The sequence below is a fragment of the Chroicocephalus ridibundus genome, chromosome 4 (assembly GCF_963924245.1).
Source record: "Chroicocephalus ridibundus chromosome 4, bChrRid1.1, whole genome shotgun sequence".
In the NCBI taxonomy this organism is placed as follows: Eukaryota; Metazoa; Chordata; class Aves; order Charadriiformes; family Laridae; genus Chroicocephalus; species Chroicocephalus ridibundus.
In genome coordinates this window covers 62,589,013-62,732,428 of record NC_086287.1, presented here as the reverse complement: position 1 = coordinate 62,732,428, position 143,416 = coordinate 62,589,013, and the positions used below count along the sequence as shown (strand labels likewise).

Genomic DNA, 143,416 nt, shown 5'->3' with positions numbered 1-143,416 from the left:
TGTTTATCTTCACAAAGGAGAAACCTATTACTACATAAAATACTAGCAGTTGCAACTTGCCGTCAGCGCAGCATGCAAGCGGTGTTGGTAGAACCTACCAAGAGCAGGTAGACACTGGAGCCTCTTTTGGGTGAATTCTCAGGCGAAAAGGTTATAAAGAACACAAGACTAATCTATTTGGAGGACAGATTCCAGTTAGCTTACAAGATACGTGAATGACACCCATTCACTTTTTTAAGGGGGAATTCATCTGAATCAACTAACTTCAGAGTGAGGCCTTTGAGTGCTACACCGAGGCTTCTTAAAAGAGGCAGTGATGAAAACTCATTTCCATATCTGGCTCTCTCTCTGTTTATGAGGTTATACACCTACCTGCAGCTGGAAGAGTTTTATGCAAAAAAAGGTTGAAGCAAATCAATCAAATTAATGGTTTATGTATTGTGAAAGTGAAGAAATTCAGAGGAAGTTTGTGTGGCTGGCTGACATACATTTTTAGGTCCAACTAAATGATTATAAAATATATAAATATATACATTTCCATGTCTTAACAAAATGTGGGGTCATGGGAGACTAAGTATAGGAGATGTCTGTAAATTGGTGATTAATGTTGTATTTATCTTCCTGTAGGCTTGATCTGTGTGTTGGTGGCCAAATGCCTCCACAGCTGTCTGTTCATTCCTCTTGTTGCTAGTGCAACGATCAGTTCCATCTACTCCTCTACATCTTCTGTTCACACTGATCTTGGCTTTCTCTTTCTTTCTTTTGTGGTTCCTCCTCTTGGCAGCCCATTTTTCTTTAAGCTGGAGGTTCTCGGTTTTTTGACTCCTTTCTGAATTGTGCTGCTAAGTTTGCTTTCTGCAGCTGGTCTTCTCTGTTACCCAGTCTTGTCTCCATGTGGAAGTTTGTGGCCTCGTATTTTTCCCCCAGACATCTAAAGATTCATAAATGCTAAAAAGGAAAAGGAATAGAAATTATCACCCTTGCATCCTCTATAATGAACTACAAGAATTTCTGTTTCAGAGCATGCTTTGCTATAATCTCAGTGAACATTTTGTCTTTCTCTCTTTGGACCAAAGAAAAAAAAAAAATTCCCATTATTTTTCATCTCATTTCTCAATGACTAGTAAAGCAGCACACCCTTATGCAGGCCTAACATCAGTCCATTCATGTGTCCACATCATGGGTCAGGATGTGAATAACACTAATAAAAGAAAGCTTGTGTCATTTGATTGTGTGTTCTCAGCCTTACCTGTGAACCGAGTAAAGAAAACAAAGTTGTAATATAGGGAGTTGGGAAACGAGGTTAGAGGTGGGACAGAGAAATGTGAGATACAATGGTACTCCCTGGCAAGGCAACAGAGCGGAGAGGAACTTCAATATTGCCTCAGCATAATCCAAAGAGTTTCTCTTTTAATATTTAGGCATCTATCAAGAAGAGTAAACACAAGGGCTATTTGGAGTATGCCCACTGAATAAGTTATCACTGTTGTGCTGGAATCATTGGGAGAACTGGAAATTATCAGCTTGGTAGCATTTTTTTTAATAGCTCGGTAGACATGCAGTTGATTCGATAAATATTTAAAAATAAACCAAGTGGGCATTATGCATTCGTGTCCGTCAAATAATGTTAAAATAATTCGATAGCCACAGAATTCCACCATGCCGGCTGACAAGAGGGATGATTTTAGGCTGGAAGTTATGTGGGGATAAATCTCCAACATAGGAGTGGCATTCACCGGAGTTACAGCAGCAGGGCACTGCTCAGACGTTAGGGCTGACACGTTCAGTTCCGAGATGAAACTGGAAAAAAGCCAGCAACTATGAACGTAGAGTTCCCAATACCTTGAAAAAGAATATTGTCATTTCTTCCAGGTTTATGGAAAAACAGTTGGCTTCTCTCAACTTAGCCAGCGTTTTGTCTCCTGTGGGCTTTAAAAATTCTTAAAAGATCGAAACAACGCCCATCAATATATTCAGCAAAGGCAAATGAAATAAAGCATTGAATGGCGATCGAGCCCACTTGCTGCTGTTACACCATGGTCTGTGCCCTGCTGAAGAGCTGCTGCTTGTACCGCTGGCTCTGGAGGTAGGAGCCAGATTTCAGCATCCAAATGAGCTGTCTCTGCGTCAAACCACGGTGTCAGGTTGGGCTCCTTGTTTTGCATGTCTGTTTCTAAAAATATATATTGTTTGTCAGGGTGATGTTGAAAGATGGTTCAGAAAGGCTGGACGTTGGTATAGTCCCAAGGACTGAGCACAGAAACAGGGACAGCAGCAGAGCAAGCCAAAAATTAGCTAACTATTAGAGAGGTCTTGCTGCCTTTCCCAGCCATCACAGTTTACTGCCTCTCCTGCTGCTGACCGCACCTCAGGAGGCCTTTATTGCTTCTGGTTGCCTCCATCCTTGTGGCAGCTGTGGCAGGTCTTGCTTGAAACATGTCACGTTGAAAAAAGTCTCACATCGCCTGTGCTGACACAGTCCAATACCTCATCTCGCTCCTTCGCTGCCATACCTCCCTGCGTTGGCTACAGCCAACGTATTTTTTCTTCCTTCATGTGGACGCCACGCTCACAAGAAGAGAGAGGTTGTGTATGAACTGCATAGTGCCTCACATAACATTTATATTAATTATGTATGAATATATATATAATATATAATTATACATTATGTATACTTTTTATATATATACACAATATAATTGCATAATAAAAATACACATTTTATGATCCACTATTCATTTCATATGCAGGCAAACTGAGCGTATTAATTAGATAAGATTACACGTAGTATTTCTAAATTATGCTATATAGGTCATCTTATATAATTAATATATAGTATATAATTAGATATAATAGTATGCACCGATTACACAAAAATAATCACAGAATTGGCTTTAATATAAATAATGAGTTCTGTTAAGACCCAGTTTTCACAAATGCCTGTGTTGAGTATCCACAGGGGATGGAGGCAGAGCTCTACGCTCAGTTTGTATTGTCAAATTTCCACATGCCCTTTGTAGAAAGGGCGTGCGCCCATTCCAAAGTTGGATCCAGAAATCCGACATCTACAGAACCTCAGGTACTGAAACATACTGAGAGCCAACAGCATAAAAATCCCCAGCACAACACGTGCCCTGACACAAAATGAGGCTGCTCTGCAAACACGGGGGTTTTCCTCCAGCTGGCGTGGTTTTTTTACCTGTTCACATCCTGCTCTGGCGTGTTGGCAAAGCAGCCAGAACGATTGCAGGACACTCCCAGGGCTGCTTATGTGTTGTTTGCATTTTTGCACACTCTCTCACCTCACACCTATTTGACAGCACGCAAACAAGCAGCCAAATACTTCTGTGAAACAAGGAAGCCCCGGCTGAAATCTGTTGCTGTGATTTTTTAAAGCTTCAAGTGAGGAGGAATCAGAGGATCAGTGGAATTCCAGAGAGAGGGAGGAATCAGCGGTATTACAAATTTCTTTCCTTTTCAAGGGGCGGAGAAATAGAAACAGGTGAGAGGAGGGCGCTGGGAATTTTAATAAATCCATTTCTGCTGGCGCTGAGCAGCTTTCCTCGTGTGTTAGTATTGGGACAGGCTGCAAAGGCAGCAGTAAGCACACCGGCACTCCCACGCCGCGAGCCATGATAGCGCTTCATTTGGTGTAAGGTCTGTGCGCTCGGTGATCAGAGTTTTTCTCAGAAAGAATTAAACAGCGGACTAAAAATGACAAGGAAAAATTAACTTAAAGAGGACACTAGGACAGCCTTGAAACCTGTTTGAACCGTGCTGTTGTGACAGACGGCATCCTGCGTGTGTGCACGCTTGCATGAGAGTTTACTAATACGTATAATGTTAATTACCCACTTCTGTCCTGAAGCAAGGCTGGGAATGAATTTCAGGAAAAGAGATGTTTGTTTTGCGCGGGCGCCCACATCCCATATACTTTCAGTCCCGAGGAAATTGCCCCGTATCTCCACCCTGTGTCCGCTCGTGCCTGTAGCGGTAGGCAGTAAGCAGGGAGAAGACACGGAGCTTACGGAAACCCGTGTACCCTCCGTTCCTCCGCGTCCCCCAGCATGGAAAGCCTGACCAGCAGCAAGCCCAGGGTCTATCCGCTGCTCCCGCCTCAGCTGAAGCCGTACAGCTGTTGCCTTAGTGGAGAGAGGGATTGGATTTCACAGGCTGTGTAATCTGCGACAGCGCTCTTTGGCTTGGGGATAGCAACAAGCCTCACCCAGGCTCAGCCATCCCCTTTCTGCCCGTGGAGGAACGCCCCGGTCGACATAGAAGGAAAATTGTTTGCTGAATTTCTGCACAGCCCTCCTTCCAATTGCTGGAGAGAGAGGGGGAGTGTGAAAGAGAGAGAGTTTAAGGCAGGCTCTGCACTGGTGTTCTGGGCTATTTCAACTTCGGGGCAACTTTAGAGAACTTCAGTTATTTTTGGTAAGTTTTGCTTTTTTTTTTTAAACAAACCTCTCTCTCTCTCTCTCTCTTTCTTTCTTTTTAATCTCTGATGCAGATTGGTCAAGTTTGCAGTAGATGATGGGCTTTTTAAATTGCAAAGAGATGTGGGCGTGCGTATGTCGCGTCCTTTGATACAGAAACGGGACATTCTGATTATAAAGACATAATGTTCCCAGCTGCTGTACTTGATAAGCGAAACCTGAAGACGCTGCGTGTTAAGCGATACCGCTGGGGAAAAGTATGGCCAGAACTTCAGCCAAGGTGCATCCCACCTGGCGTAAAGCTTTTTCTCTTTCCCGCGTGTGGGACGAAGTGAGATCAGGGATGAACAAACGTGTTCAGCCTGCTAAAAAGTTTCTGATGTACATTTTTAATGCAGGGGTTTCAAGCTTGTGCACTAAGCCTCCCAAAGCTTTCCGGGGGATGTTGGTTCTCAGTCCCGTACGCACCCCTCCATTCAGTAATCTCTATTCCAGATCGTGCACGTTGTTTTTCCTGCTTCCTCTGTCTGTATACTTAACCCATCGTTGATCTCAAAGATAGTGAAACTCTTCCTTGTAGTACAAAGAGCCATAGTCCCAGTTGTTGCAATGAATTGCAAGGTGCAAATTGCAATTTACTTGTAGTGAAGTTGGTTTGTGATGAATATGAGTTTTCTGTTACTTATTTTCCCCATAGATATGATTGGATTTTTATAGTATCTGTGCTTCTACAGGAGGAATTCTATTTGTGTTGATATTATATCTCAGTAGATACCATTTGCAAGATATATACCATAATATACTGACTTGGCACTAGGATCCCTGTATGTTAGTGGTATTCGAGACTAAGATTAACCTTGAAGCATTTAATAGACCGATCCATAACCTTGTCAGTAGAAGCGGGATCCTGTATGCGTTCACTGCAAGGCTGCTGAGGCTAGTTCACAAAATGCTAGGGATTTTTTTCTGTCCACCTGTCCAGGTTCTTTGCCCCATCCACATGCCTTAGTATGTTTCTGAACACATGAATGCAGATGATCAGGATTTGTATCTGTAGCCACCTGTAGAAAGAATGAAAAGCACATTTTATTAAAGCTTGGATAGAAAAGAGAAAAAACATTAGTCACGTGAGAAGACACCAGAAGTCTACCCCTCTACAACAAAAATAGCCATTTTTCTTTATAATTTAAGAAAGAAGAAACACAGAAAGTTGAAAGGTGCCTCTTAAGAGATACAGCACTTAGCTTACCATCACCTGTTGCATATATGAGGGAAAAGTTTTAAGTATTGCCTTGCTATATCCTTACTATAATAATGAAAACATATAAGAAATTTTGCAGATCCAAGCAAATTAGAGGAAGAGCAGCTTACGACAGCCAATTTTCTTCCCAAATCTATCCTAATATAGGTCAAAAGTCCAGGACAAAAAAGTTTCAGATGTTTAACAGCACAGGAAAACATATCACCTCTCAGAATTTATTGGTTTTTATTAGCTATGTTTAAAAATGATAAGTGTGACTGGAACTTTTAATTGCAGTAACTCTATAACAATGGAGTTAACAATAACTCTTCGGCAATAAACTGAGCACTATAAATCTGCTCGAGGCACTCTGCAGTGCTGACATGTTCCAGGATGGCTGTAGCTTTTCTGTCGAAGCATGTAGATTTGTTAGCTAAAATTGCATTTTACTATCTTTGGTGTGGCACTCTCGTAAAGTAAACTCTGCTATTAGATTACGAGGCTTGTGTAAATCTCCGACTGAAGTCGGTTTGACTCTAGTCAGTGCTCGTAAGCAATCCATCGAGGATGGCTGCCTTCCAACCTCCTCTGCAGCGGGTGTTAGCGTCTTTTCAGTCAGACGGGGCAGCGGTAACTTCTAGCACTGATTCGCCGGGGGGTTGGAGGTGGCACGTATTTTCTGCTTTTAATTGTCTTGGACGCTCAATCTGTATTCACAACTATGAGGTCAACGTGCCTCTATTCACTTTTGGCTGTACTTGAAGCTCATCGCTGAAAGAAAATCCAGCAGTCTGTTAATACATGGTCAGGGGAATAGCTCTGATCTGAGTTAACCTCCTCTTGACCGCAGTGGGTTCAGTGCCCCGGGCTCGGTGTGAAGAGGCCGGGCTCGGAGGCACCCTTCTGCGGGAAGCCACGCCGGGAACTTCACTGCCACTTTACTTAACATTGTCACTGTGAGTTGAAGGAGCAGAACATACAGCACTGGGATCTTCCTTGAACTATCATGTCTTCTGTGAAGCCACAGGAATGTATGTTCCCTTGGTTTGAACCTCTAAGGATGCATAGAGATTTGGGTTTTTTTCCTTTGAGTTTTCTGCTAGGGCAAAGAAGTCAGTTCATCCTATGCAAACGTAAAACACTGAGGGATTTCAGTAAGATTTTTTCCAGGATTCCTTACATCAGGAGACCTAAATAATCAGAATACGAGGCACTGTATTTGAAAGGTGTGAAAGTTACTGGCTTATATTCTGAGTAAATATTTGAGTAAATAGTTTCTAGATGTAAAATCTATCTATTTTTGCATTGCGTTATGATGTCCCTCACATCAGGGAGCAGCAAAATATGCACTGGAAAAATCAAGGGTTCCCCCTCCGGAAAAGCATCTCACTGTGTTTCTGGGCTCCATGTTGATGGTTCAATCCAAACCAATAAGGCTGCAAAAGGCCTCAACATTAGCCCTGCTCTGCACGAGGAGGGGACCTGGCTCTCTGCACCGGCACAGGCAGATCGAGCAAGGGCAAGCTTTTGCTTTCAGGCAGTTTGACACGTCCCTGAGCCCTAGTGCACTCAAAAACTGTTTTCCTGACAACATCATCTAACAACTACTACTTTTCCGGCTTCCCTTAGCTGTAACTTCCAATCTGCGTAGCAGGCTTTTCCCTCCGAAGCCGAGTGGTGGAGCAGCACCAAGCGATGTAGGGGATTCAGCTCCTGTCGGAGATAAGATTAAACCCTACCAAGACTAGGTTGCCATCTCTCCACATGCAGCAGAAATCAAGACAACATTCTTGTGGCCAGAAAGATCCTTTGGATGACCCACAGCTGTGCCTAGCCCCGGTGCAGGAGGATTACAGCTGCACCTAGGGAAACTTGCTAAATCCACATGTTTGCACATCTCACTCCAGATTTTTAAGTCAAGGCTGGAATTCATTATTTTATATTGGAAAAAAAAACTTCAGGCTAGGAGGAGACCTTTCACATACTGAATACTTCCTACCAACATGTTTACTTCCTGAAAGGAGGGTATAGGCAGCCAAATATCTGGAAGTAACCACTGACTTATTGCAGAAGATGGGTCTACAGTTTTCCATCCGAAAAGGGGAACCCATGGGTTCACCATCAAAACCTGACCAAACATGTAGTCCAGAGTGACTGGAACACGTCAACATATTTTAAGGTTATTATGGCATGTAAGTAATAAATAAACCAAGGTAACTGATAGGGGACCCATCTGCTCCCATAGCACAGGGATGGCAGCTCTGCAGGGAGCAAGTCCCAGGCCACGGTAACAGCCCAAATCCCAGCGAAATTCCACAGAGCAGGAATGCGAGTGCCTGAAGAAGAGCAGGCACCGAGCCCACTTCATCTGCCCAATAAAGATAGCAGTGTCTTCAGAGGGCAAAGTTATCTGTTTTTCAAAAACACGAACAAGGAGATAAGGTTTATATGATTTCCAAGCCTGCTGATAAATGCTCGAGACGCCAAAGACATAGTAACTGTTCTTCACTGCTGGGCAAATGTTGTTTCTTCTCTGTTGTTAAGAGAGCAAACACCACTTGATTTTGATAGCGGTGGGCTGTGCCTGACGTTCGCAGAGTCAGGGGAGCAGCTGTTATCCATGCAGCCATCTGATTTTAAATACCTTTCTACCTGCGCACTGACCTCTCAGCCCTCCCCCTTTGAGGAGCAGTATGGTTGTGGCCTCACTCAGCCAGCACCGAAAAGCAAAAGGTTTCAAGCTGCATGAATTTCTTCCCATTTCTACAAGTCCTAGCTAAATAGTCTAATAAACCACTATGGATATAAAATTTTCCACCTTGCAGTGAGTCCTGAAAGCTCACACGTTTTATTAGTCCAGCCATCCCTATTTTCCCTAAGTATCCCATACTCCGTACCAGCCCTAGCAAGCTAATATCATTCCGCTTCCCACAGGTCACGTCTTCATTTACTTGCTGTGTGGTTTGCCCCAGCACCCAGCCCTTTAACTGTCGGCCAGGCACAAGGCTCTACTTTTCCCGCAAACTACGTACATGCAGGAACTTTTATTTTCCTTGCCTCATGTCATTCTCATTTTAAGCCAAAGAACCAGTCCTAGCAGAATTACTTGGAGGATTGAATTCCAAAACGGAAATTTTAGCATGAAGAAGAAACTCAAAGGACACGCATGCAGGAGTAAAAATTAGAGTTTGGTAGTGAATGGGATAATAACTTTTCTATGCAGCAAGAACTGCTTTAACTGGTGTTTGCATTATATTCTGAAAGAGAAAAATGTCTAAGTGGGATTAAGCATCATTATTTTGAAAAATAGTGAGAAACCGGCTTTTAGTGAACCTCAAAGAGCTTAGCAGCTCTCCCTCAGATCAGATATTCACCCAAAAGGTTGTGTTGGGTTTTTTGTTTGAAATACGTGCAGGTTTATTGGAAAGTATATGAGCCGAAGCTGAAGGTCTGTGAAATTATCACAAGAAAGCTAGTGGTTTCGATTGCTCGTATTTCCTGGTATGAGCTGAGCTTTCCCTATTCCTGATTCTAAAATCAGCCAAAAGCAAATAATTTACAAGAGCATAAAAATGTCATTAAACATTCCCCAAATATTTTCATATATGTCAGAGTGGATCTGATTTATGCTTTAGTGAAAGGTTGCATTGATTTTTATATGAAGTGTGTCCTCACACTCCTTAAGGTTGACTTTTTCACATAATGGGCTTGATTATGAGAAAAAAAAAATCATTTGCGCAACAAATAGCTCAACAACTCAGTGCCTAATTAGAGTAACCAGTTAGTCAGAGCCCATTTTGGAGGCAAACTGGGCATTTTCACATGAGAATGCCTACATGCGGCATTTGTACGCGTGGTGATGAATGGCTACGAAGGCAATGATGCGTGCAGTTGCGATGCTAGCTTATTAATCAGTCTTTCTATGAACAGACAGTGCTTGAGTGATTGTGAAGAGTAATACAATACGTTCCTAGGCTCTGCTGTCACACTCTTCTTTTGTGGCCTACAAAATTATTGCCTGTGTAAGTGGTGTAAACCAGACTTTTGAAAGTTATTTCACACACAGGTATTTGTAAGGGGACACGTCAGTGATTTACAGAGCTGGATGGAGGCAGGACCCCCACAGAACTGTTATGAAAGGAATACAGTTAGTAATGGCACTGTGATCTTACATCTATATTTGGATTATATGTCCACAGTGGATTTAACAACTGCTTCAGTCAGTCTAAGAGGAATCTGTGAATGAAATGGTTTGGATAGAGATAGGAGAAGAAATCATACTTTACTTTTAAAATTATCCTTCCTCAGAGATTAAAAAGAAGCTTTTGGCTAACTGTACTGGGTTATGCTAGGAAAGCTCACCACAGAGATTAGGGCATTAATTACATAATTACAATGTATACATTGCATGCTTCACCAACCAAATATCTAAACCTTATTTATTCTAAATAAACCTTAAATCCCAGAGAATAAGCCTAGCACTTGCAGATAAGCTCAAGAATGAATGTAATCTCTCCTAAATATACCAGCTTGTTTCTTAGAAAGAAAACAGGGTGCTTGGTGCATGTGACAACAAATCATCACTGGGTCTTGTGGTGAGGAGATCAGAGCAGCCATCAGGAGGATGCTCCGAGGATCCCAAGCAAACAGCCCATAGTACATTTTCCTAGGAGCTCTGCCCATGCTCCCCTCTCCTTCTCTCCCTTTCTCCCTTTTTCTGCTCTGCTACCATGGATAAGCAGTCCCAGTCCTGCAGAATCGCTCACGTCCCAAGCATGTGGCCAGCCCTCGTCCATGGGGCTCATCCTGGAGACGCAGAACATTGTTCCTGTTCTGCTGCTGCTGAGCCGCATGGGTGGGTGTGTGGAGGATGCACAGGGTATGCCTATTCAGGAGGCCAGGGTGGTCAGAGCGTATTGGAAAATACAGCATCCCAGAGTGGCAGGGTCTCAGCAGCTGTAAGTAGGGGGAATCTGGTAGCACAAACATTGTTTGGAGGGCAGCAGTGTTTTGTCGTTTTGGGGCCAGCACACATAGCTACGTGTGTAAGCAGCATTTACGTGCCATACAGGCAGTGCCTGGCAAGATGACAGCCCAGTCAACCTACGGGCTCTGGAGTATGTTGCCGTACAAATGCAGAAATCGCTCTCTCTCTTGATTTAAAAAATGATGCAATCCCTCTGTTTCAGCCTAGGGCCATGGCTTGCCCGGGAAACAGCTGCACATCGCAGCAGTAGGCAAGGCTGTGGTGGGCAGATGGCCAAGCAGATGGGTTGGTGGTTGAGCAGGTGGGGTGTTTGCGTGCAGGTAAATGGGGCTGAGCCTGGCAGCGTGATGCTGGCAGGGGCGTTCAGGGCACTCATCACTGGAGGGACGCAAGGTGCTCTGAAACAGAAGGCTTGAAGTAGCTGAGTCGGATGAACTTGTTGGATGTGGACCATAGCTGACGGCAAGGCTTGGGTAGGAAAACCTGCAGAAAAAATACAGCACCCGTGAAGGAAGCTTGTGACAGGCCCACCTTGACGTCCTTTGCAGGCTGGTATCTCTGGGGTCAGTCTGCCCAGCAGACGCAGCGCTGAGAGAACGTACCCCAGCAAAAAGGCAGGTCTGGGGAGCAGGGGAGCCCACAGCATGCCCCACAGCCACTGCCTCAGCAAGGCTGCCTAAAGGTGCCTGCAAACCCTCCTGATACAATGATGGACTCAGAGACGACCCTGGAGCAGGGACAGAAGCAAATGGCAGGGGAAAAAAAAAACCAAAACAACAATGATTTTGGATTATTTCTCAAGGGCATTAAAGAGAGCAGCCAGCAGGGCCACACAAACACACGTCCTGCCACAAAACGGTGAAAACCAGCATGGGTGTGAGACAACCTCAAGCAGCAAAACCCCCTCCTTGCTCCTGTGAGCAACCACAGCCTTTCCAGGCCAGGGGAGACACCTTGTAGGTGCTGCATCAGACGCAGGTGCCGTAGAGCTGTAGTGGGATGTAAGCAGCAAGACGCACAGCAGTCCTCACAGCGGACAGGGGTTTTGGGGTATTTCTACTGACCGCCGAGCTCAGCTGTGTTTTATTAATTTCTTTGCGCTCCTCTGTGCCTGGGGCTCATTGCTGGTTCATGTCCGGTCTCAGACCCACTTTGAAAAATGGGGCTTGGAGCCAGCAGATCTCCGCCCTGCCGTGTGATAGGGAAGCAGTGCTTCTGCAGCGCTCTCCCAAGTTGTGACATGCGTTGAAAGCTGGTCTTCTGCCAGCGGTCCTCTGTGTGGGGAGCTGCAGGTAACACCTCTCCACCCTCACGCTGGTATTCCGTGGCCTGGGCTGACGTAAGTCAGGCCCCTGGGCAGCACACGCAGGTAGAGCCCATGAGCCTGGGCCTGGGGCTTTCATTTGCACCAGAGCAAAGGGAGGGCAAAAGAGGTATAAAAAGCCAGGAGCGTTTCCTCCTTCCCATAAATCCCTCTCTTTTAAATGCCCAATAAGGGATGGAGAGGGAGGGAAAACTATCATACTCTAATCCAAAACAGGAGCTGGCTGTCACACCAGCACAAACAGACCACGCTAACTCCTCCACCAACCCTGTTCTTGCGAGGAGACAGAGATGGACTGCGATAAGGTTTTGGCTCTTGGACACACTTGGAGCTACATGCGAGGCCAGCGGGGGCCTGCGCGCTCAGGGGAAGGGAGCTGGGACTTGCTAAGTTGGCACTGACAAATTACAGCAAGGAGCAATGTCCGTAACCCGGCTGCAATAGCTTTGAGGAGGAGCGAGAGTTTCCTGCTCTGCGGAGGCTTTGCAGAAGGCGGTGTCACTGGCACGAAGGCAGACTCCAATCTGTCAGATTTACTATTGTTGCAAAAAAATGGCACAACCCAGCCATGTTTGTCAAGACTTATTCTTGTCGTTTATTGCTGCTGCAGTCTGATGGCAGGTTAAGGTCCCCACCGTGTTAAGTGATATACAGCCACCTACCCGGATATGCCTTGGAGGACTCACAAGCTTTGTGTCAAGCAAGTCGAGCAAAACGGAGGTGGCAGTAATGAGGAAATAGTGGAAACAGTTTTACAGGGAAAGAAGGAAGCTTTTTTAGGCTGCGTTTTGGTTTGCTTCGTTGTCTAGAAGATCTCAGAAAATCTCAGTCATAATAAATCCCTGTTGGCTGGAGAAAAGCTGTGGAAGCAGTTATCCAGCATGTAGGTTCATGCAAAGTGGTCGTGGTGGAGGCATATGGTACGACTGAGCACAAGCACTGTGATCTTGCCATGTGTGGGATCTCCTGCTGCTGTCCTGCGGAGGGGCAGAGACCTCTGCTTGGAGACCTGAATTCAAAATCTTGTGTACATTTGTTTTCTAGTCGTGAAAAATGAGGGAGTTCTGCAAAGAGGAGTTAAGTATTTTAGGCAATGTGCAGCTGCTGAAGTTTTCGTTCCCACTGTCATGCCCTTCGGATGTTCAGTGGAGAGAAGGATACAACGTGTAACGCTGCATTTCTTTTTAACTTCTGTCCAGCTCCCCTGAAGTATCCTTCGGTAGCCAGAGCAACACATTGGCCATGGAGTTATAGCAACGGCAGCATAACACCTACAACTCCCAGCTGGACTTTTATGATGACAGGCAGGAAAAATGGAGTGGCATTTGCCTTGAGGGCGAAAAAAAAGGCAAGTGAGAGTGTGTTCAACTGCACAGAGACCTGGACTCACCTTGGGCTGGCAGCAGTAAGGATATTTTGCTGACAGGACATGCCGTATTCCCATGGAAATGAGATTTACATCGCTTTTGTAAAACACATGGAAGTGGCCCTCCACACAGACACCATAGATAGCTTAATGAGCAAATCTTAAATATTTAGACATTTTCTCTGCAAAATAAATTCATGGAAAATTAATACTAATTAGACATCAGTCTTTAAGCAAACCTGAGTAGACTCAATGGAAGAACCATCCTGACAGACCTTCCTACCTTTCAACATGCTAAAAAGGTATAGAGGCTTGTTTTACATCTATACTTGCAAAAATCATGATGCAGTATTTTAATTTTTTTAATAGTAGTAGATCAACCTATTCACCGGCTGAGTTGCAACGATAGTATTTTTGTAATTGGTTCTTTGTAAAGTCATGAAATACATATATACAATGCATATCTATATAAAAGTAATAGATGAGTTTTGCACTGATAGGCTAGTTGGCAAAGAAATCACTTTTAGTTGTCCATTAGGGCTGGATTCAATAGAAATGTTGGCTGGCTTCACTGCAAGCCTTGGAAACCAACGGAGTATTCAAGGCTTAGGCAGTCAGATGCCTGCTTTAATTTCTATTGACAAAGGAAAAGGAGGGATGAGTAAATGTAAAACATTTCCTTCCAGCATTGAGCTAAGAGAGGCAGCATGGTGCAGGGAGGAGGTGGAATCCAGGACATCTGGGTTGTATTTATTGCTGGCTCTGCTGCCAACTTGCTTTGTGACTTTGAGCAAGTCGGTTTTTTTGCTTTGCTACCTTGCTTTCTGTAAGGCAGGGAGAGCTCGCCTGCTTTCACATGGTGCTCTGGGCAGGTGTAGGGAGTTTCTTGGTGATCACGACTAAATGCTGCCGTTGCCAAACTGGCTTATTCATATGCGCCAGGCAATGCTGGGTGATGGATACCCCAGAGGGTGCAAGGGGTAGCTATATCCTTTGAGACCCCAGAGAGAAAGATGCTCATTAAGTAGCACTGCACCTGCACAAATACAAATCTGTAAGCACTAGTAACCAGTGCATTCTGGTACTACAGATCAGAAAGTCATTCCGGGCAGGAGCTGGGTTGGCAACCTCTTTCACCGATACTTATGATCTCTTATTTCATTTACTACACCACTCCCAGGGAAGAGCAGCTGCTTTTGGGGTAAGTCACAGGGGATGAGGTTGCTATGTTGAAATAGTCTCTGTGTGGTGCTTCCAGTACCCAAAGCCGTTTTCAGGTTCTCAACGTGGAGGAAAGAAGCCTGGCATCTTTTCTTTTTCTTTTCTGTAAGATGTATTTTCTGCCAAATGTGGAGAACTGAAAAAACATGTGAAAGCAAAGAGAGTGTCATATATGGCCTTCTGCATGTCACCAGCAATTGCTCTGTAGTCCAGAAGTGATGTTTAGGCCATAGCTGGAAAAATTCTGCCTGTATCTTATTCGCCTTTGTTTTTCACTTTATATAACACTGATGCCTTAATGCTACTTGCTGTATACCTCAATTGAATTAATGGCTAATCTACAAAATGCTTGCATTTTTTTCTAAAAGTATTTAGTCTTACAAGGATGCAGGCGTGACTACTGTGTGCAATGCTGTGTGCTCTGCTGGATTTTACAAGACAGAATCCAAGCTGATCTCAGCCCATGTCACAGTCTGAATTACAAGATGAATGCAATGTAGCATGCCATATATCACTTTCATTTCGGCCAATAGATGTCTTGCTTGAGTAGGCAGAGAATTAAATATCCATACTTCAAGATTTGATCTTGTGACACTAAATGACCAGCAGGTATCATCCGAGTCCTACAGATTTTTGTGAGCTTCCAATTATGACACTGTCCTGTTTAACCTGCTGATGGGTCAAGATGTCTTTCATGAGCACTCATGAACACTCTCCCTTGGAAAAACTTGGAACACTACGGGTTGGTCTGACGTCCCACTCTGCAACGCTGATCTCAAGACTCTGTGCTGAGGGTTGGGACAGATGATGGAAGAACTTGCCATGAATTGTGATAATCATGTGCTTTTATGCACAGTACAAATCTGTGAATAAAGATGCAATATGCAGTCTAGAGCCAGAGGAATTAATACCAATAGAAAACATGGATAGAAACGGATCTGTATCTATACACTCTGCAGCGATAATCCTGGTTTTTTCACCCATGAAAGAAAGAGTTTATTAAGAATAACAGGGCAACACTAGTATAAATTTTGCCCGACATAATGTAGCTTTGTTGTAAGCTATCCTCATTTAGGAATCACTTAGGCTGTATTGATCTTTCCCTCTTCTGCAGTGTAGGTAATTTATTCGTCTTCCCATGGTAACATATTTGGCAACCTGAATCAGTCAACTGAACTGGGGCGCGAAACACCTGGGTCCAACCTCTGATTTGGTGGGTAGCGCAGTCACATTGCCTCTCCGCCTCTGACTCCCACTCTCTGTCCATCCTCCTCTCCCTTTGGCTCTCCCCATTAGTTCGACAGAAAGCTCTTTGGGGCTGGCATTGTTCTCCACTGTGTATTTGTACAGCATAATAAGGTGTCAGTCTTGGGACAGGCTCTTGGAAACTACCATAGTGTAAATTGTAATAGAAATTAATTAAGTGGATACCAGTGTCCTAGGTGTCAAGGCAGAGTGTAAAAATGGTCTTGAGTAAAGTGGTCTGAACGTTTTAAAGTGTGATCCAAAGCTTCTCCAAACTTCAGAGGCTTAAATCTGTCCCTTAACACAGAGACAGGACTTCCTGCAATGTACTCTAGTCCTGCACAGACAACTTTGCAATGTGAAATAAAAGCCATATTTGAATCGTCGTGGGTTAAAGCCAGTTATTCCCACAGTTCCCGTTTCCTAATGTTTTCCACTCATGATGTTCTTCGCTTTTAATGTTCGTAGTAACTCATGCCAAAAAAGGTGTTTCCTATCATGTTCTCCTCACATTGTGTGTTGTGGTTGGTTTGGGGGTTTTTTTTATTCCATATTTTCAATCCCTGGAGAGCTAAGGTTAGTCATAAACATGCTTTTGGCTATCAGATTCATGTGTGGTTTGCTATAGCAACAAACAAAAGCATTAGTCAGAAACTGGCATGAAGCTATAAACACATTTCTTTTTTCTGTGATATTACCCAGAGTTAGCTTAATTTATGTGGTACACTGTTGCCACAGGACTGCATCGTAGTTAGTCTATTATGCTTGTTGAATAGGAACTTTGTAGAAAACCCAGAGAAATAAGCAAGTCTGTTAACTGATGTTGTCATCTGAAGATCACAAGCCAGATTCTGCTATTGCACTGCTATAAATCCAGCTGAACTCCTTCAGAATATGCATTCAGATCAGAGTAGAAAATCTGTTTCTATATCTATTTAATAAGAGGAAAATTATCATCAAGCAAATAAACACTCACTTTGCCTTTGCTGTTTTCACCTCTGTAATTTTACTGCAGCAGAATGATTAGAGGTAGGCATTATCAGATTGCGGTAGATGGTTTAAGTTCACTGCCAACACACTTGGAAGACATTATCTGCAGCATGGCAGGGAGAGCGAGGCTTAGTTAAAGATAGTGTCTCTCCAGATGTCCCTGTGCAGCATGGGGAAGGTGCAGTTCGTGCGGAGCCGGTGTCTCTCCAGCCGGTCTGGGGACAGGGAGGAGTGGTTTGTGCAAGTACTCACTTCCCTGGGGCGTTGGCTGGGTTTGTACGACATTCACCGAAATCTCACACCTAGGCAGCTACTAGTCCCTTAGCCAGCTGGTTTAGAGGTTGCCCTGAAGGCTCTACAGAAGTGGTGATTTTTGCCTAGGCAGAGTAGGCACATTCCTGTTAATGCTGTATTCCAAACATTTGTCTTCTCTTCACTGCACCTTTTCAGGAACATGAGCCCTTCTCTTTTTTGAAAGCTGCATTTAATAAAAAACACATGCATGAAAAATGTGTTTTTCAGTATCCCTGAGCTGGCACCGCTTAAGCTCCCTAGAAATTGTTCAGATTCATTGTCAGACCCCTCTCTTCAGACATGTAGCTGTGAAGTGTTTGTGACCTTCCTTGCTGCAGAGGCATGGGGGTGCAGAGTAACATATGAATAATATGCACATACATCCAAGTGATAAGAGGAACAAAACCTCCAGATTCTTCTTGCACTTACATGATGCTAATACCAGTCCAGAAGTTTTTAATTGGGGCAGTGGTTCCAGCTGCATAGGATAATCCTGCGGCAACATGTAGTTTGCACATGCAGGCAGAGGCCCTCTGAGAACGGGCCTTTGAAGTCCAGGGATCAAGAACAGGATCTAGCACCAAGCGTGGGCCAAGCTATGTTCCAAAACCAAGGAACTCGTTTCCCTAACCGAACTCATAAGCAGAAGAACATGCCCCAGGAAATCCTACATTTTAGCCCTGGCCCTGTTCACCATGCTTTTCTTAGTGTTGTTGGTTCTGGGTCCTACGTACTTGAGACTCTGGTCCTGGTGTCTTCAAAACCTTTTGACATAATCTTACCATGGTAGATTTACCTGGTGTAGAAGTGTAAAAGGACCTGTTTTCCAGTTAGCAGCTCCTGAAGTAGGACTTACTCAGGGCTACGCCTGGGTTGTCTTCCCCCTTTTCCAATCTGTGCCCAGTTGCATCAAGCCCAGCATTGAAATATGTCAAATACTTGATTTCTCTGAAAACAGGAGAGCTCTGGCTGCTTGTCTTCTTCAAACATCAGCCCAACGCTTTTCTGTTTCCTTTACTTCCTTTTTGGTTAAACGGTTTTGGTTTCCCTGTAAGAGCGCTCAAAGTGTGATGAAGTAGCGTTCAAACTATTTGTAATGAAGAAAAAAGAAATTCTGCTGTCAGAGTAGTTACAGAATGCTGTCAAAACTGACCCCAACAGCACTATATAAAGCAAATATTTCAGTCATTGCTAAAATGTTATTGACATCCTGGTTCATGGAGAACTTTGGGACTGCAGTATTTAAAAATGTCTCAATAAGATGGTGGTGGGGCTTTTGTTTGTTGATGGTAGAGTGAAGATTATTCCACCTTGTTAACAGTAGACAGGATAATTTCACGGTAGCAATTGTTCTTCTTTTCAGGCTTTATTGACTGTAAGCTGTATGGTGGTGGGGCAAGAGACGCAAACACACCTTCCTTAGGAGAGGGCAATAGTCCCTCTGCTGCACATGATGAACTGCAGCTCACAGACAGAAAGCAGAGTCCTCAGTGGGGCTGTTGACAGGGTGCAAAAGAGCGTAAGTTCTAAAACACCATTTGTTTTAAAATGCTGTTTGCAAGGATGTGCAGAAAAACCTACAGATGAGGGGCCGAGGGGCATCTCCAGGCATCTCCCATTCTATCCTCTTGCACTCAGACTCTCCACATCTCCGCAAATCAAGGTGGTCATTGCCATTCTGCAAGGTGGGAACAAGCCACTGGATTGTCCTCCTGCTGCACAGATGTAAGTGACTCTGAAGAAGCCACCTAAGAAAAGAATCAGATCCACCTGCTTGCAATAGATCTCAAAGACTGGAACAACTGAAGCCCTGGGGTCTTCCTTTTCCTTATACTAGCTTTGTATTGGTACAATGCTGTTGATTTCAGTAGAGCCCTTGATCTAGCTAAAGGGCAAAATGTAATTTATTCTCTCTTGTGCATTAGTCTGAATCTAGCACAGCTGTTCATCAAGAAAAATGTTACCATGTGCCTTCAAAAGTAATGCATCCTGCTTTAACTGAGTTAAAAAATATTTAACCTGTGTCCGAGTAGACCATTATGATAAAGAAACAGTTACTCATTTCCAGAAGATATCATTATTTTCTTATTACAGAGAAGCTCAGAATGTTTGGAACTGTTATGAATCAGCCTTAGGGATGATAATCAAATCCAAGAAACAGTCCTCTTAGTGCTTTCCTCTTAGTGCTTTCAAACAACTCCACCCATCTCAATTCATTCACCAGTTACTACATGGACGAACTGCAGGGTAGTTACTTTCTTGTTATTTAAGTCTTTAACCAAAAAGAAATCCAGTAATGAGCCTTTTAAAAAAAAATGGTTTCTCCCTGTCATTTATACTAGCCTCTGTGAAACATAAAAATGAAATCTGTTTCCTTAACTAAACTGTGTTTTCCTCTAATCTATTAGGCAAACATGCTGGTTTGTTATTTTTGGGTGCCTCAGACTGGCTAGATGGTGTAGAGGGGAAAAATGAGCACTGAATCATTTAAAAACCACACGTAAAGATTCAAATAATTTTTTTTTTTTTTCAAAAATATAATGCAAAGAAGGTTTGTCACCTTCCCTTTTTCCTTCTGTAATTTAACATGCACTTAAAATTCCAGTGTTTTTCAGTCTCACGTATCTGATTATTTCTAATCTCAAACAATAAAGATTAAGTTTACAAATTTAATTTGTAGAAGAAGACAGTTATCAAACGGCAAGTTTAGAAAATGCTGGGGCAAGGTAGACATCTGCTAGGGAAACACTTTCAAAAAAGAGGTGAAAACCAATGAACTGAAAAAAGGAGACAAAATTTTTGAAAAGAATTTGCTAAGTCAAGTCACCTGTTGACTTCTTTTGGAATCTGACCTTTTTTGGACTGAAACCCGAGTTTATAGTTCATTTATTCAGGTTTCAATTGCATTGTTGTGAACAGAACTGTACTAATTAATTTATTAATTTGACTCAAGGGATCAATTTATCTATAAGTGAGCTTTTATGCTTTTGTAGAGCCACAGTCTGCATCCAGAAATTCTGTCTAATTTTTAAAGGGACTCTCCTACTCCGCATAAAACCAAGAGAAAGTGGGCTGTGCCAAATACTATTTTGCTGCCATCACTGTTTATTGACAGAAATGATTTTTATCTTAACAAAGTGAGGGAACTTCTAACTTTATCTTTGATGTAAAATATTTTCCCATAACAATTTTCTGTCACCTTTATCCCGTATCTCTCGTCTTACATATACATTAAGGAATTTAAAAGCTTAAAGGATATTTTCTTCCATAGTGATTTACATCCAAACAAGATGCCCAGGGAAATTTCTCTCAAACTGGAAACCTTTTTCCAAGGACAGATATTTATATAAAAGCCCCCATAAAAGGTTGTGGAAAAGCTACAAGGTTTTTGCTGCATTCCTCTTTTGAGAGGGGCTATGCCCAGCATACCAGAGAGATGTGCAAAGTAACATCACTCCATTAATACTGCTACGTCTGGGCACTTAATTCTGCACTGAATTTTATCAGTGGAGTAAAGAGAAATGAAAAATCTTCCTAGACCATAAGGATCTTTAATGTGAAAAAAAAATTATATATATATGTATATGTGTTTATAGTTATATAAAAATGCAAAAATTTTTACTCTCCGTTGATTCTGATAAGGATGGTTTTTAAGCAGTGGTTTTGAAGAGCAGTTTGGGCTGAAAAATCTGTTTCTAATTTGGAGTGGTAAGTGCCATTTATGTAAAGCCTGCTTTGGGCCTTTTGCATAATGTTAGTAGATCCTCTGTTCTTATCCTTACCTTAAGACCTATCCTTAGGGGACAAACGTGCTCTCTAACAAAAGCAGCAAGAATTAGCGTCCCCCTCTAATGTGTCAGAGAGAGGACAAGGAGTAGTCAACTTACGCTGCAACCTCTCCGGGTCAGTACTGGGCTACCTTCAGAAACAGGTTGGTGTTTCAGACACTAGTTCTTAAGCAGTACTTGCTCTAAGGCCAGAGGAATTGAGTCTCCAGGGCTGCCAATCAAGCCTACGTGGACAGCACAATCATTTTTAATAAATGTATTCATTTGATTCATTTCCGCATCTGAGCAGGGCTGTGCTTTGGCAGTGGAACAGGCAATCTGCTCTGGGAGAAGCCTGGATTCTTAGCGGGGTGAATCAGCGAGGAGAAGGAATGTGGGAAAGTTAATTTGCTTGAGCTTTATGGGCCTTATCTGCAATAGGCACCCACCTGCCTCCACTTCTAGGCAAGTCGTGATATGAGCAGAGTTCACGGCTATCTAACAGGGAGGATGGTGGGAATCAACTCGCTCTGAGAGGAAGGCAGCTTTGCATTCACTTTCACAGGCTAGTTTCTTATATAGATGAAGGGGTTTCTTCCGAGTGAAAAAAGCTGTGACATGCCTAATCAATATATTGGGTATCCAAATAAATGCAGAGCAGTTCCTACTGGGGTTTCTGAAGCTGGTAAGCAAGTGAGAGCACTTCACTTGTAACATGCCCCTGAAGCACTTCTTGAAACCCAGACCACGCAGACGGGCAGAGACAGCCTGGGAGATTTTAGCTGGGTATCCGTGCAACTATTTACACCACTGGTAGAGACTCAATCACAAGTAAAAACAGTATGTCCCAAGAGATAAAATTGTTGAGAGTCCCAGGAGATGAAACTGTTGAGGATCACAGTGGATTAGACCAGTCTTTATTGCTTTATTTGGCTGTGAATCTCTAACTCGCTTTTGCCCTGTCTAAAAGGGTGGTAAGAAATTTTGGTTCGGTCCAGGAGCTAGGACATACATAACCACAATTACTAAAAAGTCATTGCCTTCTTTTGCTGACTTTGGGAGAATAGAGGCCCTGCATTCCTGGAAAAAGAACATAATTGATAATTATCAGAGAAGGTCCTAAATGTCACACCATCATCACAATAATTATACACCAGAACACCGTGGGAATTCATGCAGGAAGTAAAATTCATCTTGGAAACCCATTCTGTCATGTAAAACCTGAAAGAGACGAAAAATCCTGGCTAAGACAGGCAAACACACAGACACAGGGCAGGGCATTACACCTTCCAGGCAATTGTCAGACTAAATCTACAGAGATGATGCAGAACTTGTACTTCTGAGATGGAACCACGGGGTAGGGGGAAACAGCACTCAACCTCTGGTCATCTGGTGGGTGCCATGAGCATTTCTCCACCTGCCTTTTCCGCTCTGCGACTTGCAGCTGTATTTTAGCTAGCGAGAGGAGGGATGGACCAGTTCAGGTATCAACCACTGGCACCTGCTTTTGCTGTCTTTTTTTGGCATCATTCTAATCATGTTCTCACAACAAACTTAGGTTGAGACCTTATTTTCAAGCACTGTGTTACTCCTATGAAACATTATTCTTTTTTAGCAACAGGTGAAGCATTGGACTAATAAAATGTTTTAGTAAATAGTTTGTTCTTGTACCAGAAGAGTTACATGCATCTGGCCAAATTATGTTTCTATGTAGCCAAAAAACCAAAAAATGGTGATAGCTGGATGAAACTCATTAGCCCAGGATCTGGAAAATTTCAATTTGACAACTGCAAAAAAAAAAAAAAAGGTCTTAGGAAAAAAAAGTCCCCTGTGCTTTTCATGTTTAAAAATGACTAAAGCTGAGAAAGTCTGTGCAGAGCCCCACCAGAGTGATTTATTCTCATGCTCTGAAACATCCTATGGATTCTATTAAGTTTATCTTTACCATCAGAGGAAAGATGGACCACTGTAAAAATAAAGAGCTCCTTTCTGATTGATCTCATTAAAGTTTTGCTCCTATTGTGAAGTGTGAGCAGGCATGCTTTTAATAGTTTTAAATCTGTGTGCAGAGCTTATCAATAAACACACACTCACAGGAAAGCCATTCACTCTTCTTTTCATCCGGGGGCTGTTAGTTTCTCTTTTTATGGTAGTGTTTATAGCAGTTCTTAGTTGCCAGTGCTCTTCCACATCTTCCCTGATATTCGTCAACCTGGAGAAAATGCTCTATAAAATCCTACAGAGCTCAGCATGGTCTGTAAGAAACCCTAGGCATTTCTCTACTCGGATGTACTTTGCAGAGCAGAGTACCGTTCCTTTTGATAAAAGTAAGGAGCTAACTTCACAAACAGGTCTCCAGTCGGGCGAGGAGACTGATGATTATAACTTACATATATTTTCTGTTTTCGGAAGGTTTTGAGATGAGATGATTTGAAGGCTTTTAATGAAGTACTCTAACTGCCGACAAGGGCAGCTTAACATACCAAGGTATTGAATCAAAACATCTTGTTCATGCCTTGAATGGAAGGAAACTATTCACACGTTGGTTATTTGGGAGCTGCTGCTCCTTTAGCTTTGCTGTGCTTACAAGCCCCTGCTTTTGGCTCCGAAGTCTGAGCTACATTCATCACAGTACAAATATGCAGCTCAGTGACAGAGTGCAGCCAGGGGGCATTACCAAACCCAAGGCAAAACAAAGGCGGGAGTATAGCTTAAACACAGGCCTAGCTGGTTCTGATAGCATCCTGCAGATAATAAGGCCTGTTAAACCCCTTTAGCAGCAAAATCTTTAATCTTCATTCCACAGACTTCGTCCTTTGTCTTCATCCCATGGAAGGTTAGGGAGATCAGAATTTCAGGGCTTGGTAGGGAGGGTCCTACTCCCAGCACAGGGCAGAGGGGAAACACGAAAGGGGAGGTGCTATTCCTCACTTTATCACTTTTTCTGAGGCAGAACGGCTGCTTTTTCTGCTGTGGTAATCATTCCTTTCAGAGCTGACAAGCTGGTTCGTCTAGGTGGAGCTACTGGGTGCCCCCGCTGTCGTGCTGGCAGTGGTTCAAGTGAAGTAACATTACATTCCTGCGATGGAGGGCTGGGAGCAGCAGCCTTCTCCGTGACATTGCGCCCGCATCTCCCCAGTGCCACGTATCCTGCCGGGATAGAGTGACAGCCGCGGCATTCCCACTGCGGTCCTGCCATGCCCCAGAGCCCTGCCCAGCAGTTGTTGTAACTCACTCTGTGGGATCTTGCAGGACAATGGAATGAATCCAGGTCCGTGGAATGCACTAGGAACTCTCCGCAGAAGATGAAGGTGTTGATTTTTCACTGGTGGTTTTTCCCCAGTGTAGTTGGAGCTCCTTACTGGGAATGCCATGGGGCCTTCTGGAGCTCATGGCCAAGCCTACATAGACCGTGCAAGAGCCTGTGCCATGGGCTGTGCTTTAAACCTTGTGGCAGCTTCCTCAAGGAACACAGTGCGTGCATAAAAGAGTTTACTTGCAGATACTTTCAGATTCTAATCTTTGCCAGCTGTTGCTTGCAGGATCGTTTCCCTCACAGCCAGCTTGCTTGGAAGGACATGACTCCTCCACCAAACTGCCCAGGAGGATTTGGGTGGTGGGGATGATTGCTCTGAACTGCCACAGCCAAGCCCCTCACTCACACAGAGCTTCCCTGCTACACTCGTGTGCTCCTAGTTGCTTTCGTTCACAGTCTTTACCCTTAATCTTGGCATTTGCACTTAAAAAGACCCACAGGGGAACTCAAGGTATGGTGTTAGAGCAGATGCTCTTTGCCATGTAGCATCCAGACAGCAGTTCCAAGAAGCGCATGGACCTGTTGGAGCAGGTCCAGAGGAGTGCCACAAAGATGGTCAGAGGGCTGGAGCACCTCTGCTATGAAGACAGGCTGAGAGAGCTGGGGTTATTCAGCCTGGAGAAGAGAAGGCTCCAGGGAGACCTTAATAGCAGCCTTCCAGTACCTGAAGGGGGCCTACAAGAAAGCTGGGGAGGGGCTGTTTGCAAGGGCATGTAGCGATAGGACGAGGGGCAATGGCTTTAAACTAGAGCAGGGTAGGTTTAGATTAGACATTAGGAAGAAGTTCTTCGCAATGAGGGTGGTGAAGCACTGGCCCATGTTGCCCAGAGAGGTGGTGGAGGCCCCATCCCCGGAGATATTCAAGGCCAGGCTTGATGAGGCTCTGAGCAACCTGATCTAGTTAAAGATGTCCCTGCTTACTGCAGGGCAGCTGGACTAGATGACCTTTAAAGGTCCCTTCCAACCCAACACATTCTATGATTCTATGGTTCTATGACTAGGACAACGAATCTGCCATGGTTTTTTTCTTTTTCACAATAAACCTTGAAGCATTACAAAATCACTAGGCTTTTAGCCCTTCTTTAACGTAGCATTAGGTCACCACTTCCATTTGTAACTCGAGCTGAAAAAAAAACTCTGGGGGAAACAAAGAGAAATAGTGAAACATTTCAGGCCACTGCTGATACTGAGTAACTATTTTTGTATTTGTACATACCACTTGCACAACATTTTTAGCACAGGGATTGGCAAATTCTCTCGTCAAGCCAATTGATGCAGTTAGAAAACAAAGATCTGCTTGTAGATTCAGAGATCTTTCGTACAGCTGATTTTGGAAAGTGGTGAAAAATAGTTCTTTAAGTGCCAAAAATTCATATTCATATCCAGAAAATGGTAACTGAGATGGAAAAGGTGGTCCTTTTGCTGTCATTGTAACTTTGTCTGTGAGGGCTTTTTGAAAAAAAAACCTGATTTAGGCCATTTTTCAGTCACGGGAGCTTTAAGGAAACCAAACCAAGAATGCAATATCTTATATACTTTATGACACTGCCTAGGTGAAGTGACATTTTAATTAGCTGATTGATGTCCATTTATTAATTGGTCTTCTGAGATATCCTGGGGAACCCAAAGAACACACTGTAAGGTGCATTAATTTAATAACTCATCAAAATAATAGAAACAGTGGATTGGGATGGGTATAAAAAAGAAGCAGACATGGAAACTGAAACACTGGGGTTGCCGAAGAAAAGCTAAAATGTTTGAATTGCTGCCTTTTTGGCCATAATCTTGAAGTGAAAAATTTCTCTTAGTAAACTAAAGTCAGGTGAACTTACCTATCTGAAAAATTGCTCTTGAGAGGCCAAGATGAATGCCAAGCATGTGCATAGTGTTCTGTTATCAAGTGCTTTCCTGAGCTGGGACCTACAATTTTAAGTATTCTAACTATTTTAAATATTCCCTATTTCAAATATAAGAAGTGAATCAGAAGGGGCTGCGGGGCTTCACAGCAGCGCTGCTCAGGTGACTGTGAGAGCTCTGAGGGAAGAAAAGGAATCCCAGTAATTGTGATACCTGCAAGAAAGGGAGAACAAGCTGTGGGGGGGGGGAAATCAGGAATACTATCCATTTGGAGAAAGGGATTTAATTTAAAAATTAGGTTTTTTTTTAAATCAAAAAAATAAAAAAAAAAATTAGGGATTTAATTTTAAAAACAGGAGGAATTCTGGAGCATTAGCATTGACTAGCCACCCATGCACGAGAAGTAACAGGCCCACGACAGAGTGCCTGAGGGCACAGGGACAGGCAGATCCGCAAGTACAGGGACGGATGGCTGTGGGCAGAGGGGTGTGATACAGGAGCCCACTGAAACTGTCTGTGGCGGCAGTGATGCACAACCTTATTTACAATGAGCACACGAAGGAGGGAGCACTGTGGAAACTGCTGACCTACATGTATGAATTCTTGACTGGGTCAAGCACAGTGCCAACAATGACAATGATATTAAATTATTATTGTTGTTGTTTGTCTTGCTCACTCCTCCTTCTCCTTAGTAATAATATGAATCAGAAGATTTGCCCAGAGTGTGCTCTACATTGTCAGAAAAGACCTGAGCAAAAGATGTCCCAGTGTTGCCCACATGTTAAGGCAGGAGTCTTCTAACTGACAGTGGACAAAAAGCTATTAATTATAATAAAAAATAACCTGGTTTTATGTTTATGTGGTTTTACCCAAAGCAGTCCAGCTGGGTTGTTTAATTAAAGATAAAAAAAAAAATTTTTTTACGTTGCATTTAAAAAGAAAATACAATTTTCAGTATATGATATGAAAGTGTTCCAGCCTATATAACTCCTACTGCTTTCTTTCAGAAAATTCCCTTGTTCTGAAGTCAGTTCAGTGGCTATTAGAAGTAGTCACTGATGTAAATTCCATCTTGTTTATGAAAACATTTTGAACAAAGCATTGATTGTCCAGAGTTTATAAAAAAAAGTTAAAACCTGTAAAATGTTGGCATCACTACTATTTGGGGCATGAGAAAGACGTGCATATAAATCATAGTTTATTGGCACAGTCTTTTATACACAGAAAGAAGGCTTTGCTGAAAATGGAATTCAGTGATGTACTGTAATTCCCCTTTTACAGATTTGTTTTTAAAGTATTCTGAATTGGGAAAAAATCTGAAGCAAATCTTAGTCTACAGTAGGAATCAGGGGCACAAGAAGTCTTTATGACACGGGTTAGCTATGGTAGAGGGGCAGAGTAGGCGGAGTTTGGGGAAATCAGGGTGGATGGAAAGGCCTCGATGTGAAGCTTTGGGAGGGAAAATCATTTGTGTAGCTGATGTCCTTCCACGCAATCTGACCCACATCTCTTTTAGCCCTAGGGACAGTAATCTGTTGCTCCATTTTGTAGGAAAGAGTCCTACAGTCACCATTGAGGAAAGGTTAACAGTTTACTAAAGGCTTTCACAGGAGCACTCTGTCCCTTCCTACCCATCATGAGGTGGGTGAAAGAGACCTTTTATGCTGACAGATTTTCCTCTTCTCAGCAGGGGATTTTTCTGGCAACATTTTGGCAAACCTTGATCCGCAGCCCCTCTAGCAAGGGCAAGGAGAGCAACCGCCTGCCAATACTTGGCCAAGCATGTGAAGCCACCCTTGTGCCTCATACACCACTGCTTTGCTTGATCAACAGCTGGTGGAAAATAAGATGGCCTCATCCAGGCCCAGATGAGATGTCATCCAAGGCCAGGTCTATCTCTCTGCATCCACGCTGAACAAGAATTGGCAGTGTCATTTTTTTGCTTTAAAATGGCATCCTGATGGGAAGTAAGTGTTCAGGTCTCACTGCAGGAAGTGATCTAATTCTCTTGGATTTTATGAGTAGCTCAGTCTTAGGAACAGGAAGGTTTTGAAGGTGTTGTTCACCTAGCCATTCTAAGAATCCTTTGTTTAAAACAGCTGGTTTTAAAAGTTTCACCTCTGTTAGAACCTGTAGGATAGCTCCTAGACTCAAAGGATCTGCCCCACTGGATGGGGAAAAATCGACGGCACAAACTATACAGGACCATGCAAGTCCTGAGAACGGAGCAGCCCATACTTGCATTGCTCCAGTTCTAGACAACTAAAACGTCGCTGAAGTTCCACCAGACTAAACCAAGAGGAACAGCCCAAGAATTCTCGCAGATAATTCTTTCCTTTTTCTTTTCCAGTAGCAAAATTATTGGCAGCCAGCAGGGATCAGTGCTGTAATTAGCCTTGAAGTGCTGCACTCAAGAGCAAACACTCTAGCAATCCAAGCAATATTCTGTTAAGTCATTCTACTGGACTGCAGGGCTTGTGGGTGGGATTCTCCCAAGTGAAAAATATGGCAATGCCACAAGACGAAGTCCTTACTGTTTCTTGGAATTTTAGTAACAGCCATAGAATGCGCTGTTGGCACCTGAATCTTTAGAAGCACTAAGCAAATTAAACAATCAAGCCTCAGTCCTGCAGCTTTTCTCCTCATATGATGCTTATTAAAATACATGTGGTGAAGACCTTCACAGAGGGATTCCAGAATTTTCAGGCAGAAATGCCTAAAATCAGGTTCATAAATACACATCTAAATTTTTTAACAGTTATGCTCATTTTCCAATTTTCTTGAGCTTGTGAAAATTGCAAATGCCAGAGCTTTTGAAAAAAAAAATCAAGACAATTTATGCAAGTCTTTAATCTGAATTAAGGTTTGCATTAAGGGTGGTTTTTAGAATTGTCCATCGTAGGCATCAGGACTAGTTCTGTGAAGGCTAAAGGAGGCAAGGTCTGGCAGCCCTGATGCGTTCTGAGTTGATCTTAGTTCTCTGAAGCTAAAATACCACAGAAGAGCTGATTAAGATGATGTACATATGGCTAATGAGGATGCTTTCTATTCTGTCAGTTTTGGAAATTTGGCTCACAGACTGACATGGAATATTCCCACTGGAAGGACACTATTTCCGTTCATCTTAACAAAGTGGTCCATTGCTGATCACATGGCGTAACTCTTTCAAGACCCTGCCGGTACTAAATAATTTCATCTTCCAAAAAAGTCAAGGGAAAAATAAGTGTAGGAGATCAGAAAACTATGAAGAAAAGCTAGCACAATCACAGCCATTTTAACAAGAGCTTGGCAACTTGTGTGAGTTAGAGTGATTGCATACACGCATAAGTCGTGCCAGCTTGTCTGCACACACAGCGTGTAATATCCACATCCAGAAATGTTGTGTTCCAGCCCAAGGATTCTTCATTTAAAGTAGACAATGAATGAGTTGCACAGCTCTGCTTGCGGTTGTCTTCTCTAGTGTTTGAACATATTTTTAAGCCAGACCATTTGTTTAGGAGAGCGAAAACTATGTATACCAATGGCAGTTGCAGAATTGGGCATGAGAGCGCTGGACAGCCTGATGGCTTGAAAAAAAATGGAGCATGGAGAGAGGAAGGAGACATGGTTATCAGGACAAGGACTTGTGCGTGTATTAGAATAGCCTGTGCATCGGGGAATGCGTAATTCAGCCACACTGTCCTCTACTGGCTAAGCCTGGATCTCTGAAAATGATGTTGTTTTCAGAGAAGAGAAGAAAGAAGAGAACATCATGCTGTTTTCATTCTTCAGTGCCCAATTTAAGGCATTTTAACAGAATCATACTTTCAAACAGCCCGCTTCCTTCACCCCATCTCTCTCCACCCTGAATACTTTTAAAAAACAAGAAAGCAGAGTCTTTACGACTATGAAAAATTCATTATGTTTACTTTTCTCTTAAGACCTCTGTTGAAGACAAGGAAGAGTTTTGAGATGGGGAATTTCAATCGATTTAATTTATTGCCAACTAATGAACTTTTAATTACTGATTCTGATATTTTAAAAAAATAAACAAAATAAAACCACCTCAGATCTGCTCCGTACACCTCTCGTCCCCTCTTTCTGGTCTCCAACCCCCTTGCTGTGGGCTACGCTCAGTCCTTTTGGGGAGGTGAGGGCTGGTGCGGGAGACAGAGGTCAGGAGATGGTGGCTGCTTTTGTTTTTCCACTCCTTGCTCCATACTCAGTTGCCCCAGAGTGGTTCCTCCACCAGGTGCCAGCCCACCAGAGTCAAGCCTCCTCCTCTCTGCCCTTTCTGAGGTGGCTTTTCTTCCTCCAGCCCCTTCTCAAGATCCTGTTTTGCTCCAGGATTTCTCCTGCTCTGACATCTTTCCTCTCTCCTCCTGCTCTGATGTGGTCTTCTCTGTCTTTCTCCTCCTCCTCTAGTGGTGCTGTTTCTTTTTCTCAGCGTTTACCACCCTTTCTTAAACACCTTTTCACAAATGCGCCAGAAACTCCTCGGATCAGTTCAGCTTTGCAGCCAGCACTGGCTGCAAGCGGCTGCATCTGGCACAGGGTGGTCCATGACCTCCTCCCCGAGAGACCACCCCACAGCCACACCACTACCAAAACCCTGACAATTCTGCCAAATACACACCTCAAGCCCCGCTTTGGTAATAAAAAAAAAAAAAAAAATTGATCAACTTCTAGTTCTACATTTTCTCCAATCTGGAGATTTTTTTCCTTCACAAAAGCCTTTACGTTTCTGCATACAAATATTTCTGGTATCTTTGGAAAGATTGGCCTGATGACATCTAAGATAAGGGATCTGAATGAAAGCAGGCCTTTCTACAGCTGGCTCTGCACGTCCCCTGGCCTCCAGCTTGCAAGCTGGCAGCTCTGTGCTCTGCATGGCTCCCACAGACACCAACAACCTGTACACTGCTTTCAGGTTCTGGACGACAGCTGAGACCGGCCGAGCCTCCAGGAGATGCTGATGCTGATGCGGATGCAGAGGAGGAAGATTCTGTGAGGTTTTTTTTTTATGCTTGGGGTTTCTTCGGGATGGGTGTTTGGCAGTTACCTTGTTGAAAAGGGATCTTAAATATTTTCTTTGTAGCTGGGTCTTGCTGGAGATTTTTTTTCTCCATCAAAAATGTATTTCTGCTTGGGATTCTCCTGCCAGTTCAAAAGCCAGAATAATGCTTCAATATAAAGTGACCTGCTCTTTGCCATGATTCACCAGCATAAGTTTAATACCAAGACTTAGCAAACTATTACACAGCTGTTGACTACAATAACTTTTCTTTAAAGCTTTAGCTGGTTTTGGTTCCCTATCGCTTGACTCCAGAAGGAAGCATGCCAAGTGTTTGTCAGCAGAAATTCCTGCTGGGACTCTTCCATGTTTTCCTTGGTTATAGAGGGCAATAAAGTTTGGAGCCGCAGGATGCAAAGGTTACATGTGCAAATAAAACAGGAGAGGGAATTTTTATTGTCTTTTTCAATTATTACTAATTGATCTGTTAGTATTTTCAGTCTGTTCAGCCCATAGATGCATATAATTCATAAAAAGAATGAAAATCAGCATACTATTGTTTTTGTCTCTCAGGAGTCTGTCCCTTGTGTTTTTGAGTAACATCCTTAAATTAGAATTGTATTTGTTCTTGACCTAAGGGAAGAGTTATTGGTGATTCTACATCCACCATGACTAATGTAAGATTTGTACGCAGAAGGAGACTATGCCTGAATAGAAAAACTCTCCTAAAAAAATGGGTCACTATTTAATGGTGGATGCTCATTTCCACCACTCATTTCTTTTCCACAGGTTAATGAAGTGGCAGTAGAAGACATCCGTCCAAGGCCACAAGGATCCTCTCCAGTTTATGAATATTCCATAGAAGAAGAATATTTAAAGGCAAGACACTGAGTTTTCATGCAGGCATGGCTTTACCAGGTTGATTCAGGAGGCTTTATCTCCTACAATTAGCCAAGACTCTTATGTCATGTAACAGGATGTTGTTGCAGCCATATTGTCTTCCTGTCCCCACCAAAATCAGGGCCATGCTCATTGATGTTTGAGTATGGCACTGGACTTGTTGTTGGCCCCATTCTTGTTTCTTGGCAAAAAAATGCATTTGACTTCATCCCTTAAAGGGCCTGGGCCAGAGATTGTCAGGAAATTACAATGCTTTTCCTATTAGAATATTTAGCTGGCTTGAATTTAACTAATAGGTATTTCAAAATTACCTGTACCTCTTGGTTATTCAAAGTTAAAGATTTAATTACTACAGTCATGTTAAGATAAGTAGGCAAAAGTTTGACATTCATGCCGAAGTCAAACAAATGAAAAAAATATAAGTTCACAAAGATGAAAACATGAGAAATGTGCTGCATGAGTAACACACAGAAAAGCTCCCAATGTCTTAACACAATTGGTCTCTGGCATTAATTTCATGCAAATTTTGGTACAATGCATGGAGGCCTTGGCATCTAATTTGCTACTGGGAATACTATAGTTAAATCATTCACATTGTACATTACACTTGTAGATCACAATTTTGCTCTGTTGCCATTAAAGTCAGCCTCAGTTCTTAGTCTAAACCAGGGATTTCAGCTGATGTAGGACTTTGGTTGTACTTTACAACACCATGACTTCTGAACATTAAATAATCGCAAATTATTTTTCAGCTTCAAGAAGAAAATAAAAAATATTCTACAGACAAATCAAAACAGAGTCATCCACAGGTTGGTCTGAAAGCACTCCATAGTTTTAGGCATATGGCTTGCAAAATACTAAAGTCGATTACAACATATAGGCGTGGATGGGTGGACAGAGGGAAGGACAAATGGATAAAGAATCACTTTAGACTTGTTTTGACCAGGAACTTCACAAATTGCCTAGTTGTGGCACAGGCATGAACACTTACGTGTCCTATTTGGGGTCCTTCCGTGATCCATTTTAGCATTCTTTAGCCTTCTCTGGTTTGAGTACAGTACAGCATCAGCTCTTAGTCTGACTTTTCTGGCCCGTTTACTCTAATTCAGGTGTTTAACATCTTCGCAGAAAATACACTATTTCAGCCCTAAAAGATTCCATATGTTTCACATTTTAAAATTATAACCTATTTTCCCTATGACCCTGATCCAGTGTAGCCCTAACACATGTACTTAATTCTAATTTAGAACAGAATCAAACCCACACGGAGTAAGTACGTTCTCTATTTTAGATAATCTTTCTTGAGCTACTGAAAATATACCTGAGGAGACTCAATTTTTTATTGCAGAATAATGTAGAAAACTTTGATACAAATGAATAAGAATAATAAATTCACACTTTTTTCTGTATCTAGGAGACAATGGAAGTGACCCTGAAAACAGAAGTGGAAGCTGGTGCTAGTGGTTTTAGTGTGACAGGTGGAGGAAATGAAGGAATATTTATTAAAAAAGTACTTAAGGAATCCCCTGCTTCAAAAATATTTAGTCTGAGAGAAGGTACAGTCTGATTTTCTGTTTGTTTGTTGGTTTTTTTTTTAATATATCTTAAAATATTCAGGTATGTAGCTGTACATGCATATAGATACATACCTGATATTACCATTTAGGTAATGGAAATAGTAGATCCCAAACCAAGTAATATTATGTCTGAGCTTAACCTTTCCATATTAATAATTTTGAAGATCAGTTTCTTAAACAATAATGAAATGTGATTTTTTTTTTGGTATACAAAAAAAAAAAAATCTAATTTTTACTGGAACAGTGAAAAAGATACATAGAAAGTAGCGTTTACACAACTGAAATGAAAAAATACCCAACTCATAACGTTAATCAAGAAACTGCCTTTGATTCTTTCACAAAATAGTATGCCACGAAACTACAATAAATAATGATTTAAACAAGAACAAAGGTCCAGATTCTAAATACTGAAAAATATAAGAAAAAGCTTTGTTACTGTCAGGGTGGTTAGACACTAGAACAGATTTCCCAGAGAGGTTGTGGAGTCACCGTCCTTGGAAATATTCAAAACCTGACTCCACATAGACCGGAACAACTAGCTGTAGCTGACCCTTCCCTGAGGAGGGCAGTTGGACTAGATGATCTCCTGAAGTCCTTCCCAGCTTTAACTAATCTGTGATTCTATTATATGAACATGATTTAATATTTTAAATAAATGGGATGTGATAATTATTTTTTATGTAATGAGCATTAATTTAACAGCATTTGAAAAACTGCAAGAAAACACAAACTAATTAAAATGATGTCTGATTCCACTTGCAGGTGATCAGCTTCTAAGTGCTACAATATTTTTCGATAATATCAAATATGAAGATGCACTCAAGATTCTCCAATATTCCGAGCCATACAGAGTCCAATTCAGCCTCAAAAGAAAAATTGCTGGGAAAGAAGAGCTAGCACACATTCACTCTACAGCCCAGTACAAAAAGGAAAGATTAAGCCAGGTAGTTATTTGATTAATTTACAAAGTTTGGATAACACTGTAGTAATGTGCTGTATAGAAACACACCAGAAAATACACACATGCTTTCTTAAGATTTAGGCGTGTGTTTAAACCTACTAGCATGAATATTCATGCAAAGAAAAAAAATCCCAAACAATATTTGCAGCTTTATAAATATCCTGGGCAAGACTATAGATTTTGAATAAAGCCACAATCTTGCATCAGGGTAGAAAAGCATTCTTCTCTAGTGAACCAGCATTTTTTTTTGTGTTGTTAAGCACCCATGATAGAACAGGCCCAGATAAGCTCTGTAATATTTATATTCAGTATTTTCCAAAATGTGAAATATCAGGAAGTATTTTTCTCAAAAGCTCATCAATGAAATTTTCTCTTAAAAATATGTGCTTAATCAGTGATACCTCCAGATTTGCTCATAGGTCTCCAACCTAATCAAAATTATTTTCCTCATCATATACATATTATACATATGTGTAATACATATGTATATACAATATGTATACATATGCATAATACAATATGTATATACCTATATACATATTATAATATAAATATTATATATATATTTGTACAGGCATATAGCTAGAAAGATACTTATAAAAACCTCTATTTACTGCAATGTTTTGCAGAACACATAAACCTTCAGAAATCCAAATATTACAGACATATAATCCATTTGTTTTATGTAATTTCTACCTGAATAATATACACTATTTTCAGAAATTTTTATAGTACAAGTAGATACTGTGAATAAAAAGCACATTTTTCTACATATTTTATAGTATGTATTTTATTTTGTCTTGCATGTATATTTAGTTTACTATTAATCTTCTGACTACTATTTGTTCTTTCAGGAAAAAGAACTCAGTGAGAGCATTCCTGAAGAAACACTGCAGGATTCAGGAAAAGCCATTTCAGAAGAAGACAGGGAAATATTAATTGTAAGCCAAAGGGTAGGAAGAAGCAAGAGACCTAAAAAAGATAGATTGTCATGGCCAAAATTCCAGTCAATTAAAAATAAAAAGATACTGGGGCACAGAAGATCTCATAGTACGTCAGATGCATATGAGCCTGCTATACAGGATATTTCCCCTACAAGCACAGACACAGAGTCTCAATTTCAACAAGAAGTCCCTATCAAAGAAAAAAAAGGAAGCCAAAAGAAACTGAAGTTCCCTAGCATTGGATTCAAAATGCACAGATCTAAAGCAGAAACACAAGACAAACAAAAAAAAGAAATAAAAACTACACTGTTATCTGAAAGAGAAAAAATACACAAAGAAGATAGCCTGGAAAATGCCGAAATACTAACTGTTGAATATACTACATCTCATGCTTATGAAATTCAAACAGGGGAGGTACATGAAACTTTAACAAAAGACTTAAAAGACATGAAAAATGGCATTCCATCTCACGCAAAAAAAAGCCCTGAAGTTGAAATAAACATTAAAAAAGAAAAAGACAAGGAATCAACAACAAAAGTTACTGTACCTGAAGTACCAGCTATAACAACACAGATACCAAAGCCCAGTTTAGAAACGCCTGATCTGAAAGAAAGCCCAACTAAACAAACACCGCAAGCCTCATCGAAATCCCGAAAAAAGAAACAGAAAGGAACAGCAGATAAAACAGAAAGAGAAAGTGGAATTAACATGGACATGACGGGTCACACAGCAGAAGGGTCTATACAGGTAAAAGGCCTAGAAATAGGCACTGCTAAAGCAGAATTACACAAAACACCTGACACAATGGAAACCGCAGAAAAACAAGCAGAAGGTGACACACAAATACTAACAATTCAGAAAAAAAAATTTGGGATTTCAGTGACCAAAAGACAAGAGCAAGATACTGACAATGCCAAATTGGGAAGTGACATTCCACATTCAATACCAGAAAAAACAGCTGGTACAAGTTCAGAGGATGCTAGGAATTTGGATGTGAAACCTCACAAGCCTGATGCAGAGTCAGATGTATCTACTTGGAAAATACAAATGCCGTCATTCAAAATAGCCAAAAATCCTAAAGCTGAAGTGAAAATACCAGGAGAAGAAAGGACAATTGAGTCAGCAGATACTGTAAAAAAGGCAGAGAGAGAAGAAGATGTCACGCCTGCAAGTGACAAAACCTCACAGATGAACACTGGCATGAAAATAGGAGAAAAAGATACAGAGGGAAAAGAAAGCAAATTCAGACTGCCAAAGCTTAAATTACCTACATTTACCTGGACAACTACAAAGGATGAGCCAGGACAAAGTGAAAATCAGGTAACGGACAGAGAAGAAAAGGTACCACAGAAAGGAACAGGGCCATCCATAGAAAAAGATGCAATGACAGAGATAAGTGTATCAGCTAAAGACGTAGAGCCTCCAAGTGCAGAAATTGAAATTGGGATCTCCAAAGAAAAAAGTAATGCAAGGGATATAAAAAAAGAACTGGAAGAAAAGCTGCCAATTCAGAACAAGGAAAACATAAAAAGTTCCTCAAAAGATATTCAATTGAGTGAGAAAGAAGAAGAACAACTGAAAGTGAAACATGACACAGAAATAAAAAATGGTGAAGTCAGAATATCGTCAAAGAAAACAGAAGAAATCTCTCAAAACGTGATGACCGCAGGGGAAGGCCTCAAAGCCGACGTCCCCGGTGCCAAAACCGAAGGGGCCGGCTGGAAGGTGGAGAAGCCCTCCCTCAAAATGCCCAAAGCTGACATCAAAGCTCCCAAGGTGGACATCAGCCTCCCGTCCGTCGACGTCACCCTTCCAAAGGCCAGCGTCGACCTGCAGGCCCCCGAGGCGGCCCTCACCCTCGAAGGGGAAGCAAAAGCCCCGGAGAAGGAGGCCGCGAAGACCAAGGACGGCAAGTTCAAGATGCCCAAGTTCGGCATGCCTTCCTTTGGCTGGTCCAGCAGCAGAGAGGCCAAGGGCACCGTGGCCGCTGACGTGGACGTCAGCCTCAAGGAGCCCCAGGTGACGGTGCCCTCGGGAACCGCCGAAGTCGACGTCACCCTGCCTACGGCCGAGATCCAAGCCCCCAGCGTGGAGGTGAGCGTCGAGACGGCTGCCGGAGGAGACGGCGAGAAAGGTCGGTTCAAGATGCCCGACGTCAAGATGCCCAGCGTCAAGCTGCCCAAAGTCAAAGCTCCCCACGTGCAGGTCAGCCTGCCGAAGGCGGAGGGCTCGCTGCCCAAAGGCCAGGCCGAAGTCCCGGAGGGCGAACTCAGCCTGCAGGGCCCCGACGCCGAAGGTGGCCTGGAGGCGGCTGCCGGCAAAGTGGAGGGTGCTGGCATGAAAATACACATGCCGAAAGTCAAGGTGCCCAGCGTGGTCTTCTCCAAGCCGACCGTCAAGGCTCCCAAACTGGACGCAGACGTCAGCCTCCCAGAGGCAGACCTCAAGGCCGGCGCCGTCAGCATCGCCGCCCCCGACATCAAGCTGCCCTCCGTGGAAGGCTCCCTGGAGCTGCAGGCGCCCGAGATAGACCTCAAAGTGCCCTCTGGCGAAGGCTCGCTTGACGGAGCCGAGCTGGAAGCCACGGGCCTGAAGGGGAAGTTTAAGATGCCCAAATTCGACAAGCCCAAATTTGGAGTGTCGCCTCCCAAGGCGGAAGGGCTCGAAGGCGAGGTCAGCCTGCCCACTGCAGAGGTCGACCTGCCCTCCGCCACCGTGACGGCCGCAGGGGAGGGCCCGGTGCTGGGCCTCAAAGCCGACGTCCCCGGTGCCAAAACCGAAGGGGCCGGCTGGAAGGTGGAGAAGCCCTCCCTCAAAATGCCCAAAGCTGACATCAAAGCTCCCAAGGTGGACATCAGCCTCCCGTCCGTCGACGTCACCCTTCCAAAGGCCAGCGTCGACCTGCAGGCCCCCGAGGCGGCCCTCACCCTCGAAGGGGAAGCAAAAGCCCCGGAGAAGGAGGCCGCGAAGACCAAGGACGGCAAGTTCAAGATGCCCAAGTTCGGCATGCCTTCCTTTGGCTGGTCCAGCAGCAGAGAGGCCAAGGGCACCGTGGCCGCTGACGTGGATGTCAGCCTCAAGGAGCCCCAGGTGACGGTGCCCTCGGGAACCGCCGAAGTCGACGTCACCCTGCCCACGGCCAAGATCCAAGCCCCCAGCGTGGAGGTGAGCGTCGAGACAGCTGCCGGAGGAGACGGCGAGAAAGGTCGGTTCAAGATGCCCGACGTCAAGATGCCCAGCGTCAAGCTGCCCAAAGTCAAAGCTCCCCACGTGCAGGTCAGCCTGCCGAAGGCGGAGGGCTCGCTGCCCAAAGGCCAGGCCGAAGTCCCGGAGGGCGAACTCAGCCTGCAGGGCCCCGACGCCGAAGGTGGCCTGGAGGTGGCTGCCGGCAAAGTGGAGGGTGCTGGCATGAAAATACACATGCCGAAAGTCAAGGTGCCCAGCGTGGTCTTCTCCAAGCCGACCGTCAAGGCTCCCAAACTGGACGCAGACGTCAGCCTCCCAGAGGCAGACCTCAAGGCTGGCGCCGTCAGCATCGCCGCCCCCGACATCAAGCTGCCCTCCGTGGAAGGCTCCCTGGAGCTGCAGGCGCCCGAGATAGACCTCAAAGTGCCCTCTGGCGAAGGCTCGCTTGACGGAGCCGAGCTGGAAGCCACGGGCCTGAAGGGGAAGTTTAAGATGCCCAAATTCGACAAGCCCAAATTTGGAGTGTCGCCTCCCAAGGCGGAAGGGCTCGAAGGCGAGGTCAGCCTGCCCACTGCAGAGGTCGACCTGCCCTCCGCCACCGTGACGGCCGCAGGGGAGGGCCCGGTGCTGGGCCTCAAAGCCGACGTCCCCGGTGCCAAAACCGAAGGGGCCGGCTGGAAGGTGGAGAAGCCCTCCCTCAAAATGCCCAAAGCTGACATCAAAGCTCCCAAGGTGGACATCAGCCTCCCGTCCGTCGACGTCACCCTTCCAAAGGCCAGCGTCGACCTGCAGGCCCCCGAGGCGGCCCTCACCCTCGAAGGGGAAGCAAAAGCCCCGGAGAAGGAGGCCGCGAAGACCAAGGACGGCAAGTTCAAGATGCCCAAGTTCGGCATGCCTTCCTTTGGCTGGTCCAGCAGCAGAGAGGCCAAGGGCACCGTGGCCGCTGACGTGGACGTCAGCCTCAAGGAGCCCCAGGTGACGGTGCCCTCGGGAACCGCCGAAGTCGACGTCACCCTGCCCATGGCCAAGATCCAAGCCCCCAGCGTGGAGGTGAGCGTCGAGACGGCTGCCGGAGGAGACGGCGAGAAAGGTCGGTTCAAGATGCCCGACGTCAAGATGCCCAGCGTCAAGCTGCCCAAAGTCAAAGCTCCCCACGTGCAGGTCAGCCTGCCGAAGGCGGAGGGCTCGCTGCCCAAAGGCCAGGCCGAAGTCCCGGAGGGCGAACTCAGCCTGCAGGGCCCCGACGCCGAAGGTGGCCTGGAGGCGGCTGCCGGCAAAGTGGAGGGTGCTGGCATGAAAATACACATGCCGAAAGTCAAGGTGCCCAGCGTGGTCTTCTCCAAGCCGACCGTCAAGGCTCCCAAACTGGACGCAGACGTCAGCCTCCCAGAGGCAGACCTCAAGGCCGGCGCCGTCAGCATCGCCGCCCCCGACATCAAGCTGCCCTCCGTGGAAGGCTCCCTGGAGCTGCAGGCGCCCGAGATAGACCTCAAAGTGCCCTCTGGCGAAGGCTCGCTTGACGGAGCCGAGCTGGAAGCCACGGGCCTGAAGGGGAAGTTTAAGATGCCCAAATTCGACAAGCCCAAATTTGGAGTGTCGCCTCCCAAGGCGGAAGGGCTCGAAGGCGAGGTCAGCCTGCCCACTGCAGAGGTCGACCTGCCCTCCGCCACCGTGACGGCCGCAGGGGAGGGCCCGGTGCTGGGCCTCAAAGCCGACGTCCCCGGTGCCAAAACCGAAGGGGCCGGCTGGAAGGTGGAGAAGCCCTCCCTCAAAATGCCCAAAGCTGACATCAAAGCTCCCAAGGTGGACATCAGCCTCCCGTCCGTTGACGTCACCCTTCCAAAGGCCAGCGTCGACCTGCAGGCCCCCGAGGCGGCCCTCACCCTCGAAGGGGAAGCAAAAGCCCCGGAGAAGGAGGCCGCGAAGACCAAGGACGGCAAGTTCAAGATGCCCAAGTTCGGCATGCCTTCCTTTGGCTGGTCCAGCAGCAGAGAGGCCAAGGGCACCGTGGCCGCTGACGTGGACGTCAGCCTCAAGGAGCCCCAGGTGACGGTGCCCTCGGGAACCGCCGAAGTCGACGTCACCCTGCCCACGGCCGAGATCCAAGCCCCCAGCGTGGAGGTGAGCGTCGAGACGGCTGCCGGAGGAGACAGCGAGAAAGGTCGGTTCAAGATGCCCGACGTCAAGATGCCCAGCATCAAGCTGCCCAAAGTCAAAGCTCCCCACGTGCAGGTCAGCCTGCCGAAGGCGGAGGGCTCGCTGCCCAAAGGCCAGGCCGAAGTCCCGGAGGGCGAACTCAGCCTGCAGGGCCCTGACGCCGAAGGTGGCCTGGAGGCGGCTGCCGGCAAAGTGGAGGGTGCTGGCATGAAAATACACATGCCGAAAGTCAAGGTGCCCAGCGTGGTCTTCTCCAAGCCGACCGTCAAGGCTCCCAAACTGGACGCAGACTTCAGCCTCCCAGAGGCAGACCTCAAGGCCAGCGCCGTCAGCATCGCCGCCCCCGACATCAAGCTGCCCTCCGTGGAAGGCTCCCTGGAGCTGCAGGCGCCCGAGATAGACCTCAAAGTGCCCTCTGGCGAAGGCTCGCTTGACGGAGCCGAGCTGGAAGCCACGGGCCTGAAGGGGAAGTTTAAGATGCCCAAATTCGACAAGCCCAAATTTGGAGTGTCGCCTCCCAAGGCAGAAGGGCTCGAAGGCGAGGTCAGCCTGCCCACCGCAGAGGTCGACCTGCCCTCCGCCACCGTGACGGCCGCAGGGGAGGGCCCGGTGCTGGGCCTCAAAGCCGACGTCCCCGGTGCCAAAACCGAAGGGGCCGGCTGGAAGGTGGAGAAGCCCTCCCTCAAAATGCCCAAAGCTGACATCAAAGCTCCCAAGGTGGACATCAGCCTCCCGTCCGTCGACGTCACCCTTCCAAAGGCCAGCGTCGACCTGCAGGCCCCCGAGGCGGCCCTCACCCTCGAAGGGGAAGCAAAAGCCCCGGAGAAGGAGGCCGCGAAGACCAAGGACGGCAAGTTCAAGATGCCCAAGTTCGGCATGCCTTCCTTTGGCTGGTCCAGCAGCAGAGAGGCCAAGGGCACCGTGGCCGCTGACGTGGACGTCAGCCTCAAGGAGCCCCAGGTGACGGTGCCCTCGGGAACCGCCGAAGTCGACGTCACCCTGCCCATGGCCGAGATCCAAGCCCCCAGCGTGGAGGTGAGCGTCGAGACGGCTGCCGGAGGAGACGGCGAGAAAGGTCGGTTCAAGATGCCCGACGTCAAGATGCCCAGCGTCAAGCTGCCCAAAGTCAAAGCTCCCCACGTGCAGGTCAGCCTGCCGAAGGCGGAGGGCTCGCTGCCCAAAGGCCAGGCCGAAGTCCCGGAGGGCGAACTCAGCCTGCAGGGCCCCGACGCCGAAGGTGGCCTGGAGGCGGCTGCCGGCAAAGTGGAGGGTGCTGGCATGAAAATACACATGCCGAAAGTCAAGGTGCCCAGCGTGGTCTTCTCCAAGCCGACCGTCAAGGCTCCCAAACTGGACGCAGACGTCAGCCTCCCAGAGGCAGACCTCAAGGCCGGCGCCGTCAGCATCGCCGCCCCTGACATCAAGCTGCCCTCCGTGGAAGGCTCCCTGGAGCTGCAGGCGCCCGAGATAGACCTCAAAGTGCCCTCTGGCGAAGGCTCGCTTGACGGAGCCGAGCTGGAAGCCACGGGCCTGAAGGGGAAGTTTAAGATGCCCAAATTCGACAAGCCCAAATTTGGAGTGTCGCCTCCCAAGGCGGAAGGGCTCGAAGGCGAGGTCAGCCTGCCCACCGCAGAGGTCGACCTGCCCTCCGCCACCGTGACGGCCGCAGGGGAGGGCCCGGTGCTGGGCCTCAAAGCCGACGTCCCCGGTGCCAAAACCGAAGGGGCCGGCTGGAAGGTGGAGAAGCCCTCCCTCAAAATGCCCAAAGCTGACATCAAAGCTCCCAAGGTGGACATCAGCCTCCCGTCCGTCGACGTCACCCTTCCAAAGGCCAGCGTCGACCTGCAGGCCCCCGAGGCAGCCCTCACCCTCGAAGGGGAAGCAAAAGCCCCGGAGAAGGAGGCCGCGAAGACCAAGGACGGCAAGTTCAAGATGCCCAAGTTCGGCATGCCTTCCTTTGGCTGGTCCAGCAGCAGAGAGGCCAAGGGCACCGTGGCCGCTGACGTGGACGTCAGCCTCAAGGAGCCCCAGGTGACGGTGCCCTCGGGAACCGCCGAAGTCGACGTCACCCTGCCCACGGCCGAGATCCAAGCCCCCAGCGTGGAGGTGAGCGTCGAGACGGCTGCCGGAGGAGACGGCGAGAAAGGTCGGTTCAAGATGCCCGACGTCAAGATGCCCAGCGTCAAGCTGCCCAAAGTCAAAGCTCCCCACGTGCAGGTCAGCCTGCCGAAGGCGGAGGGCTCGCTGCCCAAAGGCCAGGCCGAAGTCCCGGAGGGCGAACTCAGCCTGCAGGGCCCCGACGCCGAAGGTGGCCTGGAGGCGGCTGCCGGCAAAGTGGAGGGTGCTGGCATGAAAATACACATGCCGAAAGTCAAGGTGCCCAGCGTGGTCTTCTCCAAGCCGACCGTCAAGGCTCCCAAACTGGACGCAGACGTCAGCCTCCCAGAGGCAGACCTCAAGGCCGGCGCCGTCAGCATCGCCGCCCCCGACATCAAGCTGCCCTCCGTGGAAGGCTCCCTGGAGCTGCAGGCGCCCGAGATAGACCTCAAAGTGCCCTCTGGCGAAGGCTCGCTTGACGGAGCCGAGCTGGAAGCCACGGGCCTGAAGGGGAAGTTTAAGATGCCCAAATTCGACAAGCCCAAATTTGGAGTGTCGCCTCCCAAGGCGGAAGGGCTCGAAGGCGAGGTCAGCCTGCCCACTGCAGAGGTCGACCTGCCCTCCGCCACCGTGACGGCCGCAGGGGAGGGCCCGGTGCTGGGCCTCAAAGCCGACGTCCCCGGTGCCAAAACCGAAGGGGCCGGCTGGAAGGTGGAGAAGCCCTCCCTCAAAATGCCCAAAGCTGACATCAAAGCTCCCAAGGTGGACATCAGCCTCCCGTCCGTTGACGTCACCCTTCCAAAGGCCAGCGTCGACCTGCAGGCCCCCGAGGCGGCCCTCACCCTCGAAGGGGAAGCAAAAGCCCCGGAGAAGGAGGCCGCGAAGACCAAGGACGGCAAGTTCAAGATGCCCAAGTTCGGCATGCCTTCCTTTGGCTGGTCCAGCAGCAGAGAGGCCAAGGGCACCGTGGCCGCTGACGTGGACGTCAGCCTCAAGGAGCCCCAGGTGACGGTGCCCTCGGGAACCGCCGAAGTCGACGTCACCCTGCCCACGGCCGAGATCCAAGCCCCCAGCGTGGAGGTGAGCGTCGAGACGGCTGCCGGAGGAGACGGCGAGAAAGGTCGGTTCAAGATGCCCGACGTCAAGATGCCCAGCGTCAAGCTGCCCAAAGTCAAAGCTCCCCACGTGCAGGTCAGCCTGCCGAAGGCGGAGGGCTCGCTGCCCAAAGGCCAGGCCGAAGTCCCGGAGGGCGAACTCAGCCTGCAGGGCCCCAACGCCGAAGGTGGCCTGGAGGCGGCTGCCGGCAAAGTGGAGGGTGCTGGCATGAAAATACACATGCCGAAAGTCAAGGTGCCCAGCGTGGTCTTCTCCAAGCCGACCGTCAAGGCTCCCAAACTGGACGCAGACGTCAGCCTCCCAGAGGCAGACCTCAAGGCCGGCGCCGTCAGCATCGCCGCCCCCGACATCAAGCTGCCCTCCGTGGAAGGCTCCCTGGAGCTGCAGGCGCCCGAGATAGACCTCAAAGTGCCCTCTGGCGAAGGCTCGCTTGACGGAGCCGAGCTGGAAGCCACGGGCCTGAAGGGGAAGTTTAAGATGCCCAAATTCGACAAGCCCAAATTTGGAGTGTCGCCTCCCAAGGCGGAAGGGCTCGAAGGCGAGGTCAGCCTGCCCACCGCAGAGGTCGACCTGCCCTCCGCCACCGTGACGGCCGCAGGGGAGGGCCCGGTGCTGGGCCTCAAAGCCGACGTCCCCGGTGCCAAAACCGAAGGGGCCGGCTGGAAGGTGGAGAAGCCCTCCCTCAAAATGCCCAAAGCTGACATCAAAGCTCCCAAGGTGGATATCAGCCTCCCGTCCGTTGACGTCACCCTTCCAAAGGCCAGCGTCGACCTGCAGGCCCCCGAGGCGGCCCTCACCCTCGAAGGGGAAGCAAAAGCCCCGGAGAAGGAGGCCGCGAAGACCAAGGACGGCAAGTTCAAGATGCCCAAGTTCGGCATGCCTTCCTTTGGCTGGTCCAGCAGCAGAGAGGCCAAGGGCACCGTGGCCGCTGACGTGGACGTCAGCCTCAAGGAGCCCCAGGTGACGGTGCCCTCGGGAACCGCCGAAGTCGACGTCACCCTGCCCACGGCCGAGATCCAAGCCCCCAGCGTGGAGGTGAGCGTCGAGACGGCTGCCGGAGGAGACGGCGAGAAAGGTCGGTTCAAGATGCCCGACGTCAAGATGCCCAGCGTCAAGCTGCCCAAAGTCAAAGCTCCCCACGTGCAGGTCAGCCTGCCGAAGGCGGAGGGCTCGCTGCCCAAAGGCCAGGCCGAAGTCCCGGAGGGCGAACTCAGCCTGCAGGGCCCCGACGCCGAAGGTGGCCTGGAGGCGGCTGCCGGCAAAGTGGAGGGTGCTGGCATGAAAATACACATGCCGAAAGTCAAGGTGCCCAGCGTGGTCTTCTCCAAGCCGACCGTCAAGGCTCCCAAACTGGACGCAGACGTCAGCCTCCCAGAGGCAGACCTCAAGGCCGGCGCCGTCAGCATCGCTGCCCCCGACATCAAGCTGCCCTCCGTGGAAGGCTCCCTGGAGCTGCAGGCGCCCGAGATAGACCTCAAAGTGCCCTCTGGCGAAGGCTCGCTTGACGGAGCCGAGCTGGAAGCCACGGGCCTGAAGGGGAAGTTTAAGATGCCCAAATTCGACAAGCCCAAATTTGGAGTGTCGCCTCCCAAGGCGGAAGGGCTCGAAGGCGAGGTCAGCCTGCCCACTGCAGAGGTCGACCTGCCCTCCGCCACCGTGACGGCCGCAGGGGAGGGCCCGGTGCTGGGCCTCAAAGCCGACGTCCCCGGTGCCAAAACCGAAGGGGCCGGCTGGAAGGTGGAGAAGCCCTCCCTCAAAATGCCCAAAGCTGACATCAAAGCTCCCAAGGTGGACATCAGCCTCCCGTCCGTTGACGTCACCCTTCCAAAGGCCAGCGTCGACCTGCAGGCCCCCGAGGCGGCCCTCACCCTCGAAGGGGAAGCAAAAGCCCCGGAGAAGGAGGCCGCGAAGACCAAGGACGGCAAGTTCAAGATGCCCAAGTTCGGCATGCCTTCCTTTGGCTGGTCCAGCAGCAGAGAGGCCAAGGGCACCGTGGCCGCTGACGTGGACGTCAGCCTCAAGGAGCCCCAGGTGACGGTGCCCTCGGGAACCGCCGAAGTCGACGTCACCCTGCCCACGGCCGAGATCCAAGCCCCCAGCGTGGAGGTGAGCGTCGAGACGGCTGCCGGAGGAGACGGCGAGAAAGGTCGGTTCAAGATGCCCGACGTCAAGATGCCCAGCGTCAAGCTGCCCAAAGTCAAAGCTCCCCACGTGCAGGTCAGCCTGCCGAAGGCGGAGGGCTCGCTGCCCAAAGGCCAGGCCGAAGTCCCGGAGGGCGAACTCAGCCTGCAGGGCCCCGACGCCGAAGGTGGCCTGGAGGCGGCTGCCGGCAAAGTGGAGGGTGCTGGCATGAAAATACACATGCCGAAAGTCAAGGTGCCCAGCGTGGTCTTCTCCAAGCCGACCGTCAAGGCTCCCAAACTGGACGCAGACGTCAGCCTCCCAGAGGCAGACCTCAAGGCCGGCGCCGTCAGCATCGCCGCCCCCGACATCAAGCTGCCCTCCGTGGAAGGCTCCCTGGAGCTGCAGGCGCCCGAGATAGACCTCAAAGTGCCCTCTGGCGAAGGCTCGCTTGACGGAGCCGAGCTGGAAGCCACGGGCCTGAAGGGGAAGTTTAAGATGCCCAAATTCGACAAGCCCAAATTTGGAGTGTCGCCTCCCAAGGCGGAAGGGCTCGAAGGCGAGGTCAGCCTGCCCACCGCAGAGGTCGACCTGCCCTCCGCCACCGTGACGGCCGCAGGGGAGGGCCCGGTGCTGGGCCTCAAAGCCGACGTCCCCGGTGCCAAAACCGAAGGGGCCGGCTGGAAGGTGGAGAAGCCCTCCCTCAAAATGCCCAAAGCTGACATCAAAGCTCCCAAGGTGGACATCAGCCTCCCGTCCGTTGACGTCACCCTTCCAAAGGCCAGCGTCGACCTGCAGGCCCCCGAGGCGGCCCTCACCCTCGAAGGGGAAGCAAAAGCCCCGGAGAAGGAGGCCGCGAAGACCAAGGACGGCAAGTTCAAGATGCCCAAGTTCGGCATGCCTTCCTTTGGCTGGTCCAGCAGCAGAGAGGCCAAGGGCACCGTGGCCGCTGACGTGGACGTCAGCCTCAAGGAGCCCCAGGTGACGGTGCCCTCGGGAACCGCCGAAGTCGACGTCACCCTGCCCACGGCCGAGATCCAAGCCCCCAGCGTGGAGGTGAGCGTCGAGACGGCTGCCGGAGGAGACGGCGAGAAAGGTCGGTTCAAGATGCCCGACGTCAAGATGCCCAGCGTCAAGCTGCCCAAAGTCAAAGCTCCCCACGTGCAGGTCAGCCTGCCGAAGGCGGAGGGCTCGCTGCCCAAAGGCCAGGCCGAAGTCCCGGAGGGCGAACTCAGCCTGCAGGGCCCCGACGCCGAAGGTGGCCTGGAGGCGGCTGCCGGCAAAGTGGAGGGTGCTGGCATGAAAATACACATGCCGAAAGTCAAGGTGCCCAGCGTGGTCTTCTCCAAGCCGACCGTCAAGGCTCCCAAACTGGACGCAGACGTCAGCCTCCCAGAGGCAGACCTCAAGGCCGGCGCCGTCAGCATCGCCGCCCCCGACATCAAGCTGCCCTCCGTGGAAGGCTCCCTGGAGCTGCAGGCGCCCGAGATAGACCTCAAAGTGCCCTCTGGCGAAGGCTCGCTTGACGGAGCCGAGCTGGAAGCCACGGGCCTGAAGGGGAAGTTTAAGATGCCCAAATTCGACAAGCCCAAATTTGGAGTGTCGCCTCCCAAGGCGGAAGGGCTCGAAGGCGAGGTCAGCCTGCCCACTGCAGAGGTCGACCTGCCCTCCGCCACCGTGACGGCCGCAGGGGAGGGCCCGGTGCTGGGCCTCAAAGCCGACGTCCCCGGTGCCAAAACCGAAGGGGCCGGCTGGAAGGTGGAGAAGCCCTCCCTCAAAATGCCCAAAGCTGACATCAAAGCTCCCAAGGTGGACATCAGCCTCCCGTCCGTTGACGTCACCCTTCCAAAGGCCAGCGTCGACCTGCAGGCCCCCGAGGCGGCCCTCACCCTCGAAGGGGAAGCAAAAGCCCCGGAGAAGGAGGCCGCGAAGACCAAGGACGGCAAGTTCAAGATGCCCAAGTTCGGCATGCCTTCCTTTGGCTGGTCCAGCAGCAGAGAGGCCAAGGGCACCGTGGCCGCTGACGTGGACGTCAGCCTCAAGGAGCCCCAGGTGACGGTGCCCTCGGGAACCGCCGAAGTCGACGTCACCCTGCCCACGGCCGAGATCCAAGCCCCCAGCGTGGAGGTGAGCGTCGAGACGGCTGCCGGAGGAGACGGCGAGAAAGGTCGGTTCAAGATGCCCGACGTCAAGATGCCCAGCGTCAAGCTGCCCAAAGTCAAAGCTCCCCACGTGCAGGTCAGCCTGCCGAAGGCGGAGGGCTCGCTGCCCAAAGGCCAGGCCGAAGTCCCGGAGGGCGAACTCAGCCTGCAGGGCCCCGACGCCGAAGGTGGCCTGGAGGCGGCTGCCGGCAAAGTGGAGGGTGCTGGCATGAAAATACACATGCCGAAAGTCAAGGTGCCCAGCGTGGTCTTCTCCAAGCCGACCGTCAAGGCTCCCAAACTGGACGCAGACGTCAGCCTCCCAGAGGCAGACCTCAAGGCCGGCGCCGTCAGCATCGCTGCCCCCGACATCAAGCTGCCCTCCGTGGAAGGCTCCCTGGAGCTGCAGGCGCCCGAGATAGACCTCAAAGTGCCCTCTGGCGAAGGCTCGCTTGACGGAGCCGAGCTGGAAGCCACGGGCCTGAAGGGGAAGTTTAAGATGCCCAAATTCGACAAGCCCAAATTTGGAGTGTCGCCTCCCAAGGCGGAAGGGCTCGAAGGCGAGGTCAGCCTGCCCACTGCAGAGGTCGACCTGCCCTCCGCCACCGTGACGGCCGCAGGGGAGGGCCCGGTGCTGGGCCTCAAAGCCGACGTCCCCGGTGCCAAAACCGAAGGGGCCGGCTGGAAGGTGGAGAAGCCCTCCCTCAAAATGCCCAAAGCTGACATCAAAGCTCCCAAGGTGGACATCAGCCTCCCGTCCGTCGACGTCACCCTTCCAAAGGCCAGCGTCGACCTGCAGGCCCCCGAGGCAGCCCTCACCCTCGAAGGGGAAGCAAAAGCCCCGGAGAAGGAGGCCGCGAAGACCAAGGATGGCAAGTTCAAGATGCCCAAGTTCGGCATGCCTTCCTTTGGCTGGTCCAGCAGCAGAGAGGCCAAGGGCACCGTGGCCGCTGACGTGGACGTCAGCCTCAAGGAGCCCCAGGTGACGGTGCCCTCGGGAACCGCCGAAGTCGACGTCACCCTGCCCACGGCCGAGATCCAAGCCCCCAGCGTGGAGGTGAGCGTCGAGACGGCTGCCGGAGGAGACGGCGAGAAAGGTCGGTTCAAGATGCCCGACGTCAAGATGCCCAGCGTCAAGCTGCCCAAAGTCAAAGCTCCCCACGTGCAGGTCAGCCTGCCGAAGGCGGAGGGCTCGCTGCCCAAAGGCCAGGCCGAAGTCCCGGAGGGCGAACTCAGCCTGCAGGGCCCCGACGCCGAAGGTGGCCTGGAGGCGGCTGCCGGCAAAGTGGAGGGTGCTGGCATGAAAATACACATGCCGAAAGTCAAGGTGCCCAGCGTGGTCTTCTCCAAGCCGACCGTCAAGGCTCCCAAACTGGACGCAGACGTCAGCCTCCCAGAGGCAGACCTCAAGGCCGGCGCCGTCAGCATCGCCGCCCCCGACATCAAGCTGCCCTCCGTGGAAGGCTCCCTGGAGCTGCAGGCGCCCGAGATAGACCTCAAAGTGCCCTCTGGCGAAGGCTCGCTTGACGGAGCCGAGCTGGAAGCCACGGGCCTGAAGGGGAAGTTTAAGATGCCCAAATTCGACAAGCCCAAATTTGGAGTGTCGCCTCCCAAGGCGGAAGGGCTCGAAGGCGAGGTCAGCCTGCCCACTGCAGAGGTCGACCTGCCCTCCGCCACCGTGACGGCCGCAGGGGAGGGCCCGGTGCTGGGCCTCAAAGCCGACGTCCCCGGTGCCAAAACCGAAGGGGCCGGCTGGAAGGTGGAGAAGCCCTCCCTCAAAATGCCCAAAGCTGACATCAAAGCTCCCAAGGTGGACATCAGCCTCCCGTCCGTTGACGTCACCCTTCCAAAGGCCAGCGTCGACCTGCAGGCCCCCGAGGCGGCCCTCACCCTCGAAGGGGAAGCAAAAGCCCCGGAGAAGGAGGCCGCGAAGACCAAGGACGGCAAGTTCAAGATGCCCAAGTTCGGCATGCCTTCCTTTGGCTGGTCCAGCAGCAGAGAGGCCAAGGGCACCGTGGCCGCTGACGTGGACGTCAGCCTCAAGGAGCCCCAGGTGACGGTGCCCTCGGGAACCGCCGAAGTCGACGTCACCCTGCCCACGGCCGAGATCCAAGCCCCCAGCGTGGAGGTGAGCGTCGAGACGGCTGCCGGAGGAGACGGCGAGAAAGGTCGGTTCAAGATGCCCGACGTCAAGATGCCCAGCGTCAAGCTGCCCAAAGTCAAAGCTCCCCACGTGCAGGTCAGCCTGCCGAAGGCGGAGGGCTCGCTGCCCAAAGGCCAGGCCGAAGTCCCGGAGGGCGAACTCAGCCTGCAGGGCCCCGACGCCGAAGGTGGCCTGGAGGCGGCTGCCGGCAAAGTGGAGGGTGCTGGCATGAAAATACACATGCCGAAAGTCAAGGTGCCCAGCGTGGTCTTCTCCAAGCCGACCGTCAAGGCTCCCAAACTGGACGCAGACGTCAGCCCCCCAGAGGCAGACCTCAAGGCCGGCGCCGTCAGCATCGCCGCCCCCGACATCAAGCTGCCCTCCGTGGAAGGCTCCCTGGAGCTGCAGGCGCCCGAGATAGACCTCAAAGTGCCCTCTGGCGAAGGCTCGCTTGACGGAGCCGAGCTGGAAGCCACGGGCCTGAAGGGGAAGTTTAAGATGCCCAAATTCGACAAGCCCAAATTTGGAGTGTCGCCTCCCAAGGCGGAAGGGCTCGAAGGCGAGGTCAGCCTGCCCACTGCAGAGGTCGACCTGCCCTCCGCCACCGTGACGGCCGCAGGGGAGGGCCCGGTGCTGGGCCTCAAAGCCGACGTCCCCGGTGCCAAAACCGAAGGGGCCGGCTGGAAGGTGGAGAAGCCCTCCCTCAAAATGCCCAAAGCTGACATCAAAGCTCCCAAGGTGGACATCAGCCTCCCGTCCGTCGACGTCACCCTTCCAAAGGCCAGCGTCGACCTGCAGGCCCCCGAGGCGGCCCTCACCCTCGAAGGGGAAGCAAAAGCCCCGGAGAAGGAGGCCGCGAAGACCAAGGATGGCAAGTTCAAGATGCCCAAGTTCGGCATGCCTTCCTTTGGCTGGTCCAGCAGCAGAGAGGCCAAGGGCACCGTGGCCGCTGACGTGGACGTCAGCCTCAAGGAGCCCCAGGTGACGGTGCCCTCGGGAACCGCCGAAGTCGACGTCACCCTGCCCACGGCCGAGATCCAAGCCCCCAGCGTGGAGGTGAGCGTCGAGACGGCTGCCGGAGGAGACGGCGAGAAAGGTCGGTTCAAGATGCCCGACGTCAAGATGCCCAGCGTCAAGCTGCCCAAAGTCAAAGCTCCCCACGTGCAGGTCAGCCTGCCGAAGGCGGAGGGCTCGCTGCCCAAAGGCCAGGCCGAAGTCCCGGAGGGCGAACTCAGCCTGCAGGGCCCCGACGCCGAAGGTGGCCTGGAGGCGGCTGCCGGCAAAGTGGAGGGTGCTGGCATGAAAATACACATGCCGAAAGTCAAGGTGCCCAGCGTGGTCTTCTCCAAGCCGACCGTCAAGGCTCCCAAACTGGACGCAGACGTCAGCCTCCCAGAGGCAGACCTCAAGGCCGGCGCCGTCAGCATCGCCGCCCCCGACATCAAGCTGCCCTCCGTGGAAGGCTCCCTGGAGCTGCAGGCGCCCGAGATAGACCTCAAAGTGCCCTCTGGCGAAGGCTCGCTTGACGGAGCCGAGCTGGAAGCCACGGGCCTGAAGGGGAAGTTTAAGATGCCCAAATTCGACAAGCCCAAATTTGGAGTGTCGCCTCCCAAGGCGGAAGGGCTCGAAGGCGAGGTCAGCCTGCCCACTGCAGAGGTCGACCTGCCCTCCGCCACCGTGACGGCCGCAGGGGAGGGCCCGGTGCTGGGCCTCAAAGCCGACGTCCCCGGTGCCAAAACCGAAGGGGCCGGCTGGAAGGTGGAGAAGCCCTCCCTCAAAATGCCCAAAGCTGACATCAAAGCTCCCAAGGTGGACATCAGCCTCCCGTCCGTTGACGTCACCCTTCCAAAGGCCAGCGTCGACCTGCAGGCCCCCGAGGCGGCCCTCACCCTCGAAGGGGAAGCAAAAGCCCCGGAGAAGGAGGCCGCGAAGACCAAGGACGGCAAGTTCAAGATGCCCAAGTTCGGCATGCCTTCCTTTGGCTGGTCCAGCAGCAGAGAGGCCAAGGGCACCGTGGCCGCTGACGTGGACGTCAGCCTCAAGGAGCCCCAGGTGACGGTGCCCTCGGGAACCGCCGAAGTCGACGTCACCCTGCCCACGGCCGAGATCCAAGCCCCCAGCGTGGAGGTGAGCGTCGAGACGGCTGCCGGAGGAGACGGCGAGAAAGGTCGGTTCAAGATGCCCGACGTCAAGATGCCCAGCGTCAAGCTGCCCAAAGTCAAAGCTCCCCACGTGCAGGTCAGCCTGCCGAAGGCGGAGGGCTCGCTGCCCAAAGGCCAGGCCGAAGTCCCGGAGGGCGAACTCAGCCTGCAGGGCCCCGACGCCGAAGGTGGCCTGGAGGCGGCTGCCGGCAAAGTGGAGGGTGCTGGCATGAAAATACACATGCCGAAAGTCAAGGTGCCCAGCGTGGTCTTCTCCAAGCCGACCGTCAAGGCTCCCAAACTGGACGCAGACGTCAGCCTCCCAGAGGCAGACCTCAAGGCCGGCGCCGTCAGCATCGCCGCCCCCGACATCAAGCTGCCCTCCGTGGAAGGCTCCCTGGAGCTGCAGGCGCCCGAGATAGACCTCAAAGTGCCCTCTGGCGAAGGCTCGCTTGACGGAGCCGAGCTGGAAGCCACGGGCCTGAAGGGGAAGTTTAAGATGCCCAAATTCGACAAGCCCAAATTTGGAGTGTCGCCTCCCAAGGCGGAAGGGCTCGAAGGCGAGGTCAGCCTGCCCACTGCAGAGGTCGACCTGCCCTCCGCCACCGTGACGGCCGCAGGGGAGGGCCCGGTGCTGGGCCTCAAAGCCGACGTCCCCGGTGCCAAAACCGAAGGGGCCGGCTGGAAGGTGGAGAAGCCCTCCCTCAAAATGCCCAAAGCTGACATCAAAGCTCCCAAGGTGGACATCAGCCTCCCGTCCGTTGACGTCACCCTTCCAAAGGCCAGCGTCGACCTGCAGGCCCCCGAGGCGGCCCTCACCCTCGAAGGGGAAGCAAAAGCCCCGGAGAAGGAGGCCGCGAAGACCAAGGACGGCAAGTTCAAGATGCCCAAGTTCGGCATGCCTTCCTTTGGCTGGTCCAGCAGCAGAGAGGCCAAGGGCACCGTGGCCGCTGACGTGGACGTCAGCCTCAAGGAGCCCCAGGTGACGGTGCCCTCGGGAACCGCCGAAGTCGACGTCACCCTGCCCACGGCCGAGATCCAAGCCCCCAGCGTGGAGGTGAGCGTCGAGACGGCTGCCGGAGGAGACGGCGAGAAAGGTCGGTTCAAGATGCCCGACGTCAAGATGCCCAGCGTCAAGCTGCCCAAAGTCAAAGCTCCCCACGTGCAGGTCAGCCTGCCGAAGGCGGAGGGCTCGCTGCCCAAAGGCCAGGCCGAAGTCCCGGAGGGCGAACTCAGCCTGCAGGGCCCCGACGCCGAAGGTGGCCTGGAGGCGGCTGCCGGCAAAGTGGAGGGTGCTGGCATGAAAATACACATGCCGAAAGTCAAGGTGCCCAGCGTGGTCTTCTCCAAGCCGACCGTCAAGGCTCCCAAACTGGACGCAGACGTCAGCCCCCCAGAGGCAGACCTCAAGGCCGGCGCCGTCAGCATCGCCACCCCCGACATCAAGCTGCCCTCCGTGGAAGGCTCCCTGGAGCTGCAGGCGCCCGAGATAGACCTCAAAGTGCCCTCTGGCGAAGGCTCGCTTGACGGAGCCGAGCTGGAAGCCACGGGCCTGAAGGGGAAGTTTAAGATGCCCAAATTCGACAAGCCCAAATTTGGAGTGTCGCCTCCCAAGGCGGAAGGGCTCGAAGGCGAGGTCAGCCTGCCCACCGCAGAGGTCGACCTGCCCTCCGCCACCGTGACAGCCGCAGGGGAGGGCCCGGTGCTGGGCCTCAAAGCCGACGTCCCCGGTGCCAAAACCGAAGGGGCCGGCTGGAAGGTGGAGAAGCCCTCCCTCAAAATGCCCAAAGCTGACATCAAAGCTCCCAAGGTGGACATCAGCCTCCCGTCCGTCGACGTCACCCTTCCAAAGGCCAGCGTCGACCTGCAGGCCCCCGAGGCGGCCCTCACCCTCGAAGGGGAAGCAAAAGCCCCGGAGAAGGAGGCCGCGAAGACCAAGGACGGCAAGTTCAAGATGCCCAAGTTCGGCATGCCTTCCTTTGGCTGGTCCAGCAGCAGAGAGGCCAAGGGCACCGTGGCCGCTGACGTGGACGTCAGCCTCAAGGAGCCCCAGGTGACGGTGCCCTCGGGAACCGCCGAAGTCGACGTCACCCTGCCCACGGCCGAGATCCAAGCCCCCAGCGTGGAGGTGAGCGTCGAGACGGCTGCCGGAGGAGACGGCGAGAAAGGTCGGTTCAAGATGCCCGACGTCAAGATGCCCAAAGTCAAAGCTCCCCATGCACAGGTTATCCTGCCCACAGCTGAAATCCAAGCGTCTGTTATTGAAGAGAGCTTAGATTCCTCCTCCGGGAAAGAGGATGGAACAGGTAAAGCTAAAAGTTCTTTGTTTAGAATGCCTAAGGTTTCTCTTTCTAAAAGTTCAAAACCTCAGGCACAGAGTAAGCCTGAACATGAAGTTTCTGTCTCAGAAACCCTTTGTTATTCAGTAACAGAGGTAAGTCCTGCTGTTCTTTCAGGCAGTGTTACATCTAAACATCATCCTGACAATAAGGGAGACAGTGGCTCTAAAAATACTAAATTCAGAATTCCTAGCTTGGGTTTCTCTAAAGTTGATATTGGGTCTTCTAAAGTTGAACAGGATTCCCCATTACCAAAAGGGGATATTACTCTTACTAAATATCAAATGAATACAGCAGAATCTGAATCAAAAATAACTCTTACTGATGAGAATATTTCAGTAAAAGATTTTGAAATTTTAAATGAAGATGCTTCTTTGGAGCAAGGAAGTCTGAAGCCAGGAGGAAAAACACCAGCTGCTGAAGTATCTGTCGGTGACACAGAGTTTACAGTTAAAATTCCTAAATTTAGAAAACCAAAATTTGGAATTTCTTGGTCTAAGGGAAAACCATCAGAAAGTGATATTGGTTCCAAAATGGAATCTGAAATTTCCAAAGGAAGAATAACATCTGATATGGCTGATACTGATCTTGAAAAACCCACTCAGATCCTTGATGCTGAATTAGGGGTAAAGATAGAAAAGCCTTCACCTGAAGTTGTTCTCAGTGCACCAAAGTTGGATGTCAGTCTCCCATCAATGGAAGTTACTATGCCAAAATTAGAAGTGGAAATCCATGGCCCAGATTTAGAGTGCAAGGTGGAACAGGAAGTAGTTTCAGGAGAGAAGGACACCGAGGAGAAAGAAAACAAATTTAAGACATCAAAATTCAAACTGCCTTCATTTAGTTGGTCACCGAAGAAAGAAGCTATTGCTCCTTCTGAAGCTGAGAAACATCTGGAAGAACCCACTTTATCTGGAGACACAGAATCTGAATTAACATTTCCTACCTCTGAGAATCAATACCTTCATGGGGAAATTGATACATCAACAGAAAAAGATGGTGAAAAGGGCAGAAACAAGAAATCCCAATTTATGATGCCAAAGATCTCATTCCCTAAAATGAAGGGTCAGAAAGTCCAGGTCTCTCTGCCCGTACAGGAAACTGACGTTTGTGATCCCAAACAAGAAAAAGAAGGTGTTTCAGTACAGAAATCTGAGAAAGGGAGTAGCAGAGAAGGATCAGGAATGAGCATAGAAGTGTCAAAAGTTACAGTCCCAACTTTGGAATTTTCCAAACCAGAAGTCAAAGGTCCCAAAATAGAGATGGATATTAGCATGCCTACAGGTGAGGTCATACTTCCTATATGTGAAGAAGATGACCTGACATTCAAATCAGCTGCTGCCAGCCCCTCCGTCTCAGATATTAAGACTGAAGGCTCCATTGAGGCAAAGAGTCCTGACACAAGTGTTGAAAGAACATCAAGTGAAATTGCTGTGGGTGATGTAGAAATAAAAATCGAAGGTCCTGAAGGGAAAACAAAAATGTCTAAATTCCAAATGCCAAAGTTTGGAATTACACATTCTAAAGGGAAAGGGTCAGAAAAGGAGATCAGCCAATCCAAATCAGAAGTCAAGGCTCCCCAGCTAAAAGCGATGGTAGAAATAGCTGACATTGCTGTCGAAGCACCACATTTGGAGGTGGAATGTGGTACCGGAACAGAAACTTACAGCCCTAAAGTCAAAATGACCAAAGCTGACCATAAGGCATCAGAAGCTGATGCTCCCCTCTCATCAGCTGACATTTCTATTCCAAAACCAGACAGTGATATTCAGGATTCAGATGCAACATTAAAAATCAAAGGGGAAATAAAGCAAGATGGAGACGGAGAAGATAAAGAAGGACATTTCAAAATGCCAAAATTCAAACTGCCATCCTTCAGTTGGTCCCCGAAGAAGGAAGCAAGTGTTAAACCAGATTCTGGAGCAAACTTGGAAGATCATAAACTTGCTGTAATGTCAGGCAGAACAGACACAGAAGTGAGAGGAACTGCAACTGATGATCAAGGTACTGGGTCAGCCCTGGATCTGGAACTATCTGCAGGAAAAGCTGAACAAAAAAGTCCCGTTAAAAAGCCTCAATTTGTCATGCCTAAAATTTCACTCTCCAAGATCAAGGTTCCCAAAGCTCAGACACATTCGCCAAAAGCTGAAGTTGATGCTACTATTCCTAAAACAGAAAGACAAGGTGATGACTCAATACAGATACCTGATATAGAAAGAAGTCATTATGAAAGGGCAGAAGAAGGGGCACAAATAAGCATAAAATTGGCTGCTGTTAAGATCCCCACTCTGGAGTTTTCCAAAATAGAAGCTGGAGCCTCCCAAACTGACATGGGAGTCAGCTCAGCAAAGATTGATGCTGCTCTGCCTCCCTTAGAGGGGAGTTCTCAACAGGTTGTCCTAAAATCGAGTTCTACTGATGAGGATGCCATTCAAAAAACAGGTATTAAGCTCCCCAAAGGAGAAGTTTCAACTGAGCTGAGGAGCCCTGAAATAGTAACAGAAATATCATCAGTTGTGGATGGAAGAAAGATGAAATTGGAGGGTCCTGAAGGAAAGATTAAAATGCCCAAATTCCAGAAGTTTGGAATCTCCTTAACAAAAGGGAAAGGCCCAGAGACAGAGATCAGCTCTCCAAAAATAGAAGCTGAGACACCCCAGCTAAAAATGGCAAGTGAAATTGCTGACATTGCTGTGGGAGTTCCAGCATCAGAACTTACATCTGATATGCCAGATCCTGGAGTAGGTGTTTATGCTTGTAAGATGAAAACACCCCAAGTTCTGACAGCTGGCATTGAAGCTCCAAAGGTAGACATAAGCCCCCAGTCAGTGTCTAAACCAATGACAGAGGCAGCTATTGAGAGCCTTGAAGAGAAATACATCAAATTAAAAGAAGAATATGAAGTAAAACCAGAAGAAGTTCAGACTGAAGAACATCAGGGATGGTTTAAAATGCCAAAATTCAGAATACCTGCATTTGGCAGGACACCCTTAAAGGAAAAAAAAGGTGATGCTGGTATTGAAAGAAGTATGGAAAAAACTCAGGCAGGCATTTCCTCTGCCAAAGTACAAACTGAAACAAGTATTCCTGAAAATACCTTCTCATTGCCACACGCAGTTGCTGAAATTACTATTGGAAAAGAAGGGATGCCAAAATTAGAAGATTCTGTGAAGAGTTCTGATGTTAGCTTGCCAAAGACGGAAGGAGATATTACATTATCTGCAGAAAGAACAGATAGTAGAGTGAATATTCCAAAAACCGAAACTTATGCAGATGTAGTTAAGCGTGGTGCTGAAGGACAAAAAATGCATACTTCCGAATTCACAGTTTATTCATCAGAATTGACTAAATCGTATGTAAGCGCTTCAGAAACTGACAAAGACAACAGTTTAACAAAAAAGTTTCCTACGTGTACTCTGAATGTTCAAGAGCATAAAGTCAAATCACAGGATATAGCAGTCCCAAGGGCAGAAAGTTCCACTAAGTTAGATACTTCAGAATTAGGATGCAAACCATCATCAGCTGAAATTACTCTGGATGCAACACAGGAGAAAATAGACATTAGTCTTCCAAAGGAAGAACTAGATATTCAAAATCAAGAGGCAGTAATTAAAAAAGGAAAAATAGCAGGTGAGATGAAAATTATAGGAAAAGACAGTGAAGGAAGTCAATTAAAAAGGCCTACACGTGAATGGTCTACAACATCAGAAGACGGTGTTTATGTTACAGCTAAGCTGGAAGATGTAAAGGTAGAAGTTCCAGGAATGAAAATGGAAGTTAAAATTGGTAGAGTAGATCCTGAAATGAAATTTCAAGTGAAAAGTATTGAACAGGACAAGTCTGCAGGGGTGGAAGTGCAAGTAGAAGATAGAGCAGAAACAAGTAAAATTAAAACATACAAGTTTAAGATTCCAAAGTTTGGAGTACTGCATTCAGAAGTGAAGGGTTTTGAAGATGATATCAATTTGCCAAAGTCAGAAGCTGATTCAGTATCTAAAACTGAATTAGGGACAGCAGAAATGCAGTTTAAAACGTCAGAAGGATCCATTGGCCTGGAAAGTTCAGCTCTAGATCATAGGGAAGCGTCTGGCAGAATAACAGTGGAAACAGTGGAGAAATCACAAGGTGGCCCAGAAGTAAATATAAAAATTCCCAAACTAAAAATACCAAGATTCACTTTCAAAGCTCTCCCAACTGAAGCTGATGTTTCATTGTCAAAAGTGCTAACAGATCCAATGGGATCTTGTACTGACATTGAAGTAGGGCAACTGCAAGCAAGTTCTGCTATCCCTGAAGAAACACCAGAGGCTCTAGAGGGTGCTATTCAAAAAGCAAAAAGCAAAATTCTAACACTGACTGAACCTGACATTAAAACAGCACAGATGACTACTACCATAGAAACCTCCCTTTCAAATGCAGGGCAAGACCTTCATTGGTCGTATGTAGAGGGCCAAGAAGTGAGTGAGAAAGTAGAACCTGAACATGTTGCTATTGAAAGGTGTGAGATTTACACTACTGAAATACTGAAAGAATCAGAGATTCTCTCATCAGAAGTCAAAACTGCTACTTTGGGATTCTCGTTGGTCAAGGTGAAGTTGCCTGAATCACACAGCAACTTAGAAGTGCTAGTCCAGCAGCCATCTCCGACAGAAGATGTATCAGTGAGCAAATCTAAGTGTGCTGATGAAAGCTTTGGAGTAGCAGCACAGAGGACTGGCAGTGCTGAGCTTAAACTATCTGACAAACCACACAGTGAGACCGAAGAATCTAGTGGAAAAGTAAGTTTTCCAAAGTTAAAAACATTTGCTGTTGAAGTAAAGCCTTCCAGTAAACCTGAAGAGACTCATCCTGGTAAATCACCAGAGGGAATAACTGTAGGTCCTCTCTCTAAAGATGAGGATGTAGCTGAAGCACTAGAAGATGAAGAAAAAGATATAACCACTGAAAAGGAAAAGACTGATAGTAAAAGATCTCCTGGAAGATTCAAATTTTGGCTTCCAACTATTGGCTTTTCATCTTCTGGTGATGAAACAAGCACAGATCCAAAAACAGAAGTAAAAAAATCAGTGCCAGAAGATGTGAAACTTGCTGACACATCAGATAATGATTCTTCTAAGCAAACTGAAAAAACTGGATGGTTTAGATTTCCCAAGCTTGGTTTCACATCTCCTTCCAAAAAGGCTAAGACTGTTGACAAAGAAGAGACAGATCACAAAGAGGGAAAAATCTCAGATGAAGATAGCCCATCAGATAAACCTGATGTATTTTTTGATGCACAAGAGAGTTTATCACCTAAAGAAAGAACAGAGGACAAAAAAGTTGAAATTGATGAGGCCTCATCTAATGTTCCAGTTTCTCGTACTATTGTGACGTCTTCAGCAAGAACTGAACTAATCTTGTTGGAGGAAGAAAAAGATAGTCAACCTAATATTCCTGGAGATACAACCAAATGAAGATTGTTTTTTCTTAGCTTTCAATGAAAATAAAATAATCTACACATACAGAAAAAAATATCTTCATAATTTTCTAGTAACTGAAAATTAAACAAAACCCAAAGCTGAAATTTATGAAAACAGTTGAATGGAATTTAACACATTTAAATTTTCAAGTACGTGGACGTACTATACTGTGCACTAATAAAAATACTGATTTCTTCGAATCTGACAAAAGGCAACGATTTCTACAGATACAGAGGAGCCCACAGTTTTAGCAAAGTCTGAAAAGATAGCTGGACCATGAAAGTAAATTATTGAAAGGCTCGATGATAGCAAAAAGACTTGTTAAATAGGCTTCTCAAAACCACACCAATTATGTTTAGATTATAGATTTTTTCCCAGAATGGAGCATAAACTAGTACTATGAGAACGATACTTACTTGTTTAGATGTGGGACCTTTCTGACCTACTTTTGCTTTCTTATTAAAATATTTTTCTTTATTTCAGCTAAGGTAATATGTATATTCCACAAACATTTTACAATGCAAAATAAAAACAAAATACTAGTTGTAGAGAGACTAATGCTTTACCCCTTCCTCTCTTCTCATTTTTTTTATTATTCTGGTGGGTCATATTTAGCCTTAAAAGAATTTAAAAAAACCCAACAGAATAAATTCAAGACCAAAAAACATATAACTAATTCACATTTTTAAGATAACAAAAAAAAAACATGCCAACAAAGAATAATTAGTAAAATGTGGATAAATAAATTGTAATGTATATATTTACTGGATAGTTAAATGCAGAGAATGATCTGCCACACTGGTGGAATTGCTTCAGAGATTTTCTGGGAAAGGAGATGTATATAATTATTAACTTCTTTGTTTATATTAATGCTTCTCTCAAGTGCACAATGAAAACCAGAGTGCGTATGTGACAGCCTTCACATGTATCATTAAAACGTTGTCTGTATTCTTAATTCACAATAAACTCACCATATGAATAACTCCAGTAGTGTGAGTTACTGGTAGTGCCGTTAGCATTTTTTGATTCTGAAAGTCCCATCTTAAATTTGATAAAGGTTTGAGTATACCCTGCTATCTGCTGAGGTGGCTGCTTAATGGCAGCACAGTTTCTAAATATGGTGGTAACGGTTACAAACTAATCTGAGACATTTCACTCATTTCAATCCTGAGTTTGATAGAATCGCATGTGCAGGCGTGCTTCGTTATAGTAGTTTTCTCATCCTGTATTTTCTTCCTCCATCTTCTACTTAGTACAGGGGAAGCAGACACAGCAAAATATTTTAAAAATGGGTTGTAAAAGTGTACTTGGTTGTCTAACCTTCTGTAGCTTGAGATGGGCTTCATTTCTGTACTTTGCGGTAGGCTTAAATATCCTAAAGAGAACTCCAGTGATCTCTGAAGGGAAAAGTAAGGGAAGAGCAGCAGAGAAAAGAAGCAGCAATAAAATCTTCCTCCATATAGGCTACTGTCAACTTTGGGAAAGGTGAAGGTCAGCAAAAAACCAACAAGGGTAACAGGTATTACCCAACAGCCTGACCACAGGAATAGCTACGAACAGAGCTCAAAAGAGCGCGAGGAGCACAGACACAATCCTGCAGGACATAGACATTTTGTCAACGGGCTCCTGTGGTTCTGACCCCACCTGCATACCTAGTTTGAGATGCTCAGATTGTTCTTTTAACTGCGGTAGGTTTCCTTGATTACTGCTTATTTTTTAACGTCTGAAAAAGTTCAGCCTAACATCTACGTGCAGTCTCCAGCCAAACAAACCTACAACTGTGATTTGACATGCAAAAGAAGGCATAAATGCATTTAAAAGAAAGACACTCCCACCTTGGTAATATCTTGCGTTGTTAAGACATGAATACATCTCTATTGGTTGGCTACTTTGTTGCTATATTTGAAGCAGGACCTCTCATATATCCCAAAGGCAAGATAGCAGAAATTAATCCTGAATGAAATAATACATATGAAGAGTAGGGTAGGGTAGGGTAGGGTAGGGTAGGGTAGGGTAGGGTAGGGTAGGGTAGGGTAGGGTAGGGTAGAATAGAATAGAATAGAATAGAATAGAATAGAATAGAATAGAATAGAATAGAATAGAATAGAATAGAATAGAATAGAATAGAATAGAATAGAATAGAATAGAATAGAATAGTTCAGTTGGAAGGACCTATAATGATCATCAAGTCCAACTGCCTGACCACTTCAGGGCTGACCAAAAGTTAAAGCATGTTATTAAGGGCATTGTCCAAACGCCTCTTAGACACTGACAGGCTTGGGGCATCGACCACCTCCCTAGGCAGCCTGTTCCAGTGTTTGACCACCCTCTCAGTAAAGAAATGTTTTCTAATGTCAAGTCTGAACCTCCCCTGATGCAGCTTTGAACCATTCCCACGTGTCCTATCACTGGGTAAAAGGGAGAAGACATCAGCGCTCCCTTCTCCACTTCCCCTCCTCAGGAAACTGCAGAGAGCAGAGGTCCAGGAGGCAGTGCTCCTGACAGGAGAGCTATCCTCCAGGGATTATGGAGATATTTACAACTGTCAAAAAACTGACACAGCATAAACGGTAGATGAAAAGTTTTCTCAGTACCTGGACGAAAGCAACAGATGTATGATTTATCTGGAACAACTGGGAAAGGAAAATCCTGGGTAATGGGGGATAAAATTGAAAACAGATAATACTAAAGCTTTTGGAAGCCTTAATGTGTGAAGCCAGGTGACTTTGTAGTCCTGTCAGAGCTCATAAACCTGTGGAGCCAGCTAGGTTCTGGCTTGCTGTCACCTGCATTGCTGTCAGCGGTGCTGCAGCCACAAGGCACCGCACCAGACCAAGGGCTCTCAGAAATGAGGCTACTGGTTTACTTTAACTCAAGTAAAGCAGGGCCAGGTCACTTAAGTTGTATTCCATCTAACACAGGTACATGAGATGAGATGAGCAGAGGAGAGTATCCATGCCCAGGATCCAAACCAGCAACTTTTTCTAGACATGAATAAACCAATACTGAGAAAAATCTGAACTGCCTGCAAGCCAAACTAGAAAATCCGTCTACGGATAATAAATAGATGCTAATGAAGACAAGTATCCCAGCTTGCCCAGAAGCTCTGTCCCACTGAACAACTTATCCAGCCCTGTCAGATTTGAGTTCACAAGCAGAGGAAGAAGTTTTCTTCTTATTCCTGCAATAGCTATCCCCTAAAACCAGTGAAAACATAGCTTCGAGTGCCATCTAGAGGATTACACTCCTCAGTAGAAAATAGTTTTGTTGGCTAAAGACATCACTTCTCAAAAAGATTTTCAAACTGACCCACCATTCACATGTGCTCATCTGTCCAATGTCATTCTTGCATGCAAGTATTAACACAGTGCGTGGTCGGATGGGTTTGTTGGTACAGGATAATAAACCCATGAAATGGAGCTAGTGAAACCCAGCTGGGGAGGTTCTACTTTGCCAGAAATTTTAATTAGTGATTGGAAATCTCAAAATGATAAGCAGCCTCTAGAAAGAAAATAGGGGAGGAGGGTGCTAAAAGCACCTGCATCTTCCTCAGTATGTTGGCGTCTATGTGAATACTTCCAAAATTTCAGTGTTATCTGCCCCATCCCTGGAAACATTCCAGGTCAGGTTGGAGGGGGCTCTGAGTAACCTGATCTAGTTGAAGATGTCCCTGCTCATTGTAGGGGCGTTGGACTGGATGACCTTTAAAGATCCCTTCAAACCCAAACTATTCTATGGTTCTATAAATGTAACTACATGTCTTAAAAATCTGCCTTAATAACAACAAGCATTGATTTGTAATGATGGATAAAACAATCCAAGGAATCTTGGAAATGGCTGGAAGAGACAGCTAAGGAACAGCCTGGAAACCAAAAATTGGAAGATTGGTTGGGATCATCTCCAAAAGACTTCATGGGGAAGGGGCCTTATTTGTATGGGGATTTGTGTGTATTCACAAAGATATCGTGGAATCATAGAACTGCCTAGGTTGGAAGGGACCTTTCAGAGCATCTAGTCCAACCATCAACCTAACTCTAGCAAAACCACCACTAAACCATGTCTCTAAGCACTATGCCTACCCGTCTTTTAAATATCTCAGGGATGGCACCTCAACCACTTCCCTGGGCAGCCTGTTCCAATGCTTAATAACCCTTCCAGTGTAAATTTTTTTTTTTGTATTATCCAATCTAAACTTCCCTTGGCACAACTTGAGGCCGTTTCCTCTTGTCCTATCACCTGTTACTTGGGAGAAAAGACCGACCCTCACTTCGCTACAACCTCCTTTCAGTGATAAGGTCTCCCCTCAGCCTCCTTTTCTCCAGGCTGAACAACCCCAGCTCCCTCAGCCGCTCCTCGTAAGACTTGTGTCTTATGTCACATACACACAATCACATCAGGTCCCTTTGTCATTCTCAGCACAGGGCAGGGATTCAAAAGCACCAAAACACCTCCTCTGGAGGGTGGGGAAGTTGCACCGTGATGGGGAAGCCCGTACTCCCGCTACCCAGAGCTGTGTCTGTGGCAAGAGAGATGGCCTCAGAGCCAAAATGCAGCTGAATGAGGCCCTGCCAGGACGGGAGTGAAGCCACAAGCTGCCACACGCCTTTTGGAGCTGGAGAAGTTCACTGCTCTTTCACAGGTCAGAGATGGAGTGGCAGGACAGGGGGTTTGCCCAACCCTTCTGTGGAGCCATGCTCTGGGCTTTCACCTTGGGCTCTCTTGCCTCTGCTGTACCTCACTCCCAAAGCAAAAAGTGCACTTTGGAACTCCATTTCCAGTGTCAGGAAAAGGTGTCTGGCACCACTGAGGATCACAGAGCCCCAGCCCGGTGTCACTTGCACCCCTCCACAGCTGGAGCACATACCCAGCTTTCCTTTCCTGACCCTTCTGAGAGCCACCCAGGGCAGAGCCACCGCACAGTAGCAGATAAGGACATAAGGCTCCAGATGGCTCAGTTTTGTGGTCCCTACATGATTGCAGAAGAAAAGGCAGCCTAGACACACAACACTGGTCAGGGCCAGCACCAGGACAGGCCTAAATGAGCAAAGAGGCTCTCCGGGAACTGCCCACGGTGCAGGTGGGATGCCTCTGCCACACCAGCACTCACGCAGCAGCTTCACCCCTCTCCCCCCATCCCATTTGCTGCATGAGGCCAACACAGAGACATCCACAGACCCCCGGACATGCAGAGGTCCAGGGCAGCTGAGCTGGGAACAAGCCCCAAGATTTAAATCCCAGGCATTTCATAGAATCACAGAATGTGTTGGGTTGAAAAGGACCTTTAAAGGTCATCTAGTCCAACTCCCCTGCAGTAAGCAGGGACATCTTCAACTAGATCAGGTTGCTCAGAGCCTCATCAAGCCTGGCCTTGAATATCTCCGGGGATGGGGCCTCCACCACCTCTCTGGGCAACATGGGCCAGTGTCTCACCACCCTCACTGCAAAAAACTTCTTCCTAATGTGTTAATCTAAACCTACCCTGCTCTAGTTTAAAACCATTGCCCCTCGTCCTATCGCTACATGCCCTTGCAAACAGCCCCTCCCCAGCTTTCTTGTAGGTCCCCTTCAGGTACTGGAAGGGGCTACAAGGTCTCCCTGGAGCCTTCTCTTCTCCAGGCTGAACAACCCCAACTCTCTCAGCCTGTCCTCCTAACAGAGGTGCTCCAGCCCTCTGATCATCTTCGTGGCCCTCCTCTGGACCTGCTCCAACAGGTCCATGTTCTTCCTTGTGCTGAGAGCTCCAGAGCGGGACACAGTACTCCAGGTGCGGTCTCACCAGAGCAGAGTAGGGGGGTAGAATCACCTCTCTTGATCTGCTGGCCACACTTCTGATGCAGCCCAGGATGCGATTGGCCTTCTGGGCTGCAAGCACACATTGCTGGCTCCTGTCCAGCTTTTCATCCACGAGTACCCCCAAGTCCTTTTCTGCAGGGCTGCTCTCTATCACGTCATCCCCCAGCCTGTATTGATAATGAGGATTGTCCTGACCCAAGTGCAGGACCTTGCACTTGGCCTTGTTGAACTTCATGAGTTTTGCTCGGGCCCACCTCTCTAGCTTGTCCTGGTCCCTCTGGATGACATCCTGTCCCTCTGGCACATCGACCGCACCACTCAGCTTGGTGTTCATTTAACTCTGGCAACTGGCCTCAACACGGACATACAGGTATCCCCTGTGCCTCTAATTCCTAAATGATTTTAAAAATCTGCCCTCACTGCTGTAGGTGATTACTTACATGACTCAAATCGTAAAGTGGCTTGGAGTTTGTTAAAAAATGCTTAAACACATGTAAGCAAACACTGTTAATGGAACACTAAGGATGGAACATATAGCTTCCTGAGATAAAATAGCACAGCAATAACGGTCTGTATCTCTAATGTATTAAGACCTGTTTGTATTTTCCATGTGTGCTTTAATATCAGACAGCTTGTCATATAACACTGTATGCGTTTCATTAACTCTGGGATGAGGTAATTACACAAAAAGGATATGTCACACACTGACTAATGGTTTTGCAGGTATACTCAACTATGAGAAGTTCTCACATCGTCAGTGTTGGATATCATGAGAAAGCAATTTCTCCGACAAAGACATAAAGAAGCAAGCTCCTTGTTTTGCATGGGGAACAAGGTTCAAATGTATTTTTGTTTCTATTTAAAAGGTATATTTCAATTCACTTCAGACTCTGCCCCTCTGCTGGCAGCCTTTCTGTCCCTCCACATCTTCCAGAGTCACTGCGTGTTTGGACTTCCAGTCTCACCCAAAAAGTTTTCTTAATGGTTCCTGGGTAGGCAGTTGCCTTCTTTGTGGGTTGGTCGAATTCTGTTTGATAATTACTCCCTCGCAAGCTGTCTTAATGAAGTAATCTTCCGACCAATAGGAAGTCCCTATGCAATGGAAAAGTAGCTAATTGGAAAACATTCACTTCCCAGTGCTCTGTTTGATCTGTGTACTTGTTAAGTCCACAAGCCTGGCTTTGCTGATTTGCTGTACAACTGCAAATCTCATTAGGACCAATGGAGCAGCAAAAATCAGGTCACCTCCTTCTCATTCCAGAACTCAGCTTTCAGAAAGTCAGTATTAACTGCAACCCTGAAGCTTCCAAACAGTCTGATTCCTTACAGCCTGTGCTGTAAGGAGAACCTACTCACGAATCTCCTCATTATAAATATGGGAATAGAGGGCAACATTTGGGTATTAAGAGGGATAAAAGCCAGCGTTTGATATGGGTTTCTGTGTTTAAAAAGAAAAAAAATCCTTAATGGACTTAATTATCTTTACTTGTTAAAGGAAAACAAATGGAGAAACTGGACCCTTGATCAATAAATCCCCAGGAGCTGTTCTGAGCTCAGCATGCAATGCCCGCTTCTAAACCAGGCAAAGCTGGGAATCCAGCTGTAGACATTGTCTAGGGCTCTCTCTAAAGCTACCACAATTCATAAAATCAAAGACTGTGAAAAAAATACACATTTTATCATTTAGCACTTCTCCTGGTCTTCGCCTTAGCCAGAAAAATCTACTTGTCAGTTCCAGAAGGTGCTTAGGCACGAAAACAAATTATCTGCGTATCTGTCTTCGAAAGACAACTCAGTGAGAAACAAGTTCTATTAAAGGCAATTGGAGCTGCAAGTCCTCAGCCCATTGGAAGATCGGGCTATTTGCCGGTTTGCGTGGCTTGGAGGATGAGCTGACTGCAATGCCAGAGCCCTTTCACATTCCCTTTTCTGAGGGATCCGAATAAAAGAATGAAAAATAAACACCATCCTGACTTTCAGGAATTGAGCAGCAATCGACATTACCGTTTTCTCATTTCCTTTCCTAGAGTTCTGTTCAACAAACAGTGCGTGGAATTAATTCCTCCCAGCAATTTGTTTTTATGAAAGCGCGATAGCGTTACGTACCAGAGCATCAGCCATCGCTGCATCATTCTGAGCGTGCAGTCTGTGAAATTCCTACTGTGCTTGGCACAGCCTGTGCGCTCAGACGTGTCATCTTCTGTTCTTAATGGTTCACAATCATATGAAATAATCTCTTACTGAACTTGACCTACATTATTTTCTCCCCTTCACATCTCTACTTCTTTACCCAGGGCAGACATTCTGATAAAGCCATATACTTTGACACGTTATCTGCTTTATGTGACAAAATGAGGTCTTTCTTGATATCGCAGACCATCCTATCTCAGTCTATAGATCTGAAGATGCTGTAAGTGCTTGGGATAATGGAATACATACCAATATAGGCTGCTTTGATATATTTGATATAATTCACTCTCTCACGAGGAATGTTTGTGTGATTCAAAACTGGAACAATTCAGACTTTCTGGAGGGAGAGAAATTAAAAACATAAATAGAAATACCAGAGTGAGGAACAGACTGAATAATTGGACAGTGCAGATTTACTATATTCTCAAAGAACAGAAGAGTACAGAAAGAACAGAAGAGAGTATTCCACACACTGTTATTAAATGTACCATAAAAGAGATTTTACTCTTATCCAAGAAAACTAACAAATAGTACTTCCAGTATACATAAAATTGGATAGGCAATTGAGATCAGATAAGGATAATGTTTGCTTCACAATGTTCCATTAGTGGCACAGCTATTATCATTATAGGGCAGACAATTAAATGCAGTTTTAGGCAGCTGTTTAATAGATCCGCATTTACCACTGATTGCTGCTCTTATTTTGTGCTAGAATGGGCTGATCACAGACACGAGGGGTACTGCAGGCAACAATAATGCCTAACTTTTTGCATTAACTCTGACTAAAATTTACATTTACTCTGACTAAAATTTACATTTCTGTTCCTTTTTCTTTTGGTAAAACCCATTCCTCCTTACTTTTGTGACTTCTCTCTGTTGTGGTAACTGCATTATGCTGGGAGCTTCCACACCATCCCCAACCCACATCGATGCATTCCAGCCCACAGCCTATGGCCTACGTGTAATAGTGTTCAAAAATGGGTCCATTTGTATAGGCTTTCAGCAGAATTCTCAATTGTAAAAAAACGATAGTAATTAGACCCATTTAAGATACTCCATGCAGGAAAAGGTCTATGAGAAGAGCAGTAAGTTGTCATATAAACTGTTACTGTCACGCTACTCAGCAAAAGCGACTGCCCGAATAATGTCGCCAGTGCTGCAGCTTGGCACATCCCTTGGTGTCACTAGTAGCTTGCAATAGCTGCTTCCTCAAAGATTATCTCTTAGGCCTTATTTTCTTAAGGACCTGAAACAGTCACTGCAGCAATGGACAATCTGCTCCTCTAAAACCTGATGTTTGCACACGCAACTGGCAGCTTAGACTCAAAAGTCAGTGGGGGACCCATATTCTCCAGCTGTCTTTCCAAAAATGAGCTTTCTTATCTTACCATGTCGATGCTGATGTAGGCATGTGGGTTGTTGAGAGCACGCAGGGACCTCAGATAGCAGAGCATGGCTCGGTCAGATTGCATCCGGCAGCTGACCAGAAGCCGGATTGGTACTCTGTAGTAGAAAGCTGCAGTTCTCAGAGCAATGTCAATGGTTGGCCAGTATCTAGAGAAAAGTAAGTGGATGGAAAGAGGAGTATTTTTGAAACAGTTCAGTATAAAGCTGTGACAATTAACTGAGAATACAAGTGACATAGTGCACAGATGGGATCTCTGATGTCTAGTAAGAGGAGCACTCGTGCCTTCACTGGAGGTATAAATAAGATTTCTGCCTTCTACCCAGCCAGTTCTTTTCCCAGTGTGTTTCAAGAGCTCCGCTCTCTGCCAAATTTGGTTGCAATTGATCAAAAAGTTTAAAGCTTGAGTATAGTGCATGTACACAGATACACACACAGCATGGTGTCATCATGCTCATCTCCTTAGGAAACTGAAAATGACAACAGCAACTCCAACGTCAAGCTAGGTCATACAGCAGGAAGCAAACAGGGCAGTGCAGAGCCCCGAGGAAAACCTAAGAGCCGTTTTGCAGACTATGGCCATTTCAGGATCCTGGAGACCATTTCTAGCGTCTGCAGTGGTCCCGTACCGTCAGCCAGCGCAGGCAGGCTCTATCCCTCCCCGGCCCTCCTTGCCCTCTTTAGTATGCTGTGTGCCCTCGAGGTAACAAACGCGGCTGTGCTCTCGTGAACACAGGGCTGTCCGCTTTCATGACATTAGCATTGGCAGTAGCTTAAGGGATAAAATTTTTCCCTAATCCCTCACCCAACTACACAACACTAAGAGCTGGACAGTGTACATCCCAGGACTAACAACTGCAAACACCCGTGTAACATTTTCATTCCGTAGATCCTAACAAGTGCTGCACAGAGGAAGACAAGCATCTTTACTAGAGGTTGGAGGACTGATACAGAGAGAGAGGTCCGGCAGTCATTCACAGTCCCATGAGCAATGATGAATTAATGTGCCTAACTGATTCCTTTTGGTCTCCTGTACAAAGGCCTGAATTCTCAAATCCTCCCTCGCACATCATCCTATCCTGAACAACAGACCAGCCGTGTGCTTTCAGGCTCAGGCTGACTCGTAGATCCTGAAAAACTTGGGAAAACATGCTATTTAGAAGTGCTATTTTTGAACAGTTTCCATTTTTTAAATATATTGGTTTCTAGTTGATTAACGCTCAAGCATTAAGACAGCAGCTTTGTTCCCTCTGCCTCAGCTGCTGGAGGAACCTAACCTGAACTAATCAGCCTCAATTCATTACACTACAGCTGGTTGCTGTGGCGATAGCCCGAGGCCCCGCACCACTTCCCCTAGGCCTTTCAAACTCTTGTTTGCATCAGCTCCGGCCCTAGATGTCACAAATGGCGGATTAAGGCTTCAGATGAAGAATGAGGAATATTAACACACTCATTCCTAAGGGGGAGAAGAGACTTTCTGTGAACCTATTCTTGGCTAAGAGCAGGAGATGAGAAACCCAGAGATTCAACTGTACAACACAGAAACCAAAAATCCTCTAAGCTGTTTGATTTATAAAAAATATCCTCCAAGTGGAAGCTGGACTTTGAGATTTTGTTTCAAGGACAGTGGAATTATCTGTGTCTATCCATGATCCTACACCCTTCCTGCTAACACACACATGCCCAGCTGAACAACAGAGGATTTACAGACTCATGCCAGAGGACGTGACGCTTGGTATAATTGTGCCTAAATGCAGTCCGGAGCTCACCCTGTTCTTTACAAGCCACATTGTACGTAATTATTTTGCTTGAAATTCTTTCTCAGTCAGATTATTTAGACGATTGGAAAACTCGGGAATGTTGTAAGCAGATAATACTCAGAGCACTTGGTTGCATGTAAACATCCTAATTCAAGCATATCTAAGAGGATTTGGAGTCTTAGTTGTTGCCCCATGACTGGGTAACTTTCCGTGTTACTCAGATTTGAGTCGATGTGCAGAGTCTGCATCATTTTGCTGTGATCTCGGGCAGCCCACGGGGACCGTGTCAGTCATCCGCCACACGCAATCTGATCCCTCCAGACCACCACTACCACCTTCTCTTGGAGACCTGCTGCTGCATGCACCCAGCACGCTTTGGGAACCTGGACGTCCTTAGATGGAATTATAAAAAAAAGGAAAACAAAAGCCAAGAAGTCTCTTTTAGAGACTGTTTTATCTACCATTGCAAAGGTCGGCAAGGACAGTTAAGAATCGGCCTCTAAACTACAGGACAAGTGGGTCAAACAGGCAGCAGAGCCAGAAGTCAAGAGTCTTCAGAAGTAAAGAACAGAAAGGGATAAACAGGAGCAGAAGCGGGGAGCAAAGCAATATTTTCTCTGAAAAGCCTTAAGTCAGATATATTTCTGCTGTTTCCATTCCTCTCTCTATCCATAAAGATGCTCTGGTGTGTTTTGAAGGGAACTGCACCTGATTGTCCCTAGTCTGGCGCTTCACAGTTTTCTTGCTCTGGGCAGGGCCCAGGAGGCTGCTCTAAAACGACAGCGAAGCACATGGGCAGTGTTGGATACCACCTTCCCTGCAGCATCAGTATTTGCACGGCCCAAAAGGCAGTCGTGAATGCAAAACAAAGCCTCACTTCTCTCCACTGAATATTTTCCTTGCATAAGGAGGGGAATAGTATATTTTTCCTTTAAATAGTGCAGTCAACTGACTTGTTCAGGATTAAAATTGTACCTTTCTGAATGAATGAAGTGCCTGGTAGGGAAATACTCCATCATGAAAACATAGACAAATTTCCGTGCCTCACTGATAATATTGATTACAGCAGAGCGGTCTTGGATGCGACGCTCTGGACAAAAAGCTGGAGGAGAAGCCTGTAAAGAAGAAAACACACAGGTCAGTGATTTCATCCTTCTGCTGTCAGACTGTGACTCATTTATATTCAGATGATCTGTTCAGTTTTCACTGCAATAGCATGACCACTATCGTTCCGCAAGCCTTCCGTGTCCTGACACAGGACTGAACTCCTTACCTGCCTGAAATAAGGCGGACTTGGCCCTTCTGCTTTTCAGAATAGTCCCCCAGGCCCTGCTCAAGATTGCCTGGGAGGGTGCCAGCTGCCACAGGCCAAAAGAGAGCCAAGGGACAAGTAAACATGGTGGACGGTGGCAAGGTGAGCCTGTGCCACGGCCTCTGTCATTTACTTTTGGTGGTAGAGCCAGAGAGGTCCCGTGGAAGCCTGGCTGCACAGGGTGCCCAGGAGGACAGCCCTGCAAAGGGCTAAGCTGCTGCCCAACGGCGTGGTGCAGGGACACCTGCATAACAGGTGAATGCAGATGCTGTGTATGTAGACGGGGGAGAAGCGGCCTCTGAAGCAGTCAAACGTCCAGCAGACTTTGCTTCCTGTCTCTTCCAGTTAGCCAGTGGGAATTGGCATGTTCACTTGCGTATCAGGGATGCTGTAGGCTCTTCAGCCATGCCACTGGCTGCCCCTACCACAGGGTCACCTTCTGCAGGGTAAGAGAGCGTGGTTTTGAGGCTGACCTCTGATTGCTCTTAAAATACAGCATAAAAATATCCAGAGACACGGACAGAGACTAGATGGAGTCTAACTTGACTGGAGGAGGAAAGTTGGTCTGCTGCTTCGGACTAGCATGGAAAAGCTTTCTGGGTTTGCAGGAAGAGTCAAGCAATGTCTCTGGGAGACAGATGACACAATCTGCCATCTGCCACACGTACATAAGACACACAACCATAGATGTCTTTGTCATTGATTTTCTCTTACTTGCTTGGAAAATGAATCATTGACGTTGACATCCTTCCCAGTAAGGGACCAGTAGTAAGAAGCCACATGAATTATTTCATGGGCCATATCAAGGAGACTCATCCGGGCTCGGTACAAGAGTTCGGCTGCAGTGCTATTTATCTGAAAAGCTAAGTCATAGGAACGTCATCCAGAAGTTCAAAGCTGCAATGACAACTGTATATTATGAAGCAAGAGACTGTGACCCAAGCAGGAAACCAAGCACCTTTCAGGCGGTACAGTAGGCCATTTGGATGTCAACCTCAAAAGCAAACAAGCTGAGCTGGACAAAGCAGCCGGGAGCACTCTCCATACCCAGTTTTTATAGCCAAGCATATATCGTACATTGTCCTCCCAAAACCAGCAAAATGGCTTCTCAGTAGCTGTTCTGAGCTTTTTATTTTACCACCCTAAAGATGAGGAAAAAAGTAACCCCCTGGGGCTGGATGTCGCTTTGGTACCCTCTCTGCCCTCTGCCAGGACAAACACCCACTGCCCCCTCCAGCCTCTGAAAGAGGGTGAGCTCAGGGGAGGCTGCTTTGCCCGCTGGTTGCTTTGCTGCCTCCCACCGCTGCCACGAAGGGAGGATGGATGGAGGTGGTGGAGCAGCAACAGAGCTGTGCTGAACATACAAGCACAGGACCAGGAGCAGAGCTGCGATACTGCCCCTACCACCCCTCATAACAGGCAGCTACCAATGACCCAATGCGTAAATAACACCCCCACTTTTCCCAAATGAGTGGTACCTTATCACTTAATATACCATGGGAAGAGAACAAAAGCCATAGTGATATTGTCAGCATTGTAACTATTTCTTCACCTGGTGATTACTTCTCCGTGTGCCATTGGGCATAGCTTACCTGCAGGAATCATCGGACCTATTGGTGTCCTCAATTATTGTGGTTCCTGGGAGCTATCCATAGAGTCCTTCTTCCTCCTCCACCTCTTCACAAAGGCTGACAATCGCCTCTTCCCTTAGGATCAACTATGCTGTCCACTCTCATGAAGTAAACAGCCATCAGGACAACAAGAGCAAGCATCAAAATTGTCCCTAAGATTTGAAACTAGAACAGAATCCAAATAAGAGAAGATTTAGGCAGTCACCAAGCCACTGATGCACAAGCTAATGGATGCCTACCTGTTGTGGGTAGTAAATCACAACCATTGAAAAGTAATTCTGCTTTCAGCTACTGGCAGACTATTCTTAGATACATCCCTGAAAGTGAGGATGACAAGCTACATAGGGGTTGGTTTATGTGAGGACCGTGATTTTAGTTTTGTTTTAATTTTTCCTGTGCCAACATATCAAGAACCTGTTTTTTCCCAAACCTTATGGTTAGTTTGACATTGATTAGCTTTATTTTAGGACAAGACAAGTGAATGTTCAAGAAAATTTCCACCAAAATCAAACCAAGGAAATCCATAACACAAGATCAGCTGTGGGATCAAGGCCAGCACTACCATAAAGGGAAAGTTCATGAAGTCAGGGGAGAAAAAACAGGTCTGAAAATGTCAGAAGCAGGACATTTTATGGTTTCTGACCATATTCTGGTTTTGCCTCTTAATTTAAACCTCACTTAAGTGAAACTACACAAATCTCATCCATGTGACGAGTGAATAGTATTTCCTTGTGGTTCTAGTGTGGCCAGTTAGCTTCATTTCCCTTTTTCTGTATTTCCTTTTTTTCCTGAATGTAGATGAAAAAAAAATAATAGATCTGGAGTCCAGCCACTCACATCCAGCACCAGGCTCTGTACGTTGCCCTATATTAAGGAGGAAAAGACAGCCACCAGTGCAGCTCCATTTCCCCCCAGCAATTATCATGCCCGGCTCCTGATGGCACTTCTTGGGAGCTGGGACCATCCACCACCCTGTGATAGGCAACATGCCCTTCAGAGTTGAGCTTTTGAACCTCCAGGCAGGAAGAACTGAGTCTGGGAGCGCTCAGGAGGCTGTAGCTATAAACGTGAGCTCCTAAAAGCACAGCTATGAAAAATTGCACATAAACCAGTTGCTTCTGAAAGTATGTATTTCAGTTTCTGTGTGGATAAAGTTTCTTACTTTTCATTTTCTCTGCATTTCTCAAGATCTACAGTGCTGGCCATCCATTTCAGGCCGTGATTTGAATGAGAAAAATGTTTTTAAACTATCTACTAAAATTTTTTCCCCTCTCTGGCTTGTTCTCCCTCTCACCGATGGCCAAAAAATCCCACCAGTCTTTAACAGTTCTGCATTTCATCCTCTGAACACGTTGGCAGGACTTAAACATCTCACAGGTTTTATAAGACATTTCTACGCTAAGCGTAGAAATTTTTATTAAGTCACCTCTTGGCTGTCGCCATGCTGTACACCGTGATGTCCAGGTGCCCTAGGCATGCTGAACAAAGAAATAAATGCGGTGCTAATGGGGGAAGTGAGGCTATTTGTATGAGCAAGGTTTGCTGTCCTGAGCCAGGGCTGCGGGATTAGGCTCCGCATTACTCCCTCTCGGCAAGGTTTCATCAGCCTACTGGATAAATCAATGAGGGTTTTGTCACTCGCTTGTTTATAAATAGGATCGAAAACCTCCACGTATTTCTAAAACGGGCAATAAAATCATTCTTCTTAATCTGTTACTTCTCCTCAGAAACGTCAGTGTAATCTCAGCTCTTGTAAGGAAATGTTGTGTATCCCAGTAATTACTGTTTTGACGACTTTTTGATTGTTCACGCTTAATTTCATGTTGGAGGACTCATTAAACATCAGGGATGTTTTTAATGCTCTTTTTCACAATCTGAAAAGCAGAAATGTATGCAAGGGGAAAAATAAAACTTCATGGCAACATTTGTATAAAGCCAGTTACAGGCTAAAAATGCAGGTTACTGCCATTGCTTTATAGAATGCTCTGAGATTTAAGTACGGACCCGTGCAACATCGCCATAGTACAACGATGTACTACATGACCTGAGTGACATTAACGGACTCCGAAGCGAGAGAGACAGGTCCCTGAAGTTTTTTCCCTGGTGCTATCTACGCACAAAAATCACCGTGGTAACTCATGTGTAAACAACCGCATCCCTGCCTCTTCAAGTTATCCTTCAACACCCACTTTTGTCCTGCTGCAAGCAAACACATTTGCCAACAAGCTAATAATTAAGCGCAGAAGCCGTGGGTGATGGTGTACAGCATCAGTGTCATCCTGTGTGTGACTCTCTTGGGCTCCTGCTCTCTTTCTGTGCATGGGAGTTGTCTTCAATGCTGGTGTCTCTTCCAGAAGGGACTCTATTAAGGGAACATGGACCAGGCTGAAGTCTAAACTCCCCTGCTCCCCCCGCTGCAACCATGACCCTGGGAAATAAGTTAACTTCTCTTTCTCCTCACACAGTCTCGCTCCTAGCCTTTTGTTATCACCAGCAGAGGCAACCACAAGGGCAAATACCAAATTATGCCCAAACTCAAAGCAGATGGTAGGGCAGGGGTAGTTGGCCGCCTGCTTATTTTGTCTTCTCAAAAGGTCAAACCAAAAACTTCACACGTGGGTCATGAATCATCCCTGCACCGGCAGAGGTGAATTTACCCCACAGAGGTCAGCTGTCACTTTTCATGCTCAGAAGCAAGAAGCACATCCTGGGGTATGGTAGATTTCAAAAAGCACTACCAGTTGATACCATCACCTTTCCAGTCCCCAAACTACCACTTCCTACCCCTGAGCCACTGGGCGTTTGTAGCCTCGAGGAAGAACACGCTGTAATGGTATCAAATATGTAGTTGCTCTATGGGTGGCCAAACTCAGACAAGTTTTAGGTAGGAAGGATCCTGCCAGGCTTGTCCCGTCCGTCTTGCCATATGTTCACAGCTATTGTCACCTGAACCAGGTGGGCTCATGGTGTCTGCCCTCCCATACCGGTAAGGCAGCACGGCCACATACATCCATGCTGCATCCCATTCCTGCCCACTCCAGCTTTCTGTACGGATGCTGTGACCCCATGGAGCAGGCAGGAGTTGGACACAGCACAGACATAACCTCAAAGGCTTCTTGTGGGACCCAACTCACAAGAACTAGTGGGGCTGAACCAAAGAGGTGGCGGATGTCTTGGGAGAGCCCTTGGGAGGTGGGTCTCAAACAGTGACAGGGAATGCGGAGAGGGATGTGAAAAGAGAGGACCCACGTTTTAAGTAAAGATGCAGTGTCTTACCTCACCTCTGCCCAAGCAGAGAGGTGACCCAAGCAGTGTCTCGGGAAGGAACTGTAGGCTCACATAGACCTGTAGGTGCACTTAGAGCCCTGTGATAGCTTCAGGAGGCAGCTTGTGATAAACGTGTTTCAGTTCTCTTTTCCAGCAACAGTTACAAAATGGCTTCAAAAAGCAGCATTTCTTTTAAAATATGAGAGTGAACAGATCTCATCTGTGCCATAATAGAGTTACCCACCATTTGGTTCAAAGTCCTTCTTGGTATCTTTGACCGGTTATGGGTTAGGTTCCCAGCTGCTATACAAAAGTCATGAGAACTGCACTAAAACAGGCTCAACCAGAATTCTTAATAATAATATTGTAGCTGGTCAGTAATTAACTATGGCTCCCTCTAAGTTTTCAGGGCTTTACTAGCTGCCAATCAGTGTACTAAGCTGCTGAAGATGGAAAAGCTAAGACCCAGAGGATAGGCCAGTTATGGCAGAAAGAGGCCTTTCTCTGGGAAGCTGAAAGTGCCATGAATCCCCTGCTTCCCCTGGGATCAAGGCACAAGCAGTAACTCCACGAAGGCCCAAAGTGAGATAAAAGAAGATGGTGGAGCAGATAGGACACCTGTCTGACCAGCCAGCTCTCTCCTGAATTTACTGCTGTACACAGATCACCTGTCACAGGGACCATTCCGAATCTCTACTAAAACAGGGCTTAAAAGCAAGGCAAAGGCTATCGCCATCCCCTTAGACTCAGGTTACCAGAATGCTGACGGCAGGATGCTGCTTGACCGGGGCTCCATCGGCAGTCAGGGAAAAGACGCAGCTCCAGTGAGCCACCACGCTAAAGGTCCAAATCGCCTCTGGGAAGTGTCCCTGTCCCGCCGCTGACTTCAGAGGCTGAGCACCCAAACTAAATAGTCCAGCTGAGCGCCTCATGAGCTGCAGTCAGCGTGCGTGCCGTACACGTCAGCCAGCTTAGCGACGAGCCGCCTTGCTGCGTCTGTGCGCCGGACTGAAATCCTGGCACGAACTGTGCCAACATAAATCACAAAAGCTCCCACTGACTTCAGTGAGCTCGGGATGGTACCACACACATGGCAGCACATCTGTAGGAAGTTCGGGACTTATCATTTGTTGCTCCAATATCGCCAGCTTAGTTCAAACTGGGAGATGCTGGGTTATACCTGGGGAAAGAGCAGTTTCCAGAAAAGGGACATGTATTTCCCCCTGTTGGCAGCTCTCTAACCGCATACAGCACTGATTAATCTCATCGACCTACTCCTCTCCGGCTCGCAAAAGCCTGGTTTCCTTCTGCTTATCTGATCTCGCATACCAGCCCCCCATCCATTACGCATTTCTGACCTTACCAGCAGCGTTGTAGCTTTGAGGGTTTAAGGGTGGAAGTGGGTTTGCGGTGAGAACGTGATTTATTTGAAAAACTCTTGCAATTGGAGGAACGAAAAAAAACAGACTGGCAAGTTTCAGGGCAAACAAGTGATCTTTTTTTATTCCTCCTCTTTCCCCTCTCTCAGACAAGGCTCCTTCTACCAGTTGCTCCGGTTGACTTGCCACCATCCCACACACAGAGTAAATACATCTCTCACCGCACAGTTGGGTGCCACTCCGCGGTTAACGTACTCCCTCCAAAAACCATGCTTAGGCTCCTGTTTGGTAGAAGGGTGCACTAAAAGATACAGTGAAAGATCTTTCAATGCCTACGTGGGAGGTTCGCTAAGAAGAAACCGCCAGTTTAACGCGTTCTCATCTCGAGAGCTAATAATAGACAAAAATGTCACTACCGCTGCAGAGATTACTACAAAACTACACTTGCCGTTTCGTGAGGACTAGGCGGCTGGGCTCCAAACACCACGAGTCGACAGAAGGATGGGAGGCGGGAACAGCCGGGGTCCTTACACTTGAAAAGAAAAATGCTCTATTTATACTTTGTGCCAAAAGATTGTACACTCAAACGAGCTGGGGTGGGGGGGCTGGGGAGGGAGGGAAGTCATTTCAGGTCAAGAATTGGGAAGTGATTCAGCTGACATTGCCTAGAGAAAATTTCAAAGTCTAAATAAAATTACGATCCTTTTGTTTGGAAGTATCTTTAAAGACTTACTCCATTTCCACTTAAAAAATTCAATAAAGTCACTAAAATATCTAACCACGGACTTGGAATATTTAACTTGAAATATTTAACACTTATTTGGAATAATTTTGTCCAACCTTAAAATTAAATGCTTTGCTTAGAAAAATATTTCAATTAAAAAAAACACAAAAACAAACAAACCTGTGATTTGCATAGCTCAAGTGATCAGAGAGAGCCCTTTGCCGTCTCAGCCTTGTCGCTCCTCTTGTGTGGCACTCGCCCCCCAGTCACACCTAGGAAGGATGACCTACAAGTATTAGGAAAAGCCTCGGTATGTTCTGTCCGCCTTCAATATACCTGGCTTTGTATTACAAAAGTTACACTCCTCCTCTCTGATTTGCAAAGTCCCTGGCAGCCCAGGAAACCACTGGCCCGATGCTACTGCTATCCTCTCGTCCTCCTGAAAATAAAGAACATTTTTCTTGCTTACGCAGAGATCGCCTGGCCTGCGGTGAAGGTGTATTATGGGCTGTGTTATAACCCATCCCCTTCGGGCCTGCCCAGCTACCAGCAGCGGGGAGGGAGACCCGTTCCCTGGGAGAAACACACCACCCAAAAGAGTGAGCTGTGCTAAAGCCACACGTCCTCTTGCTGAAACCGAATTTCACCCGTACCTCCGGATTGTTCCTTGTCTATGAAGTGTCCCCAGATGTCGGGTGGATGCCGCATTTTCGGTTAGTATGGTTTTTTCCTTCCTATGGTTCCTGTGAGTTGGAAGCTGACAGAGGCAGAAGCGTTACTGCTGAACAAGACTTTTCTGGTACCAGGTCTGTTGGCAAGTACAGTATTTTCAGTAATTTCTGTTCAGAGGGGGAAAAAAGCTTGAGGAGAGTAGAGTCCTATTGAGTACTACTTTCTTACGCTCATTTGTCTTGGCTACCCTTGCTCAGCCCATCTCATTCAGAGACCTAAGAAGTCAATGCATTAAAATAAAACACTGTCATGGTTTTGGCCAAATTGGCCAATGACCAGTGACAGATGCTTCCCCCCACCTCTTGTACACGGAGAGGAGGAGGAGAGATAAAGAGATTTACGAGTTTAGAAGAAACTAAACTACTTTCATGAAACATTAATAATAAGATAAAAAGGAAAAAATAATGAAATAGACACGGTATATACAAAAACCGTATTAAGCTCCCAGGTTGACATCACCGGCAGGCAGTGGGGAAGTCCCAGACTGGATTCAGTGATGGGTGGGAACTGGGTTCCACAGATGGAGTCAGGAACACATGGATCAGGATCAGAGGCAGATGAACAGGCAGGGTCCTCCTCGGACGTCAGCCACTGAAAGAAGAGAGCTGACCCTTTGATCCCTCGGCTTTTATACTGAGCTTGGGGCAGATGGGATGGAATACCCCTCTTGGTCAGTTTTGGGTCACCTGTCCTGTCTGCTCCTCCCCGCAGATGGGACCCCTCTACGCTACTCTTCTTCCGACCCTCCAACGGGGCAAATAATGAAATTAGCAGACCTTGGTTGTTATAGCAATAAGTATAAGCAAGAGCCTTGCTGCATACCGTTCCTTGGCACAAACTGTCTTATCACTCTGAACGAACCGTTTTTGACACAACATGCTGTTAATTTCAGAGTCAGAAGAAGCCTAGCTAAGAAATAAAATTACTGAACAGAAAGTTGGTTCTGTTTTACCTCAAACCAGGACACACACTTTCTTGAGATAAGCGCATCAAGCGTGCTCCCGTGCGCAAGTGCTCCCAGTACCTGGAAGGCTTTAGCCAAACGGTTGTACCTCTCCCAAGGGAAGCAACACACCCCACAACCGAACACCCCACTTGCCCTATGCCAACCCCATCGCGCCTGAAAAAGCCGAGACCAGCAGGGTTTTGCTCTTGAACAGTCCACAAATGCCCTTGTTGAAAAAGGCATGGTCCTCCCACACCATTGCGTGGGCAGGACCCAATAGATGAGGGGCTATCGGTAGATCTTCACACAACTTCAGAAAATGAGAACCTGTCTCTCCCATGACTTTTGCTCTAAGGAAGGGTCCTCCAAACCCCGCTCAAGGCAACTTTGTGGTGTTCCCTTCTGTACACACGCGGAAAACCAGGCTCTGTTTCCCAAAGCAGATGAGGATGCTGAAGAACCAGGCAGGATTGCAGCTGAACGCTCAGGAGGAAGATGCGCAGAGGAGATCGTTACTTTTGCCGTCCATTGTTAAATTCTGCCAGAGAGCAGCTTTCATTATATTGCAAATAGTTTTGGCCACGGCTCCACTACCTCTTAGGTTTATTCAGTCAGACTGTTAAAAATTATTGAAGTGGATGCACTATTGATTTCAAAAGTGCACTTTGCATAGCATCCCAACTCAAACGCCGCTCCGTGCTGCTGGGGGAGCCTGTGGAGAGGCAATATAGTTAGCGTGTAACCCAGCCCTGTATTTTAGAGAACATAGAAATCCTTCTCCGCAGACACAGCACACACAAACTAAGCTTAAGAAAGTACTTTAAAGAGAGGCAGAAGTTGTTTTTTTTTTTTTTTTTTTTTTAAAAAAAAAACCAAAAAACAAAATCCCTCCCTGCAACTTCAAGCATAAAAGGTCTCATGTTCAACATGCATCACACAGGTCACCTGGGGATGGGAGGTCTCCCATTGATCCTGGTTAGGTGCTAATAATTTTTTTTCCTTTTCCCTTTGTCAGCATTTTAGTCATTGCTGGCAAACAATGCCATGCTTTTATCAGCTGCACACGTTCTACTTCCTATAGAAGCTGTGCCGATGGAGAGGATGCAGAGCCAAAAGTCCCCCCATGCACTGAGCAGGGGTGGGGGGAGGCTGCAGGCACCTGAAGGCTGTGCTGAGGGGAAAGGAGAACTGGCGTTATTTCAGAAGTGCCAGGAAGGATGCAAAGGTCCGACAGAACTGCAGGAGGGAAGGAGGACAGGGACGGAATGAAGGGGAAAAAAATCCGAAGAATTTCAGACACATAAACTCCAATATATACATACGTAAAAAACCACACAGAATCACAGAATGGTTCAAGTTAGAAGGGACCTTAAAGATCATCTAGTTCTAACCCTGCTGCCATGAGGAAAACAGTGAGTCTAATAACGTTTTTCTGTAATCACATACCTGCTGGGGAACGATCATACCCAGGCTGGATTTAACTACTGTTGTTAATCATGGCAATGAAATAAAACAGTACTAAAAATGAAATCAAGTATCACCACACCATACTCAGAAGTAAGAGCACCCTCAGGTGACGTGGACTTGGGGACTTCAATCCTGTTAACTACGGGGGCAGGGGACAGGGGACTCCTGTACTATTGGAGAGGGATCTGCCCCAGCCATAGGTGTCACCAGGACGGATCCAGCTGCGCTGTGAGTCTTCAGTTGCTGACAATTCTTTCGTTACACTGTACTTAACAGCCATGTAAACAGGCGGTTGAAAAATTTAGTCCACCAAACACATACTCGCCCCCAAATTAACACACAAAATCCAGAAGCATTGTCACATGATAAAAGAATGATTTATTAGAGCAACTTTATGATAAAATTATATAAAATAACAATTTATTTTTTTAAAGACGTCCACAATATCACCTTGAAACAAAATGTACAGATACTGCCTATAATCCAAACAAAAATAAATTACCATTCAAAAAAAAAAAAACCAAAAGCGGGGGGAAAAAAAAAATCAGGGCAGGAGAAACAAATCAAAATTATACACAGCATTTCAAGAGGGCGTGGAAAAGAGAAAGTCATTAACCGATTCAAGTTATACAAACGTGTTTCAGCTTTACTCTCAGACAGCTCAGCTTGCATTTGTGTTGCATGCAAATGGAATGATCCAGTGAACAGTTCAGAACCGCAGAATCAGCAGCATAACAACAGCAGAGAGTGAAATAGGCACAATTCAGCACGGGGCACATCGAAAGTGAACAGGTAGTTCTGTCTGGTCTTTGCAAAAGTTATACACATTTACTGAACTTCAAAAATAGCTAGTGATCTGCAAACCAAGAAAAAAAAAACTAGTAGAATCTCACACTTAAATACTTTACACTTTTTAATCTTTTTCTTGTCTCCTCTTTTTTTTTTTTTTTTCAGTAGGCTGTATGTAAACATTCCACTAGTTGTACCTTTACTAAAATACTCAAAGATGATGCAGATGTTCTTTTCTCCTGGAGCATGACCACAACATGACATCACCATTTAGGTCCTTGCTCACAAAGCTCGTACACATTCTCGCAGGAATTTACATTCACGCCATCAGAACAGAGTAATTGGTTTTTACATTTGAAAGCGTCAAACTGAGAACATGGTTTTCAAGTACAGTGGAAGAGGTGAGGGCTGGGATTTTGAAAGGTGCTCACAGCCTCAGGCACCCAAAGCGTGTGGAAACCCAAAAAGACCTGAGCACTTCTTTCCCTAAGACTTTGAAAATCCCACCCTCCGTTACATTTCTTTAGTCAGATACAAAACACATGAAAGCAATGTGGCGTGAGAGCGACCCACAGGTCAGCGTCCCCCCTACCAAGCTCAATGCAAAGCCCATCCGTAGCTGATGGAAGCCAACAGGTACCTCCTGCACCGATCCCGGGTCACGCAGCGACACCACTACACGTCTGTTACGGTCACACTGGAGTCACACAGGGGTGTGTTTTCACGGTTGCATACAGTACTGCTTGTAAGAATGAACAATCAATGAAGGAGTGATAGTCGGGTGGCTAGCTCTTTGGCTTCTCTGGAGCAGACAAGTGCAAATGGGATGTACTTCAGGAGCAGTGAATACAAGAAAAAATATGTTGCATTTCATCATTGACCAGCAAAACTGTTTTAAATGCAAAGATCCAAGGATGAACGTTGTGTCTGGACACAGAAGCGTTTTGTAGTTTGGCTGAGTCACAAATAGAACAAATCAAGCTGTAAATCCTCCCCCTCCTTCACACACGTTTCTAAATTATAAACAGACACCGATTGTTGCATCCTTATTAATCACTTGAAGAGGTACCATGTTTTGAGGGTTGATTTAATTGATGTAAGGTGTCTGTGGGCTCTCTCTCTAGTTCATAACAGACCAACCAAGGAAGAAAATCCATCCCTGATGTGTTCATGAATGAAAGACGAATCAAGCAATTTTCAAGTGAAAGTAAACAGAAGTCCCGCCAAGGACGCATTGTAGCAAACCAAAATCCACTAGAGCATAGCCATGAAGATGTGGAAATGTGGGTAACAAATAGCAATAAAAGTCAGATGTCTGAGTAATTCACATGTCTCTACAGCAAAACTGAGACTAACATCAACACCTTATCTGTGAAGGTCCTTCAACTCCTAGTGAGTTGGGGTAGCACCTGGTCGGTTCAAACCCTAACTAAGAAGGGCTTGAAAAATTGTGTCTTTTATGTCAGGAATGATACCACCACTTATGATATTCATCAAGGACACAGTCAGGTATTTCAAGAAAAGACAGATCAGAATAAACAACTGAATGAACACATTCAGATAGTGCGTATATTACAGGCAGAAGAACATCAAGGGCAAATTCTTTTTTTATTCTGCATTCATCTAGGCGAAATTCAGCAGACTTCTTCACAGAAGAGCACCTCCACACAAGCAGATGAGTCTTATAACCTACTGGAAATCTTGGAAGGATATTTGCACCTATTGTTTACCAGCCAGCATCTTGCACACTCAAAAGAAACTAACAGCCTGTTGGCACACTCCCATTTTGGGACCGATCCTTTTTCTGCTGAAATTGCTACAAAGCTCCCACTGGCTTCACCAGGAAAGCAATCACGGTCTTTGCTAGTAAGACTAAACACTTTGTGAGCATCCCTACTTATTTAAATTATTTTAACAGGTTCCCACTGTTACAACGTTCTAGCAGAAAAGCTCAGGTAACTACTGAAGCTAACTAAGGAATCCACCACCCACCCCAAAATATAAAGTCAGCACACAAGAAGCAGTCAAGCTTGGGAAACCACTTTCACTGGTTAAACTACACACTGTATGAGGGCAAAGTGGAACTCATCTGCTCACCCTTCCCAGTAAATGTATCCCCCACAGCTACAAAAGAATTTCTTTACCTCATTATTGTTCGTTGACCAGGAAGAATGAAAAAGGAATCATTACAAGACAGAAAAAACTCGGAGCAAACACATCTGGAAGAGGTCCCCTCAAAACCAAAACTTTTGCTCTTAAAGCAACAAGAATTGCTTAGTGTTTTGCATTTTAACTGAAAGACAGAATACAAAAAACAACGTTTTTTAAACAAGAAATTGTTCAGTGCAGCTGCACATAGTCCTTAGCGCTTCTAGGACCATAACAGACCAAGAATAAAATCCAGACAAAAACCTCAAATATACCAAGTGCTTTATACTGCTGAATAGTTTCTGAAGAATACCACAGAATGGTGGTCTTCAAGCACTTTTGCATTGAAAAAAATTCATAACAGAATTAGCCGTAAAGGTGGAGCTACATTTAAGCCATTATTTTTTCAGTGCTGTCAGGTGAACGCTAGTTCACAGCAACTGTGCAATTAAGTTTATTATATGAGCCATTGGAACAGATGTTTTTCTTACAATTAGCTGATCACAAACATCTTAGTCTTTGGCCCAGCCAAGAGCATTTGTAGCTCATTGTATAAAGACTGTAAATTTAAAAAAACAAACACACAAAAAAAAAGCAGCTTAAAGACAGCATTTGTACCGAAATCATGAAAATTTGGCAAGCTAAACTGTAAAATCTGTCTTTTTGTACCTACCCCAACTTTAGGCCTGAAACATCATCAAAAATAGTAACTGTATTAGTAGTCTTTACATTCATACCATTATTAACTTTTACACTTTCCGAAGAGAAAACCAAAGGGTTTATTCTGTCTTGTTTTGGGTTTTGGACTGAAAAAAGGATGCACAACTTTCAGTGTAGTTGCCTTTTTAAGACTGCTGAAAAGGACTTTTTACACAACTGTACTAAGAGTTTCTGCTAGAAACCCCTGATATTGCACGATCATTCTGTTGGATTTGCATGTTGATTCCAACAGAGTTGTAATGCTTCACTTGTAGACTTAAAAAAAAAAAATAAATCAAACAAATAAAACCAAAACAAATATAGTACCAGAAAAAGTGTTTTTAAATTGCGCCTCATTACAACTGAATCATTATAAACAGGCCAATGCAAGAACACTTTAGCTTCGGCAGTACTGAATGGAGCGTATGCAAAGCCTGTTTTCTTATGGCACACTGGAAGAATAAGTGAGTAATTTTCTAAAAATCAGTTCGCCTCTATGCTGAATATGTGCTGCTCCACAGTGCTAGTCTTGTTTAAAAGGCATACACAGACTTTCCATTCACCCTCACAGCATAGATTTTTGATTATTTTTTTTTTGTGCAACGTGTTAGCAATCTAAACAACTGCTCCACACAAACTGTCCACAAACCACTCATACACAACACTAATGCGACAGTAGATTACAATATGATAGCAATACAAAATATTGTATCAGATCACATATTTCTCCCCATCCGGAATGAAACTTGAATCTTGTAAGCTAGAAGACCCACAGTTCGATTTCTGCGTGTAGCTTCTCATCTGTGCTGGGGACAAAGTCTCCAGCGTGGACCCAGAAGTGTTAGCAGTCCTGACTTTATTTGCTGTAGATTGTTTAGCAGCAGAAGATGATTTGTTACTGGCAACTACATCCAAGTTTCCAGTAGGGTCAACGATAGCATTTATGACTGATGGGGGGGGAGGGGAGAAAAAAAAAAAAAAGTGAGACACACACAAATGTATTAGCAGCAGAGTTTCCTAACAGAAGGTTGCTGCCTTCATTTTGAACGCAGCAGGCAGTACTCATGTACATTTTAGTCACGATATTTTCTCCATTAATACCTTCAGGCCTAAGCAGCTTCCATTAGCAAAACCTCTCCCAAACTGAAGCTATGAGGACATTCAACTTTCCGGTTAAATTGGAATTAACCAATCATGGTTAACTGAGATTAAGTTTCTAGATGATACAAGAGCTTGCCTTGCCTCTTCTGTTGCACAAAGCTCTATGTGCAACATTCAAGCCCAAAAAGCATAGCACAGTTTATTGGCTAAAAAGAGCTGCTAAACATTATTTCAGCACAACAAACCTTTGCCAGTTCATCTTATGGGAATATGCTAATTACCACAAACAAAGCATTTCCACAGCAACAACTTCCACATTGCAAAAGTCAACAATTTTCTCAAAAATTGGCAGCACAAGATAAATCTACTGTTCATTCCATATGCACTTGTCAGAGAGCACTATGCTAATAAACTAAACTTCTGCATCCTTTCCCAGCTTCCGCTGGCAAATCAAGATATATTATTTTATTTTGTGCAACTGACTGACATTTGAGAGTCAAAAAGAACATTTTACATGACCAACCTTCAAGCTGTTTTTGAACTCTCCTGAGCTCCTTCAGGATAGAACTGATTTCCTAGAAACAAAAGCAACAGAATGGAAAATTAAAATTAAGCAACAAAGTACTCAACTGTCACAGAAAGCTAGTCTTGCTCCTTCTGCCTTACCTGATCAAGAAGATTCAAAGTCAGTTCCAACCTTGCTTATTTAACAGAAAAGACAAAGCTAGTATCCACAAAAATGATCAGAGGGCTGTTAACACCTCTCCTATGAGGACAGGCTGAGAGAGTTGGGGTTTCAGCCTGGAGAAGAGAAGGCTCCGGAGAGATTTTATTGTGGCCTTTCAATACTTACAGGGGGCTTATAAGAAAGATGGGCACAGACTTTTTAGTAGCAGGGCCTGTTGCGATAGGACAAGGGGCACTGGCTTTAAACTAAAAGAGGGAAGATTTAAACTAGATATAGGGAAGAAATTTTTTTTACGATGAGGGTGGTGAAACACTGGCACAGGTTACCCACAGAGGTGGTAGATGCCTCATCCCTGGAACCATTCAAGGTCAGGTTGGAGGGGGCTCTGAGCAACCTGATCTAGTTGAAGTTGTCCCTGCTCATTGCAGGGGGGTTGGACTAGATGACCTTTAGAAGTCCTTTCCAACTCAAACTGTTCTATGATTCTATGATCACAGCTACACAGGTCCTGCAGTCACATGTTAACTTAGCATTAACCATATTTTCTAGGTCCATTACTGTACTTAAATCCCTACTGAGAGTCTCCATAAATGACAATAAGAGGTCATGAGAGCATGAACACCACCCTAGGGCTGAAGCCTTTTTATTGCCCTGTTATCCAACTGTTACAGGCGAAGAAAACAAACATTTATGAGAAACACCTGTCTACAACTGAAGCCGTGGGAACCACATGGTAGATGATGCTTTAGTAGATGTTAGTAGGGGTCTAATGACCCTGAACTTGAACATCTGTTAAGGGACTGGGTTTTTGAAGATGAATCACAAAGAGAGAGGGAAAGAGTTTGGTGAAACACAACAGCTGCAGGAGCTCACTTTGTCACACTTTAAACAGCAACAAAACCCAGCAGCTCAACACACATAAACGGACTAGAAATTTCAGAAATAGATGTGAGAAGGGCTGGATCTTGTTATTTTGGTTTCTTACAAAGCTTTCATGGATGCAAGCCTGCAATGTGTTCACTTGTTCGCATGGTCTTACCTTGTTTGATGTCTTCAGAATTGGCACTTCGTTTTCTGAATTAATTTTGGCCTCCATCTCCTCCCAGGTCCTTTCTGAGTTTTGAAACAGAATCCTGTAGCACAAAAAGTTGAGTGGGTCTTAAAATTGCCATCCAAAAGCTGCTTGTTTAAAAGACTTAATTATCACAAGATGTGGCAACAAAGGAGATTAGTGGATTAGCGATCAGACAAAGCACCTTTCAGCTGATACAGGAACAATCCAAAGTCCTTCCCTAACTGATGTCTCCTAGAGCAACAATACGCTTTGAAGAGCTTTCACAAGCCTTGGTGACCTGCAAGCTTTCTAAGAGCCTTGGGACAGGGAAGAGGAGGCAATCCACCAACAGGAATACATTTTCTGCTAACTCCTTGCACAGGCAACATTTCAAAATTAAGGCATCAACAGGCATTACAAATCCAGCATTAAAATTCCAAAGGCCAAACATAAGAGGAAAAGAGGTGGCAAATAATCATGTTACCTCTTGTTCACTACACACGTAGTTTCCTACATCTAGATTCCCTGCGTCTTGGTAACAAGACTTTCCAAGACAACAATGCATTATCTTCTGCAAGTAGCAAGCCAACAAACTCAGCAGCAAGTCAACATTTCAGGCCAGGGCTAAAAAGTTACTTACTTCATTTTCTCTGCTAGATTTTCTGTATTTTCACGGATCGTATGTGATAACTGGGACACTGGGTTCAACATCAGATTGTCAAAGATTACCTAAAATATAAGGGCAGGTCAGAGAACTTTTAGCAAAAGTGGCATATTACAAAACTAGAAATTTTTACAGTAAATGATCTCCACTGAAACATCTTTATCTTTGGGGATGGTATTTGAAGTTCAAGGGAGATTAAGACGACATGGAGCTTTGTTGCAGCACTTTGGCAAAAAGATTAATACTAACTTGTTTGGATTTTTTTTTCTTCAGAAGTGTACAAAGAGACAGAGTTGTCTACAGTAAGATAACTATTTAAGCATTTCTGAAAGAAAAAGCTTAAGACTTTTCAAGCCTCACAGGCATCTTTCCTCCCTGCAAAAACGTAAAAAGCCAAATCACAATGGAAAAAGTCCCTCAATCAGTCTCACTGAAACCATCTAATGTGATTTATATGAGTCCAAGCCACCTTCGCAGCCATGTAATCCCACCATGTTACATTCTGCTTTATTAAAAACAATAACAACAAAAAAATACCAAACCCCAAATATTCGGGTCCCATGGTGCAAAACGACCCCCAGGCTTCTGCCAGGAAAGCCCAAATCAGCTGGGGGCACACTCAACCTGCATCTTTTATTCAGCTTTGGCATGTCTCTACAGGGGAGTGAGGGATTGCTTCGAGTCAGTCACAGGACAGGATCAGTACGCTGGGTGGCTCAGCCCAAGGTCCCCTCCGTCAGCCTGTTTGTGTCACACTCCCTCTCCAGAGCAGCAGAGTGACTGTGCTGCAGCCCAGCTCTCCCCTCCTGCCTGCTCTGCCTCCCCGGAGCCTCTGCCCCAGCTCTTCCTTCTCAACCAGAGCCAGCAGGCAGAAGCAACAGCAGAGTGTTGCATCAGCAGCCTGCTCCTCCGCTCTCTGTCACCATCACCCCATTACAGCCCTCGCTCCAACGTCATTCCCAGCCTCAAGCTTCAGGCCAGGCTTCCTCACCCTTTAGCATCATGCCAGTGATTTCCAGGCTACCCTGCTCTCTAGCTCCAGAAGAATCGCATCACGTTGTGAATGTTGGAGGGAACAACGCAGAGCAAGTGGCTTGCTGCCTGCACAGCAAGCCAGCTGTGCCACGGCACTCGAGCCCAGCTGCAGAAACTCCTCATAAGGTGCAGATCCTGCCACTGCTGCTGTATGGGGAGCTCTGACCAGCATACCCATTGCAGAAAAATAATGTGCCTTTATCGATTAGGAACAACTGTTTTCATGCCATGATTTCTTGCCATTAAACTATTTGTGCTGCAGATTTCAAAGTCGTGATTTTTTTGCTTTTTTCTTTAAAGGAGCACTGAAATAGCCTAAGCGGGCTCTGACACTGAATGCCTCCTCTCAAACAGCAAGTGACCAAGCCTCTGGTTTTAATGGAGTTCTACACAAGAGAGGAAATTTCCAGTCAGTATTGGCAAGAAGGATGATTCTGTTCCTCCTTTTTTTTTTTTTTTTCTTTTTTAAACACAGTTTCTATACCTACAAGTCAGGGCTCCTGAGAAGCGCCTTTTTTTTTTTTTTGAGTAGCCTCTTTTGGCAGCTTAGAAAGAGCAGGTATACATACTGCAGCTTAAAGCAATGTCATATATGAAGCAAAGAAAAAGGTGGCCTGCCTCCTCACGGTTTCTTGTCCTTGTTTTTCTTGAGGGATCCTCTTCTCTATTATCATTCATATTTTGGTCAAAATCCTTCAGTTCCACTGATCCCGGAGGCACTTTCTGGTAGTTCAGACTTGCTTCTGGAATGTGCTGCACCAACTTGGAAATAATGAGTAATGAGTCATTAAAAATTAGTAGGGAAGGAGGCACACAGGCACTCACTGCAGGTATTGCAGATTTTCAGGCAAGTCCCAGAGGAACACTGATTCGTTTAAGACTTGTTCAGACAGGTATGGGTTCCTAAGCAAATTACTAGACCCCAATCCTGAAAGCATCTACCCACTGGAGTCATCCTGCAAAACTCAGTGGGGCCATTCCACTTGGTAATTTTGAGACTTCAACATGTAGTTGAAAAGTATATCTTTGCCTTTTTTGAATTTAGGCTAAAACTCAAAAAGGCCCTGTTTTCCCACATCTTATGTTTTAATATATCAATGAAACATTAAAGCCACACTAAAATTAATCAGTAACCATTCAGTAACACATGGAAGAGATGAAAAAGCAATACAAAACCACTGACAATGCAAATAATTAACAGGAAGAACAGAAAAGGCAAGACACCTACTCCTGTTTGACTGATAAAAACTCTAAAAGAAGGGGAGGAAAATAACAGTGACAAGACAGAGATACAAAAATAATGGGATGGAAAGTGCACCTGAGATGGATATGCCAGCCGAAAAGATCTACGAGCAATCTGTGTTAAAACAGAAACAAAGAGGTCAATGCTAGTGAATGACTGTGACAGCAAGTATCAAGAGAACACGTGGTTTGGCGTTATTTTGGTCTGACATTCCCAAAAGCGCACTCCTGAGGACCAGCACTCGATGCCCACCCCCCGCATGCACTGAAGCCCACGGAGGTCCTGGTCACCAACCAGTTCTGCAGAGGTGGTCTCAGGCAGCTCCCCAGTTACTTCAAAACAGACTGTGCTGAGTGAAATCCAGCAGCCCTCCGAGCACAGAGAACGGGCTAATCATACAGCCCAGGAGGCTCTTTGGTTGGCAAAGCACACAGCTCTCGCGAGGAAACCGTGTGCCATCCAAGGTCCAGGCTTCCTACACCCTACGCAATAGCACTTGGGTTATACAAAGGCAGAAGGTACGAGATATGGTAGAGGGGCACAACAGCCAAAATGTTTAGCTAATAAGCTTCTCTTTTTTTAAGCATCCTTTCCTGAAGCGCAGAAACAGTCAATTAGGCTGCTTGCAGCAGTGAAATAGTGTCAGAAGGGAAGGAGATATTCCTACAGTCCAGCAGTTCTCAGCACAACCAGTTGAAAACACCCTAAGGGCAGCACCTGCTCCCAAATCACCAGGAGGTTTTCATATGTGACCTGGTCTGTTCTCATGCTTTCTGTTCGGTCACACCTGTAAGCATTTCCTCTCATCATACCACCACTCACACTGAGTACGTTAAACAACAACTTAATGAACATAATTGGGATCTTGAGTTTTTGCTATATCATTAACAACTTTAAAAAGTACCAACCAAAAGAATTTTGTGCGGGGCTAAAATTTGCAGAAGTGCCCAGTGATTTGTGATGACCCACTTGACTCCGCTTGCAGCAGCTGAGCCTTTAATTTGACTGCTCGGCTCTGCAGAAAGCTGGGTCCTGTAAAACCTACAAACCCACAACCCAAGGCATCCCAAAGAAACCATGGCTTTGGTAAACAGGAATCACATAGGTTTCACCCCTGCTGGACCCCTTTTCTGTTTTGTTTGTGACTTTTTGCTTAATTTGTAGCAGTACTCAGCTATGCCAAGAATCTAGGTTATTATAAACTATACAGCTGAGACTACAAAAACAAACAAAAACATCCCAAACATGAACTGGGGAAACTGAAAACCTCCCTGGCAAACATCCAAGCCAACACTGGACCTGAAAGGACAGACCATGAAGAATAAGGTTTAAATCTAAGGCTGCATTTTAGCTTTTAAGAGAACACTCATTATTTTAATCTTTAACCAAGCTTCGTAATAAAAGTAATTTAAAAAGCAATTCATTTGATGCCGAGAAATGCTGTGCCGCAAAGTGATGCTTCTAGTATGGCATTAAACCCTCAAAAGTGATTCCAGCATCAGCACTTTTCTTCCCCTGCATTTTCCCCCACTTTATTAGAATAGATATAAATATTTAGTAGTAGAAAATCAAGAGCTAGCAGAATGGCATACAACACTGCAGGAGCCAGAGCAGTATAAGACAGTCACACACAGAAAACATTTCTTATTCATATATTTCCTTTTATGAGATGCTTCAATACATTACTATTTAACTAAAATAGCTATTTCTCATCTCTATGTCCTTTCCTAGAATATTTAATATAAAGTTGTTTAATAAATACTCACAAAATTCACAGTGTTTAGCATCACACACACTGATCTTCAGAGATTTCCTAGCAACTTCCCTGCATTAAGCCAAAATAATTATTTTAGCAGAGATTCAGCAGCACCCAGACTGAGGGAAGCGTGCCCGCTGATTCGACTCTAGTTCCAAAGACGGGATGTGTGTTTATTAAACCCACATCAGTTTACACTGCTCCTATTCATAACATGACCCCCAAGATGCACAGTTCAGGATCCCAAGCTGTTCAGGATTCGACTCTACATCCCAGCACTGCCAGTAGAAAGTCCTGCTGATTTAACCTGTTCCTGGCCATCGTTAACATACAGCAAGCAGCTTCACTGATGCACGGTGGCATTTTGGGTGTAACTCAAATGGCCTCCCAGCCACTGGTCCTGCTGAAATCACAGTGCTGTCCAACCCTGTTTGGAGGAGACTAATTAAAAGCCTTTATGGTGGTTTCAGCCAACACTGTCTGAACACACCAAAGATTATGGCTCTGGATCCATCTTCGCAGGCTCCTACCAGTGCTTCTTCCTTTACACCACTGTAAGATCTTAAAATCTGCTCCAGCAGCGGGTACTGCTGGGAGCATTACCTACAGCGCGACACAGCCCTATGTTCGCTCTCCTGACTACTGCAAGGGGGCTGCCTCCTCGTCCCACGCAGCGCACAGCACCGCTGCAAAGCCATGTCACAGAGAAACCTTCAATTCGCCTGGGTCCGAGCAATCCTGGCTTTGAAATCCTGCCATTCAGCATCACAACCACATGCTTTGGGAGCCCATCATTTCGCACAGAGTAAAACACTGTTTTGCAGGTGTTCTTCCTCTAGCAGCAGAGGACATCCCTCTGTATGAGCTGACTTATGGCCGTACGCTTCAGTGACACCTGACAAAAAAAATAGGTATGCTGATTTTTCTGGAGGGAAGCAGTGCTGAGTACTGTTCGCTGCCAACCCACAGAGAACGTTTCATTTGCAAGTGAGAAATAAGGTAGATTTGTCACCTTAACTGCTCAAAAAGAAAAATACAAAAGGCAGTTTTGCAGGTGTGGCACTTGCATGGAAACAAAGCAGTAAAACACTTTATCTCAGAGCCTGAAGTTATTGCGAAACATTTGTGCACTGTGGCTCCTAACAGCCTCAGGGGAAAAAAACCCTCCCTGAGCAGGCTGCAGTTAACCTCAGTTTAACACAAGCACAGCCACACTCGCCTGATCTTCTGGATAACTCCCTAAACTTCTGCTTTGCACCTTCAGTGATGAACACAGCAGGGTCACAGGGCCTCCAAGTACTCTCTTGGCAGAGTAACAGGTTTGGTCCTCAGCTTCGAATCCTGCTTAGGACAGGCCTGCAATCCTCACAACAGTCAAAGACAACAGAGGGCAAAGAAGCCCACCTAAACAGCAGATAAAGCATGGCATGTATTTTTTTTTAAGCCCGCAGCGGGTGGCAGACAGGAGAGAATTTGGATTTAAACAGCACCAAAGGCAATTTTGCCTTAGCAGCTGGAGCCTCCTGGTGACCTTGCAGCCAAGTTTGAGCTGAGCTGAGTCCCTGCACTGTGGCACTGCTGAGCCAAATTAAGAGATCACCTCTCTCATCCCCATTCCACAGCAGACAAACCATGTTACACAGTTCAGGAGGATGCCACAGCTTCACTGAAGAGCTGAAGGACAGCTCTTCTCAAGCTACCTGCCTTCCTCCTTGTCCACCTTGTTGGCTGGAGAGCAGAGTCCTGGCCCTCGCCCACCAACACAGATAGGGGGAACAGATTCAAGTAACATCTACACAGCATTTCAACAGCCCTGGCAGAAAGGACACAGCAGAGGTACAAAACACATAGCTGATACAGAGCGTACAGCCAGAGCACATCATCAGGGCCTTGTCTGAAACAAGGAGGGAGGCTCTGGCTCCTGGTACAGCATCTGGCTCCCTGGTACAGCAGCACAGCACAGCATGCCCGCCCCCATCCTGTTCCTCAAAAGCAACTTCAGGGAAGTTATCTTCTTTAGGAAATAATATGAGGAATCTAACATTTTGACACTAGGGCCCCTCCTGCTTCCTGGAGGCACAGTAAGGAGCCCCCAACAAAAGCCAAACCTGCCCAGATCCAATATAGCTCTTGATCCATGCAGCCTGCTCCCATCTCTTGCAAGACTAGCTGTGGCACAGGGGAAGGCAAAATAAAGAGCACCCTAAAGAGACTTCAGTCAGTCTTTCTGCTGGTGTTTTTAAGGGGGGCAAGGAGTAAGGTTTCTTTTAATGCTGCAGCAAGTGGGGATGCTGCCCTGGTCTTCCACTGCAACTGTACCCTGCACACTCGCTCGCATTCAGAGGCGGAGACTTCTGTCATTCAGGATCTTACCTCTTCTCTCGCTGATATGGTAGAAGCAGGAGTGTTGGGCACAGAGCTGAGAGAAGTGCTCGGTGCCGTCCCCGATGAACTCTGTGAGTCCCCATCTCCAGCAACATCGTGAATCTCTCGAGCAAGGATGGCCACATCCTTCACCAAGGTCTGGCTGAGTCTGAAGCACAGGGCACGCAGCAGAGCAGTTAGGACACATGACACAACAAGCCCCATACTCATAAAATATAAGAGAAACAGCCACCAAAAGTTTGTACAAATTATAATCTCTGCAGAGGCTAGGGAACGCAGTTATTTGGGGGGGTACCTTGGCAGGGTGACAAGGAATACTCTGGCTGCATACCAGAGAAACAAAATACATCTGTTCCCCTCTGAACCCACCTTCAAAGTGCAGATTTGATAAAAAGCAAATTCTAGTGACGGTACGCTACCAGAAAGTATTGGAGACAATCCATAAAGAAGTGTTATGTTATTGCTCCCCCACCCATCCACTCTACTTCCTTCTTTCTTTTTTTCATAGAACACAGCCACTTTTTCTTCTTGAGACTTCTTTCTTTTCCCTTAATAAGGCCATGCAAGGAAAAACTTTTTCTTTATTATTTAAATAACAAATTCAAATTCTCTTTCCTTCTCCTTTGTGGTTTATAGACTGTAAATCAAAGTACACCTCCACATTCCCCGGTAGGGTTGAAGGATTACCAGGGTAAGCACGGCATACCTTAGAGGGATCTGGTTTTCAGAAACCAAGTCTTCAAGCCCCTTGACAGGTGTCCAGTTAACACTCAGCAATCGCAGCACTCTGCTCTACTTGCTCTAGATCTCAAAAACAGTTTCTAAGTCTCTGGATTGTTGCTAGCAGAGCTTAAAAAAAGAACTTCAGACCAAAAGTAGCTGTTGTAGTAATTCTAAAGAAAAGCTTCTAAGAGAAAAAAGTAATCTCCCAGCTAGCTTGCTTCATCTGAAAGACACTTCCTTCTTTAATTTGAAAAACGAAGCAAAGTAATAAAACTGTCAGCTCATCAAAACATTTCCTCGGAAAGAAAATGTATAATTGCACTAATAAAAAGCAGCTTGATCTGCCTGCCTAAGGTGCCCCCTATCCATGCTGGTTTGGATATAGCTGTCACTGAACACATCCATTATATGATTCACTTACTGTAAACAAGTGGCATTTTCCCTTTTAACTCTCTCCGACTGCCTCTAAACCCCTCCCAGTTAATTTGGGAGCAGCAACGGAAATCAGAACTGCAATTACGAAGCAGACTCTGTGACCGAGCCCTGCAACGTGCAGCGCCAGACAAGTCTGACGCAACCATTTATTTATAGCCGCTGCAACCCGAACGCTGCTGGGAGGGAAGCCAGTGTCTCCCACACGCACGCTTTACACGGCACAGGTAACGCAGCCTGCTCTGAAGGCTGACACACTTTCTAGCAGCCCGACAGCAACGTTGAGGCAAGAAAAGCCCTTTTGAGATCAGTGTGGCAAGCGATACGGGGACGTGGAAATGCTGACCAGACGCAGACAGAAGACGGCTTCCTCAGTCAAAAGTATTTCAAGTATGGCCAGTACAATGGAAGACCAGTATTTCTGGAAAGTTGGCATAACACAATTGCATATTAGAGATGTCAAACCTCAAATGCCACTGTTTAAAAAAAGAACTTATTTGCTTTATTGCCGAGGTCCTCCAGGCAACCATCAGACCACCAGTACACAATAGGTCCCGTATCCAGGAACACCAAGCTAAGCAACAACTCATTTATACACAGGGCCCAGACAGAGTTATATTCAATTGTGCCAAGCAAAGAGGTTTCTGCCCTGCAGCAACTGCTTACTGCTCCCTTACCGGCTTCAGGCAAAGCAGCTTCAACAGTTTACATACTCAGTCTTTGCTAATCCATTTGACTTCCTCTGCAGAGAATTAGGACAGTTCACACCAACTGGTCTGTGCACACACAGTGACTTCCAGCAGAAAGCAGAGATAAGCAGGTACAGACAGTTACACCTTTTGACAGACTTCGAGCTATGAGAGGAGACCCATCCACAGCTTGAACAACAAACAAACCAAGACACGATACCCTGCAACTTTGACATTTTCTAGGGAGAAGGTACAACCAGCACATCCTAGCACGGGATGTAAAGCTTCGTGAAAACCTTCCGAGACTGAACAAGCTGATGTTCAGATATGAAGGAGATGGGGGGCACACAAACAACAGGAGAGCGTGCCACTCCTTCCACCTCCACGACTGGGTTTGATTTGAACACCAAGGAAAAATCAACCCATTTTCAACATGTGGGTCAATACATAAAGCCCCACCTCACCTGGCTATTTCTGCTATCTCTGCTGTTTGCGCCATGAAGTTGTAGGGATCAGGGTGGTCATCAAAATCTTCATCATCATCCGTTTCTCTGCCATTGTGCTTCTGCTTGCTCAGCCCAGAGCCACGTATCCTCGGTGTTTGTGTGGCTGTTGAAGTATGGGAGCGTTTGTGTTTAGGGGAGCTGTGATTTGAGCCATATTCCTCCTCCGAAGTAGAAGTGTAATCTGAACCCTGTGGTCTCCGCCTTGACGCTTATAAAAAATGAATTGGTTTCAGACCAAGGAAAGTAGTAAAGAATAACTACAAAAGGGCAAAAAGGTAACACAAAACTAGCCCAAGAACACAAGGAAAGGAGAGTTTCTGTGCAGATTTTTAAGTTAAACAGCACATTCTCAGAGCTTATTTCAAAGTTGAGCACTTCTATAGCTCTCATTCACTGTACAAATTTGGAGTGGGAAATTCCAATTGAAAAGCAAAATGACTGTGTTAACAACTCCAATGTAGTAAATTATTACCACAGACTTGGCTTTCCATGCACAGAAGCTCTGTGTATAAGTAGCACACGTTTCAGATTCCTCATAGTCCCACAGAAGTCCTTTTCTAAAAAGAGCCCAATTTTCAAGCCTGCAGACACCTTTCCAATTAGCTGCAAGTACAAGCAAAAGGAGGGGTTTTTGAGTGAAGAACAGACTATAGCGATTGGTGTTATTTGCAAGAGTCCACACCCCCACATTCACCTCCTGCCTCACAATTCACCGTTAATGACACTCTATGAGAAAGAGTGTTCGCAAGGCCAGGACCGGCTCCAGCCTCTGGAGCCAAGTGGAAGCTGCCCACTAATCCCAACCAGTTCCGCAGATCTGTAGATACCCAGGTCCTGCTTGCATGGGAAGCACCGAGATGTCCTTATTTGAAAACTGGGCTCCCAGTGTTTGCCGCCACACTACACTCTCTACAGATACCGCTTCATTCCCTTCCATCCTTCCCTGGAGAATGAAGGCCCACCAAACACAGAACCAGCCAACTTATTTAAAATTACAACGCCTAAAAGCTTCACTGTGTTACCAAGATTATCATAACGCTGAACCACTGCAAGCGAATTAAACCAGCATCATAGATCATACAAACAAAAATAACAAATTTGGCATATGCAAAATGCAGGTAGAAACTATAGATAGTTACTGTATAGTAAAAAAAAAAAACAAAAACCACTCTTAGACATTGCTATTTCAGCTATAGCTATACAAAAATCTTGGTTTAGGATTAAAAAAAAATATATATATATACACAGAAAAAAAAAGTGCTCATATTCAGCGTTAGAGATTTAGTTATTTTTTTTTAACAGAGGTTTAGAATCAAGAGGTCATCCTGTTACTTAACAGCAATTTTAAAATTAAGAACCTGATTCTCCATCCCTGTACGCCAAGGAAAGTCAGTACCAACTCCCTCAGTACCATTCAAATTATACCGAGTAAACAAATCGCGTACAGAGAAGCAAGGGAGACAGGCCCTTAGCTTTCAGAACTGGTAACGTGGATTATTCTGATGTTACCTGTGCATTTCACATAAAGTTACTTCAGATGGCCTGACAATCTATTGGCATTTCTCGTCTCATGGCCAGATAGTTCATTCTGTTCTTCCGTTAGGTGAGATTAACTTTCTCCCACTGGGAGAGTTGGAAACTCTTGAGGTCAGCTAAATGCTTTAAGAAACCCTTGAATAAATCAGCCACACCTGCCTCCTTACTCCCAAGGCTTGACAGTCAATGTTTTCAAGGGTCACTGTATCATGCTTAAAAGCGTCTTGGTGGCACAGTGCAATAGTTCAGTTTATCAACGTTTCACTTTTGTTCCAGGAATGGGGTGCTAGGCGGTGATTCACTATAATAGCATTAGTATAGGAACATGTATCACACACTTGGTACAGCAGGATGAAGCATGAAGTACACGAGTATACGTAGAGCTTGTGCAAGGTCCACAATCCTATCAAGGAATTAGGAGGTTAGTATTCTAACAGCAACTAATTCAAAGAAAGGATTAGCGTAATTTGCTGCAACTATGCACAAGGAAAGGTGTTAGCATGCTGCTACAAAGCTCTGGAAATCAAAAACCAATTCATTTAAATCAAGAACTGGCCAACACTTATCATTTTTCTCCAAATGATTTGCAGTTTGTGGTCCAAAGGCAGAGGGAGCGCAAAGAGTGCCTGCTGTTCGGAAAACTCTGACCACATTATCTTCTTTTAATTTTGTTATTGTTATAACAAGAAGTCAATAATAACATCATCTCAAAACAGGCAAGAGTAGAGACTGTACATAATCTTTCAGCTTATTCCCATTGTGATTTACAAGCATATACAAATGTGCAAGAAAAAAAATAATCATTAAAATAAAAGGGAAGCTGTATGCACTAAAACAATCCAAATCAAAACAAGCAGCAAAAAACATTTTTAGCATGCAATAAAAATGAATAGTGCAAGAAGGATAATTATTTCAACTGTATCAAAGTATACGAAAAGGATACACCCAGAACTTCAGGACTCCTTACAAAAACACAGATCTGGTGAAAACCGCATCCCTCGCAACAGGCCTGAGAAAGCCCAAAGGGGTTCTTCCCATTCCTTACCCCCCCCCCCCCCGGCATTCCTAAATACCTAAGCAAACAGATCTGCTTTGCCACATCCATGGTAGGTCAAAGAGTACAAGCACAGAGCGTCGGGGACAATCTGTGATTACCAATTACCATCTTGGAGTGGTCATCTGCATTGTCCACACCATTCAATTAAAGGCTGATTTCAATATGACAAATGCTGATATTGCAAGGGTCTGCTGAGTGCACAGCTAGGGGGCAAGACAGCCCCCAAACCACTGCTGCCTGGGAAACACAACCATGCACCTGCCTTACCTACGGCAAAAGTGAATGGAAACACAGCAGAGGGAGTCTCCTGGGGCAATCAGTGTGTAGCATCCAGCCCCACATATGCATTTACAGGAAGAACAAGGGAACAGCCTTCAAAACACAGGGGTGTTTATTTCTTGTTTTTCTGTTTCAGATGCCTTCGAAACTCCCACCTTGGACATCAGCTGTGATCAACACCATAATAAGCTTTCTTGGAGCAAACTTTGACTCTTAGAGGTCAAAGAAAGGCAGAACAGAATTCCTTATAGCACTGGAAAGGCATTAAATACTACTTTTTTTAACAGAAAAAGGGCAAACATGCTCTTGTCAAATGGCAACTGGTTGCTCAAAAAGCAAATTCACTTCACAGGGTGGTGGGTGGTGGAGAAAAATAGCCTTTTGCAATATCAACACCACAGTAACATCTCACTGGGTATGAGAGATGCTCTGCTCCAAACCCACAGGAAATTTCAACCACCATAACACTCATTAATGCAGACTTCTGTACTCACCGATGCAGCACTCTTATAACTGAGCTACCAATCCTTGGCAACCATGTGCAGCCTATAAATCTGAAAGAGGGGGATAGGGGAGAAACATAAAAGCACGAGCACTTACTGGATGAGGAGGAGTACTTGACACTGCTTGAACGAGTCCTGCTGAAAGGCTGCTTCGTGGAGGCAGCAGCTGCCGTTTTCCTCACTGCATTTCTAACCTCCGAAATACCCGTCTTCCGATAGGACTCCACACTCCGCCCTGAAAACCCCGACCTCGACTGAGCCGTTTCGGAGTCACTGGGCACTGTAAAGGAACCTGCCCGTTTCCTTGGCATGGCGAGGATGTCCAGCCGCGACAGCTTCTTTGTCTCCGTGGACTGCTTGGAGCCTGCAGTGGCAGCTTCAGAGTTAGAGGCTGTTTTCTCAGTATCAACACACTCGTTGTCCGAAGCATCTCCCAGCCGGGCACGACGTAACTTTGAGGCCCTTGTGGGCCGTGGGGTGGATAAACTGTTGGAGCGGGTGAGAACTTGCTGGATCTTCTGCACGTTCGAGGTTGTTTTGCTATGGTCCTCCTTGGCAGCCTGAGTGAAAGGTTTCCTTCTGGGAACCGGCCGGGTTACCGAGTGCTCATGGTCAGACACAACCGTGTCGGGGACAGGCAAGTAGGGCAGGCTCGAGCTTCTCTCATCATCCGTGAAGTCAAGCGACCCTCGAGTCCCAGCACTCCGCTTCATCTGGAAGCGCTTGGCAGCCTCTGCGCGGTTTGATGCCTCCGGTGCTTGCGTTTTCCGCTTCTCTGTCAGCCTGTCCCGAGCGCTCGGCTGCCCGCACTGCTCCTGGATGGACGGTGTGGAGGAAGATTTCTCCTTCTGCAAGCTCGCAATCACTTTGCGTTTGGGGGCGCTCGTTGGGACATTTTTGCCACTCACCAAGCTGACCGTGCTGGCAGTGTCCACGTCCGAGTCCCCTGACAAGGAGTCCTCCAGCTGACCAGCAGTTTCCGAAGGCTCCAGCTGTTGGCTTTGACCAAGTAATTTGGCTTCCAGTGCTGCCAAGGCAGTTTCAGTGTCCTTGAGGAGAAGATGAGTCTCCTGACCAAAGTCCATACGGGTTGACCGAACAGCCTCTAAATCTTTAAGCAGAGGGTGACTTGAAATATGTGGGAGTTTATTTTGAGGAACACCACTACTTGATTTATCTTTGGTAAAACTTTCCTGTCTAACAAAAGATGATGTCTCCTTTCCTGCCGTGTTTTCCTGGTCTTGAGGAAGACTCTGATGAAGCGAAATAACCACTTTTCCTGCTGCATTAATGTAAGCGCTAACGTCTTTGACCGCTGGCTTTCCAGGAACTGGCATGCCAGCAGACTTGAAGGAAAACTCCTGATCCTTGCTGTCTTTGTCTGCTCGAGCATGGGACACGCTCAGAGAGAGCTTGGAGGGAATCCCCACATCATTGCTGTCATCACCAATGTAGAACGAAGTAGAAACTGGCTCACTTACAATTCTCATGTTTGAAACCCGGGAGGCTCCCGGCTGCCGACTCTCTGATTTTGTGTCTTCACCCATCTGCTCTAGCACTTTATTGTTCTCTTTATATTTCTTGCCTTTTTCCATGCTGAAGCCATCGTCAGATCTGCTGGCATCGCTAAGACTATCTGGATCCAAGTCTTCTTGGATGAAGAGGCGGCTGCTGGGATCGCCATAGGCTTCCACACAGTGGTCCTTCACAACGGTTCTCTTAGCCTCAGAGTAGGACTCCTGGCAGACCAGGACCGCAGGTGTGGGACTGTCTGATTTATCACTTGGTGGGAGTTGAGGAAGAAGGCGCCTTGTTCTCAAGGGCACGGCATTTTCTGGTTCCCCAGGTTTTGGGGCTACACTGCTTTCTGAAGAGAGTTAAGCGGACAAGAATCAACTGCTGCACAACTATACCACTTTTTTGTCATTTAGTAAGAGCTTGATCCTGCAAAGTGCAAGTCTACAAAAGCACTCACAAGACACGTGCTTAGAACTCAGCTTTTATGTAACATGAACACCAATAAGGCCTGGCTCCTGCTCGGTCCCTCAGGTTTATCAATACAGACACTTAAAGCAAAATTGTATTTAATTCCTTTGCTGGATCAGAGTGCTCAACATCTTCCCTCTGTCAAGGTAGGATTTCAGATTCATTCTCCCATAGTCTACCTCTCAGTACAAGCACATACGTTTAGAGGCTAACGGTGTTGCTGGCATCAGTCTACCATAAATCAGGCCATGGGAAGGAGATGAAAAGCCATCAGACAAACCATTGCAGTGATGCAGTGTTTTAAGTACCATTCTACACAACATAGCCCATTTGACTAAATAGATGGCATTTATCACAGTACAAGTTCTGTGATATGATCATATCCCACAGGAAAGGCTCAGGAGAAAGACCCTGTAACAACAAAGAGGCTCTGAATTAGAGCTCACTGTCGCAGCGTGGGTGGGCTTATCAGTATGGACATGCTTCATAGAAAGAGCGCTCTTACTTCTCCCATGCCGCTGGCCAGGGCTTCGTATCTGATACCGCCTTTAAATACCAGGATAACTGGTTATTTGACTATGGTAATATTTCAAATGCTCCAGGAGTCAGGTTCTCACACAGTGTGAAAACAGCGGCAGTGACCTCCGAAACAAAGGTTTCTTCTAATCTTTACTGAGTCTGTCTATCACTGCTGATAGCATGAAGGTAATGACAAATATTTCCAAGCAAAAAAGGGTGAAAATGTTTACAAAAGCCAACAAAGCGCTGTTCTCCCTTTCTCACATGCCAACAGGACCAGGGGGTCTGCAAGCTGTCCTTCCAGCTACAATAGGAGTGTGATCTCCTGCTCCCTTCTCCCCTTCTTACCCAGTTTTCTGCACTCATCTCCACATTTCAAACCTGCCACCTGACAGCAAACCCCAGAACAGCCTAAAATTCTCAGCATACCCAGACGTAGGATAAGCACACAAAAAAAGCCCAAGTCAGCAATTAAGTTCAAGACAACTTGCAAAAGGCTTTCATCTGGTCTCATGAGGCAGTCTAAAGAATCACTACTTGGGGCAAGTTCACACTCAAGGCCCTTACAGTCTTTTTCCTTCCCAGGTGCCCTTTAGTCATGTCAAACATAATATTTAAGAACTTCTTGGATGACTCCAAAATGCAAACCAGAGGCTCTCTGAATCTCTACTCCACTGGGAACCATTCACTCTGTCCTTCCCACCCTAAATACATTAGCTAAAAGAGAAAATAAGCCACAGTCAGATACACAAAAGCTCTCAATTCCTGCTTTTCATATCATCCTGGCCTAGATTCAGCCACCTTCAAACAGTAATGTCAGGATGAAACTTACCTGCACCTGCATCACCCTGCCCAGGAACAGATCCAGAGTCAGAATAACTGTCCGCAAGGCTCGCCCACCTAGACACCCACTTCTGACTTCCTTGAGACGCCGCAGACATCTACAACAAGGTGGGGAAGGCAGTGTCAGAAAGAGGGTTTGTAAACCAAATCCTAGCCACAAAATCTTTCCTCTCATACACACATCACTCAGTCTCCTCAAAATGAAAATCAATCTACGCATCACATTTCCATCCAGACATTTCCATCAAACCCACCTACACCTCCACCATCCCAGCAAATCCACCTGGACTGCCCGTACCTGTGCATCAGCCTGAGACCCGCTCACAGCTTTTGAGGCAAATGCCTGGAGCAAGGGTGACTTCTGACTAGTGCCATTTTCACTGATTAGATGCTGATGAGAACCAGAGTCATCTTTTTCACCTTTAATTATTGGTCTAAAGGCTGAAGAGATTCTGGAAAATTCAGGTGACTCAAGAACACCAAAAACCTGAAAAGATGTTTGCATGGAAAAGATTAAAAACCAAGAAACTACAAAAATATTAGCCCAAAATTCAAATTCATGAAACATTAGTCACACGCAAACTACGATCCCAAAGGGCCAGAAACACTTGCCAACGCTTCCATACAAACTACGTAAATCGTTTTCTTCTGTACTCCACAGTAGCAGCTCTAACTACGCTTATTCATAGAATCCCACTGACTCCCACCTTTTCTCTCACCCTCATTATTTCGGCGAGTTGCGTTTAACAGTAGTAACTTTCACTGAAAAGGAGTCCCTTTTCAGCCCTGAGAAATTTAGGATGAGTGTCAGGAAAGCTATTTACCAGCTCATTCACGGAGAGTTAGGGGAAAAAAAAAAAAAAAAAAACACACAACCCAAAACTGAAAGCTCCATCTCCAGGGTCTTTCATAGACTGTAGCAAAGAGTGGGCTGAGCAAAGCAGCCTTGCACTACCACGTGAGGACCTGGGAAAGGATGCACCTCTGAGATGCATCTCTGTTTGAACTAGTTGGCCAGGGTCCCTCTGGGGATAAACAGGCCTTCCTAGGGGGTGACCGAGCCATGCCTCAGAAGGGCTTGTTTTTCTTCCCTGACTACAAGCTCAGAGGAAGATGCCACCATGGAGGGTGCCTAGGCTGAACAGAGATAGCCGTAAAGTTCTCCACTCTCACTTCTATTAAAAAAAGGTCTGTGTGCAATGGTGGGGGAATAAAAAGCAGAGTCACGTCAAAACCTCAGCAAGTCCAGAATTCATACCATCTTTCTTCCTGGACAGAAACACTGAGGGGTCCAGTGATGAGTTGTTTCCTTAGAGGCAGGTCTGCACTGCACCAAGTCTATAGCAGAGTCAGGAACAGAACTTGGCCAGCGTGCCTGCCCGAGTCACGCTGCCAAGACTACTAGCCAGAAATAATTGTAATTTTGTGGCATTTTTCTTCATATTTCCCCACCAGAACAATTAACCATGTCAGGACTAGGGCCTTGCTATAGCTTAAACACCCTGCCCTGAAAGCCTCCGATCACATTTCAAACAAAACGTAAGGAACAAATGTAATAAATAAACAAATGAGGGAAGCTAGATCCAGGCTCACAGAACACTGTATACAAAGCTCTAAAGCCAGGTTCAATAAAGGCTTCCTTTAAACCTCACCATCCTCCTGCCTACGCTTCACTAAATCTTCATAGCAACTTGCCAGTTTTGTTTTCATAATAGACCACAGATGAAAGTTAAACCTGAAAATCAGCCAACCTTTGGTTTGCCCTGCGGTTGCTTAGTTGGGTGGGTTTATTTAAGCCTCTCCCTCATCTCTGGGGTTTTGTTTTTAGGCTATCATTCACTTTGCAAAATCCAAACAAGTATAGATTCATCTTGGATTGCCCCTGCTCTAGACCACACCCTTCGCTATCTCAACTAGCTGCCACTTGCCCTGCCAGCAAGCACTCCCTTTCTAACCAAGCACAGCCAAATACAGAACCACCTACCACTATGGCTTGTGAAGGATCAAGAGCACCAGCCCTTGGCCTGCATTTTCTTTGCGCCTACCACAGGATGCTGCATCAGCGATGGGCTGCAGCTCCCATCTTCATAACAGTGGGCAGGAGGTGATGAAACGCCAAGGCAGAGGCTGGGGAGCAGCCCTAGAGAGCAGAGCTGCCCCCAGCCACGGCTCTCAGCAGGATCAGCCCCATCTTTATTCTGCTGTTGCCTGTCCTCTAAACAGCTGGCAAACAGACTCTTGCACTTTTACATCCAAATCTCACTTTGGAAGCAAGGCAGGTGTTTGCTGTGGGCTCAACTTGCCTTCTTGCGCTCTGTGGGTTTTTTGTTTGTTTGTAATTTTGTTGGGGTTTTCTAAAGACCATCCTCTCTGTTTTTTTGAAGCCTATCCTTAACACAGGTCACCCAGGATGATTTCGCACCCCTAACCATAAATCCCTGCTGCATCCCATTCAAAAGAGAGCAGTCCTTCACGGCAATAGCTAATGAAGTTAGGCCCTCCAGCACAATGTGCAGAAGCCCAAGCCTTCAGCCCTCAGCTTACTGGTCAAGCACAGAAAAGCAGCATTTACCTGATCTATCATTTTTCGTGCTTCCTCCACCTCTTTATCCTGCGACTCTGTCTCGATGGTGTACGTGCCTGTCTCACTCACGCTGTCTTCCTCATCGTTCCTCCTGCCCTGGGCAGACTTTACCTCTGGAGGTGGAGCAGAGGCAGACTCTGGTTCTGACGATACAACCACGCGTGGAGCTACAGGCACAGGTAGAGGTGCCGGTTTCTCAGCGCTCGGCTTCCCAGACTGAGCAGTCTCCCGCAAGTACTCGGCCATAAAATCCTGAGCCATTTTAGACTTTCTCCCAACACTCCCATAAGTTTTGGCTGATGCTCTGGAAGCAGAAGAGGATGAAGAGTTGATCCGATCCTCTGTCTTTTCCCTCTTGAAGGAGCTAGTTCTTTGGGTCCCAGAGGAGTTGTTACTGGGCTTGCCCGCCTGAGCCCCAGGGTGGGATGGTGGCACCGCATTTCCCAGCTTCTCTGCTGGCAACGCATTCTTCCGCTTTTCAACCTTGGTCTTCGGCCCTGGATCAGTGTCACTCTGAGAGGAGTGAGCGCTGTGAGTGAAGGACTGTGACCGCTTCTTCCGCGGCGTGTCCTCGAAGAACTCGATGACGAAGGCCTGCTTGTTGTGCAGCATCTCGTGGGGATCACGCCTCATCTGGCGCTGCAGCCTGGTTTGCTCTGTCGCACGTTCGCTGCCCGTCGTTGTCTCCTTCTCTGCCTTGGGCGCCACAGGGTCTTCGGAGTCGCTCTGCGTCCCGTCCTCGTGCCTATTGCCTGGAAACAAGGTACGTAGATTTGACTTTCATATTCTCAGTTGCTGTGGCCCTGTCATTACCTCCCAGCTGAAATTTATTTTTTCAGTTAAAAGAAAAAATCCTATAGGATTAACAACCCCAAAGACATCTGCTGTGGTACAGGGATTGCATTCCATCAGAGGAAGTAAAAGAGAAGGCAGCTGTCTCCTGACACCACTTTTCACAACTAATTGGGTATCAAGTTATTAAAAAACAATTCAAGAAATAGTTTAAACCCCAAGAGTTTCTGATTTTGTAACACTGATTGTTTTAGATACTTAACGTTCTGTTTCTTTCTTTTTTTCCATTTAAATAAAAATGCTGAGATTATTTTGCTGTTCTGACCAATTACTGTAGTCCAAGATCCCCTCATTAGGCTCTCTCTGTTACAGAGCAGAAATATCTCTGCAGGATCAGCAAATAAACCCCGCATGCTGCATCCCTTGAAACCAAATCCCCACGATGAAAGACCAGATTAGCGCGTTACGAGTGCATGCACCTCTGAGCCCACGTTACCCCACTCTACAAGGGGAAAATAAACCAGAGGCTAACAGAAAAGTGAATTTGCAGGATTCTTTACTTTTCCTGAAGATTTAAGGATCGCACCACAACATCCCCATGAGTTACACCATCCTAGCACCAGCCAACCAAAGGCTAAACCATTACTTAGAGTTCACTATAAGCTTAAATAAGTTTATAATTATTTTCACTTATGTTAGCGACAACCACCTTTACAACCTTCTCTTTCTATCAATGATGCTCTGCCCCTCAGTGCCTTAGTTCAGGACTCTCAGAAAGTAAGTTAAACAAAAAGTTAAAAGTAAAACAAAAAACAAACCTTTTTTTGGAGAAGGAAACGGGTGTGAAGGCACACAACACGATTCAGTCAACGACCAGGAACCTGTCATCGGGAGAACGGGGAAAGAGGTCTCTGCGCTCTAGAGTGTAATATGCATCAAGATATACTGGCTAAAATACCACGTGTTTGAAAGGAAAACTGCTCAAACCTACTTTGCAAGTTCTCCAGACACATGGGTGAAGACCATTTATTACCTCGAGTTAGCTGTGAAAGATTAGAATTTAATACAAGATCCATTCAACCCAGGAGTCAGTCCTCTGAAGAGTTTCCTAACATCCTCAATTGAAGGAAGCCAGCAAATTTTGCATTGTGCCCCGAGGGCTGATAAGCTTCATCCTTGGAAGGGAAAGTTCTTAAATTAAAGGGTCTTGGCTAAGAACTCTGCTGAATGCAAAATGGTGAGGACACAAGGAAAAACACCAACCGTGCCCAAGGATGGCCCAGGAGAACACCATGCACATCTCCTCAAGCTGCTAAGACCTGAACTCTGTAGTCTTGATACCAGGCTTTACATTCACTACATTGCTTCTGAAAGTGAACAAATGTTACTAATGAAACTCGACAGTGGGCGTCTCTGATCCTGAAGACCCAAACCTGGTAGGCAGCCAGCGGTAGCCTCCAAGACAACTTCAAAATTAGCCCCGCCAGAAGAACACGTTACACAGCTATCGCGGATAAATGACACCCTGTCCTCTGCCAAATCAGAGGTGGATAAACTCCTCAGGCCACCAACACTGTATGTTTTAATCAAATGTCCAAAGAGTTGATTGCTTGATATGCAAATTATGCATTAAATTACCTCAGCTTGTTTCCATGCCTTATGGACTGTAAAGAGGCAAGTGCAGTCAGGCTAGTATTCCTGTGTACTGCTCGGGAAAATCCTAGGATGAGCAGCAGCTGCCTGACTCTCTAGTTTTCTCCAAAAGGAAAGAGCAAAACTACCAAAGCACATCTGTATCCCTGACAATGTTCTCCAGCAAGTCAACAAAATCCAGTATCACAATAACAAAAAAAAACAACCCAAACCCCCAAACCCTCTATCACAGAGTTACACAGTAGACTGAAAATAAGACCCTAAATAAACAGACAGGGCACCCCACTGTCCTTTGTTGGGAAGAACTAGAAACAAGCAATGACAACAAAACAATTCCATTTCCATGCTATGCCAAGCCACACGGCTAGATATGTGAGACCATTTTGATGTAGGGGCTTCTCTAAAAATTGCAAGTTGGAGGTGTAATAGTTAAAACTCTTCACATTACAAGGAGGTCTTTTTTTTTTTTTTTTTCAACAAGGACCAAGCAAATACTCCTTTAAGGGAAAACAAGGTATTGCTCTTGTTTAAGAAGGACCTCAAGCACAAGTAGGTCTGATAACCTTTAATATGACTTTATCGGTTAAAGCTGTAGTTCAAAATGATAGCTTTTCCAGAGGCCTGCAAGGCAGTGAGAATGCAGGAATCAGTGGTCTCCTCCCAGGTGTTCAGTGCGTGGCCCAAGAGAGACATCCAAGCCCGCCCAAATCTAGCATAATATATTCAAAGTTCCATGAGAATCATGGGAGTCCCACCAGCTGCACTAAGAACTGGGCTCCAAACTACACTTCAAACCTTTGAAAAATCCCCAAAGAATTTCTGTGTGACACACTTAACAGGACACAGGTCCGCAAAACCTGAAGTTTTTTAACAGGGCAGGATTTCAGAGAAGCTTTCGTTTAAGAGAAGAAACCTTATTCTACAAGCACAACAATTTCCTCTACTGGTGATCATGTATATCTCAAATCTATCACCAGTCGCCATGTCTTTGATGACCTTTGGTTATCTGACCAAGTGGTAGGTCACTACAGACATCAGGATGATCACACTTAGCCTCTTCTGGACTACAGCTAAAAAGAAAAGTCATTCCTCCAGCTAAGATAAGCCAAGAGAAGAAAATCCACTGAAATACCTGTGTTTACCAGCCTGCCTGACCACATGGAAATTATTTTAGACATTTAAAAATCAAAATTCTTTTTTGAATCACTGTTACTGCTGAGCTGGCGTTATAGATGTAGAGGAACCAGATTAGAGTGTCCCAAGGCTGGCATCACACATGACTACTTCAGGGCCAGGTGAAGATCCTGCTAGCCAGATCCAAAACCTTAACAGTCATAAAAGAAATATTCTTCATATTGCAAATTCAGAGCAGAGATAATTAAGTCCAGTTCTCCTTGACAGGAAAAGGGTTTTCCCCCTTTATTATGCTGCATTTACACAGCCAACAGAGAACTATGTCCACCTGACAAGACATTCCCTCACCTTTAAGCGTCCTCACATGAACCGGCAGGTCACTCTTTGTACTGTACACATCATCTCCTGGAGACTGCCGTCTCATCAAGCTTGGGTCATTCTGGACAAGCCAGTCAGCCACTTTGCTCTCCGCTGACATCACTTCTGTATGAGCTGGTTCCTTACTATACGGTCTTCTCTGTCTGAGTGAAAATTTAGTTACATGGTCTTTTATCTTTATTTTACCGGGGGTACCATCATCAAATTCAATGGTGAAAGATGCATGACTCTGTACAACGGGGGCTACTACTGCATCAACATCCTTTGTTGGGATCTCATGGACCTGTGCTTCTGGAGATTTTGATGGCTGCTGAAATTCCTTAGTTGGAATCTCAAAGTAACTTGGCTCTCTCCGGAAGGCAAACACCGACTGTTCTTGGGCATCTCTATAAGCAGAAATATTACCATTCAGTTCCTCTTCATGTTGGGTTATCTCTTTTGATCTTTCTGTAAAAGGAGGGGGGGAAAAAAGACAAAAGAATGTTAAATTCACAAACACTAGCTGAAACAGATTAAAGAAAAAAACACGAGTTCTATTTTAGATAGCTTTGTACTTATCATCAAAATTGGTGCTTACTGCACTGGTGTGGTCTGACCAACATTTGTTATATTCACTTTGTCCTTTCTTCTGTTGCTCCCCAAAGAGAGAGCTGAGTGCACACACACACACAGTTGTATGTTTTGACAAAACCTATGTGGTGGTGGCTGGTGGCATTTTAAAGTTTTTGTATGCCTGGGCTGACGTGAAAGGAAGATCCTGTTTCACTTTGCTGAATTCACTTACGTGCACACCTACTCAACTTTCCACAGCTCAAAGAAAAAACCTGAATCTGCAAAGCTAATCACAGGCATGGTTTTGCTGAATCAACACCTAATTCTGTAACATCACCAAAGATAAAACCAACAGTACCCAAACTTTTTGGCTAAAGGATCACTTACTTATTCCGACCTCTTGGGAAGGGCTGCTAATCGCAACCCCTCTCTGCTACAGAACAGATACGCTGCACGTGCATTGAAATAAAACACTTCTTTGTGCAGTAAAGCATATGCTTGATAGAAACATCGGGTTTACTGCACAAATGAAAAAAGATGCACCTTCCACGCATACAGATTCACAACAACAGGAGTGGTAAGACTAAATGGCTTCCAAGGATGATGAGGTGAGAAACAGATTGCTTCCATAGTAATCAAATCCAGGCAATGCATCAGCTCAGAAAGTGCTTCTTAGATAGGAAACTTCTGGGATACACAGTGGATGGCTTGTTCAGGTGGGCTGCTGTATAACTAGGTCTCAAACAAGCTTAGTGAGGCCTTTCTCATCCGTACTGAATTATTCCACAACTGCTGCTTCTAACATTCAAATATTTTAGGGGAAACATTTTAATTTTCCCTTATTCTGTTTTCATCAGCAACAATCTACACATAGGAATGTGCAAGTACGAGCACAAAAAAGTGGTAATTAAAGCCTTTACAGAGGATGGCTTCACCCAGTAAAGATCAGAAGTGTGCAGAAATTTTGTCCCCCTCATCTTCTCCCACCCCAAATCACCTCCATTACCTGAGTAATGTTCCTCTGGCCTTCTGTCCTCCTTGTTGTTTGCATCATCTTCCCCCCACCAGGAGGGCTGCCCATAAAGAGGGGTGCGGTAAGTACTGGTTTCTAGGAAGAGGATAAGCAAATATTTTGACACAGAAAATACCAATTTACCAGGTTCACAGAAGTCAACCACATGCCAAAAAGGGAAAAACAGCAGGGTCAGATGAGATCATGCACCTGTTACATTGCAGTTATAACAAATAGCAAGTTATACATAATAATTAGTATGTTCAAGCTTTTCTCCCCCCCACCCCACCCCCCCCCCCGGCTTTTTCTTTCTTACATTCTGCTGAAAGATACTGACTCTACCTCCCTTTGCTGTCTTTCCCAAATGCTGGCTTTTCTCCCTCTCTAGCCTCATTATTTACAGGAAGTGGAAGATTTTTGGCAGGACAGACTGCAAATCAGTAACCACAAAATTACTGTCTACAACTCACCTGCCATTCAGGAAATCGGGCTTTTGTCCTGATCCTAACTGGGAAGACTTCAGCTCTGCCCTTTCTTGCCCCACCATGTACTTGGATGTTGTGAGGCCAGGGATTTTTTCAACCTATTCACCACTCCCACTCTAAGTGACACGCATCCCACAACAGGAAATTCTTGAAGCGTTACAAGTTTAGGGAAAATGGTAAAACCACCTCCTTACACATACATAAGGAAGTAGTAAACTCTTGCTCTCTAAAGCTTAAAGTAAACCAAGTGGATTCCTGAGTCATTGCAGGACAGAGGTTTTACTCGTGGAGAAGCTTCTTCTAATAAAAGCCAGATTTCTATCGTTTTCTCTGCTCAGTGAGGACTCATTGGAAGATCAGGGCTTCGCTGCAACAACTGGTACCGAAAGGAGCTGATCCACTGCTTCTTGTTCTGTCTCCCACAAAACAAGACTCTGTTTTGGCAGTGCCTTGGGCTGCTGCTGTTTATGCAACAAGTAAAAAGAATACACCTCAATTGAGCTGTGGTATAGTTATTATGTTTTTATAATTGTTTAAGAGAAGCAAATAAAGTAGCTTTTGTTCTTTCATCTAGAGGTGATAGAGACATAAGGATAGGTCAGGGGCTGAGGTTAAGCTCCAGCTTTGTTAGCTGCTTCTGCCTCTACCCATAACAGCCATCAGCACACACTTTACCTGCCACGTCTTAAACCCTGGCTCCAGCTACAGAGCCATGGCCAGGCTTCTACCGCCAGCTGCTGCTCGCTCAGCTTGTGGTTTTCAAGCCACACACTGCTCTGTGTAAAGCAGCCCTCAAACAGCCCCGCAATTTTGCATTCCCTACTTTAATAGAGACATGACAGAAAGTAGTCATTAGCATAAGGGAAGTCAGGAGAGGATGGGGAATTAAATAGTTCAAAGAAAAAAAGATGGCTGATTTTATGCTGCTGTTTCTAAAGCAACACAGACCCAATGGCCGCTACTTCAGATGCTTTTTTCTAGAATAGTTCCAGAGATATATAAGCTCATACATTGATAGTCTACAGGCAAAAATTTTGCTTTACAGATGGAGCACACAGGCCCTTTTCAGGAGATCTTCTTCGTGTTTCAAAATCGACGACGCTGCCTCCCTTCACACCGAGGATCAAAAGAGGCTGGAAGTATTACTCTCCTTTCTGCCTAGAGCGCGTGGAAGATAAACTGTGTTCCCATTATGTAGGCAGCCTTTGAAAGTTCAAAGGAGGAAGCATTTTTCATCGTGAATAAATTGGAATTGCCAAGCAATATGTTTCATAACTGAGAATGGGTAAACCACTCAAGGGAGAAAGGAAGGGCGGGGGGAACCCCGCACAAACCTATTCACAAGCGTGCCAATGAACAGAAGCACCCAGATGTAGTGTTCGGTCTCTGCTAGGCTGAGACCTTCTGTCACATAGCCTAGCAGAAACCTACCACCCTGTCTTCATGCCATGACTTGCCCACCAGACCCCCACTCCAACCACGCAGGATCTGCTCTACTAATGTCAGGCACTTCTTTGGGGCACATACTGCAATTAATTATCACCCTCTGAAGTCAGTACTGATCTTAGGGTTGATGGCCAAGTGGCAGTCAGGGCTGGGAGGAGGAGAACAACACCTTGGGTGATAGACAAATCTATTAACAACAGCCAGCTGTGTCTGGGGTAACTCATGCCTTATGGTCAATGGGGCACAGTGAAGGGCTCAACCCTGAAGAAACACATGAGATTTTAGATACTTGTCTCAGATTAGTAAGGTCAATTATGAAAGCTCATCAGTGGCTTATTTTAAGTTGCTGGTGGAAGATATCCTTAGCATACTACCCTACAGATGCAATGCAAAGACCATGTCACACTTGACTCTTGCACAAGCAGCATCTTCCCCAAGTATGGGTGCTGTTAGCTCTTGCACCTTGCAAGGAGTTGCCTTGCTACAGCTCGTCTCTCCAGCACATCCCAGCCCCTCACAGGATCCCAAAGGCCCCCTAGTCTAGAAGATTTTAGTTACCTGTTCCAAGAAAGTTTTGTTTCCAAAGTGGAAAAGGTGAGCTCACATCCATCCTGCAGGACAGACTTCTTCCCAGAAGCTGCTCCAGCCCCAAGATCTGTCCCTGACCTGTGTACTGAACACAGGAGCTACTGCCTTTGTCCCCCAGGAGCTTTTCTACTACAGGGTAAAAGCAGCTATGGGAGCAAGTCAACCTTGGGCAGACTTTTTTTGTTGATGGGCAACTTTGGGATTGCAAGAAAAGCTGAGGGAAAAAAAAGAGGCTTTATTAAGAATAATAAGCCAGTTCCACCGCCTTCTCAAATTTCCCCCTCTATCCTAAAGAGCCCTAATAGCTTCTTGGAAATTCCCCAAATTCTCCCTCAGACAAAAGCTAGCACAAAGCCAAAACCACAGGGCACATCAAGGAGCACCTACAGAGAACGCATCAGGTTGGGCAGAGCATACAGAGACCTGGGGCCAGCAGGGTAGGAGGCGCTCAGTTGCGCTCATTGCATGGTGGCAGAAGGTCCCTCCTGCCCCAAGACACAGAGCTCACATGGCCCCACCTGTAACACTCTGGTACAGCATGTATAACGCATCCGCTCGCTTCTGTGGAGGGTTTTTTTCATTCCTTCCCTCTCCCAGCCTCCACAGTAAACTGGAACTTCATTTTAAAGACTGCAAAAAGCACAGATGGGAAGCTGAGGAGTCAGTATCTTGCTATTTGGGGACAGTTTCAATATTTTAAGAGCAATTAATGTTTCCACTGAGCCTTCATACTAATTTGCATTTTGAATAACATTATCAAGTGACACAGACACCCTCATTCTCAGCTGCTGCTGAGAGTGGCCAGATCCTGACCCAGTGTAAAATTTCCCTGACTTCAGAAAAGCAACGTGAATTTGCTGCCCTGTTCGTGTCAGAAGCTTCTGTCCCTTCTAATTTGCCAGCACAACCGACCTGACGCCTCTCCCCGCTCCAGCTCTAACACAACAATATTGTATAAAAAAAAAAAAAAAGGGGGAGGGGGGGAGTGCGATAGGAAGGCAGCTAAACCAGATGGCTGTGACAGAAGTGGGCCAGGGAGCAGCTACATATGCAGTTGTGCCAGGGGGCTTTGCTCTTCACCAGCTGGGATGCATTTTGTGCAGCGACCTCAACCCGGACCTGCAGCATCCAAAGTAGCGCATCTGCCTGTGTCCCGAGACATGCATACCACGCCGAAGCCACCGCCTGTCTGCTATATTTCAGTGTAAGATGGAAGCTCTTGCAAGAGCAGTGAGACTGGGGGTTGCCCGAGTCAGCGGTGAAGCGAGGAACACCAATGAAAACTGCTCAGTCATTTTAATAATGTGAGACTTCCTCCAATTGATGGCAGCTCGTTACCACCTCTCTCCACTCCATGCCAGGCTGCCCAGATGGTGCCAATTCATTTAGACATATTTCTTGGCTCATCAATTCAGGCAGACAGCTCGAAAACCATCCTTTTAGATAACCGAATTGAGGTCAGCACAGGCAGTCAGCCAGATAAACACCGAGCTATCTGTGACGGTGTAATACAAGGGAGACCACTGACACGCACATGTTCTGCTCCTGGATTTCAGTCTTTGACGCAGTTACTCAAAAGAAAAAATGAAGGCTATTTTAGCACAGAACAAGGAAGGTCCATTTGTCTAACAAGTCTAACAATGACGTGACCAATTAAATTAATACAACTATTGATCAACTGAGGGAAAGGCACCACAAGAGAAACTGAGACTTAAATACAAAGGATGTATTTATGGAGAAGTGAATCAGAACAACACAAGGGCAGGACCAAAAATACAGTCCAGGTGATGAAAGGGAAAGGAGAAAGCCCATGTTAATGCTGCTTTCTATCAGCAAATGGGCAGAAGAGCTTTCATGACAAGGAACGCAGCTCCCACTGCAGATGGGTCTGATTTCCCTTGAAGGCGTTCCCTGTGGTCAGGACAGGACTGAGGGCTGCGCACTGCCCAGGTCCTCCCAAAGCTTCAAACCGTCACGAGAGAGAGACAGACAGCAACGGCAAATTTCTTTGCTGACAGAAGCACATGCAGCTTTGAAGCTGTCTACAGCAAGTCATAACAAAAGCATGAGAAATTCATCTTGCTTTAAGTCAAATCATTTGATTCATTATTAATAACAATAATGTCCATCATCAGAAGATGCAGAGTAGGCTTCTTATGGTAGAGGCCTTGGGGAAAAAAAAACAATGATCTAGCTATAACATTTTAAAATTAATTCCTTACATCTCTGCCTTTTAACTCCTTTCCAAAATAGAGAATTCAGACCTAGTAGGAATAACGATAAAGCAATTCTCTGACTCTTTGCTGCACTATTTATTTCACGTGTGTGTGGCAAACCTAAGCCCTGCTCTTTCGTACCTGCTGTGAACATACACAGATCCCAGAGGCTTTCAAATCAGGCTGATAATCACAAATGTATTTGTATTAATTACATGGTCAAACCTTTAACACGCTGCAGATACCACCACCCTAGCTCAGACGAAAAGCAGATACACCACCACCACTCCCCTAAATTAAAGGCTAGGGTAGAGCTGTGTGTCTAAATAGCTATTACCATGATCTCATGGGGAAAGCAGCCAAAGACCATGGAAACCACTCCACAACCGGGCACAACTCCCACTGCCTCCGTCCACGCTGCCTGCTGACCTCAGCCCTGGACACCAACAAGACTTTCAAGTCGGCCACTCTGTTGAGAGGACTCCCTAATGACACAGACGCCAAACTGGCGAGAAAGCCTGTTTCACAGATCCTGGGAGAAGCTCCAGTCCTGCTCCTGCAGCTGCTGATGCTCATTTCAGCTGGACGCTGCAGGCAACCTCCACCCCTGGAAACTCAGGCCTGCAGCAGTTATTCAGAGTTAGTCATCAGATTCAGCATTATCTAGTGCCATCAGCCTGTGAGGGCTTTAAAAATAAAATAAATTAAGATCAGCCTGAGGATTAACTATGTGTTGAGAACAGAGATCACAAAGTAGCTTATCTCATCCAGTACCTCAACTCAGGTAGCAACAGATGGGGATTGTGAGAGTCTTAAAATCTGCTCAGTTCAAGGCTGTACCTGGCCTCCTCATCATTTAAGGCTTTAAACATGAGAGCCGATGGCTATTCTTAGCATTAACTAGCTGAACTGAGGGCACTTTTCTTATTCATATCCATATCCAACCCACGGGGCTTACCAAGCTACTTGCCTCAAACGTTTCACAAAGACTGATGATTTTCTGCTTACAGGCAACATACACCCAAAAGCTGCAAGTTCAATGGCGTAAAGACTAAATGGCTGAGCTGTTTCCCATTCACACTGCTGGATCTCTTCATCCCCAGCCCCTCACCTCCTCCCACTTCTAAGCAGCTCTAATTGTTCACATTGTTTTGTTAAACCTCTTTCCTGAAAGCTTGCATTCCCTCTGCCTCTTTTCCACCCAGGCCCCGAGAAGCGATCCTTCTAAAGGCTTTTGTCACCCCAGACCTTGCTTTAATTAGTCAATGCAAATTCCTAAATACCTACAGGCTTAGCAAAACAGCTCTCTCCCCAAAGCCTCTTTCTGCTGCCACTAAGCAAGCCCACTCCCCGTAAGAATACTACATTCTTCTTTCCACTAATCATTTTAAATTGCTGCCACTCCTCCGAGCAACCAAGGAGAAGCTGTGCATGTGCGCAGCTGAAGACAAGGTGAATTAGTCACATCGCAGATGAAAAAGGGCCCCACTAATCATTCTGCTCACGTGACAGAGATGCTTTTTGGAGAGCAAGGCGCTGATTTAATGCTCAGGCTCCCTCTCTTGCTTCCACAGGCTTCAGTCCAACACAGCAAAATATTTCCAACAAAAAGTCCTGATTCCTCCATCTTCCAGTGGGGATAGGAGCACTTCATAGATTATTTTTTTTTAATATCCGTCCATCAGTCCCACTGCATGTGACGTACCTCAGCACTGGCCTCCAATAAGTACTCACAGCCCTTTTTGCCTTAGACCTACAGTCCGTGCCTGCTAACGACGACAAAAATGTAATGCAGGTCTGCGAACCACACGCTAGAGAAATGGGTCACCTTGATGAAGAGTCACTCAACATTCTGACTTTGAAGATGTTCCAAATATCAACCGCTTATGCTATGTAGGTTAAAACCAAACAAGGGTGTATTCTGGAAGGTGGCAAGAATAAAAATGAGAATGTTCATGCAACCAGGCAGCAAATGCAAACTGGTTCCAGTTACTGGCAATGTTTTTCAAGAACCCCATGCCCCTTGCAGTGTGGCTGGAGAGCCCTCCCCCCCCCCTTGAGGTTCACCTCTTCTCACCCTCTTCAGTGTCATGGTTAATCATCACCAACTTCATCCCTTTAACTGCACGCTTGTGAGGCAAAGTCACAAACGCTACATCCATGGTGGAGGGCAACACACAAACACGGCTAAAGCAACACAAAGAAAGGTTTTTGCGGTGCAGAAAATGAGAGTCGGGCACACGGATGCGTGTCATGTGCTTCCATGCACAGCTGGAGGCAATGACAATACCAGGGAGAAAAACTACACTGTTTTAGTACAGTGTGTCAGCTTAGAGGGATTTTCACAAAGACAATACATGGGAGATTAAGGTCAACCAACCCATTCCAATTAGTTATCAGGAAACCTTAACGGATTTACCCAGAGTTGTACGCATTTCTAGAAAGCCACTGTATCTATCTCTAGGTCACCTCGCCTAAGATGATGTCTCCCTCTTTTACTTGCCCATCATTTTCCCTCCATTCACCTCCCTGCTCCTTCCTCCAACAGACCCAGTGGGCAGTCTCTCTGCTAACCCTAAAGCCTTCCAATTGCTCTGCCATCCTGGTGCCATAAGACCACCACTGGCAGTCATCCATCACTGGGATGCTTTAAAACCATATTTGTTCCTCCTGTGCATCATCAAGCTCTAGAAGGCCACCAACTGATATCTGAGCAGATCTAGGGAGAGACCTGCCAGGGCAGTACATACAGAAGATAAGGAACTGGGTGAGACAAGACTGCTGGGGTCTTGGTCCACCATGATAGGGAACGGGGAGGAAGCAAGTTTGACAAAGGGCCTTTAAAGGAAGGAAGCTGTGAGTAAAGAAATGGAGAACATAAGGAATTTTTCAAATGGAAAAGGTTTGGAGCTGGGGAACAGTGAACCTGAAGCAAACATCTCCCAGTTTGGCAGTCAGTTTCAATCCCACATATTGGCACATTAGGAAATACAGACATTTAAGACCTACAGGGCTTTTTGAAAGAAATGGCTTGTTGCTTCTTTGTCTGCCTGCCTGCCAGCACCGCACCACAGCAGCCATACATTTTCTACTCTGAGTCACCGTCTCTGTTCAAACACCAGCTTTTGATTAGGAAATTAAAAATAGACCAGACAAGTGCCAAAGAACTTCCCAAACCTGCTCAGCCTACAGGTTTTCCAGCACACACACAGCGACAAGGCATGTGTGAGACATCACACCACCTGATTTTTTTTTGGAGTCTGAATCTCCAAAAACTGAGAATCTGGAATACTCAGAGGTTTAGAAAGACGACCCTTCTGGAACTGCTCCTATATGCAACCCACAATACTGTACTGTCAGAATCATGACCCAGCGTAGGGCTCAAGCTGCACTTTGTTCTGAATCTTGATTAACTGGTTCCCGAGCAAGTACCTGTAATTGCTTTCCTCTCTCCTTTCTCCAGCTTGGCTTGTGAGGACTCAGAGTAGACACCGTGCTCCATGGGCTGCTCCGCCCTCTTCATTGCCGTGCCTTTATAATTCATCTGAAGTTGGCTGGTGTACTTTTCATGCTGCGGAGACAAAAGCAACAGTTGCAGGGTGTCCGTGCAATCTGTGTGCCAGCCCCTGCAAAAGATAAACCACCCTTCCCCGCAAATGGATCATGCAAAGGCTAATACCGCAGCTATATTCTGCAATAAAAAGAAAGACCACCTGAGTAGAGGCTACAGGACAGCAGAAATGCCAACTGAGAGGCTTTCCAATACCCCCTTGGAAGATATTAAGTGACAATTCTAGTTCATGAGAAGGTCACTGTGACTTTTCTCTGTAAAATAGCTATTTAGGAAACCCTTTAAAGAATAAACTGAGAGGAATAAGAACTTAGGCCATCTTCCATTCAAGATTCAGATCCTGAAATCCCCTCTGTTCTTAAAGCAATGTTATAAATTCTTTCAGGACACTCATCTGCATTATCTCAGTTTTTCAGCAAAGGCAATTAAAATATATTTTAATTACTTCTCTCCAAACCCTCTCTCTAGCTAGGAAAGTGATTCTGCCTTAAAACAGGCTCCACATTAATATAGAAAATGTGCTATTTAAAAGTGGGTTTTTTACAAGTAAATTAATAAAAGGGTGTACCCATCCAGATTACCCCTGAGTAAATTCAATGAATCATTTGTCCAATTCTAGCCGTTACATTTATGATCCTCTCCAAGTCCTAAACATGGAACCAGGGCTAAGACAGTATCTGCTAGCCACGAGGTGATGCTTGGCACTGATAGCCCAGTCCCTAGCTGAACATGACAGCTTTCTTGCCTAGAGGGGGGTGCTTTTCTACCTTAGATAAAAGGATGCTTGACTATTTCGTACCTGCTACTGAACTCTTTGTTTAAAAAACACCTCACTCATAAGAGGACTACTCAGTAAGTAAAACTTGGGAGCTTGAAGGCAAAAATGAGATGATTTACAGGAATAAATTAAGCAAACTTCAGCCTGCTGGAGGAAGTGTGATGGAGCTGGCCTAAGTCACCATGCTCAGAAAAAGTCATCTGTGCTCCACTTCTGGGAGGGAACAAGCTCTGCTGTGCTTCACCCACAAGTTAGTGGGCTGACTGTGCTTTAATACGTTACAGCTTTAGTAACTTTTTTTGTTGGCAGTCATGAAACAATAAATAACTTCATCTACGTGTTAGCACAGGGATAAGAGAGATCAGAGCTGAGATAACTAGGAAATGTAACTCTCCTCAAAGGAAGGTTTTATTAAGCTTCAGTCCCAGGAGAGCCTCACATTGTGGAACATATCACTGCTGTCAAGAGTATTTTAATGCTTCAGTCTGCTTGACCATGACTAGAGCAGTTGATTTTCAAAAAATGCACCTACACACAGACACCCTTACCTTTAATGCTTCTTCTGGGACTTTGTGTTGAATTTGTTCCAGGACATACATGTTCGAATGTACAGAACTTGTTAAGGAAACCACAAAGTAACTGGACGGGCAGAGAAATCTAGCACTTAGTCACAGAAAGAAAACAAGATCGTAAAACCAGAAAAGCTTAAAATAGGTAGGGTATTAAAAGTTTGACTCCACTGTACCCCACCATGGTCTTTGTTGTGCATGTTTTGCAAGGGCGTGCAGTCACGTCTGCTGGCCAGACCCACGCCAAGTGAAGGGCAGGAGACAAGGGGGGCAGGGCAGAAGCTTGGGGAAGTGCTAGCAGCTCCGTGCAGGACCCAGGGAGCAACCAGAGCCCTGACTCAACTCACACCCCACTCCTCTCCACCCAGCTGGCATCTTTGGGCAGACCACTCTCTCCCCATAGTATCCTGGCCAAGATGGGGCATGGGAACTGTGGAGTTCAGCTCCCTGAAGGGATGCTTGGCCCTATGGTGCTCTCTTGCCCTGACAAGGCCTTTCAGCCACTGCCGTTTCCCAGATGAAAAGTAAATCAGGTCACGAGCTGCCATGACCTCTTAGGAAGGGAGGCGTTCAACATGGTTGAGCCTAGGCAATAATCCTCAGCAACACTGCGTTAAAAAAAAAAAAAAAAAAAAAAAAAAAGCATCTGGCAATGTCATCATGAAAAATCCAATCAGCACAGCACAGAGCAAAGGGGAGGAAAAAGAAAAGATGGAAAATGTTAGACTAAAAATAAACCAAGTGATACTGGCATAGCAGGGAAACTCTGCACAGTCTCGGTAAGTGAAACTGTAAATGGAAGAGAGACAAACACTCTTATGCAACAGCACATAGCTGACTCACAGAGCTCAGGGGATGCTGCCGTCCACACCGAGCTGAACGCGGTATGTACAGAAAGCACTGCTAAAGAGTGGCACTGAAGCTGCAAAGGAGAGGAAGAGATGGTAACTGCCATAGCAACTACGCTGAAGTAAAAAGATGATTCTGAAACCTACATTCTTTATAGTTTTCCCGTTGAGGGCAATAAATTCTACAATTCGTAAATGCACTCATTCATTTCACATGAATATCCATGTAAGGACTGCAGGACTAAACACTTCAACTCAGCTGCTCAGCACTCAGAATTGCTTTCTATAAAAAGTTTAAACCTGTATCACAGCCATTAAAACCTACCCATGCTCTAGGCACTGGCTTATGCCCTCACTAGACTGGAGTTCACAGCAAATCTTCTACGAGTTTCTCCACACATCTAGAGACCTGAAGACACACGATCAGCTACATCAAAAAAACATTTGCAAAGTCAAGAAAAGCTAGAACTGAGGTTGCCTATGAGGTTGTAACAGGCTTTATCACACGTGCACTGGGATGCCACCATTAATGACACAATTCTAGATGACAGTGCTCTTTTATTGGGCAACACTCAGTAAGGGGCTACTCAGTACTTTTTCCCCCCCATGTATGCCTGAGTCCTCATCAACTGCACCTTGTTCAAATACTGACCTGAAGGCAAATAATCTTTTTTCTTTTTCAAAAAAAATTCAGCAACTACCTCCCTTTAAAAAAGAAAAAAAAAAAAAGAAATACCACTGTGAAGCAAAGATGTGTTATTTCCAAAATGGCAAGAGACAGAGGGAGACCGAGACCAAAAGTATGATCTTACACAAGGCCTAGAAAACCCTCTTTTCCAGCAGATCCAGAATTGCATGCACATCATTTTAAGCATCCCTGTTGCAACAGTGAGTGCCCCTGCACTATCACTGCCTAGAGCTGAGGGACCCAGATCCCTGGAAGGCCAGGGAGGCTCAGCCTCTCCTCACTGCTTCAGCTCTCTGGGCTCCACGATTGGAATATTTCAAGGGCTATATATGGCCAAGCACAAACTGATTATCATAGGGACAACAAAAGGCACAAGAATGTGGCCTTGGGGTCAAGGATGCACAAGAGTTTTCCAGCCAAACACTTCCTCCCCTGCAACGGCGGAACTTAGTCTCTGTCTCTATTCTCAGAAATGTCTGGACTGTTTTAATTGAAATTTCCCCACGAAAGAAAAAAGAAACCTGGAGAAGACACTTGCTACTTCTAAATTCAGCCTGAGTGGGTAAAGTTTGGCAGATAGAAGCAATGAAAAAAAAGTGGAAAAAAAGATTAGATTTCATAAAAAGGCAGCAATAGGAGCCTCTACTTACCACTGTCACTCTGCAGGCTCAGAAAGCCATTCCAACATCTATACTTATAGCCAGTCATACAGTCACATCAGGATAAAGAGGAAAGGGATGAAGGCAAAGGTGTTTTAGCAGATGCTGGCAGGATTGGTGACTCTGTAAACAAATCAGTAACTGCAGCCTAGCTTCCCTCAGAGGTGAAATTTGCTATTACTAAACAGAGATTTTCTCTTGCATTTTGTGGCAGAAGCAATTTGCACAGGCAAACTTAAATCGATATAGAGTCAAGGCTCTGACCACAAGCCCCAAAGTTAAACATTCAAGGCTGAAGACCTGCAAATTATCTGAAAGCAAGCATTTGGGTGAAATGATAAACAAAACCACACAAGATGGATGAAAAGAAATAGGAAGATGCTAGTTCATACATAAGCATATGAAATATGTTTGCCCCCTGGCTGGTACCAGCTACAGTTGCCGCCCCCAAAAAAAGAAAAAAAACTCCTTCCTTAGAAAGAGACAGAAGAGGCACCTCCACAGTCACTACTGCCAGTGCAGGGCCTGATTCAAATGCCAATGAAGGTAGCAGGTGTCACGATTAATATGCTCTGAATCAGGTCCATGGTGGAGAAACAAAAGCTTATGAGCCATCCAAAGGCTCAGGAGGCAAAACAAACACCCTTATTCATTAGTCACAATTAGCACTGTTAACTCTCCATGCAGCAAACAGCACAAAACCCAATCAAAGACCACATCCCACTCCCTCTTCAGATGAGAAGGATATCATAACCAAAGCGAATGACATCATTCAGTTTTAAGGTGATGTACTTCTGGTCAGGAATCCTTACGTCATTGACGAATGTCTGCAAGAAAGAAGCACAGGAATGGTTTTTGACTGAGGGTATCAAGGTGACGCAACATGGACAGCCATGCCCATCTGTCAACAGCACTACACACATTCGGGGTGCACTAGCACAAAGTCAGCCAGGCAAGGAGCTAAGCTGCCTAGAAAAATCAACACCAGCAAGTAGCTCCCATGGGCAAGTTAGAGCACCCCAATTATGCTTCAAAGCAAGGTGCTCTGAAGGGACCTCTAGGGAGATTTGCCTTTCCACCAACTGCAAATGAAATTTTAGTTCCCAACTTGAACACGGAAATGACATGCCTGAAGTTAGGAACTTTAGATCCTCTTGGTTCTCTTCTGCCCTTCACAACCAGCAAGAGCAGCAAATGGTGCAACTCTAATTACTGAGCTGGGAATCAGCTTTCCACTGGATGTCAAATAAGACTGGTGTCGGCCCCAGGGCCTGACAATTTAACAAACCAAGCCTATCACAGAGGAAGGGGGAAATGAAAATGCACAGGAATACAAGCATTTGCAGTGGCATCACCGTGATGTCTGAGGCCACATTGTCCAAGGCATCACGCATCAGTAGAACAGGCCCCTCATGCAAAAGATTTGCACACTTATTTTCCTATGCTCCGGGCAGTTTAATTGAGACACAAAGAAACTAAGTTATCTTTATAAAGGTGCATGAAATGTACTTCATAGCTGTGAACAAATATCTCGGATGTCTCAAATGCCTGCTTTCCGAGGGGACCCCCTAAGAAACAATTCTCGCGGAACAGCAGAGAAACAAATCAAGGACTCACGGACATCTTTCACAAATAAACCCATGTACTTTTGTAATAACCCAGGCCAAATAAAAATAAATCAGGAACTTCGTTGAAGAAGCACCAGTGTGCTGGTGGGAATGAGACACTCAGTTGCACCTGGAGTTACCATACCTCGCAAGGTGGGATTCACCCAGCCTCACAGACCAGGAACCCGCTTCTGCGTCTTTGCAGCCTCAGTACAAACACAGCTATGCTATGCTAGAAAAATCAATTTACGTGCTTTCACCACTGAGGCACAGTCTTCTCCTTCTGCCTTCCCACCTCAGCCAAGCCAAACATGCATGACAAGACCAAGTATTAACCACAGAGGAAAAATAAATGCTAGAGCAGGAAACTAGAACCTCAGCAGACAACAGCCCCCAGCTTCCTGGCAATTTACAGAAGAGCTGGGGAACAGGCCTGTAATTTCAGAATAAAAGCAGTAAAGCTGATTAAAAGGCACAGAATTCCTATTTGCATTAATTTTTTTTAATATTTTAAAATCCCACAACAGTCAGATCTTGAACAGGAATGATTATTTGCTGAATTTTCTGCAAACAGAAGTATGCAAGAAAACCCATTTTGATGTTGTTACCTATTCATCCATGGTTACTTCAAATAAAATAGCACAAGGAAACTGCTTATTGCAGATAGAAACACTACTTTCAAAACCAAAAGGCCATAACAGAGACTGCAGAATCAGCTGAACATTAGAATAAAAACAATACAAAACTTTTGGACAATGAATATGAACCAGATTATCCAGCAAGCCATACAATGCATTGTTGACAAGCCATAAAGTAAATACAAAATAAAAGCAAATTCTGAAAATGGAATTAAACTCAGGGTCCTCAAAAGTGATCTTTTTTAGTTTCAGGGGGGAAAACAAGTTCTCATGAAAATTTTCAAATAAGGACCTATGTTTGTTTCATGCAAAATAAATTCAGTTTGGCCATATCAGTCTTCTCCAACAGAAGTGTGTTTTGACCAGCTGCAGAAGATTATAAAAATTATTATAAAAATTATATTTATATAAAAATTATAACTGATTATAAAAATGTTGTAAATTCATATGCTTTAGCATGTGAAGCTGGAAGAGAATTAGTGGTACAAGCCTTCCCTCTCTTGCAAGCAGAATTTTCAGCTGCTATGTTGCTGCCATGAGTTAAATACCACTGTTTTTGAACCAGGGATCCAGCTAAAGCCCAGACCAGTTACTGGAAATAGTCCCATTTCAGCAGGGCTCTGTGCCTTCAGCTACTAGGCTGAGAAGGATTAACACTCATTCTTGCTGTTTTCAGATGCCAGAAGAGGCAGAACAGTTGAGGTCTGCTTTGGCCACTGTTTTTGTACAAGTTTCTGGGTTCATCTTGTGGTTTTGTGGTTGTGATGGTGGAGGGCTTCTGTTTCTAAGCCCAAAACAATGACTGCAGTAAAACTCCTGCTGGGAAGGCAATTATGTGAATCTAGCTTAGACCTGCTCCAGCAGAGGAATAGCTCTGCTGGTGTGAAGGAACAGCCAAAAAAGAGGCATGTGATGACATTAGGACAGTTTTAACTAAGACGGTGTATTTTAAAAAAAATCACAGAATTCAGGTGGACAGACAAAGCCCTCACCGAGCTGCCTAACACCACTGCGTGAATCAGAACCACAGCAAGGGTTAAGATTCAGGCAGGCTCAGCTCCGTGTTCTGGGCTCACATTATCCCTCAGTCTTTACACAAACCAGGCTCAAGGCAGGCAAAAGAGCAATTTTTATTATATATACACAAAAAAAAAAAAAAAAGAGGTGGTTTTAAATAGTTTCTCCCCAAAGAATTTAAATGTCTCATCATCCCATAAATTGTTCCATGCACTGACAACTGAATTGCCAAAAGGTCACTGTGCTCATGCTGAACAGCTGCTCCAGAATCTTCACCAGTTTAATGTTAATATCCCCAAAATAAGACTTAATTTCCTTCTCTCTTGCAAGAGGCTCTATGATTTGTGAGCCCTGAACTATTCTGCAAGGACAACAGAAAAAAAAAGAAATACAATATCCACCAAAGCTTTCCTCCTGTAAGGTGACATGCTACATAACCTCCATATCAGGTCTTGCAAATAATTATGTGTGTTTAGCTTAACTCATGCCAACAGATGCAGTGACCCAAAAGGGTCTAACAGTACAATTAAGTAAGTGCACAAGCGCTTGCAGACTCAACACGCCACACGTTTGCCTCCATCAGCCAGGAGGTTTGCTACTTACGCCATTTAAGCTCCCGAGATCCTTCACCCAGTGCTCGTCTTTCTCCTTGTCATAGTTGATTACAGCATGCTGCTTATCGACACTGCGGGACTGGCAATGAAAGCACAATGAATGTGAGACTGGTCAGGCATAAGAGACACTGTTAATCAAAGTAACATCTAGACATTAAACTAACTTGATACGGGGTAGGGGGAGAGAGGGGAAAAGCAAGAATGATTAAATATTATTTACTACTATAAAAAACCAAGGGATAAACAGTAAACACTTCCATCGTCGTCTAAACACCTCACTGAAGACAAGACACTTTTTGCATGGCGAGTGGAAGAAAAAAAAAAAAAAAATCACTGAAGGCTGTCAAGACTGCGCCATAATTTCAATAAATTATATCAATACACATTGAAAACAAAACCAGTACAACTGAAAGCCCAGGGGGCAGGATCTCATCCAGTGCAAACTAGAAGAGCTCCATTGTTCACCAGCTGAAGCCGGTGGCCTCATCACCAGGGACATTCCTGTTTGGGATGATTTCTTCCTATTTTTCAAAGAGAAAAAAACCATTTTCTTAAGTTACAAACCAAACTTATTCACGACAATGTGTACTGTTCCCAGGATTACGTCCCAGAGTTGATTTAAACTCTAGGATGTTTTCCAAGTTGGAGGGAGGTGAGTAAACTTGGGATGAGAAAGAAAGCAACTCCAGGAAAATTCTAATTTACAGCTATATTTGAGAACACTGAACTGGACAGTGATTTGGTGCCACTGTCTTTGCCACAATGCTCAGGTACCAAATGCATTTTATCTTCAAAACAGAGTATGACACTTCAGCAGGAATAGTGTGAGACTTCTGAGGAAGAAGTGTTAGAATAAAAACTCTGAATAATTTTGAAATATGGTGTCACAGCTATAAAGACTCCAGACTGTATTTAGACCTACTGCCTCTCGTAACTGGAATTCTTGCTGCAGTTGACCTCAAACAGTCACTGGAACCAGTCACTCCATCAGCAAGCACACACGACTCTGAGACCTCCCTGGTATCTCAGGCCAGGAGAGGGTAGGGCAAGCTACCAGAGCAGGGAGACGAGCCAGGCTCTAAGTCAGCTAATCCCCCTCTTCCTGGGCATTGACCAACAAGTTCTTGGTGAAAGTCCTTCACTTTTCCCAGTATGTATGAACACGCTGGTTTCCACAGCACCGCTCTCAGCAAGCCGTCATCTACTTCCTTGCAAGTATGCAGAGGCAAAGATTGTTTCAGGGGAATTCCTCGGTGAAAACACAGAGGTTTTTTCCAGACAAACTGCTACCATTTGCAGGAATTTTTTTTGCCCCTGCCAATGTCAAGCACACTGGTAATATTTCAACAGCTGATAAATGGCACCTCCTCCCCCTGCAGAGCATATGTCATTCCAGGAGACCTGTCCTCCAGAATAACCCTGAAGCACCAATATGAAGCAAGCACATACTTGGCCAGAAGACTGCCCTTTCCACCTCCCGATGTCCCTCACACCATTCATGACATGCCACCGCAAGCAGAGGGAGCAAGGAGAGGGGCAGGTGACTCCAAGCCGCCAGCTGCCTCACTAATACAGTTATCCACATATTGCTTAATTTACAAGGTGTCAGCTCACGAGTCCCAGCTGAAAAATAAGGCAGTACTCAATGTTTTGATGCCTGAATGGTGCTGCTCAGACAGCAATCGCTCCCCAAAAGAAAAAACAACTGGTGGGAAAGGCAGAGACAACATGGTTGGGGACACCCCAGTTGTATCTCCTGCTACACCAAGCCCTAAACGTGGGATGTGATGCATAGCAATGCCCTCCCAGGAAGGGCACACGCAAACCTCTTGGCCCCATGTAATACCCACAATTGGTGTCTGACCCCGACCTCAAGCCAGGGCAAGTCTTAAGTATTTGCAGTGTGAAGCTGCTGCTTCTCTCTGTTATTATGCACATTAGATGCAGCCCCTCAGTCCAATGTGCCGTCACCCAAGTGGCTTTGGCAGGTGTGTGCAGCATAAGGTAAGGATGGTCCAGGTAAGGATGGTTGAGGGATGCTGCCCAGGACCTGCATCTCAGCACACGGCCCCAAGGATGGGAACATCTCCAGCCACAGCCCCATGTATTGCAGCAGCTGGTGCTACACGAGCTGGAGTTGTACCTGTCCTGCCACACAGACCCTCACATCCTTTGGGAGGATGCAAGAGGGTCTCCTTCCACCACCCTGCGTGCCCAGGGTCCATACCCATAACCATCGGGTAGAAGTCCCCTTTCCCAGTCAACCACATTTCATCCTGCTGGACTCAAAAGACAACCACGCACAGGGGTCCTGCCTGCACAACACAGGTGCAAGGTCTTCCCTGATCCCTCTGCTACCCAAAACTGTGGACATCAATCACTGTTCCCAACAGGATGTGAGGGAATGTTGATTAACTGTTGCAGCAGTGTTTGCTTTAGCTTTTTACAGCACATCATAGAGACTCATTTAAAGATTAACAGATTCTAAAGGCAGAACAATCCCTCTAGTCCCCTTCTAAGGGCAGAAAGGTCTCCACCCCAAAAAGCTAATCCAGACAAAAAATTAGGGTAGATTTTATCTGGTATCTGATTTTAAATGAATCACAAGTCATTTAAAAAAGGGTTTATTTCTGGGAATCAGCTGTCTCCCAAAAATTCAATTTGCCCCGCATCTGACCCTGATGTAAGTCGGCTCAGCCTTTGGGCTACTGTATTTTACAACAGCTGACTACAGCCACTCAGGGGTCCCAAACCAGACGACAGTCATCACAGGGGAGCAGAGATGTATTCCAGCAGCATGACATTCCCCTACATAAAAGCAGGAAGAGATCACCAAAGGAACCAATTTATGCCAAAACTTCCCATCTTCTAAGGAAGCTTCAGCTGTGTTCAACATGGCCCTTTGCAAAAGGAGTCAAAACGATACGCAAAATCTGACCCACAGTGTTGATACGACCTCTCAGCATCTCTTTAAAGACGAACACAGCAAACTGTTACACAGATCACACTTCTGTGAAATTTCATGCTTTTGTGGAGAAGAGAGGAATTTTCTTAGTTTTGTTTATGTTAAACCAGCAAACATCACAGGAACTGGCAGCAAGAGTTCCTAAGGGCCTGTCTCCAAGGAAACTCAACTTAAAATAACTAAAAATCACACCTTATTTATTTTGATGCAGACTTGCCAAAGGTCACTCTTACTTGAGAACTGAGGTGTGGTTTATTTCAACATCAGTCACATTTAATGTAAACTGTTCTTGTGTGCAGTGGCAGCAGCAACCCAACGGCTGATCGTGCCTTTATTCTCAGAGAGGAGCAGACTGCCTCAATCCCACTGCCAAAGAAAAAACTAACCAGTTTCCAGACTGAGACCAGTCCTGCACAAGTCACTTCAACGCAGCAGGACAGTGGTTTCTAATGCATGACCCATTGAATCACAGAAAGCGATTTAAGAAGCCTGAGTCGACACATGTTCCAGAACAGCCTATGGGTGCAGAGCTCCCAAACATCTGCAATTCCACTGGAAAGATTTTGGGCAACTATAAATTGAAAAGCTGCAATTAAGTCAACTGAATCACAAATATAAGAGGACTCCCTAGCTTAAATGCACACTTGCCCCAAATACTGAGCCTTACTTACGATCAAGTAAAATCACCACAACAAAAGGCATGACTGATCCATGTGTCAAGAGGGGACACAGGCATCTAAGAGGAAAAAAAAAATATATTCCAATAAAGAGTTAAAAAAAACTAGAGTGCCCATATCCAGATATCAAAAGCAGAAAATAACCGATACACCCTTGCAATTCATCTGTTCCACCACAAAAGCACTTACAATGGGGTGAGCAGCACTCCTGAGCTATGGCAAGGATCACCGAGATCCTCCTTGGATCTGAACAACTAAACCAGAGCTGGAGCACCTCAGATGAGATCAATAAGGGGAAAAGCAGGCAGGGAAGTAAGGTGTCCTCCTATGCACTAGTGATCTGCAGGCAAGAAATAAGGCTAAACTCCGAGAGGGTGGGAATGAAGGAAGAACACAGAATTCTCAACGTGTCCCAACGCTGGACCGGTTATCAAACGAAAACAACTCTTGGGAAAACACAATGTCTGCTTTTCTGATTAAAAACATTTACGCTTCCCTGAAGGGAAAACATGGACACTGATTTGTTACTACACTAAAGCTCATCCAGGGCTTGCATTTCCAGACATTCAAATCACTTCCTAACATAAGGCTGTCCTGCTTCTCCAACATACTACCTACAATGCATCATGTTTTAAATGCCTAGTAGACAAAAGGCACATGTGGCATATATCTGAAGACGGAGGTATTTTATAGCTCTTCTTTCTACCGAGATCATTATTAAACAGATAGTCCAAATCACAGACAGGAATAGCACCACTGGGTCTGCCAGTCCCATACTAGTACCAACATCCTGGATCACCAGCTTCTAATCAGACAGGGAACCAGGCAGCTCACTTGTGATTCTCAACACTGCATGCATCAAATCAGCAAAAACCCCTGCTTAGCATGGGAGCAGCAAAAGCAGCATCAGAGGCACGCAGGAGTCTCCACAGAAATCCATATCATGCTGGCTACGTGCACTGCAGATGCCCTACAGGTTTGTGTTTGGTGAAGGGCCTGAAACACAGAACAGGGCACTGGGGATGAAACCACAAGCTGCAGAGGTGCCAAACAAAACCCATAGGAAAACAAGACCTGCTTAGGAAGGCAGGAGGAGAAATACAGCCAGACAGCCTGTGTTTCCCCACAGGGCTGGGGAGCAGACGCAGCTCAGCTGTCTACATAGATACAGATGCTACTTCTTCCCCAGGAGAATTACCACAAGCAAAAACCTACTGCTTGGGTATGAGATTTGGACCTTAGCCCTGCCACTGCCACAAGGCCTTGTGGTACTGGAGATAAAATAAACAAACGAGAGCAGTTTCCCTATTCCTCACTGCAGTCTGTTGTGCACGTCTGGCACAGGATAACTGCAGCATTCTGGTGGCAGCACGCAATAAACATTTGCTCAAATACTTTCCATAGTGAACAGGTTACATTTCTGCCAGTACTGTGCTCTGCACAAGTGTCCCAGTAAGGAAATACAAACCTCTCCCAGTGTCCCACTTTAGAAGGGAGACAGACAAAGCCAAATTTAAAAGTTAAAAAAAAAAAAAAAAAAAAAATCCCTTGCATTCTGGCCCAAAATATAATTTTTGCTCCACAAAAGTAAAACCCCAGATAACATTTAATGATGGATATGAACACTGTGTCTCCCTCTTTCACCACAACGCATTTCACAGAGTTGTGTGTACTGGCCACTTCAATACTTTTCCAGAACATCAGTGAATGGTCTGTCCAGCCCCAGGCTGGTTGCAAGTGAGACAGCCCCACAAGAGGTAGCCTGATTGCTCCCAGGGGCATGTGTTGCCTGTTTCTAAATGGCTCTGCCTAAGCAGACAAATGTCTCTTCAGCAAGTGTGGCCACCTCATCCTGGGGCTGGACTCACTTTACAGCTCCTGAGCTGCAGAGGCTCCTGCCTTCAGCTCTGCTGCACTCACGATCACAGGCTTAGCAGATCTGTGGTAGGACCAGGGCGTGAGTATTCATGCAAAAAATAAGGCACTGAACAAAAGAGAGAAATCCCCCAGGAAAATGAAACTGTAATCCCCACGGCTTGGCAAAGGGATTTGGAAGCTGGCATAGTTCCCATAACTACTTAACCCGTTATTTTGGGGTAGAATGGGTGTTTGCTTGCCAGTTACCCTTTTGCAAAGTGGAGCACCAGTTCAAGTGACCCAAGGTCACATCCTGACCGCAGGCAGGGAACATGTTGCCCACAGATGCATTGGTTTTCCCTTCACTTTACATGGCCACCTAAGAGGCACAGAAAAGCATCATCTCAGGTGGGACAAAAACCTGAACTTCTATAGCATAGCCAAATTGCGTGCTAGTGCCTGGATCAGGATCTCAGACATGGAAGGGGTCCCCTTTTCCCCTGCCTGCTCTGAAGAGGGACAAACCCTCCCTCCTTGGGCCAGGCCTCCAGCACTTCGCCAGCTGCGTGCGGCCCTCTCACCCCTAATAACCACCTGCCTGCAGTGCCACCGTCACCTCTCCTTGCCCTGCCTCCAGCAATGAACTCCCCTCCTAGCTTTCCTGCTCCTGCCATGCCTCCAGCCTCCTCAACCCACTTTTCACCAGACATCGTAATCTTCCCATCAACTGCACGTTAACAGAAAACAATGGGAGGGGCAAGAGCCAAAAAAACAACTCTAGGCCTAGAAATATGGGATGTGCATCCTTCCTCTCACAGCTGCTGCCCAGGCACCTGAAAACACTACTTGTCAAAACGCAGAGCCTTCCCAAGGCTAGATCCTCTCCCTTCTGCCTGTAAGAGACCTACTTCCCTGGTGACACCTAATGAATGACTCTGGGGAATCACTGCAATTCCTAACGCCCTGGGACTAACTTAGGTGTTTGTTTATACCCTCTGGATAACTGCAGCAAAACAGCAAGAGCAGGGCACCACCCTGTCCCGACTACAGCTTCCCACTCCAGCCCTGCACTTCCATGGGGAAGACAGTCCAGATACAAAAGGCAGCAGAGATTCCCCATGGCTTCTACTGGCAGCTCCCAACGCAGGAAATACTTGAGTGATGGAGGGATATGACTTCTGCACCACAGTGAATTCACCTGGAAGTACCAGGAAGAAGATAATCTACCAAGTTCACACCATCTGCCTCCTCCCAGCATAATGCTGTAGACAAACTACACCACACCTATTTACACTTGTTTATGTATACACTTACTAAACTACATAGGAGAGACATTGTATTATCAAGTACAGCCTGGGGAAGGTAGGATATGTCAGGTCAATGAAACCTTAATTTGACCAGGTGTCACATACACGCAGAGTTCACCATCACACTGTATTATTTGCGGAGTGCGCTGTGCACCCTGCCTACCAAACACAGAACAGATCCTGCGGGGAGAAAATATCCGGTAACGCCACAATAACAGATTGCATCTTCATGCCTACGTACACAGGGGCAGAAGTAGGATTACACACGCAATATTCACACTGATATGTCGTAACTGCTCCGCAGTTATAAACATTTGCCTTAGCACCCTTAAGAATGTTCCTTCAGTGCCTAGAACGCTTGTAATTCCCTAGTTTTTTTACCAAGGCAAGCTAAGAAAAGGAAATGTCTATTTAAGTACTATCAAGTAACCGTTTATCCAATTCACCAGCAGAATGAACTTTTATGTTCAGCTCACAAGCCCCTAGCACTTGAAGCGACTAATTAATACCATAAGCAGCATGCAATGTCCCATATGGACCCGTGACAGATGCTTGGCTAGAGCTTTCACAGCTAGCTGCTGACACCAGAATTAAAAGCGAGTCTTGAGCCCACCTCAGGCCTAAGGCTCAGCAGTCACGTCCTGTAATGCCCATTTTCCCCACACTGAACAGCTTCTGCCTCATATGCACCACCCTCCACTCTTCCAAGTCCTGCTGCTCCTCCTCTCACTCTGAACAAATCACAGACTCCTTATTGCACCTCCATGCTCAGACAAATCTAAATCTCCTGGTGAGGCTTTGTAGAGTAGAAATCCAATGATTAAATCCAAGGATCTGGCCTCTGTCTTCCTGAATCACAGGTCATGAGGTTAAGCAAATATTCTGCAAGTATCATTATACTCTTGGCTTGTCCTCACACTTTCCTCGACAGCCGCTTTGACCACTGTCTGAGTCAGGATACTGGGCTAGATGCACCTTGATCTAATCTACCACAGTTGCTCTTACGTCTAAACCCCACCCTTGTGCATCCCTGCACCTAGTTCCTCTTTGCCCAACCTGTGACAGTTCTGTCCCCCAACCCATCCCCTCACCAACCTCACTCCCAGATGAAACACAACTTAAGATAATAGCATCAAACAAGTCCCTGATGACCACATGCAAACTCCCAACTCTTTTTTTTTCCCCCAAAGGTTTGGAATTTGGTCAAACACATTTAGATTATTGGGGGGGAGAGCGCAGAAATCACCTCTGACCTACGCTTTCACTCTTGAAAAGCATCACCCCCGAGTTCTACAATGCCAGAACTTCGAAGAACAGGTTAAACATACTTTTAAGTAGTTTACATGAAGAAAACTGCATTTTTCTCAGAGTTGCTCACAGTGAAGACCAAAGAAGGGAGCTGAGCATGTCCAGAACGCACCGCCTAGAACAGATGCTTGGAAAATAAACTCTCATCCCAAACAGTTATGAAGTTTAGAAGAGTATAAGCAATTTAAAACAGTGTCTCCTGATAGGAAGTGTCAAGCTGTCTTAAAAGGAACACAGGACAAAGGCATAAAACAGAAAGCATCATACAGTCTGCACCTACTCTTACTGTAACTCACATTCACATGTCCAACCTCACCTGGCACAGGACAATAGCATGCCCAAACCATCACTCTAAAGAGAGGGAAATACTCAAGGGAATACTGGTTAAACATTTTGCTTTCCGAAATTTTCCAATAAACATCTCTCGTTCAAACAAAAACAGGGAAATCACAACCTCCTCCTATTAAATATTTACATTTAGCAAAACTGCAGAAGAGGCTTTGTTCAGGGGCAGAGGAGAAGATTTTAATGGTTAAGTGAAAATTTGCGGTTTGCAAAATGTTTGTCCCCTGAGTAAAGAGCCATCACATTAAGCAAATGATCAAAGCTGATAAAAACTGCAGCTACATTTCCCAAGAAGAATGTTGGGAGAGGGGGAGAATTACTTTGTTCAAGATGGTCCAAAACCTCTCTTTTCTTTTTTTTTTTTAATAGATAAAAAAAAAACCACCAGAATTACTTTCTATCACCACTAATCTCCACAGAAAAAACACACTAGCGCAAGCTGGTGAAGGTCTAGATTTCCAGCTGTTAGCTGTTTGTTGACTGTTACCTGAAGGGAGCCAGTAAGACTGCTGAAGAAATCAAACACTGTTCTTCAGCAAAAGGGCAGAACCGAGCCCTTGAATCCCTGTAACAACACTGCGCACGCCAGGCTATGCTACATGGTATCTTCATCCATGCATTAACATTCAAACCCAATGTAAATCTCGCATTTACTTGTACTAGAAGCTTTACAGTGCTGCAAAAACATTTAAAATATTTCTAATCCTCTCAGCAGGCATAGAAGATTTCAAGGTAGATTATATTTCCCCACTATCAAACCTACTTAATTTTAAGCTTAAAGACTATGGCTTTCTTCCCCTCTTTGTTAACCAGAAAGCAAACCTAGTACCTGTATGAAATGAGTAAACACAGGCGAAACTAAAGCTTGATTGTTTGGTGACAAAGCCATCTTTTTTGCTGTTTAGGGATCTGATCCCTCCAGACAACATATTCCAAGAAAAATTCCAAAACAAAAGACACTCCTAAACAGCAAAACCGGGAAGGCAAGACTGCAAGGTCTCCAGGACAAGGGTTATCTCTGTGTCATGTGTTTGCGCGCCATCTAATACACATGGTCTCAACAGGGAACCACAAACTGTGTCATGATGAAATCACTAAGCAGTAAGTGTCTTAGAGACAAACAAACACTGATCGGGTCATCCAGTCCGTTCCCCAGACACCGTCAGTCTCCTCTCAGTTGTGCACCGTAAGGGATTAAATGCCAATATCTTGAAATATGTAAGCAAAACAACTGTGCAGTGAATATACGGTTTCACGGTCAGTACCACAGAAATACTACAGGTGCAAACACTATCACAAGAGCTCTGTCCATCTGTTAACTGCCTTGCTTCTTAAGCTTTCTGCAAGACAAATGATTGTGCCAGTCTGCACAACCATTTTGTGACATGGACAGTCACAGCAGGAAAAAAGTCTATTTTTAGGTCTCATCCTCCACCTGCTGACACACAACTTCGCTTGAGTATCAAGTCTCTGTTCAGTCCCTCTTCCGCACTGAGTCTTACTACAATCATCTCATTTGGAGCCCCACGTACCTCTGGAAAACACCTTTATAAGCGAATAGCTAGGAAAATAATGTGCTGTCCTGTTCAAAATAAGACTTTACATGTGATCCTGGAAAAAGCTTTATTACTGGAGATAGTAAATTAATATGTTTATAAAGGGTCACATGTAACTCACCCCACGAACATTAGTTGGTTTTTTCACACAATCCAGAGCCTTCATTCTCATGAAATAATGAAAGCCTCCTTTAATACCACTACCACCTACAAGCCCCCAAATACACTTCACTCTCACAGATACTGCTGGCTCCTTCAGTAATCTCAAGCCGTTTACCTTGTAGAAAAGACCATGGCAAATAGAGTGTCACAAGGTTGCTAGTCCATACACAACACTGACAAGCCACCTCAGACTTGACAAGAAGCAAGAAACACTCCGCATGGTATGGAGTGGCTCACAATCCACACTGTCCACTTAACCCCGTAACTAACCAGAGAAAGAAGCAATGCATTTTAAGCATGACTGATACATGGGTACTTTTATTTTAAGGTGCACAACTTGAGACAAGTGATTCTAAGAGTGCTGAACCCTGACTTAAAAAAAAAACAAACAAACAAACAACTGCAGTACCTTCCTTCCAAAAGGTATTAAGATGGGCACCCTAAAACTCAGGACATTTTTGGAAACCAAGGCAACTGTGTATATTCAAGTCATGAGAGAACATATTTTTAATGTCTCACCTTTACATGTCTCATCAGTCAGACATGTAGAGACATGAAAGAAAAAGATAGTGTGATTCATGGGAAAACCCAAACAAACAATCTGCTGTCAAACAGGAGAATGCTTTAGACTCTACCACTGCAGCACAGCCGTGCCATTCGCTGCCAGCTAGCAGAGCAGTACAAACGCTGCAAGCTCTCCTTTTGTGGACACTAACATTTTATTACAGCTAGACAACACCTTGCCTTCCAAGTACACCTCGTACAAGAGCCTCTACTCCCCTAAACAGACCTCCCGCTAACATATCATACAAAATCTCTGTAGTAACTACAAACACAGCCTGCCTGGTAGAACATCAGCAAAGCATTTAGGACATACCTGTGCCCAGGTTAGCAGTGGAAACAACAGGGAAGGGAGTCCCTGTTGGGCAGCTTCCTAATTTTGCCACCAACAGGCACATTTGACACCTTTGTAAAGGGGCAAAACAGGGACAGGCAGGTGCAATCTATCATTTTTTTTGCATTTAAGTAATCATAGCATGGGTCTAGCAGAAACACTAATTTAATTCTGAGCTTCTATAAATTCCTGAGCTAAACTGCTCCTGTCAAAAGCTCTTTGCGAGATTCCAGATCCATTTGTTTGGAATGACGTCCATTACATTATGGTGTCAAACATCAGACCACAGTCAACACTTCACACGCGTTGGATTAGGACCAACAGAGACACATGCTGGTATGGGAAGCACTAACAGAAACTGCAAGTTTGCCCAAGTAACACAATTACTCTAGAAGAGGTCACCACCTTACCCCACTAAAAGAGCTAGTTTCTCTGCTAAACATCAGTATTTCCTACAATTAAAAAAAACACCCTAAGTGACAGATACAAGCACTGACAATTTAATCAAATTTAAAGGGTAAAATATGCAAACAAAAAACCTTACCCTGTCCAAATCACACATACTAGCAAACAGTGCATGTATTAAATGCTACAAATAACATTAGCATAATCACAGATCAGGACAGAATGGTTTATCTTTGCTTTCTACTTCAGTAGCATGAAGGTAGTGAATCTATTTGACTGATCTCCCACCACTACAGCTCCTATCCATCTGATGACATGGCAATTTGAAAGAAACCTCACTTGCACTTTCACAAACATATGAAGTCTTCATGGAAACCGCAGACTGAACATAAAAAAGGAAGTTGCTTTTAAAAGATGTCATTTGAAGAAAGCATGCAACATCTCTACAGGTCCCCAGCGTTACATTGCATCTAATGCATATTCACAAGAAATAACAAAAAAAAAAAAGCATGTTACCTGGAGCATCAGTTCACAGTCATCTCTGCCAACAAATATCATCTCCCGAGGGAGCCGATGGCGAATGCCAGTGCTGCTCACCAAGAACCACGAAGTCACACTCATTTTGGCGCTTAGCACTTAATCTTTATACATCCTAAGCACAAAAAAACACGACAGACAGTGAGCTATTAATGAAGTGTGGAGTACACCAGCACATAGCTGCCGTTCCCAAATTTCCCTGTGCAATGGGACCCAGCGCTGCCTCTTGCACTTTGTGTTCATGTCATAAAAATGTCTTGTGGCAACAAGCAGTTGTGAAGTGTGTGCCAGGATCTGCTTCCCATGTGCCATGTGCAGGAGCTCTGCAGCCCTGGAACTATTCCCAAAGCAATGTAAGACTAAGGATCTGAGGGAAGGATTGTTTAAAAAAAAAAATGAAGCATGCAGCTGAATCCAATCAATGAAATGACGAAATATGGTGGGAAAAAAAAAAAAAAAAGACATAGTTTCCAGAACATTTCCTCATCGCTAGCACTGTGCACGAATCACAGCTTCGGCTTCCCCATCATCAAAGATCTGGACCAGCACATCAGCAGGGTGACATAACCTGGCTCCTATAACCTTTCACGGCACACTCCCAGGAGCAGTTACACCGGTGCTGGGAGGAGAATGGCCTCCCTATTGCTCATCCCACTTCCACACTGATATAAGTTGGGAGCCCACAGATCCTGCCTTCCTCCCTCCCTCCCTTCCTGCATGAGCTGGTCCAAAGCCCAGACCGCGCTGCTACCCCAGGACGGGAAGCACAGGCTGCCATTCCCACCGGCGGGTTTTGGTGTACACCCGCTCCTCCTTCCCCCCGCAACAGGCAGCAGAGCAGGCGGCTGTAACCTGCGAGGGCAGCAGCGCTTATCGGGAGCTCTCCCAGCCACACCTGTTTGTTGTCGCTGCCACAGCCCGGCTGCCTGTTCCTGCGGCCTCTCCCCCCCCTCTCCCCACAGCATCGCCTTTTCCTCCCCCCGGCTGAAGGGAAATATAAGTGGCACACAGCGGGCTCTCTCGCCTTCCCCTCACCCACCTCCCGGCATGGAAGTTGCATTCCGAAACGTACCGCGGGAAGGAGATCTCCATTTTATCTGGGCTGCGCGGCGCGCCCCGGCCTCCCCGCCGGCCTCGCCTCCCCCGCCCCGCCGGCCCCGGGGACGCGCAGGTGACACCCGCGGGAGGATGAATGGCCTCCCCCGGCAGAGCGCAGGCCTGGGGCAGGGGAGGCCAAGACAGACCACACACCCCGCCGCCCTCTGTACGGCCGCGGACACGCAAAACCGCTCTGGGAGCCGGCGGTTAAGGGCTTCCGTACCCGTGTCACGACATGCCAGCGGCCCCGCCGCCCAGCCCTGCCGGGGAAACGCCGCCTCCCCGACAAAGCGCCCGGGGAAGGAGAGCCGGGAGCCGCCGGCCCAGCCCCGAGCCGAGCTGCGGGGCGGCCGCCGGGGCTGGCCCTCTCCCCAGGGCCCCGGCCGGGCCGCGCTCGCCGCTGAGGGGACAGCGGGCAGCGCCGGCCGGGGCCGCCACGGGGCCAGGTGCGGCGTGGCGTGTGTCCCCCCCCGCTGCCGCGGGGCGGGCCCGGCCCTTTGTCTGCCGGGGCCCGGCTTCCTTCCCCCGGCCCCCCGTCCGTCCCCCGCCGCCCTACCTGCTGCGGCCCTCGGCGCGGTGGCAGGCCGGGCGCCGCGCCCCGCCAGCCGGCTCTGCCTGCCCCGCGGGCCGCTCCCGGCGCCCGCCCCGCCCCGCCCCCGCGCGCGGCAGGTTCCCGACGTCAGGAGGCGGCTCCAGCCGCTGGGCCCGGCCGCGGCCCGCCCGGCCCCAGCCCCGGCCCATCGGCCCCGCACCACCCCCCCCCAGCCCGGCTCCCGCCGCGGCACCTGAGCGGCAGGTGTGACAAGGGCGGGCGGGACGTCTGGGTGGCGGCCCCTCAGCCCTGCCCTGGCTCGGCATGCCTCGCTTCAGGCTCTCTGAGGGGCTCGCCCAGCGCCAGCAGAGCCTCACGGCACCC

At 46.4% G+C, this 143,416-nt stretch overlaps 3 protein-coding genes across 7 annotated transcripts; 1 reads left to right on the top strand and 2 right to left on the bottom strand.

Annotated features, from left to right (window-relative positions):
* The first annotated feature begins 4,343 nt into the window (after nucleotides 1–4,343).
* LOC134514929 (neuroblast differentiation-associated protein AHNAK-like) lies at nucleotides 4,344–61,284 on the top strand. The gene is made up of 6 exons (XM_063333339.1): nucleotides 4,344–4,434; nucleotides 30,953–31,029; nucleotides 31,826–31,915; nucleotides 33,351–33,492; nucleotides 34,276–34,457; nucleotides 35,329–61,284. Exons 4-6 carry the CDS (start codon nucleotides 33,357–33,359, stop codon nucleotides 60,310–60,312), a joined length of 25,302 nt encoding a protein of 8,433 aa, XP_063189409.1. The 5' UTR covers nucleotides 4,344–4,434; nucleotides 30,953–31,029; nucleotides 31,826–31,915; nucleotides 33,351–33,356; the 3' UTR covers nucleotides 60,313–61,284.
* A 5,710-nt stretch (nucleotides 61,285–66,994) lies between these two features.
* Nucleotides 66,995–76,270, bottom strand: PLD4 (phospholipase D family member 4). Its single transcript, XM_063333170.1, is given in 10 exon segments — nucleotides 66,995–67,203; nucleotides 68,551–68,638; nucleotides 69,690–69,855; nucleotides 72,442–72,658; nucleotides 72,740–72,824; nucleotides 73,493–73,653; nucleotides 73,656–73,675; nucleotides 74,371–74,481; nucleotides 74,483–74,574; nucleotides 76,193–76,270. Coding segments are annotated over 10 exon segments (1,209 nt in total). The 5' UTR covers nucleotides 76,253–76,270.
* Nucleotides 76,271–83,285: 7,015 nt separating this feature from the next.
* Nucleotides 83,286–142,680, bottom strand: CEP170B (centrosomal protein 170B). Of its 5 annotated transcripts, XM_063333338.1 has the most exons (19): nucleotides 142,475–142,680; nucleotides 141,382–141,517; nucleotides 129,378–129,467; nucleotides 126,261–126,339; nucleotides 123,297–123,355; nucleotides 121,832–121,970; nucleotides 113,659–113,760; nucleotides 112,071–112,547; nucleotides 108,132–108,895; nucleotides 105,858–106,046; nucleotides 105,549–105,657; nucleotides 102,309–104,078; nucleotides 98,795–99,044; nucleotides 96,475–96,634; nucleotides 91,721–91,864; nucleotides 90,044–90,132; nucleotides 89,389–89,482; nucleotides 88,185–88,236; nucleotides 83,286–87,507 (listed from the first exon to the last, which is right to left on the bottom strand). In XM_063333338.1, the coding sequence occupies exons 2-19, from the start codon at nucleotides 141,484–141,486 to the stop codon at nucleotides 87,272–87,274; spliced, it is 4,908 nt and encodes a 1,635-aa protein (XP_063189408.1). In that variant the 5' UTR covers nucleotides 141,487–141,517; nucleotides 142,475–142,680; the 3' UTR covers nucleotides 83,286–87,271. The 5 variants fall into 5 exon arrangements, with proteins under 5 accessions (XP_063189408.1, XP_063189404.1, XP_063189405.1 ...); XM_063333334.1 differs by lacking the exons at nucleotides 126,261–126,339; nucleotides 129,378–129,467; nucleotides 141,382–141,517; nucleotides 142,475–142,680 and adding exons at nucleotides 92,421–92,459; nucleotides 109,754–109,816 and having other exon boundaries at nucleotides 123,297–123,349; XM_063333335.1 differs by lacking the exons at nucleotides 126,261–126,339; nucleotides 129,378–129,467; nucleotides 141,382–141,517; nucleotides 142,475–142,680 and adding an exon at nucleotides 109,754–109,816 and having other exon boundaries at nucleotides 123,297–123,349.
* Nucleotides 142,681–143,416: the final 736 nt, after the last annotated feature.

Bases quoted from the DNA above. Each gene is read 5' to 3' on its own strand.
- LOC134514929 (XM_063333339.1), top strand. From the start codon at position 33,357: ATGGAAGTGACCCTGAAAACAGAAGTGGAAGCTGGTGCTAGTGGTTTT. The intron at 33,493-34,275 runs GTACAGTCTGAT...TTCCACTTGCAG, and splicing joins AATATTTAGTCTGAGAGAAG to GTGATCAGCTTCTAAGTGCT. The intron at 34,458-35,328 runs GTAGTTATTTGA...TTGTTCTTTCAG, and splicing joins AAAAGGAAAGATTAAGCCAG to GAAAAAGAACTCAGTGAGAG.
- CEP170B (XM_063333338.1), bottom strand. From the start codon at position 141,486: ATGAGTGTGACTTCGTGGTTCTTGGTGAGCAGCACTGGCATTCGCCAT. The intron at 89,483-90,043 runs GTAAGTAACTTT...TTTGTGCTACAG, and splicing joins AATCTAGCAGAGAAAATGAA to GATTCTGTTTCAAAACTCAG. The intron at 88,237-89,388 runs GTAAGACCATGC...TTTTGTTTCTAG, and splicing joins TTCTGAAGACATCAAACAAG to GAAATCAGTTCTATCCTGAA.